This window comes from Carassius carassius, chromosome 24 (assembly GCF_963082965.1).
Source record: "Carassius carassius chromosome 24, fCarCar2.1, whole genome shotgun sequence".
Taxonomy (NCBI): domain Eukaryota; kingdom Metazoa; phylum Chordata; class Actinopteri; order Cypriniformes; family Cyprinidae; genus Carassius; species Carassius carassius.
In genome coordinates, this window is record NC_081778.1 from 12,989,756 (window position 1) to 13,133,934 (window position 144,179).

General features: G+C 39.4%; 3 protein-coding genes and 3 pseudogenes across 4 annotated transcripts in view; 2 read left to right on the forward strand and 4 right to left on the reverse strand.

Annotated features, from left to right (window-relative positions):
* Positions 1 to 21,122, forward strand: part of LOC132103478 (dynein axonemal heavy chain 11-like) — a 23,319-nt pseudogene extending 2,197 nt beyond the window's left edge.
* Positions 21,123 to 27,986: 6,864 nt separating this feature from the next.
* LOC132102847 (rap guanine nucleotide exchange factor 5-like) lies at positions 27,987 to 106,463 on the reverse strand. 2 transcript variants are annotated; one of them, XM_059507530.1, is made up of 18 exons: positions 106,052 to 106,463; positions 86,565 to 86,677; positions 85,843 to 85,964; positions 44,913 to 44,991; positions 43,474 to 43,618; positions 41,503 to 41,600; positions 36,983 to 37,013; positions 35,114 to 35,192; positions 34,773 to 34,922; positions 33,852 to 33,949; positions 33,122 to 33,238; positions 32,642 to 32,820; positions 31,858 to 31,948; positions 31,606 to 31,656; positions 31,266 to 31,353; positions 29,299 to 29,363; positions 28,944 to 28,998; positions 27,987 to 28,687 (listed from the first exon to the last, which is right to left on the reverse strand). In XM_059507530.1, exons 1-18 carry the CDS (start codon positions 106,229 to 106,231, stop codon positions 28,569 to 28,571), a joined length of 1,860 nt encoding a protein of 619 aa, XP_059363513.1. In that variant the 5' UTR covers positions 106,232 to 106,463; the 3' UTR covers positions 27,987 to 28,568. The 2 variants fall into 2 exon arrangements, with proteins under 2 accessions (XP_059363513.1, XP_059363514.1); XM_059507531.1 differs by lacking the exons at positions 86,565 to 86,677; positions 106,052 to 106,463 and having other exon boundaries at positions 85,843 to 86,510.
* Positions 106,464 to 113,115: 6,652 nt separating this feature from the next.
* On the reverse strand, positions 113,116 to 121,615 carry LOC132103479 (rap guanine nucleotide exchange factor 5-like; annotated as a pseudogene).
* A 2,961-nt stretch (positions 121,616 to 124,576) lies between these two features.
* On the forward strand, positions 124,577 to 125,271 carry LOC132103480 (serine/threonine-protein kinase pim-1-like; annotated as a pseudogene).
* A 1,961-nt stretch (positions 125,272 to 127,232) lies between these two features.
* Positions 127,233 to 130,843, reverse strand: LOC132103594 (solute carrier family 40 member 1-like). Its single transcript, XM_059508700.1, has 7 exons — positions 130,803 to 130,843; positions 130,285 to 130,444; positions 129,880 to 129,995; positions 129,566 to 129,692; positions 128,927 to 129,181; positions 128,130 to 128,792; positions 127,233 to 127,558 (listed from the first exon to the last, which is right to left on the reverse strand). Exons 1-7 carry the CDS (start codon positions 130,806 to 130,808, stop codon positions 127,299 to 127,301), a joined length of 1,587 nt encoding a protein of 528 aa, XP_059364683.1. The 5' UTR covers positions 130,809 to 130,843; the 3' UTR covers positions 127,233 to 127,298.
* A 7,601-nt stretch (positions 130,844 to 138,444) lies between these two features.
* The window catches only part of LOC132102848 (sodium-dependent neutral amino acid transporter B(0)AT1-like), an 8,302-nt gene continuing 2,567 nt past the window's right edge, over positions 138,445 to 144,179 (reverse strand). Inside the window, exons 3-12 of the mRNA XM_059507533.1 lie at positions 144,104 to 144,179; positions 143,823 to 144,004; positions 142,548 to 142,658; positions 142,318 to 142,430; positions 141,969 to 142,097; positions 141,445 to 141,601; positions 140,038 to 140,242; positions 139,749 to 139,908; positions 138,931 to 139,093; positions 138,445 to 138,817 (exon numbers count right to left, since the gene is read on the reverse strand). The exon at positions 144,104 to 144,179 is cut by the window's right edge and continues 62 nt beyond it. Coding sequence (XP_059363516.1) covers positions 138,554 to 138,817; positions 138,931 to 139,093; positions 139,749 to 139,908; positions 140,038 to 140,242; positions 141,445 to 141,601; positions 141,969 to 142,097; positions 142,318 to 142,430; positions 142,548 to 142,658; positions 143,823 to 144,004; positions 144,104 to 144,179 — 1,560 coding nt within the window. The 3' untranslated portion in view covers positions 138,445 to 138,553. The remainder of the gene's footprint in view (positions 138,818 to 138,930; positions 139,094 to 139,748; positions 139,909 to 140,037; positions 140,243 to 141,444; positions 141,602 to 141,968; positions 142,098 to 142,317; positions 142,431 to 142,547; positions 142,659 to 143,822; positions 144,005 to 144,103) is intronic.

The following is a 144,179-nucleotide window of genomic DNA, read 5'->3' on the forward strand; positions in this document are numbered from 1 at the left end:
CAACACTAATAAAACAGGCTTGTACTTTTCTCATCCTCCGATTTATACTTATCATTCATGTTTTTATTATCATTCAAAAAATTTATAAATTCAGAACAGAATTAGAATATAATTCTATTTTAAATAAGAAATATTTTTCTACAACAACAGTAGTGTTTACAACAGCAAAAACACCATACCCTGTAAACTAAATAATAATAATAATAATAATAATGAGCCTAATATAATTCTGTTTCTAATTCCAGAGTGATTAAAGGGTGCAAAGAAAAATTTATTTAACTTTTAAACTTAAAATGTTCTTTTCTGTTCTATGTGTGATTCATAAATTGCCATCCGTTCATCGTAACCATTCAAATAATAATCCATGAAGATATAAAGAAGTATGTCATAGTCACTTTGTGCTGACTGGATCGGGACAGGCACCTGCAAAGCCTAACAGCTCAGTTTGAGAGGGCGGCGGCTGAGAAACTGCGCTGCCAGGAGGAAGTGACATGTACCAGCCAGACCACTGAGCTGGCCAATCGGCTGGTGGGAGGCCTGCAGGTACTGGGCGGCTGTGAGAGGAGAGGGTCTGGGTTTAGGGAAGCGCACTAACAGACCTAATCTCAACATGAGTTTGGCTTCATTCAAAGGGGAGGTGGCCATGGCTTAAATGTTTGGCCAGACAATCAGATTGAGCACTCGGAAGGAAGGGGTGCAGCACGGCAAATGCACCATTGATCTGGGCAAGGGGCTAGATGGCTGTAGGCCAGTTCGGGACAATGAAACAAGAAGGGCATTTATTCATCTGCTATCTGTTTTCCTGAATGAGGCGATCAGGATAAATGATTTATGAGAGACTGGTGTATACATGTCCAACTTGAAAAAAATTAACTTTGAATCATTTTCCCTTTTTTCACTCCCTGTGACATTGATCATTGAATCAACCCTGTGAGATTATGTAAAATCTTTACTGCTGTTAATGCAAAAAAAATAATAACAACGCACTGTTTTTTGTTGTTGTTGTTGGTCGTAAAGTTCGACTTTCTTATTCAGAGGAATTAATAGTTCTACAATGGGACAGCTTGGCTTTTAAACATATCAAGACAAATGATTTGTCTTTATGCCATTGACCTGGAAGCAATAGTGTTTAGACTAATAAATCAGCCCATCTATATGTAATCATTAACTTACCTCAAAACCTTAACAGCTGTTGGAAATTAAAAACGCTTCACCCAGGACTGAGTGATATTCCAAGCAATCTATAATGCATTAGGCTAAAATTATAGTGATTTTTAACTGTCTGAGAATTTATTATGCGACATGTTCTAGAAGCTAAGCGCCTGCAAAGGCAATGTCAGATGACATTTATCATTTCAGGAGCATCTCTGCGATATTATTGAAGTCTTAAATGAGTGCTAAATTGATGCTGAGTGAAAATGTAACTAAACTTTCAAAGCCAGTTTAGGTGAATTGTGACTGTATACATTATCGCTCATGTTCTGTCTGTGTTTATGATCAATTGGGAGGAGAGAGACAGCAGATGGTTCGAAAGTGAGGTCTGAAGGCTAGGTTTTAGGTTGTAACATAGCTTTAAGTGGTTTAATTTTTCTTGAAGAACTTTTTTTTTTATAAAACACACAGTAAAAACACTAATAAAGTGAAATATTATTACAATTATAATTAACTGTTTTCTATTTTAATACAATTATTCCTGTGATGGCAAAGATGAATTTCCAGCAACAATTACTCCAGTCTTCAATGTCACATGATCTTTCAGAAATCATTCTGCTGATTTTACTTCTCAAGAAACATTTCTTATTATTAATGTAAAAAATTGTGCTGCCTGATATTTTTGTGGAAACTGTGATAGGCTTCATGTTCCTTTTATGAATATAAACCTCTTTACTTTCACTTTACTTTCACTCTTTACTTTCACTTATCCTTGCAGAATAAAATGTATTTATTTCACAAAAATAAATAAATAAAATAAAAAATAGCACTGCTTGGAATTGATATCCACCATTAGGACTTGCCACCGTTAATGTTTTTAAGATCAAATTTAGAAATCATGATCATGTTTGTTAAACTGCCTTTTTATATTGAAATAAAATTACTGTAATACAGTATTTATATTTAAAATTACTGTATACGTTTAAGGAAAATTTATCTAATCATGATAAAAATAATAAATGAAATAGAAAATGTTTTTGTACACTAAAGCCACACTTCAGGTGTATTAAATTTAAATGTATGCATTTAGCAGACACTTTTATCCAAAGCGACTTACAGTGCATTCAGGCTATCAATTTCTACCTATCATATGTTCCCGGGGAATCGAACCCCCGACATTGCACTTGATACGCAATGCTCTACCAATTGAGCTACAGGAAAACTAACAGGTATCTTAATTTAATTGCATTAGACGCAAACTACCAAACTAAGTGAATCCAAGCAAATTATGCTTAAGCTTTTCTAAACTTCAGGGGCATTCACAGATATTTAAGTATGTGAAGTTGTGAAATAATATGGGTCACCATAAAGTCCCAGTTATTCTCTCACTGTAGGCAGAAAATGTGCATTGGTCGGAGGGCCAGCTGCAGCTGGAGTGTGTGGTGATGTGCTGCTTTCGTGTCTTATGCTGGATACTTCACACCGCCTTACTGTCACCAACTGCTTAATGACATACTCATTCCTTTCCTAAAAAAACTCAAAGTATTATTCCTTATTTCCATTATTTGAAAGATAGTTTTTATGCATTTATTTTTTGTTTCTTAGACACACAATATCATTAAATACATTTTATATATATATATATATATATATATATATATATATATATATATATATATATATTATTATGGCTTTTGCCAACTATTGTTTCACTTGTCAAGGTTAAGAGTGTTTTGGATCATTGTTTCTTCCTGAGCTGTCTACTATAAATCCTGTAACTGTACTACTGTGTCTGCACTCCAGTGGAGCGTTGAATTGAATAGCATCACTGTCTGCCTTCCTCTCCTCACACCTCGCGATCCAGACCCCTATCCTGCTGACAGACGGTCTGGACCCTGTACTTATGCTGACTGACCAGGCCACCATGGCAGGCTGGCAGAACCAGGGCCTGCCAGCTGATCGGCTGTCTGTTGAAAATGCAGCCATCCTGATGACCAGCCATCGCTGGCCTCTGATTGTGGATCCTCAGCAGCAGGCCAGCAGGTGGATCCGAAATCTATACGGGCCCAACCTGCGGGTACTGCAGTAGGGTGAGGTGATTTTAGATTGGTCAAAGATTATCTATATGAAATAATATAAAGAATCTGAATGCAATGAGTTGAGTTGATTTGTCTTGTCCTGGACTTCACATCACACAGGTATCTGGATGTTATTGAGAAGGCTTGGGCCACTGATGAGATAGTCCTGATTGAAAACATGATGGAGGGAGTGACTCCTCGAGCCACTGCTAGGAAGGCAAACCTTAAAGAAAGGAAGGCAAGTTCAACCCTCTCAGTCATTTTTTGCTTATTTTATACCGGTGATTCTCTCATTGTAGTAAAAATTACTCTGAAAAATACTTTTGTTCTGCAGCGGATTTTAGAATATAAAGATATATTTAGAGTATATATATCTTTACTGAGCTCTAAAGAGCCCCTTGATTTTTTTTTTTTTTTTTTTTTGCTCTGTGCAGTATGAAAACTAGAATGGAAGATGAATTAGGGTTGTCTGATTTGAATAGAGGTGAAGGCAGAGGTATTGATTCTGCACTCACAGAAGCTGATAAATGTGCATTTGTTTGCTCTTTCTCTTTATGTGTGTTGAATACAGAATATGGATCAGATTCAAGCAGCCAGAGTGTTGTTTTAATCCTGAGGCTACTATATATATATATATATATATATATATATATATATATATATATATATATATATATATATATATATATAATGTATGTTTTATACAGTAAAGACAACTAAATAGTTTGGGATCCTATCTAGGTTTTGTTCTGTTTTTTTATATATAGTTATTGGGTCCTGTTTTGTTTTGTACTACAAAAGCTAAAAAAAAAAAAGAATTTTGACTGATGTAAAATATTTTTTTTATAAAAATATAGAAATATTTATATATATTCTCAGAATGCGTCACTAGATGGAACATTCTGTAGTTTAAAATAATTCTAAATCAATACTTTCTCAATTTTTAATTCAATTTCTTAATGAATGTCCTATGCATTTGGGTTACTTGATGAAGTGTACATGAACTGTAGAAAATATTAGCTTCACATTATTACATATTATTACACATAACATATTATTGCCCTTTTGTTGGTTTTGATTACTTCTTTTGTCCTCATTTGTAAGTAGATTTAGATAAAAACATCTGTTAAATGACTAAATGTAAATGTAGTATTCTTTAACAGAATGATTTAAATTATCAGTGCGTATTTTCAGGTATTTCTAGGATGTGTAAGTAGATGCAACTCCTCATCTGTTTTCCTTGTTTTTCAACACCCGGAGTTATTAATTTCTCAGCTCTTATTTATCTCTCTAGCCTTTTGTCCTTGTAGCATTGTACCACAGGGACACCTACAATCCCCCTCTTTTGACTCATAACTGTGGCCCATTGTTTAATTTGATTACAAGTTTATACCAGCGCCTGACCCACGCACCGGTTCATTCATGTGATTAATCCGGCCCGGCCACGGCTGCCATGATGGATCTGGTGCGGCTTCTCGGCTGAAGTTCATTAATAATTGGAATGTTGCAGAGTGTGAAGTAATGAATACTAATTATTCCTTTCATGTCTGATGGAGGAGCATGAGCCAATCCATCAACTGGGACTTTAATTTGGTGAAGTAATGGTTCTATCAATAGTATACATTAATTCCGTCCTTTGAAGATATAGACCTGGAGCGGACCTGGGCCCTGGTGGAACCTTTGGCATTAGAGTTGTTGCCGCTTGCTGACATGCACAGGGTAATTAGAGAAAATGAAAAGGCGCCACTTTGGCCAGCCAGGCCTGATTTAATTGCAATGCAGATTGGAATAAATATTGGCTGCAGGGAAAATCATCTTCCAGTTTTATTTAACGCCTTTGCCTGTGGTGGCTATTTGGAGCATCTGTCATCCTTTTCTGTTTGCTTCAATTAGACATGTTGGTGAATCTGGTGTCTAGTACGGATGGAATGTAGATGCCATATTTTTTACCACAGAGTGCTGTTTAGTACCAGCTTAGAGTAGTCTCATTCTGAATTCATAACACAGTGTGGTGTTTCCACAGGTACATCAGACTGGGTGGTAAGGAGTGTGAGTTTAACAGAGGTTTCCTTCTCCTTCTACACACTAAGCAAGCCAACCCTCACTTTCCCTCTGAGCTGCAGGCCCAGACCACCCTTATGAACCAACGCTGCCAGGAGGAACATCTACTGGGACAGGTGGTCATGCATGAGAGGCCTAAGCTGGAGAGGATGAAGGTCAGTTGTCATATAATTATTTATATATATATTATATATATGTCCTAACATTGTCCATTTTTGATTGCTTCAGTAGGAATTGAGCACCCAGCAGAAGTGTCAAATTGAGCTGAAGAGACTAGAGAATGAGCTGCTGAGCAAGCAGAAGGAAACTTTCTGCCAGATGCAGCTATAGTGGAACAGCTAGAATATACGAAGAGTACACCCAGACATATCCACAACAAGGTATGGTACAAACTGTCCATTTACCTCATATTGTTGTTCCTTGCTTAGATCTCTCTTTTTTGCATTGTTCATGTAAGATGAGCTCATAACCAATATTTAAAACTGATATGAAAATATAATAAACAAGAAAATGTAATTAGAAAACTTTAGAAAAGTATATAACAGTTATGTACATTCTTCAAAGAATAGGTATCTGTACATCTCAACAACTGTGTTGTTTACATAAGCTGTTACAGTGTGAGAGAACAAGATAATGACCAATTAGGCACAGGATCTCTACCGGCCAGCGGCTGAGAGAGCCGTCCTACTCTGCTTCACCATTAAACAGCTCCACAACATTAACTCCATGTACCAATAATCCCTCAAGGTAATACGCAACACTGGAGAAAGTGAAAATGATTATTTATTGCACCGTACGTGCATTACAGTTCAAAAGTTTGGGGTCATTTAATGTGAAAAATATCTTATGCTCACCAAGGCCACATTTCAAAAATTCAATAAATGGAGTAGTATTGTAACGGGGTTTAGGCAGGTCCTTAAAAAGTCTTAAACTTAGTTGTATCAAATTAAAGCCATAAAAAGTCTTAAATGGTACAAGAAATTCTTATTTATTTCAAGAGATCTTAAATTTGGTGACAAAAAGACAAGAACTGAAAAGAAAAACTTAAAAAGGCTATGATTCGCTGATCTATTATAGGTCAGTGCTGATTTTATTAAATAAATTGGAGCGCTGCACATTTTAAAGTCAGGTGCAGTGCCTTGTGTATTTCGGTTACCAGGGAAACTGCTATATTTCCAAAAGCGCCACCTGCTGTCAGAGAATTAATTAGCATTTTCAATAAATCTGTTTGCTGTTTTTGTTCAGACCAAAGTGAAAATCATTCCATGTGCAGTAAAGATGCAGTTGTAAATGTGAACGGGTGGCTCGTCATGAAGCCAATGTTTGTAATGAACCAGAACTCGAAGTGGGACCATGTGCAGGCTTTATTAAGAAACTCGTAGTCGTACAGGCAATGGTCAGTAACAACAGTTTCAACAACGCAGGAAGAGCAGAGACGTAAAGAGGGGACTGGCAGAATGTCAGGGTCACAGGCAGAGAATCATTGTCCAGTAAACAAGCAAGGGTCGGTAGGTAGGCAGCGGAGGTACATAGACAATAACAGACAAGATCAGCAACAGGAAAACAAAACCGGGTAATAACGCTCAGAAATGACAGACACAGCAAATCAAGACTTCGCATTGAACTTATGTGATAGTCCAGCTTATAAACACCAGTCCTGATGTGTTGCAGCTGTGATGGTGATCAGAGTCCAAGGACGGGGCTTAATGGTAATGTAGTGTAATCAGTGTAAATGAGTGGGTGGATGTGTGTGTGTCAGTATTCAGTTGAGGGTGCCAGGCCAGTAGAGGGAATCACGGGGTTCGTCTCCGTGACAGAGCCCCCCCACCCCCCACCCCACCCCCCTGCGAGCGACTCCTGGCGTGAGGAGGCAAACAACGTCGGGGTCTACCACGGGGTCGAGGGGCCGGTCTTTCGGGATGTAAACGATGAAATTCCTCGATGAGATTGGGATCTAGAATATCCTCAGAGTTTACCCAAGAGCGTTCCTCTGGACCATACCCCTCCCAGTCGACCAGGTACTGCAGTATTCTTCCCCGACGTCTGGAATCGAGTAATTCCTGGACTTGGTAAGCCTCCTTGCCCTCAATGGTGATGGGTTGAGGGGCCTGTTCATGGGACCTCCCCTTTCCCTCGTCTCTGGGACCAGCAGCGGGCTTGAGCAAGGACACATGAAAAGTAGGAGAAATACGGTATGTGTTAGGAAGTGCTAAACGGAAGGAAACTGGGGTTATTTGTCTGGTGATTTGGAATGGACCCACATACCTTGGACTCAGTTTGTGGCATGGAAGTCGGAGACGGAGATCCCGTGTCGACAGCCACACCCATTGACCCGGCTGGTAGTTGGGACATGGGCGCCTTCTGCAGTCCGCTTGCTCTCTTTGCCTTCGAACAGCGTGTTGAAGGTGAACATGAGCGTGATTCCAAACCTCCTCACTGCGAGTCATCCAATCGTTCACGGCAGGAATGTCCGTCGGTTCCCCTGACCATGGGAACATTGGCGGCTGGAAACCCAGGACACATTTAAAAGGAGTCAGACCAGTTGAGGGTTTGAGAAGGGAGTTCTGAGCATATTCTGTCCACAATAAGTATCGGGCCCAATCGTCCTGATTCTGATTACAGTAGGTTCTGAGGAAGCGGTTCAATTCTTGGTTAAGTCTCTCTTCTTGTCCGTTGGCTTGGGGATGTAGCCGCACTGGGTTGTACATTATAATTAACTCAAATGATATAAAGAATTTTAATAATTAATCAGGAATATGATTAATATATATATATATATATCTCATATGACAGTTACATTAAAATTATTGAAGATGAAAAATAGGTCAATTTTATATATCAATAACTCATTACAAGGCACTGTAATTTACTCATTAATATGTCAATATTCCATTCTTCATATCAATTATAGTGATATCTCTTACTGTAAATTACCAAAAATCAAACAGTGGTTTGTCCAGCAAACGGCTGTAAGATTAACTTATCAACTTTCAACAAAGGTATCACTTTTTATAATTCAAGGAAAAATATTCTCTGGCCATGAAAACATTATCCTATCATTATGAAATTTCGGTTACTAAAAAGTAAAGAGCTTGTAGCTAAAGATCAGACATTTCATTGACTCGTGATGTGAGCGTTTTAGACAGAGGCAATCATGAATATATATTGGTTTTTAATAATTGAACTAATAATACATCAAGCTACAAATCATACAGAGTAAATACGTGTACGACTATAGAGACAGTAACTTTGTACAAGACATAACGGAATCCAAATGAGGGAGAGAGAGAGAGAGAGAATGAGTGAGAGAGGATGAGAGAGAGAGGTGAGAGAATTAGGCGCAATCACAGAATTACGCGCTCAGTTATGCAAACTCACAGACAGTAACCCTTGAAAGACAACAACAAATCAAATCACCTTGGAAAGGTAATAGACAAACTTTAAGCAGCATTTAAATCTCCATAGAGAATGATACTTGCATGTGGTCTCTTTGTGATTCACCAGACCAGCGTGCGTGTGTGCGTGGTCCTTTGTAGCTAGGCGTGTTCTTTCGTGTCTTCCAGGGCTGCTGCGGAATCGCGCGATATTTGAAAGGTCCAACAAACGTAATGATTCAGAATTCGTCTTCCTTGTGTAGAGAGGAACTTAGTAAGTAAAAGAAATGAAAACAATGGAGATGAAAGCTCCCGAAGGAGCCATGAGAATGGCTGTTCTCTCAGCCGCCGTGCTGAGAGGGACCAGACAGGGACAAGAGAGCGAAGAAGAGCAAGAACAGAGAGGAACTTCCTGGTTTCAGTTCTTATGGCTTGACTGGTTCACGCCTCTGTTTGTGTGAACAACCAATGAACGTCCGCGATCTGAAGCGGGAAGAACGTTCCTTTGTCTCTGGGGAACCACCCACTCTAATAAGTTATGGCTTATCAGATTTCAGCAGTGATATTCTAGCAAGTTCGTAATTTCAGATTAATACATTTTTCATTAATTTGCTTTATATAAGTGAGTCCGTCAAAGCATGACGATTAAACAGATACCAAAAATAACATATATAACTGATAGAAACACGACGTTACATTCATATGCAGAATTACACACATTTAAAGTTTGATTAACACACGATAAACATTATACTCCAATTTGATTATAGAAAAAATCTAATGCACCAAAAAGGCAACACAGTCAATATGTTTAGAAATATGTTTTAAAAAGGTACCAGTGATCTGGCTTTGCTGTTCTGTCAGTTAGGTTATGAAGTTTTACGACCTGGTCAGGGGGGTAGGGTTACAACTCATGATTCTATTTGAGAACATTAAAATTAGGAGAAACATTTCCAATTTACAAGTCAGCAACTTATAATCCTCGCATAACAGGATTAACCATTTTATGCAACACACAAACCTATTCAAAATACATATTATTAAGGACTTATATAAAGAGCGTAAAGAAAAGTTTGTGTGTGTGTTTAGGAATGTGGGTGTTTCGTTTCTTCTTTGAGGCTCGCGAGGGTATCCCTGGACAGTCTCAATAGGTGTAATAACTGTCACCCATGCCAGGATGTTGCCGAAATTGCGGCTCCCCAAATGGTGAATTATGTTGGAAGATGTTGTAAAACGAAGGTCCTTGTTTACTCACGTTCTGGTCTTTGAGTGCAGAATATGCTAGAGAGTCAGGATTCATTAATATGGAACAGATGGCTGAAATACCATCAGCTCATTAGTGTTACATCCATGATAATCAGAGGTGAGGCTGACATTGACGTTCAGGGCTTTGAAGAAGGCTGACCATAATTGAGAGGTGAATTGAGGTCCTCGTTCTGACACAATGTCTTCAGGTAAACCATATAACCGAAAGACCAAATTGCAAATATGTTCTGCAGTCTGGAGAGCTGTGGGTAGTTTGGGTAGTGGAATGAGTCTGCAAGCCTTGGAAAATCGGTCGATGATGGTAAGTATGGTAGTGTAGCCTTGTGAATTGGGAAGATCCGTAATGAAGTCTATGGCAATGTGAGACCATGGTCGGTGTGGAATGGGGAATGGTTGAAGGAGACCGCCGGGTGATTGTTTGGATGATTTGTTTATGTTACAGTTGTTGCATTGATGTACGTAATTGGTTGTGTCTTTGTGTAATGATTCCTACCAGAGGCGATTCTCCAGTTGATGGATGGTTGCTGTGATACCTGGGTGTCCGGATGATGGATGGCAGTGAACTTGACTGATGACTTGATCTCGGAGATGTTCTGGGACGAAGATTTTGTTGGCTGGACAGGTTGCTGGGGTTTCGTTTTGTTCTCTGTACTGCTGAAGCAGGGTCATAATGTCCCATTGAATGGGGGCAACGACTACATGAAAAGGTAGAATGGGTTCTGGATCTATTGGGATGTCCTCCTCCTCGAACTGACGTGAGAGGGCATCCGCCTTGGTGTTCTTGGAACCTGGTCGATAAGTCAAAGTGAAGTCGAATTGGGTAAAGAACAAGGACCATCTAGCTTGGCGAGGGTTAAGGCGTTTGGCGGTGCGTAGATATTCCAAGTTCTTATGGTCTGTCAGTACTGTAAATGGATGAGTGGAGCCCTCTAGCCAGTGCCTCCACTCCTCGAAGGCTGCCTTCATGGCAAGGAGTTCCTGGTCCCCAACACTGTAATTGCGCTCAGCTGAGTTGAGTTTTCTTGAGTAAAAGGCACAGGGATGAAGCTTAGCGGCTGGGTCTGGACGATGGGACAGGATAGCTCCGATACCAGTGTTGGAAGCGTCAACCTCTACAACAAAAGGTAATGAGGGGTCAGGGTGGCAGAGGATGGGTGCGTTGCTGAATCATTGTTTCAATGTTTGAAATGCTTCATGAGTGGGTTCAGACCATTGTAGTCGATGAGTTCCTCTTTTGACCATTGAAGTAAGTGGAGCGACCACAGTACTGAAGTTTCTGATGAATCTTCTGTAGGAGTTAGCGAATCCTAGAAATAATTGTAATTCCTTGAGGGTTGTGGGTTCAGGCCAGTTAAGAACGGCGTTGACCTTCTTCTCGTCCATGGCCACCCCTCCGGGACTGATAATGTACCCCAAGAATGTGGTGGAGGTTGTGTGGAACTCACATTTCTCGGCTTTGGCATATAATTGGTACTTGATGAGACGTTGGAGAACTGCTCTGACGTGTTGTAAATGTTCTTGAAGTGTGTTGGAGTAGATTAGTATATCATCGATATAAACGATCACAGATTTGTTCAACATGTCTCTGAAGACCTCATTTATGAATGACTGGAACACAGACGGACTATTGACCAGTCCGAACGGCATAACGAGATATTCGTAGTGCCCAGTGGTTGTGGAGAAGGCTGTCTTCCATTCATCTCCCTCTCTAATGCGAATTAAATTGTATGCACACCTCAAACCTAGCTTGGTGTAGTACTGGGCAGTACGAAGCTGTTCAAGAGCTGAAGGAACCAACGGGAGTGGATATCTGAACTTGACAGTTATCTCGTTTAATCCACGATTGTCAATGCAAGGACTAAGACAACCATCCTTCTTCTTCACGAAAAAGAACCCAGATGAAGCAGGGGATGTAGACGTCTAATGAAACCCTTCTTGAGTTCTTCACTGATGTAATCCTTCATGGCTTCGGATTCAGGTTGAGACAATGGGAAGATGCGGCCCTTTGGAGGAGAATGCCCAGGCAGAAGATCGATGGCACAGTCATATTTACAGTGAGGAGGTAAGGTGTTGGCCTGTTCTTTACTGAACGCCTCTGTGGGATCAGTTTAGGGAAGTCGTGGCCTAATGGTTAGAGAGTCGGACTGGCAATCGAAAGGTTGTGGGTTCGAGTCTCGGGCCGGCAGGAATTGTAGGTGGGGGGAGTGCATGTACAGTGCTCTCTCCACCTTCAATACCACGACTTAGGTGCCCTTGAGCAAGGCACCGAACCCCCAACTGCTCCCCGTGCGCCGCAGCATAAATGGCTGTCCACTGCTCCGGGTGTGTGTCCACAGTGTGTGTGTGTGTGTGTTCACTGCTCTGTGTGTGTGCACTTCGGATGGGTTAAATGCAGAGCACAAATTCTGAGTATGGGTCACCATACTTGGCTGAATGTCACGTCACTTTCATACTCCTCTGGATGGTCGGGAATGGACTCTCGTGCTGGAGTGAGTGACACGGAACAGACAGGAATGGGATTGACCGGAGAAAGACAGTTCTGTTGACAACGATTGCTTCATTTTACAATTTGGCCCTCTCTCCAGGAAATTTGTGGATCATGCAGACATAACCAGGGTAATCCCAGAATCACGGGAGTGTGAGATGTAGGTAGAATGTAGAATTGAATCCTCTCTTTGTGAAGTAAACCAGCCGCCATCAGTAGTTTGTGAGTGAGGTGAGTGATGGATCCAGAACCCAGCGGTCGACCATCTATTGTTTCCACTGAGAGAGAGGTAGAGCATGAAATCAGTTGAATGTCATATTTCTTAGCAAATTCTTCGGAAATGAAATTACCAGCAGCCCCAGAGTCGAGTAATGCAGTGGTTGTAACTTATTTGTCGTCTATCCATAATTCAACTGGAATGGTTACACACTGTATATCACAAATGGAAGTGAGAGGAGTACTCACCGAATGTTGTGAAGAAGTAGATGCACGAGTGGGGCAGTTGTTTAGTTGATGGCCAGGTAAGCCACAGTACATGCATAGCCGATTGGAGATGCGTCAATCTCTTTCTTCAACAGACAGATGGTAAGCATTAATCTGCATGGGTTCATTTAGTTCATTAGGTGGCATGAAAACTGGGTTATCAGTGTAGCGTGACCTGGATCGTCGGGCACGTTGCAGACACTCAATGAAGCTATTAAGATCTCTGCCCTTGTCTCTGACTTTCATAAACAACTGGATCTTGTGTTGGCGAAGTCTTCTGTAATGAACCAGAACTCGAAGTGGGATCCATGTGCAGGCTTTATAAAGAAACTCGTAGTCGTACAAGCAATGGTCAGTAACAGCAGTTTCAACAACGCAGGAAGAGCAGAGACGTAAAGAGGGGAAAGGCAGAATGTCAGGGTCACAGGCAGAGAATCGATGTCCAGTAAACAAGCAAGGGTCAGTAGGTAGGCAGCGGAGGTACGTAGACGATAACAGACAAGATCAGCAACAGGAAAACAAAACCGGGTAATAACGCTCAGAAATGACAGACACAGCAAATCAAGACTCCGCATTGAACTGATGTGATAGTCCAGCTTATAAACACCAGTCCTGATGGGTTGCAGCTGTGACGGTGATCAGAGTCCAAGAACGGGGCTTAATGGTAATGTAGTGTAATCAGTGTAAATGAGTGGGTGGATGCGTGTGTGTCAGTATTCAGGTGGCGTCTCAGTATTCGGGGTTCGTCTCAGTGACAATGTTATTGCATTCTAAAAAATAAAAAAATTAGGATACTAAAGCATATTTATGTTATTTCATGTAATAATTGTTTCCTCTTCCCTTTTCTTATTTTTTTAATGTTGAAATGTGAAGTTTATAATTTTATACAACTTTTTTTTTTGTGAAAACATGTATCTGAACTGTAAATTATGCTTTGTACAGTCATTTTACAATTTAATATGTTAGCATAGACACAGCCCTACCACACTCAATTTATTTGTGCAGGTCTTAAAAAAGGTCTTTAAAAGTCTTCAATTAGATTTTTTTTTAAGTGCTGCAGATAATCTGTGTAAAATAATACAATTTAATATTGATTTCAAAGTACAAAACAACAACATAATCCCAATCATATAAAACATATTAAAATGAATGTCACATTTCAGTATACTGTTGGGAAAAAATTATTAGCTTTCCCATTCATCTTACTGACAGTCATAGAAATGCTGAATCTTTGCTTCACAGGCGATAAGTTTCAAAAAACATTTTTAGATGATACCTCAATATATTAGAGACAGGGAAAAACCAGTAGGCTGGTCATATAAATCCATTACACAGAACACACTGCATTTGATCCACTATTTAGTTCTAAGCAACATGTTTACTTTTTTTCCAAATAAAGTTGTTTTTTCAAATCATCTAAACTGTATTTTACATTTAAGGCCTTCAGCAAAGTGTTCCTTAAAGCGATTTTGAGAGCTCCACGTGATGAAGGTGTGTCAGTGTGTGTTTTTTCTCTCATTGAGGCCATCACCCTCACTGCCCTTCAGTGCACCTGCCAGGGGCTCTTCCAGAGGGACCTTCCTCACCCACACCGCCCTCCAGGTGAGTGGGACAGGATGCCGGCAGAATAGAAACGCCTCCCATCCACCCACCACCACCTCCTTCCTTCCTCCTCATGCACTTTGTCATTCAAACAATCACACCACTTTTCTACCCTTACATTAAGTTCCATTAGGCCCCGTCTGTGGATTTAGGTCCGTTCCTATTGATTAACTCTCACAGCCCAGGCAGCCCCTCTCCCTCAACTGGTCAGCTCTGACAGGAGGGTGGGCTGCAGTGGCAGAATGCAAATACTTGTCGGGACAGCACCTGTTTTCCCTGCTGCTGTCTGTCTCCACTGCCTGTCCTTCACACGTCCACATCAAACAGAGTAAAGCTGTTCTGAGACCTGCTTTGTCCTTCTCTGATGGATGAAGACATCATTATTCAACAGACCTGAGGTCTAATGTCCTCATTAATTTGCATCTGTGTTTTATTTAGATTTTTTCTGACGAGGGGCTACATTGAGGCTCAGGATCTGGAACTTCTGTTGCCATTTCCTGAGGTTTTTCAGAGCAGTCCCGCCATTAGAGCCATTAGGGTAAGAACTCAAGCTCTTTCCTATGTTCAGATGTCATTTAGCATTGTCATTTAGAAAATGATCAATTTGAAGCACCTTTTCAACCTCTAAATAAGTCAACCCATCTAGCCCATGGGTGCTCATACTGTGTAATGTGACCAATTATATGTGACCCTTTTCTTAAAATATAAAGGCAGTTACAGTTACACAGTGATATTATAAATACAGTGTGTTTTCACCTCACCTTAATATGCCTCTTATCTGGAAAATACTTGTTTTCTTAGTTTACAATAATTTGACTGAAAAAAAAGAATGTATATATATATATATATATATATATATATATATATACAGTACAGACCAAAAGTTTGGACACACCTTCTCATTCAAAGAGTTTTCTTTATTTTCATGACTATGAAAATTGTAGAGTCACACTGAAGGCATCAAGGGCTATTTGACCAAGAAGGAGAGTGATGGGGTGCTGCGCCAGATGACCTGGCCTCCACAGTCACCGGACCTGAACCCAATCGAGATGGTTTAGGGGTGAGCTGGACCACAGACTGATGGCAAAAAGGGCCAACAAGTGCTAAGCATCTCTCGGGGAACTCCTTCAAGACTGTTGGAAGACCATTTCAGGTGACTACCTCTTGAAGCTCATCAAGAGAATGCCAAGAGTGTGCAAAGCAGTAATCAAAGCAAAAGGTGGCTACTTTGAAGAACCTAGAATATGACATATTTTCAGTTTTTTCACACATTTTTGTTATGTATATAATTCCATATATAATTCCACATGTGTTAATTCATAGTTTTGATGCCTTCAGTGTGAATCTAGAATTTTGAAAATAAAGAAAACTCTTTGAATGAGAAGGTGTGTCCAAACTTTTGGTGTGTACTGTATATATATATATATAGAGAGAGAGAGAGAGAGAGAGAAAGCCACTATTAATGTTAAAATATTAAACTTCATAGTATAAAATTAAACAAACATAATATAAAGCTATATAAGAATATAGTGATTTCTCATTAATATAAAACTATACAAAATTAGTGTTAGTGATTTCTTATTATTTTTAAATTTAGACATTCTTAAAACTACAAACAGAATAAAAATAATATTTAGTTGTAAATTAAACTTGATGAATGTTAAAAATATTAAAAATATTTATTAAACATTAAAAATATTTATTTATAATCAAAGTTCATCTTAACATATTAACTTTGACATCCCCCCCAAAAAAATTATATATATATATATATATATATATACTGTATATATATATATATATACTGTATATTATAATCTAAAGTGCACCAAATTGCCAAAGAAGTTTACCCAGTTATTCTGTCATCAAATATTTACATAAGAGAACGTCTCCCTCAGGACCGGAAGATTAAAAAAAAAAACCTCCAGAGACTCATCATCTCATGACCTATGCTCTCCGGTAATAAGAATTCTTCAGAGAACCATCACCAATATTTACTTAAAATCAGCTTCAGTTGTCTGGGTTTGAAATATTAATATTTTAATCTTTAAACGCCTTTTTAAACCAGAAGTTTTACTGAGAACAGTTTGTGCCAAGTATTTAGATGTCGGTTTTAGATGGAATTTGAAAAGTGTTTTGAGGAGTGCAGTCCCTCAACGCTTGTGTTCTTCATCCTTTCTCCTGGAGACAACTCTGTCAGGCATGTAAAAACACTTACAGTAGTATGCACAGAAACACTTTATACAAGACACTTTGCCTAACATAATCAGAGTACTAAACTTGTATTTATTTATTAGGGCTGAAGCTTGGATTTACCACAGACCAGGAAAAACCTCCATAATGTGTCCTTGGGTCAAGGACAAAAGACTGTGGCTGAGAGAACGTTGGAGACCGCAGCCAAAAGAGGTCATTGGCTCATAATGCAGGTAGAGTATTTTTGGTACATTTCTTACCAAACCAACCTACAATAAAGTGTCCCATACATGCAGAACACCAGTGTTGCTCTGGACAGCGGTCATTAATCAGAAATATTTGACCACTTGTTGCTATGACTGACCAGTCAGAATCAATTATTCCAAAGAATGGTGTGGGTTTTTAATGCATTGAGTCTAATACATATGGATAATGATGGCATCAAATGGCATTTAATTTAATTTCCTCTTCAGAATGTTAACCTGCTGGAGCGATAGTTGGGTCATGTGAAGGAACTGTTGGAGAACACAGGCAACAATGCTCACTCCAACTACAGAGTGTTTATGAGTGAAGAACCATCCCCCAGCACCCATGAGCAGCTCATCCCTCGCACCATCCTGGAGAACACCCTCAAACTCACTACTGAACCACCCTTCAGCCTATATGCAGCTCTGGGCAGCTTCATCTAGGTCTTTAAACACAGACAAAATAATGAATTCACTATTCATTATTCATTTGTGTAATTATTGTTCATTTGTTCCTCGTCTCCTCATTTCCATTCTGTAGGACACTATGGAAATGTGTTCTCACGAGCAGGAGTTTAAAGGACTCTTGTTATCATTGTGTTACTGTACATGCCTGTGTGAGTGAGAAGAGGAAGTTTGGGCATCATTTAACCATGGAGATCTGACCATCTCCACAAATGTCCTGTACAACTACCTGAAGGCCAATACTAAAGTAAGAGATTGGTGTTCATTATCCTGAAAATACATGTAATGAAAATAATGATTCCATCATGTTATATGTGAATTATTATTTTTTAAGTTAATATATTTATTCAGGAAGGTTGCATAAAACTGATCAATAGTCACAGTGACCACAACTATTTCAAATAAATGCTGTTCTTTTGAGCTCTCTATTCATCAAAGAATCCTAAAAAAAATGTGTTTACATATATATATATATATTTCAGAAGGATCATATGAAATTAACAGATTTTTATCAAATAAATGCAGCCTTGATGACTCAAAGTACTTTTTTTTAAATTGTGTCTCCTTCATAAGTTGTATTAATTTTTTTACTAAGGCTAAAAACCAAAATGACCAAAAAAAGTGGTATTACATTTTTTTCAAGAATACCATAAAGAGACTCTTAAAAGTCTCTGCCAAAAGAAGAAATTTAGACAACAAAATCTCAAATAAAACACATTCACATTCAGATAATACACATTTTTTAAAACTCAAATTCTGCTTGTTTTAACTTTAAAAAACCAGAATAGTTTAAGTGACATGGTCCAAGATGCTTATAAACTAAATAAATTATTTTTATTACTTACGGTCATGTCTTTTCTGTATAATGTGTTGTATAATTTCATCAAACAAGACCATGTTTTTCCTCTGGCAGCATTACTTCATTCACAATTAATTATGGTGGCTCTAGATATCCCCACTCCCCTTCAAAAATGAATGTCCTTCATTATGTTAAGCAAACAGTAACCTGTATGTGCGTACACTGAGGATTCATTAGGCGGCAAATGAAGCATCACACTAAATGTAATTACACGCGTTGTGCGTGACACCTTACAATGCTTTATAAGTGATCACTGCAATTAGAGCTGATGAAAGAAGCAATTTGCAAAACAATACAGGTACAAATGATGGTGAACCTCTAGTGTCTGTCAATTGTTATTAGACACACACTCACTTGTTCTTCTCTCCATTAAAATTACACATCATTTGCTTTATTCTCAGGTCAGACTTTATTCTCAGACTTAAGCCAAGCACAGCAGCAGTTCAGGAAAAGCTTGATCTTTGCTTGTATTATGAACATGAAGTGAGTTGAACACATGAAGTGAATTGTCTTTTTGTCTGGTGTAGAACCATTTCAAATGAAATACTCGATATAGGATGTGCCTATCACCCAGCATCAGTTCCTCAACTCATACCTGGGAGAAAATCCCTGCATCCAACATCTAGTAGAAATTTCTTTTAGCAGTTTTCAAAATGTTAATTTCCCTCTGTCAGAACTTGCCAACCTGGCTGAAAATAATGCTGTAGGTATTAAACGAAGGTGCTGAGGGATCAGTTTGTGCTGGAGGTTTGACATTTTGGTGTGTTAATATGTGTGGCTTGAGTACCGTGGGAGGATCGGTGTTATCTGTTTGGAGAGATCATATACAGAGGTCACATCGCTGGCGAGTGGGATAGGAGGCTCTGCCGTACATACCTCCAGGAGATCATCAAGCCTAAGATGGTAAAAACTTTCAGAGCACTGCAATATACTGAAACACCGCACCAAACATATTTCATAAAAGCACTTTTAAATCATCAGATTTTGTTTCAAGACAGAATTCATGTACATTTCAAAGTCATACACCTGAAAACAAATGTTTCAGAAGTATAATTTGAAGTTTGTTGTTCTTAACCAGAGGGCCTCTGCAAACTTTCTAAAAAGACATACAATCAAGATATAATCCAACAATAACTGTTTTTATTGAAGAGTCCTTAACTTTTAGAATCACAAAATGAATTGGGTGTAATTAATTAACTATATAGGCACACCCAGTTTTAATAATTGCAACAGCGAGAAATGAATGTAATGGTAAGATATTAACAGACAGGTCTTTTGCATTTCTTTTGTATTATTGATTTGATTTTAGGATGTTGCAAAAGTAGAGGTAGATTAACGTGAGCTTGCAGGACAGGATTTAAGTGGACTAAATGATTGGAGAAGTCATGTATCCATCATCAGAGAGACATTTGGTGCTGCACTTGATCAGTTATTATATTTTGATATTTCCATATGGATAATTAATTCACAAGAAGATAAATAAAAGCAAGCATTTACAAAATAGATAGAGTGAAATTTCATTTCATGTTGACTTTAATTATCAGATTAAGTAGTAATTGTGAGAAATAAATTCAGAATTTCCTTTTTCAAATTGTGTCCCAGTAGTAAAATCTGGAAAAGCTGAGGTAGACTTGCAAATAGATCTAGATTTATCTGGCCTTCTAAAGTGCTTCAAATTCTGCAGACAGCATCATATCAATATGATTGTGACTATACTGTATGTTTGTCTGTGGACCTCACATATACTGTACCTTTGAACAGATTGGGTTTGTACATGTAAATACTGCAGCTCTATGGGGCTATCTAGTGGTGAGGGTCTACGTTACATGACACAATTTCCCTTGTGATACAAAACAGAAGCTGTATGTATTAGAATGTCTTTTGGTTCTCAAGACACGTTTGTTGTGTTCAGGCCAGGGTGTATTCCTTGACATCATATCTGTAATGCTAACGTTTTGTCTTAAGTGTGTGTTTTCTGAAGTGATGTTTGTGAGGCGATTAAGGCTGTCTCCTGCAGTGGTCAGGCATGCAGCCCAGTGTTTCCTCACTGAGTCTCATTAGGCCCCAGGATGAGCAGCCATCAATCACAGAGTTTATATTTAGCCTCTGCACAGAGCTGCATTACTCTCCCAGTGTCCAGCACCAGCCCTGCTATCGATTACCACACACACCTTCATCCGTTACTGAGCAATACTGAGGTTTAGCTTGGTGAAATTTAACAATGCTGATCAGGTCAAAATATTGAGCAAAAGAACCCCATGGTCTCATATTTCTATCGCTTGATAGATCGTGTTGCAACTTGTCTTTTGGTTACCAGAGCAGATATTTGACCACCATCCTCACCCTCTCCAGTATGAATCTCAAAAGACTGTGCTCTCATTAGAAGTGAAGCATCTCCCCGTTACACCATGATCTCTTCTGCAGTTTGAAGGAGAGCTGTTCCTGTGTCCTGGATTTTCATTTCCTCTTGATCTGGACTACACTGGGTATCAAAGTATACGTGGATGAGAGATTGCCCTTGGAGAGCCCTGGTCTCTACAGCATGCACCCTACTGATGACCTCTTCAAAACTCACGATTCCAATCAGCATATTGGTTAATGACTTCTTTAAAGTACTTTAAAAATTCTCTACCAATTTCTACTAGAGATTATGGTCTTAAAATGGCTTTCATATGTATATGGTTGCAAAACTGTTCTGGTTCTTTTTGGAGGCTTATTTACAGCGTAAAGCCACTATTGATGCAGTTTTTCTTCTTCCTTGGTCAGGCGAAGAGTGTTCTAGATAAAATGCTGAAGAATTTACCAGAGGAGGATAATCTTGCAGAGCTCATGTCTAAAACAGACCAGAGAAGCCCCTAATGAATCTGCTGCGCGAAGAAATACACAGATCATTAACAGAGCTGGACCGGGGACTGAAGGGGGTAGACCAAACCAGACAAAACAATCAATACAGATGATTACTGATTATTCAGAACCAATTATATTTGAATACTGCACCTGCATGAATTTCTTAACTTTGTTTAAAAAAAAAAAAAAAATTACAGCTAGAGAGAAAAAAATCTGAAATGTCTGCATTTTGAAAAAGTTTTTATACTCACGACAATAATTGTGCAAAAGTGGCCACCAAAGTCCAGGATGTGAATTAATGAATCTCACTATGCTGAAGACATAGCTTATGAATATTAATTAGGTACTATTGATATTGCTTTGTATAGATGAGTCATGTATCAATTAATATACTTAAGTAATAATCAATGAGTGAATAATTGTCAATGGATAAAAAAAAAAAAAAAAAAAAATCTTACCTAAGACATTGTTGCGACATTTTTCCCTTAAATTAGACTTTACCATTTAAAAACAATCACAAAGTAACATTTCTATCACTTCATTGCTTGTGCCTGTTAACATGAATGATGTAATGTCATGCAATGTATTTAGAAATTTTGTATTTTGTACCCGAATATATATATATATATGAATACTATATAAATATAATTGTATTATTAAAACTAAATAATTACATTTTAACTAATTATGATAAATATTTATTTTGAACCAAAACCCACATGTAAATGGGTTTTGATTATAAAGGCATTATATACAGAGAGAGAGAGAGAGAGAGAGAGAGAGAGAGAGAGAGAGAGAGAGAGAGAGAGAGAGAGAGAGATGAGTGTCAAAGTGTCAAAAGAGGCGCTAACCATGGTACTGGCGCTGTGACACTTTGAAGTGTACTTGGGAGGCCATTGTAGCCCGATTAAAGTGTACACTGATCACAATCCACTTGTGTTTTCGTCACAAATGTCTAACTCAAGCTAGCATTTGATGCGTTGGTCTCTTGTTTTTCAGGAGTACAACCTTGAAATTAAGCATTGGAAGGGTTCAGACAATGTAGCTGATGATGTGATGTGTGGTGCTGATGAATGATGCGTTTTTGTTGTTGTTTTTTGTGATGGGGGTGTTACGTCCAAGGACCTATTTTATGTATTTTGTAATTAATCATGTGTGTGTGTTGGATGTTTTTTGTGTGCTTTCTTTCTATCTTTCTCCCTTGTCACAAGAGAGGTATTCCAACCACCGGTGTTCAATCTGGTGATGCCTGCAGTGATTGGATGAAGGGAAGGAGCAGAAATAAGAAGTGGTGGATCTCTGGAACAAGCAGAGAGACACTTCTTTCTGCCAGGGCTACTCTTCCTCCTGGTAGTCATTTGTTGTTTGATTTTGGTAGAACTATTTCTGAGTAAGTGAACTTAGGACTTTATTGTGTTCTTGATCATGGAGAGAACTGATGTTGTTTAAAACGATTTGATTATTTTTGTTTGATGTTAACTAGTTTTTTTTTAGTACTATGCTCTTTTATTTAAGGGAATGTAGGGGGAGGGTGCCATTTTTTTTGTACTTCTCTTTTTCTCATGGTTATGGGCAGACAGGAAGAGAGGTGTCTTTTATTTTTGGATTATCTTTTTCTAGGTAATTTATAAATATCCTTGGTTTAGTTAGTTTGGTTTTGTTTGCTATTTTGGCCTAGCTCTCCCCTGAAGTTTCTGTTCCATCTATGTCTGTTAATACTTTCCTTGAGATTTAAGTTTATGTTTGTATAGGTTTTTTCCAGGGCTGGATTGCCCTGATTCTTTTTTTTTTTTTTAGATATTTTTCTTTAGATATTTTTCTTTATATTTGTTACTGGCTCCCCAGCTCTAGACGGAAAGTTATGTAACACCTGTGAGAAAAGTAAAGAGCACTGTTGCTAAAATATGCCTCTTCTCACCTTCTTATACATGCACATATTTTTTACAGCACGTGTTAACCATATGACTGTTGTCTAACATGATATTACAGGGTTAACTGAGTCTCTCCTCAAACATGGAGCTGCTCCAAATGGCTCTGTTCTATGACACCTACCCTTCAACCAGAACACCTTCATAAAACTTCATCTGGAGCTTCCGTCTCAAAACACACCAACCGTCTGCAAAGTGTATTCTTGCAGGAGTGGCACTGCTTCTGTCTGTGTAAACAACCAACCAACTCTACTGTGCTCACAGAGGTTGACCTACATTAGTAGCATTGTGCTGATCGAAATATATATTTTGGTCTGATGCATGGATGCACGATTAATTGAAATAGAACCAAAATTGTAAATTGCAAATATATTTACAACGTGTTTCATGTGAAGCTTTTGCACACAACCCTGTCATGATCCACGTTTTTAGTGTCTCGGAGCAGGTCGGGTCACAGTAAATGATTCCATCTCTACATCTGCTGTGCGTCGTCACTTATAACATGTATTATAATATGCCAACCATCTTCCTGTAACTGTAAAGAATTATAAAACCAGCTGTTGTCTCCATAAATAGATAACTAAATAAATTTAAGAGCTCCCTGGAGTTTTCTGACAATATAAAAGCTTGATGGTTCAGTGTTTAAAATTTGTATTATATATAATTAAATGTCATTGTGAAATATTTCAATAGTATTTTTTCTTATTTAGAAGCTAATAACTAAACATATCGTTATATTATTTTTTACTTTATAGTAATTTTTATGTATAATCACTAAATTTGGGGCCACATTGTACAGCCTTACAAACAAGCACAGCAAAGGTTTTTTTTTTTTTTTTCTTTTTTTTTTTTGTATCAGAAAAATCAGTAATAATAAGTATTCAAAATAAGTATTAACACTGTACAATACTATGGAAGACAGTTTCCGCCACTAAATAAAAATAAATAAAAAATTTGACTTTTTATCTCGCAATCCTGACATTTTTCTCAGAATTGTGAGTTAATCTCACAAATATGATTTTAGAACTGTCAGAATTGCGTGTTATAAACTTGCAATTGTGAGTTATAAATTCAGAATTGTGAGTTATGAAGTCAGAATTGTGAGACATAAAACTCTAAATTCGGACTTTTTTTTCTTTTGAAATTGCAAGGTTTTTTCTCTGAATTCTGACTTTATAATTCGCAATTGCCAGAAAAAAAGTCAGAATTGCTAGTTTATATCTTGCAATTCTGACTTTATAACTCGCAATTGAGTGTTATAAAGTCAGAATCGCAAGACATAAACTCACAATTCTGAGAAAAAAATTCCCTCATTTTATTTTTTATTCAGTGGCGGAAACGGGCTTCCATACAATACTGATGTTGTTATTAGCTTAATTAAATTGAAAGCTGGTTCTTGGCAGCCCAGTGTTTAATGAATGACATGATCTCCTCAGAGCCTCTACAATGAGACTCCCAGTAGATTATGAACGAGGTTCATACTGATTTTCAAATGAGGTGTGTTTGACCTTCCTCCCCTGAATACAGATAGATACTGTGATTCATCTCACGTCGTGACAGAAACCAATTTGTTATCATCTCTAAATGGCATGCTTGGTCATGTCCATTCTTTCCCTAATGTGCCCCATGATATGATTTCTTAACAAAGCTACATTATATTGCTGAACTGAACAAAAGTCATTTTGCTCAGTAGTATTTTGGAAGGTATTAAACAAAATTCTACATAGTACACAATCACAAAACGCATAACACCTGCTGCTGTGTTTATCTGGGATGGTCCGTACAGTTCTTTGCTATGACGCAGACCTTGTCAAGAGACAGGAAAATGATACATCTGTCCCGGAGAGGAAATGAGAGGGTAGCACAAGCTGTGGAGCTGTTCCTCCACTCTCAGTGAGTCCAGCAGCAGCCTCACAGCAAGAAATAATGGCCCAGAGCAGGATTGATCTGTAACTGTTTAGACAATTCATCCTCGGTTCACACCGAGTCAGCTGAAATGCAATGTAAGCCAAACAAGCCTCACTGAAGAATAATCAAATTATTACTGATGAATAATGAGGTCTGGGGTTTATTAGAAAATCCCAAATGGTAGACCCAATTAAATCAAAACAGGAGTTCAGTGCCTATTTTGCTAGTTCCAAAACATCATTTTAAAGCTGGTAATTGAGGTTTGAGCCCTTGATAACTGCATTGTAATGCAGTTATTAATGAAGTTATTAGAAAGAGAGAGAGAGAAAGAGAGAGAGACAGAGCTTGAGTGAAATAGGCTACCTCTGTGAGTCCCTCAGTAGACTCTTTGCATGTGACGTCACCCTCTACTTCTGACGGACGGCAGAAAAGCTATGCTGTAGGACGGACGGCAAGCCAAACGAGTATGAGTTCGTGTTCGTTCGTGTAATAAAAAGCTTTTTTTTTTTTTTTTTTTTTTTACTTGTAAGCACAGTGCAGTGTTAATGGTCAGTAACGTTAGCTGAATAGTTAGTGAACAACGGTAACTTGCCACGAACGGCCAGGTCCTCTAAAAACAGGTTACGTGTTATATAAATCTTTACTTAAGTACAGAATAGATATTAATACAAAATAAACCTTAGACCTCCCCGTGCCGTGAGCGTAGCATCGCGTACCTGTAACCCAGCCAGCTACAAAGAACTGGTAAGCATCCAGACTTTTAAAAGCTTTGACATCAGCCCCAGTGTATGGGGATACCCCGTTTACCACATAGTGGTACAGATCGTGTGGAATGTGGATTAATGATGGAGACGAGAACCGTTTCAAACGATTCAGTTTGATTTGGTGAAGTCGGGTAGACTCTGCGATTTAATGAGGTCCGTGAAAACGAAGGAAAAAGGATCGGTATTCAATCCTGCGATCTCCAACTTCTCCAAATACCGTTCTTTGTGAGCACCTACCAGATGCCCTACCTTGACCAATAACGGCACGACAGCTTGTTCAATAGAAGAAGCCATAAAGTTTAGTGTTATTTATTTTAAACTGATTGAAACTTCCCGCTCGTCCACTACTATTTAGCTTGTGCTTCCGGTGATTCTGCCGTCCGTCATGGCGTCGTCACGTGGTCATAATCACGTGTTTACAAAGGGTCTATAGCAGGGGTGCCCAACCCTGCTCCTGGCGATCGACTGTCCTGCAAAGTTTAGCTCCAATCCTAATCAAACACACCTGAAGCAACTAATTAAGGTCTTTAGGCTCACTTAAAAATTAAAGGCAGGTGTGTTTGATTAGGGTTGGAGCCAAACTTTGCAGGACAGTCGATCGCCAGGAGCAGGGTTGGGCACCCCTGGTCTATAGTGTTCTGAGTCAGCATCTCTAAACAGCGCTGTTATTACCTTGCTAGTGAGAAATGTCATGTGTAGCCTTTAAGTTGATACACTATATAGGCTAACTGATCAAATCGTCAGGACAGCGCTGACAACACCTTTTTGTGCAAACTGCGTGACTAGTGTACATTTGCGAGCTCGTGTTATTTCAGTAATTCCTGTGTGGTGTATAGGTACTGTATGCTAATTTCCATTATTACTGTTAACTATGCAAGTGATATAGAACTGTATTGCGCTCAAGAGAGCTGCCTGGAACTACGTTCACTGTGCGTTTCCCTGAAAATAACTGCACACCTCACCTAAATTTAAATTGGACAAATTTTCAAAATGTTAGTCATTAAAATAATAAAATTAATAATAATAATAATAATAAACATCTCAAGTGGCATATTTATCAGGCATTTAGGGGAAACACAAGTCAATAGGAATAGAAATTATAGATCAATATTCCCAATTTCCTATGAAATATAAGATTCTAATGAAAAAGTTGCCGAGTTATTACTCCCATTATTGCACTTCTCCTTTTTTTCATAATGGTATGTCTCAAGAACACATTAATATGCAAATTAGATGCAATGTATAGATGTATAGAATGGAAATACCAATTTATGGACATTTCACGAACATATTACATAAAGTAAAATAGTACTGTATATCAAATCATACTGTTATATCTTTCATAACATGGTTAAGAACCATCTTTGTGCAAATTTTGTTTAAAAAATTGCCTGAAACCTAAAAACTGATTTTTTTTTCTATACATGCCTTTTCATGTGTTTATTTATTTATTTATTATTATTAAATTACTCCTGGCATCCTTGACAAAGAACAGAAAAAGATATGAATAAAAAAATCTTTTTTTTTTGTTTTTCAAATCTTTTTTTTTTTATATATATGTTTATTATGCTCCAACCAATGTAATGACATAAATAAAATAAATAAATTCTACAAAGCTGGTTATTAAAATATTAAACAAAAAAAAAACTGATTTTCACATTTTTTTTTTTTTTTTTTTTATTTATTATACTTTAATGTCAGGCTCTTAGTGAAGAAAACTTGTGCAAACAGCAGCTACAGTCAATCACTGATAACATTTTTTTTTCTCTGAAGGTGACATGTACACCTTGCTATTGCTTTATAGCCTGTTTTTTTATTATTATTATTATTTTTTTTTTTCCTAAAAGTCTTAGTATTTACAGAGTTCACAGGCTTTATAAGACTGGTCAATCAATGGCGTCACCAAATCCTTCAGACCATCTGATTACATTTACAGTAAATTACATATTTTCTTTGCATTTAAAACCTGTTTTGTTTTCCCTTCTGAATCAGGGACAAGCTTGTTGTGTAATAAATAGCTCAATGTCTCAAGTACAACTTATACAAGAAATCTACATATTTGCTTTTCTAAAGCACCATCTAGTGTAAGAACAACTGCTCAGTTATTTTCAGTAGGGCCTTTCCAATAAAATACATCCATAATTTAAAACCAATTATTTATCTGAAAATCTGCTATGAATAAATAGCACCCCCCCCCCCCCCCCCAAAGATATACATAATTTTAAGATATCTTTAAAGTTTATGCAAATTCAACTAATAGTCGCTTTAATCTAGACTTCTACTTCCTGCTTCTGGTAGCAATTCTGCAGCTAAGATACAGTGTGCTGCCTTGGGATATTTTTCTGATTGTCTATAAACTGTTTGTTGGTCATGATCTAAAAAGGCATCATATTGTTTTGTGATTTGTGCATGTAGCTCACATTGCAGACTAATTGGACTACATAGGAATAAAGATGTGGCTATTATTAACTAAAAATAACAAAAAATCTGCCCTACACTACAGAGTGAAAGTGTGCTGTATGAAAACATTTGAATTCCCAACGTGATGTTTCTGTACTGTAACATACAGAATACTGGATCCACTGTGATGTTTCCTGTTATAACAGTTCTGTAAATTCTTGCTGTTTCAGAAGCCAGTTTTCTATTTCACAGTCTTGCATGATTCAGCTTCTTTGTTCCTTTCACACTGTTGAACTGGCGGATGCTTCTTTGGCTGTGCAATACTGTTCTATCCTGTGTGGTTAGTGTGAGTGTGTCTCTCTCTAGTGGAGGACTCACTCATCACAGTCTTCAGTTAGAGGAAGGATGCTGTCCTGTCTTCAGTAGTGGATTTAGGATACATCATGTCCTTCCATCATTTATGTCCTGGGCTCAAGTCTGTGTGAGAGCTCAAACAGAGTCTGTTGATTGTCGATGACGTGCAGGTAATTGATGTACGTTCTCACTTCTATGCTGTCTTTCTGGGACAGCATGTTTCCTGATGGACACAAATCATTATTATACCCTATAGAAACCAACACATCAGTAGTGAGGATGACTCTGAGTGTACAATACTTTCTGCTATCCGGGCTTTAAATGAAGAGAGAAATTTGTGGGCAAGGTGGAAAACATGTTCCAAACAGTCATTTATTTGCAACTTCATTGGATGTTTTAGCTGGGCCGAGATTACACTTCAGCAAGGTAAGGAAAACATTATTTTACAGTTATTATCTATGTGTGATTTGAGCACTTACCCATGTGATCTATCCGACACTGGCTGATAATGCGCAATGTGTCTGCTATCATGTGCTGCACATAAAATACACTCACATTAGCTTGTTTTGCTCACTTGATGGGACATGACATTAAAAGGAATAGTTGCCCAAAAATTTAATTTCAAGGGTTATTTACTCACCCTCATGTCATTCCAAACTTGTATGACTTTCTTAAAAAAAAATAATAATAATAATCTTGGTGACATAGAAAAAAGAAAGTCATACAAGATTAAAATGATTTGAGGGTGAGTAAATGATGAAAATCTCATTTTTGGGTGAACTAGCTTTTAAATAAAAATAAAAATACCTCTATAAGGTCTAATTGTTCACTTACTAGTTTATCAAAGTTGACTAGGTTGTCGAGAAATGTTCTGTTGCCCTCATGAATGAAGGTAATATCTGTTCAGATAGAATCTGTTTAGAATTCATTACACATTACTTTGGCAAAAAGTCTCTCAAGAAAAATCTCTCACCATGTCCTAACCAGATCCGTGGCAATAAATGCTATTTCTTTTGTTCAAAACAGCCATGATCAGACATTTTGTCAATAGCTTGTTTGTTTTATTTATGCTGTGTTGTGATTGGTAGCTCTGTCCACGCCAAAATCTCAGTAGTCCAAAATATCTGTTAGAATGGGATTTTTTCTACATACAATATATGAATCATTCAAGCATTTATTTGGGTAAAAATAGCTTTCTTTTGTATTACCTTTTTTTTTTTTTTTAAGAAAAATTCCATGTATTTTTGTAGTGTGAAGTCTGATGTTTGAGAAAATATAAGTGGTCAGTAACCTTTTTTTTTTATTATTATTATTTTTAAACCGTACGCAAAATTTGTCCCATGATGTGATATAAAAAAAAAGGAGAAAAAAGCTTCATAATATACAAGTAGCATAAAAGAGAATTATCTTCATTGTTAGACACTTTATTATTTACATTTAGTGTTATTTATTTAATGTGAAATTATGAATAATATTATTTACCCCATGACCTGTAGGACATTACCGAGACAAACTTTGACAAAATTTGCTGTCATCTTTTCAAAATTGCTGAAAATTAGACCATTTTAAGATTTAAGATTAAAATTCTAAATATATTTATTTATATCTTGTGTGACAGTGAAAATACCATGTCATGTCAACAACCCATATATATATATATACAGTATAGTGTTCCTGTAGCTCAATTGTTAGAGCACTGCGCTATCGAGCGCAAGGTTAGGGGTTTGATTCCCCGGGAACACATGATATGTAAAAATTGATAGCCTGAATGCACTGTAAGTCGCTTTAGCGTCTGCTAAATGCATAAATTTAACTTAATTTTTATAAAATTTTATATATATATATATATATATATATATATATATATATATATATATATATATATATATATATATACAGTACAGACCAAAAGTTTGGACACACCTTCTCATTCAAAGAGTTTTCTTTATTTTCATGACTATGAAAATTGTAGAGTCACACTGAAGGCATCAAGGGCTATTTGACCAAGAAGGAGAGTGATGGGGTGCTGCGCCAGATGACCTGGCCTCCACAGTCACCGGACCTGAACCCAATCGAGATGGTTTAGGGGTGAGCTGGACCACAGATTGAAGGCAAAAGGGCCAACAAGTGCTAAGCATCTCGGGGAACTCCTTCAAGACTGTTGGAAGACCATTTCAGGTGACTACCTCTTGAAGCTCATCAAGAGAATGCCAAGAGTGTGCAAAGCAGTAATCAAAGCAAAAGGTGGCTACTTTGAAGAACCTAGATTATGACATATTTTCAGTTGTTTCACACTTTTTTGTTATGTATATAATTCCATATATTTCCACGTGTGTTAATTCATAGTTTTGATGCCTTCAGTGTGAATCTACAATTTTCATAGTCATGAAAATAAAGAAAACTCTTTGAATGAGAAGGTGTGTCCAAACTTTTGGTCTGTACTATATATATATATATATATATATATATATATATATATATATATATACAGTATATATATGCTATACTTCAATCATGCTGTCCACATAAGTCCCTGCCCTACTGTACATGTTTTGTTCTGTTTATTATAATTTTTTCACTTGCAAATCACAGTACAAAATAAAATCTCTGGCTACTTCTGTTCCATTGCAACATTAATGATCAAATATCTTTTGGAACAGTTGTGCTTGCTTCATATGAAACAGCAGTTTCGTGTTCAGTGAGATAAATAGCTTCTGGCTGGTTAGGACACGGTGTCACATGCAGATTATTAATATTTATTAATCATGTATGTTGTGAATCTTAAATTTGCTTTTCTGCACCTTTCAGAAGCAGAGGCAGGAAAGGGATCTTGGGAGACTTCATCTTCCTGAAGGCATCTCTGTAGGCTTTGTGATTTAAAGAAGGGTCCTGCGGGTCATGAAAAAGCATTCATGTGTACATATTTGCGGGTTTGTTTTATTTTACACTGAAACCATCTGGTTAGACTCAAATCTCTTCCTCTGTAACATCACCCACTGTTTCCTCCCTGGAGGCCAGAGACTCCCATATGATTACGGCTTCATATATTATGTCCTAATGAGCCGTAAACGGCACAAAATTCTCTAGCAGGGGGTGAACTAGCAGGAGGCAATTTAAGATTGTGATGAGACAATCACTTACCGTCAAGCTCTCCATCTCGGAGAACAACTTCCTGAACTTCCCAGGGACTTTCTAAAAATGAGGACAGGTAAAAAAAAAAAAAACCTTTAGAACTGAAGCCAATGTACAGTTCCAGTTTCGCAGAGTTTGCAATGCACTTCTTGCTTCTAAAACATAATACATCATAAAGATTGATGATGAAAAACTGCAAGACTACAAACTTCCACATATATAGTAGTATATTTCTGTGCACTGGAGATGGTGTCTTCCTACCTCCCATGTCTGAGTGAGTCGACTGACAGCAGGACTGTTCAGTCCCATAATGATGGCAAAGAATGAGCTCAGGTTCCTCTGTGCTTTACAGCTAAAAAGAAAGGAAGATCACATGAGCGTGCTCATTGTTTGAAATATCTGAAATATTTGAATAGAACGAAATACGACCACAAATAACTTAATTTTCTAGAGAAACTTTCTTCCACAATGTCAGGGTGTTGATGTGATTGCTAGGATGTCTTGAGTTGCTAGGTGGATGTTTGCTAGGGCTATGGTCGTTCAGCTTAAATATGGGATTATTTCAGATTGGACTGAAGGTCTGGAATTCATGGCAGCTTTCATTGGCCAAAACCGTTTGACCGACATGTCAAACAACCAACTACAGTTCATTTCGTTCATCATCACATTTTGAGGCGTAGAAATGTCACCGAAATAACAGACCAGTGTGTAAAACTCTTGGACGTATTTTAAAGATTCTATACATATTTCACATACTTTAGAAAATCCAGTGTTTAGTTGATCCTGATAAGCGCTCGTCGTCACAGTTGTAAACACGGCTGCATTCTTCTTTCGTGAAGGGGTTTGGCGCCACTGTATTTTTGTTTTCAGGCGGAACATTAAAGAACGCGACACATGTCTCGCAGAAATCCTGTAGAATTCAACCAATCCGATGACGACTTTGACACTCCTGAAGTGTTTCCACTTTTGTGTCCCATTTGCATTAAACGTTTAGCCAACGGTCTGTGGGCGTGACATCTCAGGCTGAGACTAAGTGTACACTTACTGTGCTGCGATCTTGATGAATTTCTTGAAGAGCTGCACACGTTTGCAGAGGTTTGGGCACAGGAGCACTTCAGTCATCACCCACTGCTGAGTCTCATTGCAGCGCTGCAACAGCTGCTCCAGCGCCATCGTGTGGCCGGCGCTCGCGTCTCGGCTCAGTGTAAAGTATACCAGCTCTTGCTGCAGAGAAAGGTAAAATGTCATGGCTCTGAGATTGTTGAACATTGTTAGCGGTTCTTTTTTGGAATCAAAACTATTGAGTGTGTTTGATTACAAGCCAGCCATGTTCTTAAAATGATCACTGCCATTGTATATATTTACTTTCATTCCAGACTGATATTACATCAAGTAACTGTGTTTGAGTCTAATGTAACTAACTCAGTGGTTGATTTTAAATTTAAACTTTAGTTTGTATTTCACTGATATCTTTTTCTAGGAAACCTTCTCTAGTGCTGCACTGTCGGAAATGTGCAGACATTACCTCATGCACGATACTAAAGAGACTCCAGTCACAGTTGGTGAGCGACACGGCTACATCCCACGTGTTCATGCTCAGCATCTTCACTGAGCGCTGCTGCCCGTTATCAGTGAAGGGACTCTGGGAGAACAGAAGATAGACATCCTGATTGTTATTAAACTGTTGGTTTTAGTGCAAATTCACTTGCTCTTTTCAAATTAAATGGTAAATTGACTGCATTTATATAGCGCTTTCAACAGACCCCATGGCCATCCAAAGCAATTTACAAGTTGCCTCACATTCACCAACAACCTACATGAACCACTGAGCCACTGCCGCCCATTAAGATTAAGATTAAAATTAAGATGAATATACTATGTATACACACATATTCCTGGTTTACCCAGACCAGTTATGAATACTAAGCTAAAGTGGGTCAATCACAAATTGTCATAGACATTAGAATCTTGAGCATATTTGATTCCCAATATTTGCATATCAACAAGTATTGGATATCCTGCAACTTGATCCAGCATAAGAGAAGGTAAGGTAAGGTTTTGTATATTATTCAAGTTTATTTTCATACTTGCAAAGAGTTTGTTTCTGGCATAAAATCCTGGCAGGAACTTTGGTGCAAAAAAAGTTTAGAATACAGTGTGCTTCAAGTTGTACAGTTGTGTGTGGACTTGAACTAATGGTGTGGAAAGCAGGATTCTTTTAAGAGCAGTTCAGAGAACAACATTCTGACTCTCACCATGATCTCCATCAGGTCTCTTCTGCAGACGTGCAGCCTCTCAGCGGCACTGAGTGAAGACGAGAACACACACTGATCTGACTGAAGCAGAACCTTCTCTGGAAATAACGATGGAGAGAAAGCGTCAGTGTCAGGGAATATCAAAAGGGTAAACAGTGAGCTACAACAGAAATCAGGTAACTAAAAATTTATTTAGAAATGATTTACTTAGTCCCAAGAGCCAATTGCGCAGTAGGAAAAAGTTAAATAAGAGAGTTCTTACAAAATACTTGAGGCCATGCCAAAAGTGAGTGCACCACTAAAAAATGGTGCATTATTTGCTGAAGAGGTTCTTTTTAAAAATTAAATTTTTACGTTATATTTTATAATCAATTCCATCATTTTTTTTATAAGTATGGTGCATGACAATTTTAAATAACAAAAATGTATTATTTCATTAATCATACAAAAAAAAAATCCTTAAAGGTGCAGTATGTAATTTGGAAAGCAGCGGTTGAAATGGATACTGCAGTCCAAATTCTAAATATTGGCCAAAGTTGCTTTTCCTGTCTCTGGTCCTCAAACTCCACACTCATGGGAGTTGCCAGATTGAGAACACGTAACAGGAAAAATGTAGTACGCTCTGTTTTCCGTCACCTGGCAACCCAGTGTGTGGAAAAACTATCGGCATTGTTTTTCGGAGAAACAAGTATGTGAACTTGTTATTTCTGCAAACATATGGTTTTTTTAATGCTTTATAACAGTCAAAACAATTACATACAGCACCTTTAAGACAGGCTTTAAGCTCTGTTGTACCCTAATTACTTGTTTAAAAGCATGATGGCACCCCAGCAGACAGGGATGTCTCATACATGTCTCAACATAAAGCTGCAGTGATGTCAATCAATATAAAAATAGACAGTTGAATGAACTTGCTCAGACCTCCAGGATAAGTGACAGCCATCAACACCATGTCGTCTTCAGCACAGTCGAACCTTTCAGCCACAGTGCTCAGCAGTTCCTGCACGGACACCTCACTGTGGGTCCTCACACTCACGTATGAGTCTATGGTCACATACACACGACACAGCACTGAGGAGAAACACACACACCCAACACTGCATGAATCAGCCACCAGTTCTCATAAAAATGCTATAAAATAAGATTTTCATGTGCTGTTATTCATAAACAACCTGCCGTGGGTCTCCAGCAACTCTGCAGGCAGTCAGAACTCTATGAGAGTATACAGGAGAGAAATATGAGGGAATATTTTATGAGCTTACCTTCCTTCCTCTCCCTCTGAGCTCCTCTCACAGGGTGCCAGTTCTCCTTTAGACTCAGCTGATGGAAGAGAGCTTTATTCTGGAACGTAGTAAATGTGTGGCATTGAGAATATTATTGTTTATGAGAAATACACAGACTCACACAGATACACACACAAAACGGTGAAAGCCTGATAGTGTACAACTCATCATCTCAGTCTTTAAAATGAGTAGTGTTATTGTTAAGTAAAACTAAAACAAAACATTAACGGAAATATTTCATTAATTTAAATACAGATGAAATCTAATTAAAATATATAAAAAATAAAAAAAAAATTGAAATGAACATGTGAATTACTATACCATATTACTATAATAATGACTATAATTGCAGAAAAATAAATTTAAATATTAATTTTAAAAATAGCACAAAATAAGTACAACTTGGACAATATTGTAAAAAATAAAGCAAAAAATATCAAAATAAAAGCTAATTTCATGTAATTCATAATTTTCATTGATATTATAATAATATAAATAATACTAAAATAACACTGAACAAGAGGAATATTTTTAATTTTTTAAATATAAATTACTAGCAGCAGAAATTCCATAGCTAAAGCAGCCGCTTTAAAGGGATACTCGACCCCAAAATGAACATTTTCTCATTAATCACTTACCCCCATGTCTACCAAACTCGAAAAAGCTTTGTTCGTCTTCGGATCACAATTTAAGATATTTCGGATGAAAACGGTGAGGTTTGTGACTGTCCCATAGACTACCAAGTAAAATACACTGTCAAGGTCCATAAAAGTATGAAAAGCATCATCAGAACAGTCCACCTGCCATCAGTGGTTCAACAGTAACGTTATGAAGAGACAACAATACTTTTTGAATTAAAAAAAAAAAAAAAATTCAACAAACTTTATTCAACAATTTGTGACACAGAGGAGACAAATTGTTAAATAAGGTCTTTTTTTTAATTTGCATACAAAAAGTATTGTCGTCACTTCATAACTTTATGAAGACTTTTTTATGCAAAACTTTGACTCCTCTGTGTCACTCCACAGACGAGACAAATTGTTGATTAAAGTCTTTTTTTTTTTTTTTTTGCATACAGAAAGGATTCTCGTCGCTTCATAATGTTACTGTTGAAACACTGATGGCAGATGGACTATTCTGACAATGCTTTAGACACTTTCTGGACCTTGACGGTGTATTTTACTTGGCTGTCTATGGGACAGTCACAAGCCCAGATTTCATCCAAAATATCTTAAATTGTGTTCTGAAAATGAACAAAGCTTTTACGGGTTTGGAACGACATGGGGGTAAGTGATAAATGACAAAATCTTCATTTTGTTGCGGAGTATCCCTTTAAATGTTTGAGCTCTTTAAAGCAGGATGGATTCTGATAGGCTGACTGGCTTTTGAAAGTGATTCCAGCTATATCGTTCTTCTGTGTTGTTATAATTATAGTCGTGGTGTGGAATTAAAACTTTATAGATATCGTTATTATCCCTGGTGTGAATGGGCTCATATTTAACATTTTTATAATATTTCTTAAGCCCATTTTGGAAAAGCTCTCTATTAAAATCTGTGGTTGAAACTTGCAGGTTACTTTAGGATGGAGTTTGTTTTTTTCTTTAGTTTTTTTCTTTGTTGAAGTGAGAATGATAGAAGTGATCGAAGCCTGAAATGTCCTGCATTTGCTTTTTTAAATCACAAAGCCTCAAGCGTGTGCAAGTGTCAATACAATGACTCTTAAGTGTCAATATAGTGATTTCTGTACAATCTTTCCCCAATAAAACACAAGGAGTTTAATCAAAGTACACTGAGAAGGCTTAATAGAGATTCTGTGCAGGTAATACAATAGATGGTCTTAACTCTTACCTTCCTTTGTGGAGAGTATTCATCTACCGTGCTGAGAGATGAGAGGGGTAGGACGAAGGAGACAAAAAGAAACAGAGAAGAATGAGTCAAAGGAATCACTTGTAATATAAATGTGCCATTATATAAATTCTGCAAGATGGCATCTCCCACACACTGCGAGGAACAGTCGTAAAAAGCCTTTTCTCATTCAGATCAGGCCTGAATCATCAGCGCTAACATTAAAGTCTGACACGACGTGATTTACTGATTGCCTCATCTAAATGAAAGCGCATAACTTCCTCATCCATGCACACCTCATTCTGATTAAACAGCCTGATAAAAACGGGCAATCAGAGGGAGCTTTATAGTCTCCATATTCCCCATCTGATGCCTCTATAATTAATCATTGGCCTTTCATGAAGCACCAGCAGGCATGTGATGTATAGCCGAGAGGTCAAAGCCAGGACTTCTGCTTACTAAACAGAAATACTGGATAAGATCTCATATGCTAAGCTCTTTGACCTGGTGGATTTAGTTTATTCTGCAGTCTGATCTGAATATTACAAAGCCCCTTTCCTAATTCTGTGTTAATAAAGTTTAACATTTATTCACCCAAAAAGCCTTACCCTGACCTTACTGTAGTTACTGTATAAACATGGCTGTCCTGTCTTCAGAAAGCAAGGTGATGTGAAACATGACCAAAGTAAAAAAAAAAAAAAGAGAGAGATTTTAAGTACTTTGTAGAATTTTGTTGTGTATTAGTGTGTGTGTGTGTGTGTGTGTGTGTGTGTGTGTATATATATATCATGTTTGGGCAAGGTAACACGTTATTATTAAGTTAATGCATTAATTGACTAACATTGACAATTACTTTATTTTAATTATTATTATTTTTTTATTATTATTATGAAAGTCCGTTGCTCACTGGCTCTGAATACACATAGGCCTACAGATGAATCATGGTTCACAGGAGGGGGTGCTCTCGATCAAATAATTTGGCTAAGCATCAACATTTACAAACAACTTTCCACTGTTATTTTTAACAGAAAAGAATGCAACAAGCTTGTAATCATGACTTTTTAAGTTGTAAATAGGAAGTTTCCAATAGCACATGAAGGCAGCAGAGAATCGCTCTCACTCAACACAGTGGAGTGAATCATTTCGTTAACTTTGCGGTTTATTATTTTGAGTGGTATGGGATGCGGTAACACATGGCCCTTTCACAATATATTGCTTTACAGATCTACGCTTTCGCCGCTCAGAAATATTCATGCAATCATGCAGCACATTATCAGAAGATCTGCACTCCGGCACGGTTAGCGCTCACACTCACTGATCTATATGATCTATATATAAGTGAACTGAGCTCTTGCCCACCTCTTCCAACTGAGACAGGGACTGCTAAACGGAATGATCACACTAGTCAAACAAACCAGGCTTTAGGGGTCAAATTTGCTATGGCACTGTTAAGATTGCCTAGTGTGAGCACAGCCTAATTATTCTCCTGCATCACGCACACATGAGTCTCTACCCGCCCATCAAGTTTTGTCCAGCGCCACACTGATCGTGCAGGTCTCTAATAGGAAGGTGCCTGTTATAATGTTATGATTGAATCTTGTTTTATATTTAGTTTAATTACATTAATGTTATAAGTTGAGATTTAGGCTACAAATAAATATTTTAACTGCTACTATGTAAAAGGAACACTGCTGTAAAAAGCACCTTATTTGTTTAAAGTGTTTGCAAACCAAATGTTATTACACTTTTGTTTATATACCAGTAGGCCTACTTTTAAATGTAAAAAAGTGCACAATACATTACTTTTGAATGCATAATTAGTTTTGTGCATAACAATGTGATTAATCGCAGACAATAGCACTAATATACTATATAAATATATAAGCATACGTTTTTATTGAAAAACGTCAGCTCTAAAATAAGAAAATGCTAACTATTTTAATATAATATAATATAATATAATATAATATAATATAATATAATATAATATAATATAATATAATATAATATAATATAATATAATATAATATAATATAATATAATATAATATAATATAAAACACTCACAAATCTGAAAGGACACATGCATCTCAGTTTGAATAGATTTTTTTTAGACACCCAGTGTAATAATGTGGCTTATTCCCTTGGGCAATGGCGGAACTTGGTTCTAAATTCTGTCATTATTGCTGTCAAAGATTGTGTGTCCTTGCCTTCTGATGTAAAATGTTGTGCATTTTGTAGATCTTTCAGTGTATCGGCTTGTTGCAGTTAATTTCTGTTGAGAGAAATTCAAAAGAAGCCAAAGTCTTCTAAATCCTTTTCAACAAATTAAAGCTCAGTTATCACCCACAGTAGAACCTCTCATCTGGGACTGACTGATGAGAGTTTTACCTGTCAACAGATTGTGAGATGAGAATCACATACAACATAGCTTCTGAATAACATCTTTACACTCTGCTATCATCTCTCTGTTACTCTTTTTCTCATCATATCTCCCGGGGAACACACAAAACGAGGAAGTTGAGGAAAACCTTGTCATGTTGGCCTGGAAAAAGGGTTGCATGGATAAAAACTTCTCCAGCATGATTTATTCAAAATGTAGATAAGCGTTTATACAGACGGGTCCCCATCTGCACTGGCATATCAATTGCCTGGAGTTGCTAGCAGTACGCCTTGCCTTGGACCATCTCAAAGGGCGCTTACGAGGCAAGCAAGTGCTGGTTCGAATGGACAACACAGCGACTCTTGCGTAAATAAACCGACAAGGTTGTCTGCACTCCCGTCGCATTTCGCAACTCGCCTTCCACCTCCTCCTTTAGAGTGGTAAGTTTCTGAGGTCACTGAATGCCATTCACATCCCGAGCCTGCTCAACCGTACGGCCGATGAGCTGTCTCAAGCTACGCTCCTGGGAGAGGTGACTCCATCCCCGGACGGTCCAGCTGATTTGGAGACATTTCAGATCCACTCAGGTAGACCTGTTTGCTTGTCAAGAGACCTCTCACTGCCAATTGTTCTACTCCCTGTCCAAGGGAACACTCAGCATGGACGCACTGGCACACAGCTGGCCACGGGGCCTGCGCATGTATGCGTTTCCCCCAGTGAGCCTTCTCACACAGACGCTGTGCAAGGTTAGGGAGGATGAGGAGCAAGTCTCACTTGTGGCGCTGTATTGGCCCACTCAGACCTGGTTCCCCCAAACTAGTGCTCTTCGCGTTACCCCCTCCCTGGCGGATTCCTCTGAGGAAGGATCTACTGACTCAGAGACTGGGCACCATGTGGCACCCACGTCCAGACCTCTGGAAACTTCATGTCTGGTCCCTGGATGGGACGCGGAGATTCTTGGTGACCTACCCCAGTTAGTGGACACCATCACTTTAGCAAGAGCACCATCTATGAGACACACTTACACCTTGAAGTGGAACCTGTTCGTCGAGTGGTGTTCTTCTCGTCTTGTCCCCCGGAGATATCTGATCAGGGTTGTGCTTTCCTTTTTGCAGCCAGCTGGAAACCCTCAAAGTCCAGGTTGCTGCTATTGCTGCATACCATGACACCGCAGAAGGGAAGTTTATTTCATTGAAAACTCTGCTCCTGCTTGCACTTGCCTCCATCAAGATGGTAGGGGACCTGCACACATTTTTTCTGTCGATGATTCATTCCTAGAGTTTGGGCCGGCTGACTCCCAGGTAATCCTGAGGCCTTGGCCCGGCTATGTGCCCAAGGTTCCTGCTACTCCCTTCAGGGATCAGGTGATGAACCTGCAAGCAATGCCCCCAGAGGAAGCAGACCCAGCCCAAGCTTTGCTCTGTCCTGTCCTAGCCTTGAGATGCTACATAGACCAGACACAAAGCTTTAGGATCTCAGAGCAGCTGTTGTCTAGCAGCTCCTCCTGTGTTCTCACCTCAAATGGGTAGTGGCACTGAGAGGCTCCGGTTAGTGTCGGCTTGCTAAAACCACTTTATATAGTCCATATCGTAGACTCTGTCGAGGTCCTCCATCCCCTCGGTAGCCAGATGTGACGGAGCGTCTTGGGCCAGGCTTTCACTCACTGAATCCTTGAGAACCAGTAGAAGGCTGGGTTCCATATGAGAGACCTAAGTGGATCCCATATGTGTAAAGTCCACGGTATAGCCTTAGAGCCTGTTTTTCCCAATTCGCCCGTCACCGACCTGACGTCGAGAGTGAACGACTGAAAGGGAACATCTCGATTACGTATGGTAACCCTTGTTCCCTGAAGGAGGAAATGGAGACGTCCCACTGCCATGGATACTGTACCAATGCTGAGCGGCTGGGTTACGCTGCGATCAGCTGCACTGGATGCAATAATTGCATGCCAATGTGCATTGGCTCGTCTATCGAATTGATATCCCAATTTGTCGGTCACCGACATGATGTCTCCGTTCCCTCCTTCACAAAACGAAGGTTACCATATATAACCGAGTTTTATGAATAAGAAATGGGTCATTTAAGCCTAATAAAACTGAGTGTGTAATATCAGATGTGATTGTGGCAATGTGGTGACTCACTGTCTCCTTTGCATCCATAGAAGTTTCTGAAGTTCTTTTAGATCCTTCTCCAGTGAGGGAAACTCATAGAGATCACCCAGAACGTATCTGTACAGAGTCTACAAATGTTAAATGAACACAAGAACACATTTTTAGGTTGCAAATGGGGCATAACTTACTGCCATGGCAACTGAAAAATCTGATTCATTTCACTTATTTAAATAACAAAAACGGATAAGTGTGCACCATTTCACAGAGATACATGTTCATGTGTCGCGTATGCTAATGAAAATGTCTAAGGGCATTTAAAAATGCTCTGAAGCCAGCAATAATCTCGTGATCTCGACTCTAGTGTTGCACGGTGCACCGATACTTCAAAAGTATCGCAATTCTCGGAAATTTAAAACGTCACAATTCCTAAATTTATTAGTATCGATACTTCAAAGAATGACTGGGTTCCAGATTTCTAAGAGACGTATTTCATGTTGGTGTGTGCAACGCACGCTTCCAGTGCCTCCCTATGGACGTCTGTGCTTTTTCTCCTCACGCAAGCAGCAAAAAAGCACTACAGCGAGATGGCTGCATTAGTGGCCTTACTAAACTGATTTTGCTTTACTAAAATGTGTGCATAATCGTATTAAATAGTTTAAATAAGTTGTTCAGATGAACAAAGCACGAGGTTTTCTTGCATAATTAACATTTTAATTGTTTGGTCAGACAGTTAATATATAATATTCACATTAATCGGGGATTAAACGTGGATTTATTTTCTTTATGCTAAATATGAAAACGAGCGTATCTGCACAGCACCTATAACTGCGCTTTGTATCTGCTGATTGCTGACCCACTGACCCTGTATACTCATTCATTTCATTCAGGAACGAGATGTATCAGTTCATTTAACTCATTCACGAATGAGAAGATCTCTCGATCTCGTTCAGTGAAGGGCGTATGGGTTCACTACATTCAACAAATCACATGCTCCGTCACATCTTGAGTAACTCTTTGACAGGATGAAACAGTTCACAGAGCTGTTCACGAGCTGCATGCGCTGCTAATAGCGCCGAGCTCGCGCGCTGCTGTGGAGGGAGGAACTTCAGTGAACAAGAAATATGAATCTAGTAGCAACGTATCTTCCGTGATGTCCCCGATGCGCGGGTCGGGGTGGGTAAAGAAATTTTACTTTATTTGCGGGCTGGGGCGGGCCAAATAATTTCATAAAAGCGGGACCTGCGGGTTGGAAAAAAACCCGACCCACACATCACTAGGCTGCATGTGCGAGCGCAAGTGATACTGTGGCCGCCGGTCCACGACTGGTAGACAACGATGACGCTCACTAAAGCTCACTGGCTGAGTTTTCTCTTCTGAAAGAAAAAGTAGCACAACTGACAGAATGATTTACAATATCTGAGATATTGCTGCTAAATTATTTTTTTTTTACTTGAATGCCATTGCTTAAATTGATATTATTTATATTTTGACATTTAATCTCCTGAGTTCAGAAACATTGATTAATATAATCGCTGTTCATATTTTGTTCATAGTTCAGAATCAAGATTCTCTTATGTTTGTATTACTCTTATGTTTCTTATGATAGCTGAGATAATGCTGCTAAATTTATTCTTTCTTTACCTTGAATGTCATTGCTCTATTTTATTTTTTATATTTTGATATTTCATATTTTGTTCAAATGTTTAATATATCTGCTGTTCATATGTTCATTTATTAGTGTTTTATATGATTAGAATGTTGTCCCGGTTTTAAAATGAAGCACATCAATGATATTTGAGAGTGTATTTTCCCTTTTCAGGAAAAGTATTGAAAGAGTATCGAAATCGCAATTCTTAACTAGGTATCGGTATTGAAACAATAATTTTGGTATCGTGACAACACTACTCGACTCATTATGTAGCATTAAGGAATCAAGTACTGTAGGGATGGTGGCATTTTTGTATTTCCAAAAATAATTTCCTCCCTTCTCTCCATCCGTACCTTGAGGAATAGTTTGGTGTGCTCATTGTCCCGGGGCAGGTCTGTGCACAGTGAGCTCCACTGGGACAGCAGGTGCAGCACTTTTCGTTTCCTAAGCAGAGTGTCTCTCCCCTCCTCTTTCATCCTGCCTTTCTTTGAACAATAGGTGGACCAGGAGCAGTTAAGGCTTAAAATCTATTCCAGCACAGTTCAGAGCAAGGAGGAAATGCCTGCGGCTGAATTCTCTGTGTTAAATTAAAACGGGTTCGGTAACAGAGAATTAATTGCATGCCCTCGGCTAAACAGCATGGAATTTGTTAAGTGGTTTAACGCCAGATAGATCGTTAAGATCATGTAAAAGAACATGTGTAACATTGCTATGAATTGCTTATTGTTTCATTATGGGTCGCAGATCATCTCGCTTTTTTAGTTTTAGATTGTTCAGAACAGAGGATACACAATATATAATGTAGAGTTTACATTACTATATACACTGTCAAAACTGTAGTTATATAGTTTATTCACACTTGTGAGTTTATTTCCTAATGTTAAGGGCTTATACTTAAAGTGTTTCTGTTAAGATGTATTTTTGTAGATCAAGGTTAACTGTGCCTTCATGTACATTTCAAAACTAAAATATAAAATTTTAATACATATTAAGTATATTAATAATGTTTACTGTATGTTAACTATCTAATTTATATAATACTATTAAAATAATACAATTTATGAATTTATAAATAATTTAATATATTAAATTAGTTAATAAATTTAATTAAAACTTATATAATATAAAGTATTACTTTACATCATATATACACTAACATTTAAATTTGTAGGTAAAATAGAATAATAATAATAATAATAATTTTATTCAGCAAGGACAAATTAAATTGATCAAAAGTGACAGTAAAGACATATACACACACACACACACACACAAATAAATATATATATTTCAAATAAAAACTTTTTTTTATTTTATTTTTTTTACTTTAATAAGAGAAACCTGAAAAATAAATAAGAGTTCCCACAAAAATATTAAACAGCATAACTATTTTTAACATTATATAGAAATGTTTTTGAGCTGTAAATCAGCATATCAGAATGATTTCTGAAGGATCATGTGACACCGAAGACTGGAGTAATGATGCTGAGCTTTGCATCACAGGAATAAATTACATTTTAAAATATATTAAAAAGGAAAACAGTTATTTTAAATTGTATTAATATATTTAAATATTACGGGTTTTACTATTTTTTTTAATTAAACAAATACAACCTTGGTTAGCATAAGAGACAGCTTTTATAAACATGAAAAATTACTGACCCCAAACTTTTAAGTGGTTCTTTATATTGTACAGCTCACCTTTAAAAATGCAAGCAGGCAACTGTTATAGCAAAAACAACATCAGCAATGAAGCATAAGAGAGGATGTGTTCATATCATGAGAAGGATATTGACCGAGTAGTGCTTGGCACAGGTCACTGGTGGACATGAACACAGGGTACGTCAGCAGGAAGTCATCCAATAGATTCTCTGAACATGAACAGAACATGTAACACATATTAGACATTTAAGTAAGAAAATAACACAAAATCCTGAAAAACTCTGAAGAAACATCATAATGAAGAATGATTTTAAGATTTTAAAGGAATAGTTCACCCTTATGTCATTTCAGTATTATTCGTTTTGTCAGAGGAGACATTTTGAAGAATGATCATTCTGCTCTTTTCAAATAATGATGGTGGATGGGGCTCGAAAAAAGCATAAAAGAATCATATGATCATTCCATATGACTTAAGTGCTATAGTCCGAGTCTTCAAGTCATACAATTTCTTTGTGTGTGAAAAAAAGAATATATATATATAGTGTTCCTGTAGCTCAAGTGGTAGAGCATTGCGTTATCAAGCACAAGGTTGGGTGTCCGATTCCCTGGGAACACATGATAGGTAAAAATTGACAGCCTGAATGCACTGTAATGCATAAATTTAATATGTATCCACTTTTACTGTACTAAACAGAGCAGCTTGTACATTCTGTCAAAACCTTTTTTGTGTTCCATGGAAGAAAATCCATTTACGAAAGACATGGAAATGAATAAACACTGGCCAACATTTCATTTTGGGGCAAACTATTCCTTAAAACCTGTTGGTTTCACAAAGTTAATCATTGCAGCTACATTGAGACAGTAAAGCTAAGACTCTGGTGCATGTACTGTCGCATCATGAAAAATTCAGCACAGCTGAATCAAATCCAACAAGCAGTTTACATGTGCTCTTGTTTGTTTTCTTCTGCTCTCTCTTTTCTCCTTACCCCCTTTCCCCTACATTATCACACTTTAGTATTGCACCACTTTAATTCGAGTTGTGTTTACCTGGAAGCGTTCAGTGCCGCTGTTCATACATCATCTCGCTGTGAAAGTATGACTGAATTAACGAGCCCTTGGTGCGTGGTGACCTTGAGCAAGACTCCCAATGTTTTTAATCCCACAGCACAGCAATGGCGGCAATACTTATCTGACTCGCAGGATGACAGAATGTTTCCTCTGTGTATAGTAAAAAGCCAGATTCAATCATATGCTGTGTAAACTTTGCTAAAGAGATTCATTTCATGCTGGAAAAGACGAAGAACCCTTTATCATTCACCTTAATGTAACCTCATATGAGATGAAGGGATTCTTTGTTTCCATTATTTCATCTACTGACAATAATTCTTAATAGAACAACAGTATCATACAGAATGATAAGGTCTCAGATGAGAAATTCAAAAATGAGCGGTACACAGGATCTAAACGGATCTGATCAACTCACTATTCAAGTGAAACATTTCACTCACGTTTAATTAAGCTTAATTATATGTTAAGCGTTTTGCATGAAAAAATAATAATAATGAAAGAGGTATATATATTATACTATTATATGGTTACAGTATATATATATATATATATATATATATATATATATATATATAAATTGCAATTTCATAAAAAATTCAGCTTTGCCATCAGGGATATTACAACATATTTAAAATCAAATGTTGTTCATTTACTTTCAATTGTAATAATATTTCACAATATTTATACCTAATCAATTTTATTGTATCGATCAAATAAGTGCAGCCTTGGTTAGCAAAGACGACTTCTTCCGAAAACTTTTTTTTTGTTTTGTTTTGTAATTATAACTAATATTCCAAATTGTTATATAGAATCATTATTATTATGTATGTGACCTGTGCTGGCAAAGTGATTCACAATTAGCACATTTTCAAAAATGAGTAGTTATAAAAAATAAAAATCATTACAAATAAAGAAGTTCAAATCAAGAGCATTACGTGATTTCCTCATTTCTTTTACTGATCGATTAACATTAATGACACAGACGTCCTATATTAAGACCTACTGTAATGCATGGATCTAATATAATGTTACACATCAGATGTTATTCCCCAACAGTTAACCAAACATTCACTTAAGACATAACAGATTATGTTTGCGTGAATACTTGTCAAGACAGATATCTTGAAATACTGTAATTCTAAGTTTTGGGATCGCAAGCTTTCTAAAACGAGTCTTTGTGCATACGCTTCGGATCTGTCAGTCAGTATGAGTAAGATCCTTTTCATGGCTTATCACTCTGAATAACTCTTTTTGTGAACATTTTACCAAAATGTAATGTAAAAATGTAACATTTTTCCCCTTGTTTTGCCGGTAGCTTGTAATTCGACAGTGCACATTCCAGCTCATTCTGAGGTCTAACATCATTTAGTTTGCAGATGACACTTGATATTTTTTTACTTCTGCAATGAATTTTATACATTTACAAGTGACTTTTTGGGTCATTATGTGGTTTTTAAGTTCTAGTAAGACGTTAGGTACTGAAAGTATACTTATGAATTAGGTTGTAAAACATGGACATGGCTCCAAGTAATTTCAGCAGTAATTCCACAACTTTGACATGTGTCACAAACATATTACTGGGACAGTCCACTTGGACTGGCTATCTTATTGGGTAAAAATGCTGCTGGTTCATGGATCTTGTGGTTAGTGAGCCCTTACTACTACATCTTAACACTAATAATAATGAGACAAAAGAAAGAGACAAAATACAGAAAAAGTGAGCAAGAAGTAAAAAAAAAAGCAAGAGCTGGGCATTAAATGGCCCTTAATACGCCTGCCCTCTCTGCTGATTCCACTGAAACACACTATTACTCTGGTAAGGCCCTAATGACTTATGTGCATTCACTGCCCATTTCACTTTAATTTGCTCTGCAGGAAACTGAATTCACCATTCGCTCTCACAGACATCAATCGATATTCTCATCTGATCTACTGATCGTCAGAATCTCTACATCTAAGCCTCTGAATTGCAGATCATTTCATAATCTGTTTTTGGCTTGTGAGTAATTTAGATGCAGTCATCATACATTCTGAACACCTTCCAACAAATGTAACAACACTGAGCAAAACCTAATGTTTCACTTCACTTGTTTATTTTTCAGTTAAACATCTAACTCAAATCATAACATTTTGTAATGAAAAAAGGCATTTAAAAAATCTGAATTAGGAACACCATACTAATACTGTGTTTTTCGCCTTCAGAACTGCCTTAATTCTACGTGGCATTGATTCAACAAGGTGCTGAAAGCATTCTTTAGAAATGTTGGCCCATATTGATAGGATAGCATCTTGCAGTTGATGGAGATTTGTGGGATGGACATCCAGGGCACGAAGCTCCCGTTCCACCACATCCCAAAGATGCTCTATTGGGTTGAGATCTGGTGACTTTGGGGCCATTTTAGTACAGTGAACTCATTGTCATGTTCAAGAAACCAATTTGAAATGACTCGAGCTTTGTGACATGGTGCAATTTCCTGCTGGAAGTAGCCATCAGAAAATGGGTACATGGTGGTCATAAAGGGATGGACATGGTCAGAAACAATGCTCAGGTATGTTACGCCTCAAGGTTGTGCGTGTTGTGGCTTCATTATTGCTTTGCTGGATACCTCAGTTGTAACGAGTGGTTATTTCAGTCAAGTTGCTCTTCTATCAGCTTGAATCAGTCGGCCCATTCTCCTCTGACCTCTAGCATCAACAAGGCATTTTCGCCACAGGACTGCCGCATACTGGATGTTTTTCCCTTTTCACACCATTCTTTGTAAACCCTAGAAATGGTTGTGCGTGAAAATCCCAGTAACTGAGCAGATTGTGAAATACTCAGACCTGGCCCGTCTTGCACCAACAACCATGCCAGGCTCAAAATTGTTTAAATCACCTTTCTTTCCCATTCTGACATTCAGTTTGGAGTTCAGGAGATTGTCTTGACCAGGACCACATCCCTAAATGCATTAAAGCAACTGCCATGTGATTGGTTGAATAGATAATTGCATTAATGAGAAATTGAACAGGTGTTCCTAATAATCCCTTAGGTGAGTGTATATATAATGAATTGTGCAATTATAAGTCAGAAAAGATATAAAGTTCTAGTGATTTTGTGTGGTAATACTAAAAAGGTAAGTGCAAATGCAGGCCTTAGGAGTCCCTGAAAATGTAATTAAACCGAGCCAAACAAACAGACTGCAGCCATTTCTCACAGTCAGATTTAAGGCACTCTGATGTTTATTCCAATTACTGCTAAATTAGGCTTTTCCAACTCAGAGCAAAGTTGGAGGGAAGCAGGGTGGAATGGAGAGGAGGAGAACATTATGAATGAGTTGAGTGTTTTCTGAAGCAGTGTATAGTGACAGCGGGATTCCTCCATAAGCTGTAAATCCTATTAGTGACTCTGTTCCTGCAGGCTGCGGTGTGAGTGTGCTGCATTGGCACTGTTGTAAATTCGTCCTTAATTTCACACTTACTTCCTTGAGCTTTGTGCGTTCTGCTCTACTGAACTGCTCGGATCATTATGGTAATCTGCAGTGAGCAGCTGTACACACCGCCGCCAATGGTGCTCGCTCACTCACACAGACAGATTCTGTGTCCAAATATGCATACTTTCCAATGCTGTTGCAGAATGCACAACAGAGTATGTCAAATGAGTATGACTTCTGAAAACAGTCATGACACTGGATGACGTAGTGCACCTACTGACATTCTGTGTCCATTTTCACAATAAGTTCATCTGGTCCGCTTTCCTCCTTATTGTGGGTTTAGCAGGCACCAAACACACCAAAACAAACGGACAGAAAGCATCATGAAGAGAAAAAGGTGTGTGGTAATACTGTTTAATATAAGCAGCCTTAAAGGGATAGTTCACTTAAAATTTTAAATTAGCCCATGATTTACTCGCCCTCAAGCCATCCTAAGTATATAAAACTTTCTTCTTTCAGATGAATACAATCAGAGTTATACAACCCGAATTCCGGAAAAGTTGGGACGTTTTTTAAATTTTAATAAAATGAAAACTAAAGGAATTTCAAATCACATGAGCCAATATTTTATTCACAATAGAACATAGATAACGTAGCAAATGTTTAAACTGAGAAATTTTACACTTTTATCCACTTAATTAGCTCATTTAAAATTTAATGCCTGCTACAGGTCTCAAAAAAGTTGGCACGGGGGCAACAAATGGCTAAAAAAGCAAGCAGTTTTGAAAAGATTCAGCTGGGAGAACATCTAGTGATTAATTAGGTTAATTGATATCAGGTCTGTAACATGATTAGCTATAAAAGCTCTGTCTTAGAGAAGCAGAGTCTCTCAGAAGTAAAGATGGGCAGAGGCTCTCCAATCTGTGAAAAACTGCGTAAAAAATTTGTGGAAAACTTTAAAAACAATGTTCCTCAACGTCAAATTGCAAAGGCTTTGCAAATCTCATCATCTACAGTGCATAACATCATCAAAAGATTCAGAGAAACTGGAGAAATCTCTGTGCGTAAGGGACAAGGCCGGAGACCTTTATTGGATGCCCGTGGTCTTCGGGCTCTCAGACGACACTGCATCACTCATTGTGGCATGATTGTGTCAATGACATTACTAAATGGGCCCAGGAATACTTTCAGAAACCACTGTCGGTAAACACAATCCGCCGTGCCATCAGCAGATGCCAACTAAAGCTCTATCATGCAAAAAGGAAGCCATATGTGAACATGGTCCAGAAGCGCCGTCGTGTCCTGTGGGCCAAGGCTCATTTAAAATGGACTATTTCAAAGTGGAATAGTGTTTTATGGTCAGACGAGTCCAAATTTGACATTCTTGTTGGAAATCACGGAAGCCGTGTCCTCCGGGCTAAAGAGGAGGGAGACCTTCCAGCATGTTATCAGCGTTCAGTTCAAAAACCAGCATCTCTGATGGTATGGGGGTGCATAAGTGCATACGGTATGGGCAGCTTGCATGTTTTGGAAGGCTCTGTGAATGCTGAAAGGTATATAAAGGTTTTAGAGCAACATATGCTTCCCTCCAAACAACGTCTATTTCAGGGAAGGCCTTGTTTATTTCAGCAGGACAATGCAAAACCACATACTGCAGCTATAACAACATCATGGTTTCGTCGTAGAAGAGTCCGGGTGCTAACCTGGCCTGCCTGCAGTCCAGATCTTTCACCTATAGAGAACATTTGGCGCATCATTAAATGAAAAATACGTCAAAGACGACCACGAACTCTTCAGCAGCTGGAAATCTATATAAGGCAAGAATGGGACCAAATTCCAACAGCAAAACTCCAGCAACTCATAGCCTCAATGCCCAGACGTCTTCAAACTGTTTTGAAAAGAAAAGGAGATGCTACACCATGGTAAACATGCCCCGTCCCAACTATTTTGAGACCTGTAGCAGAAATCAAAATTGAAATGAGCTCATTTTGTGCATAAAATTGTAAACTTTCTCAGTTTAAACATTTGCTATGTTATCTATGTTCTATTGTGAATAAAATATTGGCTCATGTGATTTGAAAGTCTTTTAGTTTTCATTTTATTAAAATTTAAAAAACGTCCCAACTTTTCCGGAATTTGGGTTGTATTAAAAAAGTCCTTTTAAAGTCCTTTACATTAAAGCATGTCAGCATATTCTGTTACACCAAATACAAAAAACAATGCTCTTTAAAAAAGACATCATATGACCCCTTTAAGCTTTATACAAGCTTTATACCATCATACAAGAACTTAACACGGATCTAGAGATTATGATTTATAAAGTTATTAAATATGGATATTTTTCTTACACAAATGCATCAAATCACTTCTGAAGGCCTTTATTAACCCCCCGGAGCAGTGTGGTGATATATATGATATATATATATATAGATGCGCCACCGGTAAGCTGTTGTTTCTCTATATTGAGCTGCGGTTTAAGTTTGTTTGTTTGTTGCGCTACTGCTGTACTGCCGCTATGTATGTGCGTGGTTTGTATACTTGATAACTGTTACGTTACTCAACGGTCACGTTGATAAAATCTTATTTGCAGTCTGATGTTTAACACTGTCAGCTCGATAGTATCCATGACTATATTCTAGTAAATATTTGAATTTGGAGCGTTTCACTGTTACATAAGCTACTTCCTGGTTGTGGTGCTGGATGGGTAATGTAGTCAATCGCTTTACATTGGTAAGTGACATGACATTCAGCCAAGTATGGTGACCCATACTCAGAATTCGTGCTCTGCTTTTAACCCATCCAAAGTGCACACACACAGAGCAGTGATAACACACAAACACTGTGAACACACACCCGGAGCAGTGGGCAGCCATTAATGCTGCGGAGCCCGGGGAGCAGTTGGGGGTTCAGTGCCTTGCCTAAGTCGTGGTATTGAGGGTGGAAAGAGAACTGTACATGTACTCCCCCCACCCACAATTCCTGCCGGCCCGAGACTCGAACTCACAACCTTTCGATTGGGAGTCCAACTCTCTAACCATTAGGCCACGACTTCTCTATGGAGGGAAGTAATGGATTGCTATGCACAGCGTCACTATTTAAAATTACAATCACTGTATTCACTTTAGACCAACATACACCTTTGTGGTTTTGGGCTATTGGTTTGATGTGTTTTACATTGATTACATTGATTGTGTATTTCTGTGTCAATTATATTGACATTTATATTTTATTCATGTTAGTATATTCAGAATTTATGGTGTATTATGTATGTCAATGTGGCTAATATTGTTGTTTACACCATAGTCTTTCTATTTCAACAGGTTTATAAGCTGCTATTTGTGGATTAATATGCTGTTTGTGGAAAATCAATCAGTTTAAATAAAAAACCACAACGATTTATAACAACGTGTCCTCTCCTGATTCCCCATTCGGTGGGGAGATTCTTAAAAAAACCCGAACACATGTACACCTAGGATGGCTTGAGACGAAGTAAAACTGTATTTTTCAGTAAACTGCTTTCACCTAGAACACTGTCTAAGACTTGATGGTTGCTCTGTCAATTCTTCGTCATCAGTTAGGAACCTAGGTGTGCTATTTGATCGCAATCTTTCCTTAGAAAGCCACGTTTCTAGCATTTGTAAAACTGCATTTTTCCATCTCAAAAAAATATCTAAATTACGGCCTATGCTCTCAATGTCAAATGCAGAAATGCTTATCCATGCATTTATGACCTCAAGGTTAGATTATTGTAATGCTTTATTGGGTGGTTGTTCTGCACGCTTAGTAAATAAACTACAGCTAGACCAAAATGCAGCAGCAAGAGTTCTTACTAGAACCAGGAAGTATGACCATATTAGCCCGGTCCTGTCAAACATCGTATAGATTTTAACCCTTGTGCGTTGTTGGGGACGTAAACTGCCCCGTCCACTAGGGGGTAAAGTTGAGTCTTATTTTGGCCACAACTTTCTCTGTGTTTGAGCTAATGGAATGATTTTTAGTGACAAATCTTATTTTGACCCATATTTTGGGAAAATACTTTGAAATTTTTCAAAAACTCAACGGTACACTGTGGGCAAATTCACTACCCTTTCGGGATGTTCGTGGATGAAAACATCCACTAAATTAAACTGCTGTAAAAATGTATCAGATAAATATATATTTTTTAATTATTTTGCATAAATCAATTAATCAACCTCAGTCCTGATCAAAACTACCAAATTTTTTAAAAAATTCCAAGATTTTAACTCTTTAATTACCAAGTTTATAAATGATGTCACTGATTTGGGAAAAACACACAAAATTACATATTTTCAATATAAAAAGTGATTGTGGACTGGATTTTTTTTACCTTTTATCACAGTCTTGGGCATGTCAAAGATTATTAACAAGATTGGCTTTGATGCATTGTTAGTTTTTGAGCAGCATTAGATTTAAATTTTTTCTCCCTAATTTGTTGTTGGTGGCTGTTTTTGCCCCATTGACTTCCATTATAACGTCATTTTTTGATTGCAAAGCCATGACACCATATAATCATGCATTCTTGATTGTTTGTGGTTTTCACTTTTGGGAAGAGGTAAAAAAATGTATTTTTACAGTTGATCACTAGGTGGGACCATTAACCCTTTAAATAGGCCTGTGCAAAAAAAGGCTTGGTTTCTGGCTTGTATATGGAGTTATATGGAGTATAACAGCAAATTATAGTGTGTGTGTGTGTGTGTGTGTGTGTGATAGAGAGAGAGAGAAAGAGAGGGTGTGAGAGAGACCTTTGTGCACTTACCTTGATGTACAGTATTTGAAAAAATCTAAATATGCACCTCATGCTCTCAGAACTACCTGGAGTAAACAATAAAAAAAGAAGTGTGTTTATGCACCTGCTTCCTTTTGATGGTGAAAAGTACAGATGGCCTATATGTGAAATGCTCCTCTTTTCTTGATGGTAAAGCCAGTTTAAAACCTTAAAATCCTGTAGATTTTTTTTACAGGATTTTAAGGTTTTAAACTGGCTCCAGCGAGCTGCAGCGGTCAAGCTACATAATCATTTCTAAATCTTTAGTACAAGTCAAGCCCTTTCTCGTGTTGCTTGCTGCTCTTCTCACCATTAAATATCCAGCACGATGGCATGCAAGTGTTTAAATCCACGTACTTTGCTTTTGTTTAGTCTATTCGCTTGTAAAGTCTGACGTCACGTAGCAGCGCTTCCGTGTCCAAACGCTCTATCAGTTACCACAAGAAAACAACAAAAGGTGCTAATATAAACTCACAATGTGATAGAATACTAGCGAAAAAGTTATAATATTAACCTTTAACTCCATACCGAAGTACCAGATAGCCAGACAATGAAAATATAAATATAAAAAAATATATTTGGGACGCTGTGAGCACAGAGACTGTAGTGTATATCGTAAGTTTGAAAGCGTTTAACTTAAATTATCAATATGAATAAACAGTGCTCATAAACGGCTGCTGAGGTCATATTCTCAAGTGAAGCGAGTTGAGGGCTGGACCCGGAAACAACGCTTCTTATGTCATCACTTAACAACCCAATACTTTCACCACCATTAAAAGGCAGCAGGTGCATAAATACACTTTTGTTTACTCCATGTAGTTCTAAGAGCTGAGGTGTACATTGTGATTTTCTGAAATACATTAAGGTAAATGCGCAAAGGTCTCTCTCACACACACACTCTCTCTCTTTCTCACACACACACACACATACACACTCAATATAATATGCTGTTATACTCCATATAGCTTCATATACAAGTCAGAAACTAAGCTTTTATTAAATCTACATCATTTACAGTATAATGGACTGTATCATATCTTGACATTGTTTATTTAAGATCTGCACAGTATCTTACTACAGCTAGTGAGTGGTTAGATGTTGAGTGTTATTTAAGTGTTTCTGTGGAGCTAATGTTAATTAATTTATGTGCGCTAAATACTCCAACTGAAAAAAAATGCAATGTTTTATATGGTTACATTTTATGTTGATTAATCTTAATCTTTCAACTCTTTCAACTATATATTTCAACTATAAGCAACTTTGCAACTACATGCCAACTAACTCTCATTAGAGTATTAGTATGGTCAAGAATGGTAGATACTAGTATGGTAGAATAAGCTGACGTACTTGCAAATACATTTATAGTCAGTTTATCTGTTGGTTGACCATCAAAAAGTTTTAGCATATATTTACAGTAACAGACATACTATTAATAACAACTGCTAGTTGTTATTTAGTTGCAGAGTTACTTATCATCAGCTCTCTAAAGGGTACCATCAAAATAATCAAACATTTAATTTATTCCTTTTGATACTTTATTGAGATTATAACACACACAAATAAATATAATTCTCTCATTAACATAAAAAACCCTCACTGTCATTACTATATCATGGGGTGAAAAAAAAATTATCAAATTTTTATTACTGCACCACAAAATGCATCTCCTTCTCATTTCTATGAAAAAAAATAAATCTTGTTCTCATTACTGTAACAAAAAATAACTATTCCCATTACTGTAATGTGATATATGAGTTGTTATGTAAGTTGTATTTAGCCATCAAGGACTCATTTGTTGTACTCCTTTTAATTTACATGTATTTAAATCTTAACGAATACGTCTTAATGTGAATGTGAACCAGAATTATTTGAAAAAGATACAATTAAAAAAATGAATGTAAATAGATGAATAAATAAATAATCATGGCAGTGAGCTTAATTGTAATGAAAATTATGGCTCATTAAAACGCTTAATTGTTCTAAAAATAGGTTAAATTTGCTTTCTATGTACAGTATCTCACAATAGTGAGAACACCCCTCACCTTTCAGCAACCATATTGTCATATCTTCTCAAGGGACAATACTATTAGAAAAGAAACTTGGATATATTTTATAATGTGCTTGTATAGCAGTACACTGTAGATGCACTATCCTCTGAAACTTAGCATACAGCCATTATTGTCAATATAGCTGGCAACAAAAGTGAGTACACCCTAAGTGAACATGTCAAAACTGTGTCCAAAGTGTCAATATTTTGTGTGAGCACCATTGTTGTCTAGCACAGCTCCCCAGCAGCAACCGCACTCATGCAGTCCCAGACCATGATGCTACCACCACCATGTTTTACTGTTGGCAAGACAGAATCTTCTTGGTTGTCCTCACCAGGGTATCGCCACACATGCTGGACATCATCTTAGCCAAACAATTTTCATCAGACCACAGGACATATGGTTCCAATAATTCTTGCTCTTGGACAGGCTGTCTTCAGCAAACTGTTTGTGGGCTTTCTTGTGAGCCAGCTTAAGAGGAGGTTTCCTTCTGTGATGACCATGCAAACTATGGTCAGAGCACTGACAAGCTGACCTTCCACTTCTGCAACCGCTAAAGCCATGCTGGCAGCACTCATGCATCTGTTTTTTGAAGCCAGCTTCTGCACCTGATTCACAGCTCGAGGACTTGACTTCTTTGATTGACCCTTGCAAGGTCCATTCCAAGTGGAACCCATCTTGGAAAAACTGTCTCAGGTTAAGTATGTAACCATATTTCCCTGAGTAGGGAACGAGACACTGCATCCTCTAGGGGCTGCTTTGGGGAACACCTCGTCGTGACCCGTGTCTGAAGCATGCATTGAAAAAACACCAACTTGTTAGCCGGCGACAGCCTCCGACGTCACTACCGGCGCGACTATAAATAAGCACCGGGAGAGCACGTCATTATCTTCTTCGTCTGAAGCTTGTGTCCGAAGCATGGAAGGGAGCTAGAGGATGCAGTGTCTCGTTCCCTATTCAGGGAACTATGGTTACATACGTAACCTGAGACTGTTCCCTTTCGAGGGAACTTCGAACTGCGTTCTCTAGGGGCCGCTTTGGGGAACAGTATACCCACGCCGCCATGCTGAGGGGAGTGCAGGCCAGAATCATGGCGAGCACTAAGTACCAACTCTACCATTTCCATGGGAGTTGCCCCTGGGACCTTAGACGGCTGTCTGTGACAGTACCCCTTACGGCCAAAAGGCCTAAGCTACCTACCCAACTTAATGGCGCGTTTCCACCGAGTGGTACGGTACGGGTCGGGTCGGTACCCTTTTATTTGCGTTTCCACTGCCAAAAGTTGAGAATGGTACCAAAAAGCCGAACCGTACCGTACCACTTTTTGGGTACCCTTCCGTTGGGGTACCTAGCACAGTGGAACGGTACTAAAGGGTGGAGCTAGACTCACTGCAGAACGTTGATTGGTTGACAGAGAATCGTCATTTGCGCGTGCCGCAAGGGGAAAGACACAACACACGAGGCGCCATTTTTAAATTACAACAACGTCGCAACAATGTCGCCGCGCAGCATAACTTTACCGTGGTCGACCCAGGAGGTGCAGACCTTCTTGGGTATCATCGGTGAAGAAAGGGTGCAAAGGGAACTCGATGGCATGGTGAGAAACTAAAAGGTTTTTCAGCATGTTTCTGAGAGGATGGCTGTCGAGGGTTACCAGCGGACGTCCGAGCAGTGCCGCATTAAATGCAAGAAACTGCGGAGTGACTATCGTAAGGTGAAAGACCACAACAGCCGGAGTGGTGTTCACAGAAAAAATTGGAAGTGGCTAGAAATGATGGACGCCATCTACGGGCACAGACCGGCGAGTTTGGGACGAGAAGGAGGCATCGATACGGCTACCTCGTTGCTGGAGTCGATGATGGAGCCTCCCGGTAAGTTTGTAATTGTGAAATATAACGTTAGTATACATCGATCACGGGAAAGCTTACGTTCAATGCACAACTTTTGTGCAAGTCTGTTGTTTGTCTGTCAGCCAGCCAGTGTGGTATCAACCGATCATTTGCAAGCTAGCAAAACGCTAACGTTAGTTTATTAGCCTGTGGTGGACGGAGTACATGTCCAGTAACGTTACTTGTAGCCTACAGATACCCTAATAAAATACAACTGTTTTATTACTAAACATATTCTACTAAATATATATTAAAGAGAGATGGGTCCAATGATATAGCTTAAGGAAAGAGTAAGAACTCCGTCTGAAAATTATTATGAAATATCAGAGCAAGGTGAAAATGTCCACATTCAATAGGCTTAAACAGTACAGTAATGTTGTGGGGTAAAAAGTACAATATTATGCTTTGGAATGTAGTGCAATAAAAGTTACTCTTATAAAATTATAGATACTTGAAAAAAAAATACTTATGTACATTATACAAAGTAAAAATGCTTTGTTTGGCTACCCACTCAGTCCTACTACGTTGTATGTTCTGTATTTATCTCAACCGCATTGTTGCCGTTTGTGTTATTAACGTGACTTTTGTAAATTTTCAGTTTGAGCATCCTAGCTGTCAGGAGGAAATGGAGGCACTTGATGAGATTTCCACCCTTGAAAGCTCAAGTTCGCCTGCCAGGACATCAACCCCGACACCACCACCAGAATCTGCTCCATCAACTTCGAGTGAACCTCGGCGTATTACAATCGGTAAGACATGAACACCAGAGTGAAAAGAAATGTATAATACTGTAATAATATATACTAGAGGTGTAACAATATATCGTGCCATAATATATTTCGCAATACAAAAGCGCAACAATACGTATTGTGGATGTTGACAATATGTATCATGGATAGTTCTCCCAAAATAAAAATTACTGTGTGAGAAAAAATTCATGTTTTCAGAGTGTCAGTACTACATTAAATTACTATATAATGTTGCTTATGATGTATATTAATGCAATGGGGGAATATTTGTGGGTCCTCATAATGGCAAATGTCTTATTACCAGAACGTTAAGAATATTCGTCTAAAATAATTCAGTATTTTCAGCTTCAGAATCATGAATATTTTTATTCTGGTGTCACCATTGTCCTTGGGTTACAAGCACCAAGTCCAAGCCTATCCATTTAAACCCACAATGTAATATCCAAGTTTTCATTTTAATCGACAATATTTTTTTTTTTTTTACCTTTTATCATATGTCGTGGAGTATCGCAATATTGTATCATGAGTTCATTATCGTCATATGTTAATATATACATGTCCAATTTAGACATTGTATTGTAGTACTGTAGATATCTCCCCATAATATTGGTTGGCTCAAATCACAAGGATCAAAATGCTTCGCTAAACAAACCAACATTCCTGTCTCTTTTGCATTCCAGGCAAGAGGAAAAGGGGGCAACAGGATGTTCATGCGGCCCTGGTTGAGATGCAGGCAGCTGATGAGAAGCAGCAGGAGTGGTTGGAGAGGATGGAGGAACGCCGTGACCGGCGCTTCGAACTTATGCTGGAGGATGCACGTGAGGCAAGGCGGCATGAGGCTGAACTAACTCGCCAACACATGGAGCAGTCTGCAAGCTTCAATCAGGCCTTCCTCGGCACGCTCAGTCAGCTGGTGCAGGCGTTGAGTAGTCGCCCCAACCCTGTGCCATGATCCAGCCACTTGTGCTCTTTTGCACACAGCACTTTAGACTTGTTTACTTTTTTGGACTTGTTTAATTTTTTTGGACTTATTTAGTTTTTTGTTTGCACTCGTTTACTTTGTTTGCACTTTTAATTTTTGTTTGCACTTGTTTACAAAACCTTTTTTCTGTCGCACAGCTCATTTTTTTGTCAATAGCATTTGTTTGACTTTTTAAATTAAAGTACTTTTTCATTACCTCATGTGTCCTGTGTTCAATGGCCATCTCACACAATTCCTCCCTTACCCATTCTATAAATTGAGGTCGTTTTATTAATGTTCCTGTCATCTGGGGTCATTGACATCTATTGTTTGCTACCTTGGCCATAATGGCCATTTGGGAGATTATGCTTGCCTTAAATACAAATTAGTTAGCAATGTGTTACTTTACATTTATTGCAAACAAAATCTGAATTTATTTATTTTTACAGTCATAGGTATTGCAGAGTAATAAGTCCTTTACCCCAAATATTATAAATTAATATTATAAATTGTTCCCTTATAATTACACGTGTACTTATAAAGTATGTACAATAGTACAATAATTACAGAAAGGTACGCTGTAAATTCGGTGTACTTACGCAGTACTTTCCGGGCTGTAATCATGAATTACTGCATAAATTATTTGTAATTTTCCATGTTTTTTAGCATAATAGGTCATAAGCTACATACCATGTAATATTAAAATAATTAGCCCTTAGTTGGGTAGCTTAGTTATGAAATACTGCATTTTATTTGTATTTTTCATGGTTGTTACTCCTTTATTCACCAAATATTATAAATTGTTCCCCTATGATTACATGTACACACTCTATAATTACCAAAAGGTATGCTGTAAATTATGTGTACTTGCGCAGTATTATCTTAAGCGTTACCAGATTGGCCATTTGATATAGTTACCCAAAATGAATTATACCTCATGTTTAAACACCATCTACATAAGAGGCAGCGGCAAAAATATTTCACAAAATATGAAGAGGCAGGGTAAAAGTAAAAAGGATTTATTCATGTCCATGAAATCAAAACTTAGCGTTTACACAGGTGTGCCTTTGCTATCTGTACAACAGATTTAACTGTTCAAATAACGCATCAGACCCTCGCGTACATCCCTGCCCTCCTCCTCTGCACCCTGTGCCAGTGGCACCACAGGCTCTGCAGCAACAGGTGTATCCCATTCGTGCTGGTAATCCTCTCCATGCCTTTCACAAAGATTGTGCAGAGCACAACAAGTCAACACCATGGACTTCACCAGTTCGATGTCGCTGTCATTCCTCTTCATAAGGCATCGCCACCTTCCTTTGAGTCTCCCAAAAGCATTTTCTACCACCACCCGAGCCCTGCACACTTTTTTGTTGTAGGTCAGTTGTTCTGCTGTCAGCCGGCCATTGTCAGGGAATGGTTTTAGGAGCCAATTCTGCAAAGGGTAGGCAGAGTCTCCTAGCACATAAAAGCCAGCATTCACCCCACTGATGTTCCTGGTGCAAGCTGGGTAGAGGCTTCCACGCTCGACCAACTCCCACAATGTAGATAGTCTCAGAACCCGAGCATCATGCAAACTTCCAGCCATTCCTGCATATGCACTCCAAAATAGTCCTTTTCCGTCAACTACTCCTTGCAGGATGATGGAATGCCAGCCTTTTCTATTAAAGTAATCGCAGTGGTACTCCTTTGGGGCTATTATGGGTATGTGTGACCCATCAATGGCACCAACACACTGTGGAAGCCCCCACCGGTTCTCAAAGTAGGCTGCCATCTCTTTGAACTTCTGCTGGTCAGGGAAACATATCTGTTCTGGAACTAACAACATGCTAGCGGCCTTGCAGAATTCCTGGACGCACCGACACACTGTTGTTCTGCTGACACCAAAAAGATGGCCAATACTTCTGTAGTCGCTGTTGGTTGCAAGCTTCCATAGTGCAATGGCAACTCTTTTCTTAAGGGGAACACACTCTCTGTAGTTTGTGTCCTGCTTTTCCATTGCTGGATGCACCATGGCACAAAGGAATATAAATGTTTCTTCAGACATCCTGAAGTTGTTCAACCACTGTGTGTGTGTGAATCCTGGAACGATCACATCCCACCAGTCATTTGAGCGGCTGAAAGTCCAAACGGTTGGTCTGCGGCGCTGATTTTGCACCAGATTGAGTATCTAGAAAACAAACAAACAAAAAAGTTAAGATTAATACAATGTCGCAGTGATGGTGGGTCATTTAATTAAAAGTGCAACTATCATACGCCGGATGAAAAAATACATAAAGTATTATATAAAGTATTATAAACATTGTAAGAGTTACCCTTGGACACGATAGAATATATAAATTTGTTAAAATATCTAATATACTGCACCAGAGAGGGAACTTTGGTGTCATTAAAGCACAAAGAAAAAATAGCTTACAGATATAACTATTTTCTCAAAATTATACTTCTAATCTATCATTAACCACAACTAGTATTGCACTTGTAATAATATAGGCATCAACAGATTCATGTAAAAGTTTAATGATCTTAAAAAGTAACCTTCATAGTGCTTAATGAATAGACTGTAGTTTACAGTTGGCACAGTTAAAATCTGGTTTCACAGGCAGGGCTTATTGTACTTATTTATTCAGTGTAGGGTTATTTAATCTATAACAATATTGCTTAGTTAGCACATAAGACGAAATACATTAATACATGACATAAAAAAGTTAGCTTAGCTCAAGCTTACCCGCCTGCGCCGTCGTGTTTGTCTTGCCTTGTCTTTACTCGCGCGGTTGTCTGTCTCGTCCCAGCTCCTTAAAATTTCCCAAATTCTCCTGTATTTTTCCGCTGTGTTTTGCCTTGCAGCATGTAGCCTTTGCTCAAACAAATATTGTCTCTTCCTTGAGATAAACAGCCACACACCGAGAAGCAAGAATAGGATCTGCTGTATGTCCTCCATTGTTGTTTGCGGTGAACTTTCCTCTTCCCGCGCGATCGAATGACGTCAAGCTACTTTCCGTCATACACCACGCCTATCAAGTGACGTTATCACTACTTTCTGGAATACACCACGCCTATCAAGTAAGGGTACTGTTGGCGGTGGAAACGCTAGCCAAATCATGGTTAACAGACCCGACCCGTACCGACCCGACCCGTACCGTACCGTACCGCGCCATAATTGTTAGGGCCTCGGCCCAGGGTTGAGCTGAAGGCTTGGAATAAGGAAAGATTCCTTTAAAGGGATACGGCTAAGAACCTAGCATTTCTACCAAGTCTTGCCTGGCACACAGGGGCTACCACTAGCTTATGCATAAGCTTGCTGAAAGAGCTGTCTCGACAGTTCTCTAGTAGCAACACCCTGTTTAGATAGGTATCCGAGGATACATAGGTGGAAATACTGTTCTAAGGAGGGGCTCTCGTGGCACTCTGATAGAGCAGCTCATAGATGGAATGTTGCATCTCAAAACAGTATGATTGAGAGTCATCAACTCGATCTATGGAAACAATACTGGAGCGCTCTGGGGAAAAAACAGAGAACTCAGTCTCATATGAGAGGAGAACTCCGAGCTAAGAGTAGCGCGCTCATAGGTGACCTTTTTTTGGAAAAAGGGGAGCGCTGCTAAGTTACCACGAGAATCACCCAAATAGCCCCTCATGTTGAGGGAAGCGATGCTTGAGGTGTATAAACAAATACACACTGGCTGAATGGAGCCAAAGGAACCAAGGTCTTATCATCTCAAGAAAGGGAACGAAGCGGAGCGCGTAACCCTTATCGTATAGGATTTCAGAAAGTTTGCAGAGACTTGCGTGCAAACTTACCACTTGTGGATTTTTAGAAAGTGTGCAAAGTGTTCACATGCACACTGACCACCATGTGGTTTTGAGAAAGTACACAAAGCGTAGCGTGTGTACTTAAAGGTTCCTAAGCATCGCAGAGGTGCTGAATCTCACGGGAGAGGCAAGCTCAATTTTACAAACCTTGGGCGAGAGGAGCATCACCTGAGGCAGCATATACAAGAAGACTTCTGTAACTCACAGAGCTAATTAGTAGACACGTAACCACCAGCAATTAAATACACATAAGTATATACAGAGAGGGTTACATTTACTCACCCACCCTCCTGTGCTGGAGCCACGCTCAAGGGGCGCCTCCTTTTAGTCTGGACCATCAGTCAGGTGGTTGCTATGAACATAGAACCATAAAAACATTATAGGTCCAGCATAGGAGACTGTTATGCGAGAGGTTTCCACCTAACCTCAATCAGGTGGATAGCTGGTGGTTACAGGGGAATTAGGAAGGGGAGGATAAAAGCAGAATTATGCGTATATGCGTTATAAGGCTATTTTTTCCTGATAACCTCTTAGACTCCAGAGGGTTAAATATTCCCAAGGGGAACGAGTAGATACTTCGGTATCACTCTGATTCGGACGAGAACGTTGCCTTGTCTAGATCATACCCCTTAGGTTCTGCTTACCTCCTCGTGACCCACGATTCTTCTAACCCCTGCCCGCAGGTGGGGGAGGAGCGCGAGTTGCGACATTAGCCTTCTATGCCCGTCTTTGATCCTCAGATCGAGACAGGCCAGGACCCCTATGTTGTTCGGGCTCAGACCTGGACCTTCGTGGAACGAAGGATCTGAAAGCAGCAGAGTGCGCCTTCGTCTCCCTGAACTTCTCAAATCGCCGTCTCAACGGAAATACCGAAAAGCTCAGAAGGAAAAACCTGAGCATCGAGAAGAAAGCATTTTCTTTCCTCCCGATGTCTGCCATGTTCATCCACAGATGTCTCTCCGCTGCCACCATGGCCGCCATAGTCCTGCCCATGGCGGAGGCGGCCTGCTTGGTAGCACGGAGAGAGATCCGATGGTGCAGCACAGCTCAGCTACCTGATCAGAAAAAGGCCCCTGCCTCTATCCAGGTCTTTTAGCAGATCAGTCTGATATGCTTGAAGCACCAGCATTGTATGTAATAAAGCCACAGCCTGACCTGCTACTGCGTATGCCTTGCCATTTAAGCGAGATGATTTTCTGAAGGGGCTTAGATGGCAAGGAGGAAGATTAAGAAAGGATGTTTCCCCTGCAGAAAGAAAAAATGCATAAATTATTTATACCCTGGAGCCCAAGACCGGTTTCCCACTGAAGCTAAGCAGGGCTGAGCCTGGTCAGTATCTGGATGGGAGACCTCCTGAGAAAACTAGGATGCTGCTGGAAGAGGTGCTAGTGAGGCCAGCAGGGGGTGCTCACCCTGTGGTCTGTGTGGGTCCTAGCGCCCCAGTGTAGTGATGGGGACACTATACTGTCAACAAGCACCGTCCTTCGGATGAGACGTTAAACCGAGGTCCTGACTCTCTGTGGTCATTAAAAATCCCAGGATGTCTTTCGAAAAGAGTAGAGGTGTGACCTCGGCATCCTGGTTAAATTCGCCCATTGGCCTCTGACCATCATGGCCTCCTAACAATCCCCATATCCGCTGATTGGCTTCACCACTCTGCCTCCTCTCCACCAGTAAGCTGGTGTGTGGTGGGCGTTCTGTCGCAATATGGCTGCCGTCGCATCATCCAAGTGGATGCTGCACACTGGTGGTGGATGAGGAGATACCCCCTGACAATGTAAGCGCTTTGAGTGCCTAGAAAAGCGCTATATAAATGTAATGAATTATTATTATTATTATTATTATTATTATAAACATTTTTGCTCTTTCTACAGGGGGCATCCCCTCATAGACGATTTCGTGCATCACCTCGATGTCGGCAGATTATTTTCATGCCGAAACCGATGGATGCGAGAAGAAAACGGCATCTTTCATTTCTTTTTAATCTCTGTATGGAGATCATGCAGAAATAAAAGGCTCACCTGAGTTGGAGGGTTATGGTCAAAAGGTAATTTTTGCTCAATAACCTCCAACAGCTCTACATACGCAGGGCAGGAGAATTGAGAAGGCTCAGCCTCAGCTTTTTCACCATCCTCAAATATCTCCTGCTTTTCCTAGGTAAAAACCCAGCAGAGCACTAACCTCAGTATCAGAAAGTGTTAAAGATATAACATCATCCTCCCGCGGCTCTCTCTTGTTCGCAACCCTTCTTTCGTTCTTTTTTTTTTTTTTTTTATGAGCGCGAAAGGGAAAGTCCACCTGTATTCTCACGAGCTCATTCACTTCCATGCCTCAACGTGGACATGTCCTGAACCGCAGGAAGCAGATGGCTGCCTTTTTTCCCTTTTTCTTTCAGAAGAGAGACGAACGAGAGCGGAGCTTTTTCCATTGAAAAAACACTCACAATGCACGCAGATTGCCTCCTCAAAGACATCACGTGCGTGCTCTTCACCCAAACAAATGACGCAAAGATTGCATGTGTCATCGGGTGTCAAATAACGCCGACAGGGATTTACACATCGTCTAAACGCTTGCTAGTTGTCGCCATGATAAACAGAGAAAGATCGCCCTTACCGGTTCTTTCAGATGCACGCTTCAAACAAAACAGTCAGTGAAGATGAAGAAGATAATGATGTGCTCTCCCGGTGCTTATTTATAGTCGCGCCGGTAGTGACATCGGAGGCTGTCGCCGGCCAACAAGTTGGTGTTTTTTCAATGTATGCTTCAGACACGGGTCACGACGAGGTGTTCCCCAAAGCGGCCCCTAGAGGACGCAGTTCGAAGTTCCCTCGAAAGGGAACTCTGTATGACCCTGGCCACTGTACAGTAACTCAGTTTCAGGGTGTTACCGATCTTCCCATAGCCTATGGCATCTTTGTGGGGAGCAACAATTCTAATTCTCAAATCCTCAGAGAGTTATTTGCCATGAGGTGTGATGTTGAGCATCCAGTGGTCTGTATGAGAGAACTGTACTCAAAGAACCAAATCTTAACTACTCTAATACAAGATAAACAAATTTGTATGGTCCTGTCAAGCAGACAAAAACATGAACATGATGAATAGGACATGCGATTTTGTTGTCACTTAGGGTGTACTCACTTTATTTGCCAGCTATATTGACAATAATGGCTGTATGTTAAGTTATTTTCAGAGGATAGTGGATATATACTGCTATACAAGCAACACATTGACTATAATATAAAATATTATAGACTATAAAATAAAAATATATTATAAAATATTTATATTATATAATATAAAATATAAAATATATCCAAGTTTCATTTCTATAGTATTGTCCCTTGAGAAGATATACTAAATTGGTTGCTGAAATGAGAGGGGTGTACTCACTCTTGTGTGTGTGTGTGTGTGTGTATATATATATATATGTATATACACACACACACACACACACACACACACATACACACACATATGTATGTATACATGTATATACAATGTTTTTCCTACATTAAAGTTTGTCCCGCCAAAACCTTATTTGATCTGTAATTGTGTTTTGTGAGCTAAGCAGGCTACTGACAGAGTGACGGAGAGAACGAGCACAGCGCCCCACCCCCGCGCGGGCACTCTCTGTCTTCAGTTCTGTGTTTGCTCTATCCCTCTCATCAAAATCAGCTGATCCCAGGGTCGTCGCTAGTGTGGTGAAAGGTGGTGACGATTATAGGGGCACACGGCTGAGGGGGTGCCCCTGGCAATCTCAACTGTCTGGCTGAGGCCAGCATAAAAAGACGCTCAGGACAGTTGAAAGGCCACTGCTGCTTGTGGTCACAAAAGCTTACCATTTTCACGTGTTTTCAAGCCTTGCCACTTGTCGATTTAAACATTAAAAAGTTTAAGTTTAAAGCAGAGTTTAAAGCAGTCAACACAAGACGCGGAACAGCTCAACTGAGAAGCTGTTACTCGCACGCTGTGTTCGGTGAGCACGCGGAGAGAGCCACGTCTCACAGACAGCGACACTGAACTGAGCTCTCCTTTGTGAAGTTCTCCTCGAACTTCCTCCTGCACCTGAATGAACAACTACAAATCGCAGTTTAAACAAACAGAAAAGGATGTGAAAGAGCCCAATTCAGCACCACGGTGTTCTGGTGTTCAGAATCCATGCAGAGAGAGGTGTCTCAAAACGCTTGAATACTGAATTTGCCTTATTTTGCTCTTGTACCCTAAATACAAATACCGTCAAATTCACACCGTCTTGCAAATGTTCAAAAAAAAACGGTTATGTCTTAAGTGAAAATAAAAAGTTTAGAAAAAATTTTGACGTATTATATTGGATGGATTCATTGTCTCTTAAAGTGACCGCGCCTAATTTAGCTATATAGCTGCTGTAATGTTAATCCAAGAAAATGAAAGACAGAAAATCACACTATGCTCTTGACTGAATTACTTTGTAGTTTTAACAAGAATTAATGCACAGTCAAACCAGCAATTATTCAGACACCAGATATATTTTTTTTACTAGTTGGTGCAGGACACTATAAAAGAACATACACATCTGAAATGAGAAAGTAAGTGTGCTTACCCCATTTAGCAAGAGTGTTAAGTAAAATTTAGCCTTAATAATCCACAGTATGTATAGGCCTATGACAATGTGTAGTAAATTACCTATACAATAATTTAGTTTAAAGTTAGACTGGAGTGAGATGAAACTAGATCTGTTGCTATAGCTAGATGCTAATTTTATAAAATTCTATATGGTAAAAAGTACAATATTACACCTTTTAACGTTGCGTTTTTAATTGATATGATTATACTAAAATAGTTATCAGGTCTATCAAAAAAGGATTTTATCTTTCTTAACTATGAAAGCCAGTCATGGAAAAATCAAAGCTTTTTTTGCAAAGAGGGCAAGAAAAGATGACAGTGATCGTTTTTTCATTAATAGGATAAAAAAACTGTTTCTTTGTATTTGTTTTAAATGTAACATTTATTGTCAATCTTGGACTTGCAGATCATGTGGGTACTAGGGTACTCTTTGCTGTGTGTGGATGACCATGTCGGTCAGCCACCACCGAAGACCAATTGTGACCCAGGAAAAACCCTGATATATACACAGTGCACAGCATAAATGAGTATACCCCCTCTGAATAAATATAAAATATGTATTTTCTTAATGATCACTAAAATAATTCATGCGAAGATGGCAAAATTGAAACATATTAAACATATACTTAATAAAAAAAAAAAAAAAAATATATATATATATATATATATATATATATATATATATGCCCTTTTTTTTGGAAGACAAGTATATTAGCCAATTTTGTTTAAATGAAAGACTGTAGAAATGAGTACACCCTAGATTTAATTCAGAAAATGTATAATATTCTAGTACTTAGTATGTCCACCAGAACTTAAATTATACTGCTCTGACCCTCCTTGGCACTGAGTGTACAAGTTATTTACAAATTTTCACATCTGTCCTGTTTAACTCCTGAAATGAATGCTCTGGTCTTTAATGGGGAATTTGCTCAGCTCGTCTCTACAGAATCCCCCACAGCTGCTCAAGAGTGTTAAGATTGAGTGAAATACATATTCACTGAAGGATTTTCACCTTGGGAGAATGAATATCTTCATTTTCCTGCTGAAAAAATGCCCAGTAATGCAGGGAATTAGGGGATGGTAGCATCTTCTGTTTCAAGTTTTTGTATTACATCACACAGTAGTGAATTCATGCCAGCATTGATAAAGCACAACTGATTGATCAAGCAGGCTTGTTAGAACATTATATCTCCAAAGAACCCTAATATGTCTTCTAAGTAACGAGTAATTGCAGAATTTTAATTTTTTTTTAAAGGGGTGTACTCATTTATGATGTGCACTGTATATATATATATATATATATATATATATATATATATATATATATATATATATATATATATGTTGATGATATTCAATAAAAAAAATAAAAAAATAAAAAAGCTAACCACTAAAAGTGTCTCAGGACATGGTTCCTGACAAGATTCCATTTGCATAAAGTAGGTCTAACTATATTCTCAAGGTCTCTTACATCTTTCCAGCTCGTCCACCCACACTACACTACAGGAACGATCAGACAGAGTATGACAGCTTGACTTGTAAACATGATGTAAAAAAAAAAAATAAAAAAAAAAAAGGTTAATGACTGAGGCAAATCCTGGAGGTCAAATGAGCTGCTGTCTGATGCTTTGATGGACAGCTGAGGGATACCAGAGTTCATAGCTTTGTAGGCACAGACACGGTCAACTGCTTATGATATTGACAGATGCATGCAAGAAACACGAGCATGCCGAAAACTGAAATTTAGACTGTTGCAGTTAATGAGAGGGTGAGACAGATGATTGAGTTTAAACAGCTTCATCTCATTAAGTGTTTGTGCCAAATTTACCAGCACACTTACTTCCTTGAGCTTTGTGCGTTCTGCTCTACTCAACTGCTCGCATCATTATGGTAATCTGCAGTGAGCAGCTGTACTGTACACACCGCCGCCAATGGTGCTCGCTCACTCACACAGACAGATACTGTGCCCAAATATGCATACTTTCCAACGCTGTTCCAGAATGCACAACGGAGTATGTCAAATGAGTATGACTTCTGAAAACAGTCATGACACTGGATGACGTACTGCACCTGCTGACATTCTATGGCCATTTTCACAATAAGTTCATCTGCTCCGCTTTCCTCCTTATTGTGGGTTTAGCAGGCACCAAACACAGCAAAACAAATGGACAGAAAGCATCATGAAGAGAAAAAGGAGTGTGGTAAAACTGTTTAATATAAGCAGCCTTAAAGGGATAGTTCACCTAAAAATGAAAATTAGCCCATGATTTACTCACCCTCAAGCCATCCTAAGTGTATAAAACTTTCTTCTTTCAGGTGAATACAATTGGAGTTACATTAAAAAATGTCCTGGCTCTTTTAAGCTTTATAATGGCAATGTATGGTGGTCAAGTGTTTGAAGCAGAATAAAGTGCATCCATCATACAAGAACTCCACACGGAGCTAGAGATTATGGTTTATAAAGTTTCAAATACGGATATTTCTCTTACACAAATGCATCAAATCACTTCAGAAGGCCTTTATTAACCCCCCGGAACCATATGGAGCACTTTTTATGATGGATGGATGCACTTTTTTTGGGCTTCAAAATCTCGACCACCGTTCACTGCCATCATAAAGTTAGGACATTTTTTTAATATGTATAATTCTGACTTCAAAAAGAAAGCCATATAAACCTAGGATGGCTTGAGAGACAGTAAAACTTTACTTTTCAGTAAACTGCTTTCACAGTTGCTGTGGCACAAAGGACGAAGAAGACTACAGCAACATGGCAGCTATAGTATGACAGCTTGACTTAAAAACATGATGTAAAAAAAAGAGAGGGTTACTGGCCATCTCAATGACTGAGGCAAACCCTGGAGGTCAAATAAGTTGCTGTCTGATGCTTTGATGGACAGCTGAGGGATACTAGAGCTTTGCAGGCACAGACACAGTCAACTGCTTATAATATTGACAGATGCGTGCAAGAAACCCAAGCATGTCGAAAACAGAAAATTATACTGTTACAGTTAATGAGAGAGTGAGACAGATGATTGACTTTAAACAGCTTCATCTCATTAAGTGTTTGCACCAAATTTACCAGCATTCTTGAAAAGCACACATACTGTACACACTCACTCCCATCCTTTTGTTTTTGATGTCTAGAAAGTAGTATTTTAGACAAATCATCTCTGTTTTGCATAAATCATGCTCATAAAGCATGAACAATAAGCTCTGACAGCTTCGGGCCCATTTTGCTCAAGGTTCGCGTGGGAGTTTTCAGTAACTCTGGTGTGAGCTAAGTTATCATCAATGAAGCCATTCCCACAAGACTCTCCTTTAGCCATATGGATAGGGTTTGATTATTGCTCATTGACCAGAGCTCGCCATTTACCCTCAGCAGGCCTTGAACACAGATCTGACCAGAGCACTGTTCTGGTAATTGACTTCACTTAAGACCCAAATAGAAGATATTGGATCAGGAAAAACCTATGTGCATCCCTTACAGAAGCACATGAGCTCATCCTTTATCATATTTGTTCAATATCGACTTGGACTGTTAAAGAACACTGGGTAAATACATATTAAGGTGGGAAGTCATGACCTAATGGTTAGAGAGTTTGACTCCTAACCCTAAGGTTGTGAGTTTGAGTCTCGGGCCGGCAATACCATGACTGAGGTGCCTGTAAGGCAAGCACTGTACTCCAAACTGCTCCCCGGGCATCGCAGCATAAATGGCTGCCCACTGCTCTGGGTGTGTGTTCACAATGTAAATAATTATACAGGTGCATCTCAATAAATTAGAAATGTCGTGGAAAAGTTAATTTATTTCAGTAATTCAACTTAAATTGTGAAACTTGTGTATTAAATAAATTAAATGCACATAGACTGAAGTAGTTTAAGTCTTTGGTTGTTTTAATTGTGAAGATTTTGGCTCACATTTAACAAAAACCCACAAATTCACAGAAAATCTCAGCAAATTAGAATGTGGTGACATGCCAATCAGATAATCAACTCAAAACGCCTGAAAAGGTTTCCTGAGTCTTCAAAATGGTCTCTCAGTTTGGTTCACTAGGGTACACAATCATGGGGAAGACTGCTGATCTGACAGTTGTCCAGAAGACAATCATTGACACCCTTCACAAGGAAAGCCACAAACATTCATTGCCAAAGAAGCTGGCTGTTCACAAAGTGCTGTATCCAAGCATGTTAACCTGTTAACCAGACCCCCCATTATGGGACTCACAGCTGAAAGTGCCCTACCTAACTTAAAATGGTAACAGTTCTTTACACTTCAGTGTGTTACACACATAATTTTGGTGTCTTTGGAAAGAAGACCCTTTGGGCTTTACTTTTTATCAACCAGAGTTGATATTGCTCAAAAAGATTAAAAGGTATAGACACTGAAGTGCCTTGAAAAAATTTTTACCACACTGATTTTTTTTTAATATACACACATATATATAAATACATGAAATCAGTCCTGGAGCAATCTAGAAATTATGTCTCATAAGTTTATATTTCAAATTTGAAGAAGATACCATGAAAAATGAGATTCCTGCAACCATTTTTCTGATACAATGTCTAGTCCCCCCACCCCCCAAATATAAAAATATTTACCACAAGTTGAGTGGAAGGAAAAAGTGTGGAAGAAAAACAGAGAGAACCTCAGCCTTATTAGGATTGTCAAGCAAAATCGATGCAAGAATTTGAGGTGACTTCACACAGAATGGACTGAGGCTGGGGTCAAGGCAACAAGAGCCACAACACATAGACATTTCAAGGAATTTGCTGAATCACAGACAACGTTAGAGGTGTCTTACCTGGGCTAACGAGAAGAAGAACTGGACTGTTGCCCATTGATCCAAAGTCCCCTTTTCAGATGAGAGAAAATTTTGTATTTCATTTGGAAACCAAAGTCCTAGAGTCTGGAGGAAGGGTGGAGAAGCTCATAACCCAAGTTGCTTGAAGTCCAGTGTTAAAGGGTTAGTTCACCCAAAAATTAAAATTATGTCATTAATGACTCACCCTCATGTCGTTCCAAACCTGTTAGACCTTCGTTCATCTTCAGGAACACAGTTTAAGATATTTTAGATTTAGTCCGAGAGCTTTCTGTCCCTCCATTGAAAATGTATGCACAGTATACTGTCCATGTCCAGAAAGGTAATAAAAACATCATCAAAGTAGTCCATGTGACATCAGAGGGTCAGTTAGAATTTGTTGAAGCATCGAAAATAAATTTTGGTCCAAAAATTAAAAAAAAATTACAACTTTATCCAGCATTGTCTTCTCTTCCGGGTCTGTTGTGAGGGCATACACAACACTGCAGTGTAGTGATGATGGTTCGCAAATGAATCATTCGATTTAACCGGTTCTTCTTAGTGAACCGGTTGAACCATTTCACCAAATCGAACTAAATCGTTTGAAACAGTTCGCGTCTCCAATAAGCATTAATCCACAAATTACTTAAGCTGTTAACTTTTTTAATGTGGCTGACACTCCCTCTGAGTCAAAATAAACCAATATCCCGGAGTAATTCATTTACTCAAACAGTACACTGACTGAACTGCTGTGAAGAGAGAACTAAGGATGAACACAGAGCAGAGCCAGATACCGAGTGAAAGATTGACTCATTCTCGAGTCAAGAACCAGTTGCATCAGTTTTCGGATCACCAGTACACTGAACTGAGAACCGTTTCTGTCGGACGCATCCGATTTGAGAACCAAGGAGCTGATGATACTGTGCATGCGTGATTCAGCGTGAAGCAGGCTGACACACAGCGCATCTGAACAGAACTGTGTCTTTTGGTGATTGATTCTGAACTGATTCTGTGCTAATGTTATGAGCGCGGGTAAACCGAAGGCTTGAATCAAGGGCAATCATTGCCAATGACGTCATTATGTCGAGCGCAAAAGAACCGGTGAACTGTTTTTTTTTCAACCGGTTATTGAATCGAACTGTCCAAAAGATCTGGTTCGCGGAAAAGAACCGAACTTCCCATCACTACTGCAGGGACTTACGTCAGCAGCCTCACTGCAGTCACTGCACCTGTTTACCAAGAAATCTTGGAGGACATCATGCTTCTTTCTGCTGATCAGCTTTTTGAAGATGCTGATTACATTTACCAGCTGGATTTTGCCCCTGCCTACACTGCAAAAAGTACCAAAAGTTGGTTGGATGACCATGGTGTTTGTGTGCTTGACTCGCCAGCAAACTCACCAGATCTGAACACCATAGAGAATCTATGGGCTATTGTCAAGAGGAAAATGAGAAACAAGAGACCAAAAAATGCAGATGAGCTGAAGGCCACTGTCAAAGAAACCTGGACTTCCATAGCACCTCAGCAGTGCCACAAACTGATCACCTCCATGCCACCCTGAATTGAGGAAGTAATTAAATTGGAAGTAAGAATTGGTGGGTTTTTGTTGAATGTGAGAAAATCATCAAAATTTAAAGAACCAAAGACTTAAACTACTTCAGTTTGTGTGCATTTATTTTATTTAATACACAAGTTTCACAAGTTGAGTTGAATTACTGAAATAAATGAACTTTCACACAACATTCTAATTTATTGAGATGCACCTGTATTATATTACGGATGCACAATAAATATCGGCTGATATTTAATGAGCATCTGGTCAGTAAAGCTGGTTCTCTTATCAGTGATAAATCTCTACGCATGCGTTATTTTACGTGGAGCAGCATTTACTATATAGAGTTGTTGTTCACTGACAAGCTGCGCCAAACCATGATCATATTTTGCACATTTTTTGTGCAGCTTGTCAGTGAACAACGTCTCCTTTACTGAAAATATTTGCATTAAATATCGGCTAATATTTATCGTGCATTTCTATATTATATCATATTATATTATATTATATTATTTTATATTTGTAACGGAGAGTCAGAGGCGTTCGGATCCATTTGCTGAATTTTATTAAGAGAATGGTCATACAGGCAGAAATCAGGAATGGCGTCAGGTATGTTAGGGATATCCAAAATCATTAACGGTAACAAGCAGAGATCAGGGCAGGCAGCAGAGAGTCAGAGTCGGTTATACAATCCAAGATAATACATGGGAAGAACAAACTCTAGGAAAAACGCTCAGAAATGTCAGACAGTCTAAACAAGACTTCGCAATGTGGTGGAGTGATTGTGGTGCTTATATGTGTGTGTAAATAAGGTGCAGCTGTGGCAAGGAGTTTGGCTAATGAATGAGAAGTGACATCTGGTGGTTGATGGGTGGAATGGTCCTGAGTGGAGTGCCCTCTACTGAAGTTCATGGGCACTCCACCTAATGATCGTGACATAGCCCCCCCCCCCCCCCCCACCTCCCAAAGGAGCAGCTTCCAGACACTCAAAACAATCTTAACTCAGGAACAGGCACCCACCGTGGGCTTAACTCGGGAACAGGGGCCCGCCATTGGCTTAACTCAGGAACAGGGCTTAACTCGGGAACAGGGCTCCACCAAGGCAGAGCAGGTGGCGTGGAAGCCCACCAGAGTGGAGCAGATGGAGCTGGAGCCCACCAGGGCGGAGCAGAGGACCACCACAGCTGAGAAGACGGGACAGAAGCCCACCAGGGTGGAGCAGACGACCACCACAGCTGAGAAGACGGGACTGAAGCCCACCAGTGCGGAGCAGACGACCACCACAGCCGAGCAGACGAGACAGAAGCCCACCAGGGCGGAGAAGATGATGAGACAGAAGCCCACCAGGGCGGAGCAGAGGACCACCACAGTGGAGTTGATGGCACAGGAGAGCAAATCTGGTCAGGTGGGACTGAAACAGAGAACATAAACAGGTTAATAGCGGCCTCCCTGGCTGTGATGAGATGGTAGCTGGCCTCTGTGGTTGTGACAGGGCAGGCGGTGAGTTCATGGAGGACCTCCATGGCTGCGACAGGACAGACAGAGAGTTGGTGGCTGGCCTCCGTAGCAATGACCGGAACGAATGAGAGCTCATAGACGGCCTCCATGGCCGTAACAGGATAGGACGAGAGCTCTGGAAGTTCGGCTGAGATCTGACAGGGCACTGGAAGTGTGGCTGAGACGTGATGAGGCTCTGGTAGATCTGTGGTGATTTGACTGGGTTCATGAAGATCAACTGTGACTTGACTTAGATCATGAAGATCAACTGTGACTTGACTGTGCTCATGATGATCAACTGTGACTTGACTGTGCTCATGAGGATCGACTGTGACTTGACTTGGTTCCTGAAGATCGACTGTGACTTGACTTGGTTCCTGAAGATCGACTGTGACTTGACTTCGTTCCTAAAGATCGACTGTGACTTGACTTGGTTCCTGAAGATCAACTGTGACTTGACTTGGTTCCTGAAGATCAACTGTGACTTGACTTGGTTCCTGAAGATCAACTGTGACTTGACTTTGCTCATGAAGATCAACTGTGACTTGACTTTGCTCGTGAAGATCAACTGTGGTTTTACTTGACTCTTGGGTGTTAATGGTGACTTGACCTGACTCTGGACGGTCAGCGGAGACTTGACCTGACTCTGGACGGTCAGCGGTGACCTCACTAGACTCCAGGATATCAACAGGGACCTGATCAACGGTGACCTGACTAGACTCATGAAGTTTAACTGTTGTTTCACTTGACTCTTGGGTGTTAATGGTGACTTGACCTGACTCTGGATGGTCAGCGGAGACTTGACCTGACTCTGGACGGTCAGCGGTGACCTGACTAGACTTCGGGATATCAACAAGGACCTGATCAACGGTGACCTGACTAGACTCATGAAGTTTAATTATTGTTTCACTTGACTCTTGGGTGTTAGTGGTGACTTGACTTTGTTCTGGACGGTCAGCGGAGAATTGACCTGACTCTGGATGGTCAATGGTGACCTGACTAGACTCCGGGAAAATCAACAGGGACCTGATCAACGGTGACCTGACTAGACTCATGAAGTTTAACTGCTGTTTCACTTGACTCTTGGGTGTTAGTGGTGACTTGACTCTGGAAAGTCGACGGGGACCTGACTTGACTCTGGAAATTCAACTGAGGATGCAATCTTGTGCAGCTGCGCTGGGCTGGCGGCCCTCTTGTGCAGCGGCGCTGGGCTGGCGGCCCTCTTGTGCAGCGGCACTGGGCTGGCGGCCCTCTTGTGCAGTGATTTTGGGGCTTTAAAGTCCTCTGCCTCTCCCACAGTGAAAAGAGAACCACATAACAAGAGTGCAAAGTCCATTATGTCCCTTAAGCTGCCATTAGACTCCCCTCTAGGTAACCATGATTTTACTGGTTCATTGAGTCCAAAACGGAATAAATCCTTAAACAACACTTCATCTAAACCAACTCACAGAACTGTTGAACATAGTCCTCAATAGATCGATCTCCTTGCCTTAGATTTAACAGCTGGTCGACTGGATCTGTGGTTAGGCTGGATTGGTGATAGGCTGACATTGAAACCGGAACAGATACCTCAGTGACAAGGGGATACCGGGCTGCTGGATCCTGGTATAGCGAAGTCTTCTGTAACAGGGAGTCAGAGGCGTTCGGATCCATTTGCAGAATTTTATTAAGAGAATGATCATACAGGCAGAAATCAGGAATGGCGTCAGGTATGTTAGGGATATCAAGAATCATTAACGGTAACAAGCAGAGATCAGGGCAGGCAGCAGAGAATCGGAGTCGGTTATACAATCCAAGATAATACACGGGAAGAACAAACACTAGGAAAAATGCTAGGAAATGTCAGACAATCTAAACAAGACTTCGCAATGTGGTGGAGTGATTGTGCTGCTTATATGTGTGTGTAAATAAGGTGCAGGTGTGGCAAGGAGATTGGCTAATGAATGAGATGCAGGTGTTGCAAGGTGATTGTGATGCAGTGACTCATGGGGAATGCAGTTTGGGTGTTGTGCAACAGTATGGAGTTGCTAGTGTCCAAGTGACATCTGGTGGTTGATGGGTGGAATGGTCCTGAGTGGAGTGCCCTCTACTGAAGTTCATGGGCACTCCACCTAATGATCGTGACATAGCCCCCCCCCCAAAGGAGCAGCTTCCAGACACTCAAAACAATCTAGGAGGGCGGTGGAGCGGAGGCAGAACAGGGGCAGGGATGGAGGGTCAGGTCCATGAGGAAGTGCAGTGGTCAGGGACCGGGGCAGAGCAGGCGGAACTGGAGCCCTTCCTGGGACTAACATGGAGATCATGAGCCTTTCCTGGACCTGACATAGGAAACAGGGGCCTGCCATGGGCTTAACTCGGAAACAGTGGCCCGCCATGGGCTTAACTTGGGAACACGGCTTAACTCGGGAACAGGGACCCGCCATCGGCTTAACTCGGGAACAGGGCTTAACTCGTGAACAGGGGCCCGCCATGGGCTTAACTCGGGAACAAGCACCCGCCGTGGGCTTAACTCGGTAACAGGGGCCCGCCATGGGCTTAACTCAGGAACAGGCACCCACCGTGGGCTTAACTCGAGAACAGGGGCCCGCCATTGGCTTAACTCAGGAACAGGGCTTAACTCGGGAACAGGGCTCCACCAAGGCAGAGCAGGTGGCGTGGAAGCCCACCAGAGTGGAGCAGATGGAGCTGGAGCCCACCAGGGCGGAGCAGAGGACCACCACAGCTGAGAAGATGGGACAGAAGCCCACCAGTGCGGAGCAGACGACCACTATAGCTGAGCAGATGAGACTGAAGCACACCAGGGCGGAGCAGAGGACCACCACAGCCGAGCAGACGAGACAGAAGCCCACCAGGGCAGAGAAGATGATGAGACAGAAGCCCACTAGGGCGGAGCAGAGGACCACCACAGTGGAGTTGTTGGCACAGGAGAGCAAATCTGGTCAGGTGGGACTGTAACAGAGAACATAAACAGGTTAATAGCGGCCTCCCTGGCTGTGATGAGATGGTAGCTGGCCTCTGTGGTTGTGACAGGGCAGGCGGTGAGTTCATGGAGGACCTCCATGGCTGCGACAGGACAGACAGAGAGTTGGTGGCTGGCCTCCGTAGCAATGACCAGAACGAATGAGAGCTCATAGACAGCCTCCATGGTCGTAACAGGATAGGACGAGAGCTCTGGAAGTTCGGCTGAGATCTGACAGGGCACTGGAAGTGTGGCTGAGACGTGATGAGGCTCTGGTAGATCTGTGGTGATTTGACTGGGTTCATGAAGATCAACTGTGACTTGACTTAGTTCATGAAGATCAACTGTGACTTGACTGTGCTCATGATGATCAACTGTGACTTGACTGTGCTCATGAGGATCGACTGTGACTTGACTTGGTTCCTGAAGATCGACTGTGACTTGACTTGGTTCCTGAAGATCGACTGTGACTTGACTTGGTTCCTGAAGATCTACTGTGACTTGACTTGGTTCCTAAAGATCGACTGTGACTTGACTTGGTTCCTGAAGATCAACTGTGACTTGACTTGGTTCCTGAAGATCAACTGTGACTTGACTTGGTTCCTGAAGATCAACTGTGACTTGACTTTGCTCATGAAGATCAACTGTGACTTGACTTTGCTCGTGAAGATCAACTGTGGTTTTACTTGACTCATGGGTGTTAATGGTGACTTGACCTGACTCTGGACGGTCAGCGGAGACTTGACCTGACTCTGGACGGTCAGCGGTGACCTCACTAGACTCCAGGATATCAACAGGGACCTGATCAACGGTGACCTGACTAGACTCATGAAGTTTAACTGTTGTTTCACTTGACTCTTGGGTGTTAATGGTGACTTGACCTGACTCTGGATGGTCAGCGGAGACTTGACCTGACTCTGGACGGTCAGCGGTGACCTGACTAGACTTCGGGATATCAACAAGGAGCTGATCAACGGTGACCTGACTAGACTCATGAAGTTTAATTATTGTTTCACTTGACTCTTGGGTGTTAGTGGTGACTTGACTTTGTTCTGGACGGTCAGCGGAGAATTGACCTGACTCTGGATGGTCAATGGTGACCTGACTAGACTCCGGGAAAATCAACAGGGACCTGATCAACGGTGACCTGACTAGACTCATGAAGTTTAACTGCTGTTTCACTTGACTCTTGGGTGTTAGTGGTGACTTGACTTGACTCTGGAAAGTCGACGGGGACCTGACTTGACTATGGAAATTTAACTGAGGATGCAATCTTGTGGAGCTGCGCTGGGCTGGCGGCCCTCTTGTGCAGCGGCGCTGGGCTGGCGGCCCTCTTGTGCAGTGATTTTGGGGCTTTAAAGTCCTCTGCCTCTCCCACAGTGAAAAGAGAACCACATAACAAGAGTGCAAAGTCCATTATGTCCCTTAAGCTGCCATTAGACTCCCCTCTAGGTAACCATGATTTTACTGGTTCATTGAGTCCAAAACGGAATAAATCCTTAAACAACACTTCATCTATACCAACTCACAGAACTGTTGAACATAGTCCTCAATAGATCGATCTCCTTGCCTTAGATTTAACAGCTGGTCGACTGGATCTGTGGTTAGGCTGGATTGGTGATAGGCTGACATTGAAACCGGAACCGATACCTCAGTGACAAGGGGATACCGGGCTGCTGGATCCTGGTATAGCGAAGTCTTCTGTAACAGGGTGTCAGAGGCGTTCGGATCCATTTGCAGAATTTTATTAAGAGAATGATCATACAGGCATAAATCAGGAACGGCGTCAGGTATGTTAGGGATATCAAGAATCATTAACGGTAACAAGCAGAGATCAGGGCAGGCAGCAGAGAATCGGAGTTGGTTATACAATCCAAGATAATACACGGGAAGAACAAACACTAGGAAAAATGCTAGGAAATGTCAGACAGGCTAAACAAGACTTCGCAATTTGTGTGTAAATGAGGTGCAGGTGTGGCAAGGAGATTGGCTAATGAATGAGGTGCAGGTGTGGCAAGGTGATTGTGATGCAGTGACTCATGGGGAATGTAGTTCGGGTGTGGTGCAACAGTATGAGAGGTGCTAGTGTCCAAGTGACATCTGGTGGTCGATGGGTGGAATGGTCCTGAGTGGAGTGCCCTCTATTGAAGTTCATGGGCACTCCACCTAATGATTGTGACAATATTATATTATATTATATTATATTATATTATATTATATTATATTATATTATATTATATTATATTATATTATATTATATTATATTATATTATTAAAATTATAATATGAAAGAAAAGTTAGTTTGGGGTTAGCAAAATGTTTTAATGTCTTTGAAAGAAGTCTTTTATTCTCTTCAAGCATTTTTTATAAAAAAATGCAGTAAAAACAGGATTATTTTGAAATATTATTACAATTAAAAATACTTATTTTCTATTTTAGCATGTATTAAAATATATTTATTTTCATTTATTCCTGTGATGGTAAAGCTGAATATTCAGTAGCCACTTCTCCACTGTTCAGTGTCACAGAAATCATTCTTATATGCTGATTCGGTGCTGCAAATACATTCCTCGTAGAAAACAGTTGTGCTGCTTCATTATTTTTTTGGGAAAATGTGATGCATTTTTTTCTTGTATTCTTGTATGAATACAAATTTCAAAAGATCAGCATTTATTTGAAATAGAAATCTAAAAAATTTTAATAAACTAAACAAATTTACTGTGTTTGCTGAATGTTTTTATTATTATTATTATTATTTTTATTATTATTATTATTATTATTATTATTATTATTGTTTAAAAATATATATATATTTTTTTTTTATAATATTTTACTGACCCTAAAGTTTTGAACAGTAATGTATTTTTCAATTTCATAGTATTTTTCAAATTCAAATGTGCCCAGAAAAATGTGACTTTGCTGAATAAAATTATTAATTTATTTTATTAAAATAATAATAATAATAATAATAATAAAATCTTACTGACCTTAAAGTTTTAAACAGTAGTCTAATTTGGAATTTCACATTACTGATCAAATCAATGACGACATGTAGAGCACTGAGAACTGAAAATTACTGGAGAAAATGGACCATATTGGAAACAAATGAAACATTACATTCATCGAGCACATGCTAGAATCTAAAAATGCAATAAAATGATAGCCTCTTGGCTTGAGTTATTTAGAGTGAATCACTGTTGACCATAAAATCTTCTTTAACAAACAAAAGCATTGAACCTAAGGAAACCATAAAAGTACCAAACCACTACCAATCTCTTTATGTCGTTGCACATCTTCTTGTTTCTGTATTTATTAGCACTGAGAGACGCCGAAAGCTCCAGCACTGTTGGGAGATAGATTTGGCTGGATGGCTTTCATTTGGAAAAACAATAAAACAACCTTTGCTCTCCATAAACGAATCAATACTTTAACTGCATGCTTCCCTTCGGCTTCATACGTTAAACAACAAACATTTAAGTCCCTTTGTGTATACAGAAGCTGCCTGTCCTGCAGGATGTAAACACAGAATTGACACGGGATCAGCTGATGGATACTTCAGAAGCTGTATGAAATCAATACTGAGCCATATATCAAACTCCCTACACATGCGAGGGGAGTGCATTGTGCAAGCATGACAATCCCATATAATACACCAGCAAGCTTAATGTCCCCTGAGACCTGTCCTCTGGGAATCTCCGTCTCTCCTTCTGTCTGTCTGATTCTTTCTTTGTCTCTCCGTCCACAAGAAAACACAGTTCTGTTCCAATACAATGAAATATAGACATACACAGACACACTAAAAGCCTTAGAAAAACTATGCATGAATCACCAGGCATTCTGAGCCAATGAAACGAAAAGAAAAAAATATATATTATTATTATTTATTTTCCATCATACCATTTTAAACAATAATAGCTTTATAATGTGTACAAACCCCTCCCAGCAGAATAGAGTTTACCCGGCAGTTAGGAGTGAATCCACTTCATCTGACAGTTCATAGTGGCGGCCTTTTATAGTATGTCATTTTTAATTCTGACAACACCCAAATTTTTTTTTTTTTTTTTTTGTATAGTATAGTATTTTTTGGTATAGTTTTGTATAGAAAGGTGACAATAAGAGGTATGCTGTGCTTCAATAGCACAAAGCTTTTAGAGGAATAGTTTTTGATAATTGGATAATTCATAATTTATGTCTTTCTGAAGATGTATGTATTTCTTGTGTAGAACACAAAAGAAGAAGTTTAGCAGCTGCTCATTTACATGCAATGAAAGTGAATGGGGACTTTTTTATTTTATTTTTTTATCAATAACAAATTTAAAGGGATACTCCACCCCAAAATGAATATTTTGTCATTAATCACTTACCCCCATGTCGCTCCAAACCCACATTGTTCATCTTCGGAACACAATTTAAGATATTTTGGATGAAAACCGGGAGGCTTGTGACTGTCCCATAGACTGCCAAATAAATTACACTGTCAAGGTCCAGAAAAGTATGAAAGACATATGTTGTTTTCATTCAAATCAAACCATAAATTCACTTAGAAACCGTATCCTTGTGTCGCGGCTGACACAGAAGAGCGTACGCAGTTTGCATTGATGCAGAGAGACACAGATGAGACAAATTGTTGAATAAAGTCGTTATTTTTGTTTTCTTTGTGTACAAAAAGTATTCTTGTCACTTCATAATGCTGCGGTTGAACCACTGATGGCAGATGGACTATTCTGACAATATCTTTCATACTTTTCTGGACCTTGACAGTGTAATTTACTTGACAGTCAATAGGACAGTTACAAGCCTCCCGGTTTTCATCCAAAATATCTTAAATTTTGCTCCAAAGATGAACAAAGGTTTTATGGGTTTGGAATGGCATGGGGTAAATGATTAATGACAAAATATTAATTTTGGGGTTGAGCAACCCTTTAAGTCTTCTTTCATACAAATCTACTGTATATGGCTTCAGAATCTTGAAACATTTCAGAATGTTTCATGTTGTGCTCCACAGTAGAAAATCAGTCATGCAGTATGTGTGTGAATAAATGAGAATTTTCATAACAAAAATGAAATTAACTGAATTAACTTTCCTTTTCGGATGTACTATCTCTTTGAAACAATTCACACACTCCACAATACAAGTACTCGTTTTGTTAATTTATGAGTATAAATGGTCTTCCTGTACTGTACAAACAATATCTTTTCCTGTGTTCAGCAGACGAGAGTTCTGAAATTGCACTGAAAACAAACAGAAGAACTGCAGCAGCAGTGCAGGAACTAAACAGACATACTTTGTGCGCACGACAGAGAAGTGAGCTGAATTATAGCGATTAGCTATCAATGTCTTTAATGAGGTTAGAACTCACTCAGCTGGACCGGCTCGCCGTGCAGAGGGAGGGGGAGCAGTCTCCGCAGAGTCAGGCTTTTTCTGAGGGGAAGAACACTTACTCATTCCTCTAATCTAGTCTGAGAGACATAAGCTTGATATCTGGCACACACTACTTCAGCCATTCAGAGTCCAAAACAGAGTGCATTCACTCTTTTTTTTCTTTGTTCAGCTTCAAAACAAAACTGTGAACAAATCTCACAGTTTCACTCCATATTTGACCCAGACCTAATGGCTTTAGGGCTACATAGATGTGCTGTTCCCTATGGAGAATCCAAATCAATACTTTTACAACAACCATTCCTGGTGGAAGACCAAAAATTATGTGAGCCTAGCAGGCAGAATGACTACCTCTCTTTGTACGTCTGCAAAAAGGATACATTAAATATTACAATTGTTTTACCTCATATGACTCCGGTTATGATATGATATCATATGATATGATTATGCTATAACCATTCAAAAATTTAAGGCATTTAAATGATAACATATATATTTTGCATCCCAATAGGTGGAACTACCCCACAGTCTGCCTAGCTTGTTTAACTGTAGCCAACTAAACATGGAGTTCAGCATACCATCCATGATGGCGAGACAGCAGGAGATAAGAACTCAGTACCAGCAGGTTAGAATATAGTGGGGCCGTCAGCTAAAAAACTATCACATCATTAACCTTTTAGCACAAAACCAGCACACACAACAACATTTAAAGTGTGCAGCTGATTGAGGGAGAAAAATTTTACAATTTCTTTTTTTCTTTTTTTTTTTTTGAAGGTTTCCAGAAGGTTTTTCAGACTTGCAGCTGGTTTTGAATTCAAACTGCTTCGTCAATATAATGAGAAAGTCAAAGGCAAAAACACTTTTTTTTTTTTTTACATTTTTCTAAAATATCTTCTTTTGTTTTCCACAGAAGAAAGAAGGTCATTCAAGGTTTGGACCAACATGAAGAGGTGTGGATTTTCATTTTTGGGTGAACTAGAAGGGATGATCATTTTCAAGATGATGATTAAATTATTATTTTCTATGATATAAGTTGATTTAGTATTATTGTATACTATTATAGTTTTTATTAATGTTTTGAATTAGATTTATATATATATATATATATATATATATATATATATATATATATATATATATATCTTCAGTTATCATTTTCATTTTAGTCAAGGTTTTTATTTTATTAGTTCTTTTTCGGATTTAGCGATAACATTTCTGAAATACCTTTTTTTTTTCAGTTTTAGCCATTTTAGTACTTCAGCTTGCAATTTTATTTATTTTTCATAGATTTTATTTCAGCTAACAAAATTTGAATAGTTTTAGATTCTGTTAACAATAACAGCCCCGTTTCAGATTTCTACAGTGAACTAAAAACACTTATAGTGTGTATCGATCTAACACTTATACCAAGTCATGAATTATTTGATAAATGCAGACAGATTCTTTGCCTGTAGAGTCCAAAAACACCAGTCAGATTTTGCTTTCAAAGCCTGTAGATAAAACCTGACCTTATATGGTCGTCACCACTGAGGTGAAAGGTTACGGCTCACCTGTCTCTCTGCTCTGGGGGCTCTTCTGCTCCTCATCCAGCCTCAGGTGGCCCAGCAGATGCTCTAGAACCTTTTCAGGGGTGCCGGGCATGGCAGCGTACCTGTGGGAGACAGAGGAGTCACTGGAGTCTTCCTCTTCGATGGAGGACAGGGAGCGACTGCTGCACCAGCCTTCCTCTTCCTCCGTGCCCTCCTCATCAATGTATCGGAAATACGGCACGTCGAACGTGGGCATGGTAGCTCGGTCAACACTGCTGGTATCAGACGTCTCGTCTTCATCCTCGTCTTCCTCCTGTTCCACCAAAGCGGCCGGCATTAAACTGCTGTCCAGATGCGGGTCCGGATCCGGGGCCACTGCACGCTTGCTGCCCATGTCGGCATCGGCCCCGACTTACCACATTGACCTGGAGGAATCGAGGATTCTCAGTATGACAGCCTGATTTCTTTCTCTCTGCACTCTGGATCTTCTGGTTTAAGATCCCTCACAAGGCAAGCAGATCCATAGGAAAGAGCGCACAGCAATGCAGCACATCCTCAGACGAGTGTGTGTGTGTGTGTGATTGAGTGCGAGAAAGAATGACTTCAGGGAGATTAGAGATAAAGTGACAAAGAGGCCGGGCTGGACAGATTACATGCAAGACAGACTGACAAGAGTGAGAAATCAGAGACGAGAGTGCTCTCAAGCGCCGCTCGCATGTGAGAGCGGGTGTGTGACTGCTTACCTCCCGGTCCAAAAGGAGGAGGGGGGAGCTCTCGGTGACGTCGTCCTCTGAGGCAGCAGCACCTCGTGGCTCCACTCTCTCTCACACACACGGACTGCTGCGTCACTGGAGGGCTGCGGAGGGGGAGGGGTTACATTATCACCAAGGAGATTATCTGTCTTCCCATCCCTGTCTGTCTCCCTCCCCTGATTTCCATCACAAAACAGTTTTAAATTAAACAGCCTACATCAAATGGTGCTGTTCAATGGGTTCGTTTAATTGAGATCCTACACAATGCACGAAAGCGCAAGGCGGCTTTGCTTGTTGGAAAGGTGGATTAATTCAACTAATTTAGTTATTTGATATTGCGTAATCCTGAATTGCAGTCAGATTATGCTGAAATGTTATGTGTTATGAGCTGGTTTGTTGGATGAATATACATGTAAACAGTATGTATGTGTATGTATAGCATATAATGAAAACATGTTTGTACAGGGATGGTCCACACAAAAATGAAAATTGTGTCAGTATTTACTCACCCTAATGTCATTTCAAATCTGTATGACTTTTTCTTCTGTGAAAAAAAAACAAAAATTTTGAGGAATGTTGGTAACTAAACAAACTTGGTTCCCATTTACTTCTATTTTATGGACAAAAATGGTATTCAAATTTCCTTCAAAATATCTTAATTTGTGTTCAGCAGAAGAAAGTTAGTCAATACAGATTTGGAGTGACATGAGGGCGAGCAAATGAAGACAGTTTTAGACCAAATTAATTTTAAAACTTAATTGAAAATGTCTGAAACAAAAAGAAATGTTAAGAAATGTTATTCCTGAGAAAACAGCAACATTTGTTTGCAGATGCCACAGACGTAATTTCTTTGCATTGGGTTGTAATTTCATAAATAATTACAACTTGATATATTGTTCAAGTAAAACTATTTATGCATTATGAAATAATAACACGTGAAATATAACTCAAAACTATGAATCAACAGAGCTAAATACTGGCTCATCTCATATATGATGATGCGAGTGTCATGATTGCAGGCATTAATTTGTCAATAATATGCAAAAATAAATAAATAAAATAATAAAGAAATCAATAGTCCCATTGTCGTAATGACGGGAATATAAGATGGATGGCTGGTAAATGTTCCCTTGCCATTAGTGGGGTTTGCAATAAATAAATGAATACATACATTTGGACCCTTGAACATTTGGATGCATGCATTTTTAAATACTTTTTTGTGGCCATTGGAAATGTATTATACACACACACACACACACACACACACACACATATATATATATATATATATATATATATATATATATATATGCAGTGGGTACGGGAAGTATTCAGACCCCCTTAAATTTTTCACTCTTTGTTATATTGCAGCCATTTGTTAAATCATGTAAGTTTTGCTAAAAAAAAATTCTCATTAATGTACACACAGCACCCCATATTGATAGAAAAACACAGACTTGTTGACATTTTTCCAGATTTATTAAAAAAGAAAAACTGAAATATCACATGGTCCTAAGTATTCAGACCCTTTGCTGTGACACTCATATATTTAACTCAGGTGCTGTCCATTTCTTCTGATCATCCTTGAGATGGTTCTACACCTTCATTTGAGTACAGCTGTGTTTGATTATACTGATTGGACTTGATTAGGAAAGCCACACACCTGTCTACATAAGACCTTCCAGCTCACAGTGCATGTCAGAGCAAATGAGAATCATGAGGTCAAAGGAACTGCCTGAAGAGCTCAGAGACAGAATTGTGACAAGGCACAGTTCTGGCTAAGGTTACAAAAAAAAAATTCTGCTGCACTTAAGGTTCCTAAGAGCACAGTGGCCTCCATAATCCTTAAATGTAAGACGTTATGGATGACCAGAACCCTTCCTAGAGCTGGCCGTCCAGCCAAACTGAGCTATCGGGGGAGAAGAGCCTTGGTGAGAGAGGTGAAGAAGAGCCCAAAGATCACTGTGGCTGAGCTCCAGAGATGCAGTCGGGAGGTGGGAGAAAGTTGTAGAAAGTCAACCATCACTGCAGCCCTCCACCAGTCGGGGCTTTATGGCAGAGTGGCCCGACGGAAGCCTCTCCTCAGTGCAAGACACATGAAAGCCCCCATGGAGTTTGCTAAAAAAACACCTGAAGGATTCTCTGGTCTCATGAGACCAAGATAGAACTTTCTGACCTTAATTCTAAGTGGTATGTGTGGTGAAAACCAGGCACTGCTCATCACCTATCCAATACAGTCCCACCAGTGAAGCATGGTGGTGGCAGCATCATGCTGTGGGTTTTTTTTTTTTTTTTTAGCTGCAGGTACAGGATGACTGGTTGCAATCGAGGGAAAGATGAATGCGGCCAAGTACAGGGATATCCTGGACGAAAACCTTCTCCAGAGTGCTCAGGACCTCAGACTGGGCCGAAGGTTCACCTTCCAACAAGACAATGACCCTAAGCACACAGCTAAAATAACAAAGGAGTGGCTTCACAACAACTCCGTGACTGTTCTTGAATGGCCCAGCCAGAGCCCTGACAGAGCCCTGACTTAAACCCAATTGAGCATCTCTGAAGAGACCTGAACATGGCTGTCCACAAACGTTTACCATCCAACCTGACAGAACTGGAGAGGATCTGCAAGGAGGAATGGCAGAGGATCCCCAAATCCAGGTGTGAAAAACTTGTTGCATCTTTCCTAAAAAAGACTCATGGCTGTATTAGATCAAAAGGGTGCTTCTACAAAATCCTGAGGAAAGGGTCTGAATACTTAGGACCATGTGAAATTTCAGTTTTTCTTTTTTAATAAATGTGCAAAAATGTCAACAATTCTGTGTTTTTCTGTCAATATGGGGTGCTGTGTGTACATTAATGAGAAAAAAAAGGAACTTAAATTATTTTAGCAAATGGCTGCAGTATCACAGAGTGAAAAATTTAAGGAGGGTCTTAATACTTTCCGTATCCACTGTGCATATATATATATATACATTTTGTGTGTATGTAATAAGGATTCTGGGAGCCAAAATTTCCCTGTTATTGTCCTGTAAAAGCCCTGCCATTTTGTCCTGTGTGTGTTATCAATCATACACAGCTCTCTGAACATGCTGAAACACACGCGCACACAGAGAGAGAGAGAGAGAACAAAGCACTCAATCCATCCCATCTCCAATATTCATATACAAGGACAGGGAATATTCATTCAATACAGCCTTAAAATTCAACCAACATGTACAAAAACAATTCACTACATCAGACATACTGTAACCATTGCTGTATATAATTATATGTACAAAACACCAATTTCTTAAACACTCAGGTGCTCAAACATTGACTTTACTAGTGCAGACTAAACCAGTCATGGAATACCCTAATATACAGTACTGTATGAAATAGAAAGAAAGTGGTGTTTGCATCTAACTTTGATCATATATCAATACTTAAAATCCACTCCGGACACTGAACTCCAATAAAGGGTCTGTTTGTTGTAGTTTAGCCAGCATGTGAACTGCAGGCATAATCATGGGTGTGTGTAAATATGTATGTGAACATCTCACGCCTTCTATAATGCTTCTGCCAACAACATATGGACCGGAAACTCACCATCACTCTTCAAAATACAACATCATTACAATGATACACTAAGAGTAGTGCATTTCAATTTAGCAGTAATCAGAGCTGGGTATTAATTGATTACATGTAATCTGGATTATGTAATCAGATTATAAACATTAAGTACTTGTTATTAGATTAAATTACATTTTAAAATACTCTTAATCGGACTACAGTTAAATTTTTACTGATTACATGATTACATATTCACACAGAGATCAGTCATTAGTCTGGTGGCTACACAGCATTTGACAACTGGATTTACAAAAATGCATTTCATGTTTTAGTATGGAAGCATATGGGTAGCGATATTCAATTTGGGATGTAATATGCAAAATGACAATGCAATATGTAAAATGACAATGCATTTCTGTATTTACATTTTCATTTTCCAATACATTTGTGCAACATTTGGTGCAAAATGAAAATTAAATTACATACTCTTCATTTGCCATTTCATACACCAGTTTTAATATGTAAAATGAAAACTAATTTTAATGCTTTATAAGTTGCAAAATTAAAATGAAAATGTATTACAGAAATGATTAGATATGTATAACATGTTCAAGCAAAAACTGTGGCAAAATTATCATTTAAATGCTATTTTTCTTAAAAGCATTAACACTCACAGTCAAGACACTTACAATTGCATTTTCATTCAGTGTCCCGCAATGAATGTAGCAAAATTCAATGTGCACATTGAAAATGCATTCCGAGCCGATCACGTGTCCGCCCCCTCGCGCCATGTCAATCACTTCGTGAATAAGGCGGGGCTTGCAGAAGGTCAAGAGACTCAAATCTCAAGAAGAGGATTCATGTGAGAGAACATGGACAAGACAGTTGGCCCGTGTACGTTTTGATCATTTCGGGTTATGGCTTTAATATTTCTTTCGCACTTGTGGGCGGAGCTGAAACGCTGCTTTCATCTGATTGGTCGAATCGCTCCAGCTTAAGCTCGGTATTTTCATTCTTTCAGGCAGAATAAGAGTCAGTGCGAGTGAAACACTGTAATGTCTGAAACTACACTCACTGTTAATTATCATAATATTTTAATCAGATGTAGCTGGGCACATAATTTGTGCTGCTGAGACCTGCAAATTATTTCTAGGTTGTAGTATTGTATGAATATTGTCCCACTGATAAATACAGTCTGTCTCTTTGGATAACAGTGAAGTGGAAATAAAAATCAATAATAGACTGAACAGTTCCATGTCTGTAACATTTACCACTCTCATCTTTTAAGTCATAAGGCACTAGGTATGTGTGTGTGATATTAATAAATAATTGTAAAAATTAATATAGTTACATTTCTGAAATAAAAATAGTAAAATTAGCTCTATGCTGCTCAGTGCTCCTGTAGCCTACCCCAGAGCGCCCTCTCGCGGCTGTAGACGGTAATGTTTTCTCTTGGTTCTGAATAAATGGGACTTACATATGTTTTTTTCCTCGTCATGACGTATTTTTGGACTGATGCAACTTATACCGAAAAATACGGGTAACATTATTATTATTATTTATTATGAGAGTAATTGACACAGACTAGAACTTTAATGTTTCACCAAATTCAGCTCAGATCTTCAGACTCGTCTGACTCGTGTTGCTGTATAACTGGCCAGACTTACCTTACCAAAAAATCCTATTTAATTTTATTTCATAAATTTAACTATATTTATTTCCACTTCACTGTTATCCAAGGAGACATAACTATTTGCACTGTTTTTATCAGTGGGACAATATTTATACAATACTACAACCTAGAAATAATTTGCAGGTCTCCGCAGCACGAATTATGTGCCCAGCTACATCTGATTCAAATATTATGCTAATTAACAGTGAGTGTAGTTTCAGACATTACAGTGTTTCACTCGCACTGACTCTTATTCTGCCTGAAAGAATGAAAAGACCAAGCTGGACGTGGAGCGATTCGACCAATCAGATGAAAGCAGCGTTTCAGCTCCGCCCACAAGTGCGAATGAAATATTGAAGCCATAAACCGAAATGATCAAAACGTACACGGACCAACTGTCTTGTCCATGTTCTCTCACTTGAATCCTCTTCTTGAGATTTGAGTCTCTGACCTTCTGCAAGCCCCGCCTTGTTCACGCAGTGATTGACACGGTGGGAGGGGGCGGAGACGTGATCGGCTCGGAATGCATTTTCAATGTGCACATTGAATTTTGCTACATTCATTGCGGGACACTGAATGAAAGTGCAATCGTAAGTGTCTTGACTGTGAGTGTTAATGCATTTAAGAAAAATAGCTTTTAAATGATCATTTTGTCACAGTTTTTGTTTGAACATGTTATACATATCTAATCATTTCTGTAATACATTTTCATTTTAATTTTGCAACTTATAAAGCGTTGAAATTAGTATTCATTTTACATATTAAAACTGGTTTATGAAATGGCAAATTAAAATTATGTAATTTAATTTTCATTTTCATTTTGCACCAAACGTTGCACAAATGTATTGGAAAATGTAAATGTAAATACAGAAATGCATTGTCATTTCACATATTGCATTGTCATTTTGCATATTTCATTCCAAATTGAAAATCGCTACCCATATGCTTCCATATTTTAGAAGTGTTACTGATGAATACATACATTTTTATTTGAATTATCACTCAGCAGGTTATTTAAGCATATATTACTACATAACCATATTATAACCATATATTATAAATCTTTGGAAGGCTTCCGTCTAAATCTCATTAAAATGCACAAATTTACGTTACTTTTTATTTACATGTAATACAGGCATTTACAAACGTTTTTACAAACATTCCCCCATCAAACATGGATTGTTGGGGGAAGTCATGGCCTAGTGGTTAGAGAGTTTGACTCCTAACCCTAAGGTTGTGGGTTCGAATCTCGGGCTTGCAATACCAAGACTTAGGTGCCCTTGAGCAAGGCACTGAACCCCCAACTGCTCCCCGGGCGCCGCAGCATAAATGGCTGCCCACTGCCCTGGGTGTGTGTTCACGGTGTGTGTGTTCACTGCTGTGTGTGAACTTTGGATGGGTTAAATGCAGAGCACGAATTCTGAGTATGGGTCACCATACTTGGCTGAATGTCAGTCACTTTCACTTTTTTTTGTCATCTGAACCGCTTTCACCTAACATATATTTATTTAAAGTATCGATCGGATTTTAAAATGAATATTTTAATAATTAACACTTGCACGTTCACAGTTCCCTGACGTTGGTTAATGGTCACATGACATGCACAAACATATCAAATATATAAAATATTTTTTGTAAGTATTTCATTTTGATTGATGTTATTTTAATATATTTTTTTTATAATTTAATTAATCATTACCTTTTCATTAAACTCACGAAACCCTTGCAGTTCCTTTACGAACCCCAGTTTAGGAAGCCTCAATGTAATGTAATGTTTAATGAACTTTGTGTTGTAAATTACAACGAATGGAATATATTTTCTTACTCTCTGTTGTTTATAACAATATGGTACACGATCATCCTATTTAATTCAGTGTAATAAACAAACTAGGTCAAATGTAATCTAAAAGTAATCAAAAAGTAGTCTGATTATAATACAAAAATGTGTAATGTAATGGATTAAGTTGCTAATTACAATTTTTATCATGTAATTTGGAATAACAATTTGCAAGTAATCTACCCAGTTCTGGCAGTAATAAATGAAAAGGTCATTTAGGGTTTGTGTGTGTGTGTGTGTGTGTGTTTGTGTGTGGCTCTTGTTTTTGTGACATATCAGGACACAACTCTGTGCAATTACATATGAGGAGATATTACAAGGAGAGGGTGACTTATGAGGACATAACCCATGTCCCAATTTTTCAAAACGCTTATAAATCATACAGAATTAGTTTTTTTGAGAAAGAAAAAATGCACAAAGTTTCCTGTGAGGGTTAGGTTTAGGTGTAGGGTTGGTGTAGGGCCATAGAATATACAGTTTGTACAGTATAAAAACCATTACGCCTATGGGATGAACCCACTTTTCACAAAAACAAACGTGTGTGTGTGTGTATTTTAATGAGCTGATTGTTTTGCTCTCTCACTATCCCTGGACCACAGCAAACAGCACATCAGTCGATGCGGCGCAAATGTGCGGCAGTAATTAGGCAGACAGACAGACCAGCACTCTCTGCTCTTATTGACCACTGCACTGAAAGACCTTCAGTAATCTTGCGAGCACACACACACACACACACACACACACACACACGCACACACACACACACACGTGTATGCACATATACATGAGTAATGACAGAAGAACACTACGTAGGATTGAAATGTAGCATTTAATAGCATTAAGACGTGCTTAGGCTTTTACTGGAAGTAAATTGAAAACTTTTGGGCTGTAAAAAAAATGCCACCTTCTTCAGGTATAATGGCATTAGCAGTGCCGTCGCTCCCTACATGCAGAGTACGCAGTCTGCGTAGGGCACCAACTCCCAGAGGGGGTACCATCCCAGTTGCTCAAAACAAACAAAACAAAAAAAAAATAAACCTTCCGCCATTCTCCCATCCGCGCTCGCTACCGCTCGCACCTCATGTTTTCGGCTGAATGTTCATAATTGATGGATGAACATATATGTCATAAAGAAAACTAAAGAAAGTAAAACAATAATAATAAAAAAAAAGTTGGCTTGACGTTAGATGTTCCAGAGTCTCAAATTTAGGGACCGTCTCTAAAGTTACATGCGATATTGGTATACACTTTTCTAACGTCAGTAGCATTTGAGGAGAATGACTTACATTCATAAAAACAACTGCAATTGTTCATCTAGGTGACAGCTATAAAGCACAATTGAATTGAATGTTGGATATTTATTAAAATAAACTGTAAATCATATGTAAATTATGCTACTTTTTCACATGGGCTCAAATGCAAATTTGAAGCTCAATAGCATTTGAGGAGAAAGACTTGCAGTCATAAAACAATTGTAATGTGTTCATTTAGGTGTCAGCTACAATGCACACCTTATACATTTTTAATATATATTAAAATAAATTATAAATAATTTAGGTAAAAACAAGGCCTGTTTATCACTTTCATGCACATTCCTGTGAACATTTTTTTTTTTTTTTTTTTACGAAAATTACCCATGGTTTTAACAATAACACCGCAAATCAGCGTTCTTGTTGCCATGGTAACTGCAAATTAACCATGGTTTTGTTACTTCAAATAATAATTTACAAAGTATTAATATACTGTAGTATTTTTTTGATGTTGTTGCTATAAAAAAGAGCTAAGCCATCAATAGCCTTTAAAATGACTTAAAATGCATTATATAAAAAAACAATGAGGCAATAATGATTGGTTAATAATAAAACGAAAAAATGTAGGCAAATACAAAATAAACAATTTATGTACGTTATTACAAATGCCTACAAAGGGAGCCAGATGCCATGTAATTGCTGCTGTCACACTTAGGCTACAGGAGAATCAAATCCTTGTTTAGGCTACTGACCAAACATTTAATTCAAATAGTCACTTAATCTTTCATTTTTGGCCACCTTTTTGCTATAGATGACACAGCCTTTATAATTTCTTCAACAAAAAACATGCATATCACAACCCTTACAAAAATAAACCATGGTTTTATCATAGTAAAACTGCTTAATCTCCTTTTGCATGATTTATGAATGCTTGAGACTATAAATTAAATTAGAGTCATAATAAAGTTATAGCCATAGGTAAATGTCGAGAGCTACAATTGTAATTTGAAAATAATACAATTTATTCACTTATTTTTTTATTTGATTAAAGTTATTTTTTCACCCCTATAGTAGGTGTTTTTTTCATCATCATATTTGAGGAAGGGGGCTCGCGCGCTTATTGGCTGTGCTGCGGCAACTGCAGCAACCTATGGTGAGGCGGCGGAGAGTAACGAACCAATGGGGGCGCTTCGCGCCCATTGGACGTCAGAGCGCGCCAAAATAGGCGTGGCTGGAACTATATAAGCCACCGCTTCACCATAGGGATCAGATTTCATCTCCTTCAGCGATCTCACCTGCACTTCGCTGTCTTCTCCGGAGAAGCCTCTACACGCCGTCGAAAAGCCTCTCAGCGGGATAGCACTGCAACGCAGATCTGAGGACGCCGGCTCGTGCTTCATCTCGACGCCGCCTTCAGCACTCGCTTCCTGCTGCGCCATCCGGCGTGACTATATCCTTTTCAAAGCTAGTGTGTTTGCCGCTGCATCACACTTTTTTCCTCCAGAATTCGAGGCGTTGTTTCAAATGCCTCGGGCCTGCGCTTCCTGCCGAGGCCCTCTGCCCAGCGAGGACCGCCACATCATCTGTGTCTCCTGCCTGGGCCGCGAGCATGCTGAGAGCGCACTCTTCAAGGGCGGCTGCCCTGAGTGCGACGACATGGCTATATCTACCCTGCGGGCTCGATTAGCTCAAACCAGCCACGATGCTCCACCCGCTCCGCCTCTTCTCTCTCAAGTGCCGCGTAAGAAACGCCGCAATCAGAGAATGCCTGAGCATACTGCTACACGCGAGCTCACGCCGGAACACTCCCCGCGTGCCTCGCCCGCTCTCTCTCCTTCGCCTGTCCTCTTCGTGGACGAGCAGCGCCAGTCCCTGCTCACCAGCGCCCCCTTCTCCTTCAGAGCGCCTGAGGCGGAAGAGGACAGACACGACAGCCTTTCTCTCGCCACGTCCAGTAGTGAGGAATGGTCGGGCTCCATTGCGGACCCTCCCCCCTCTACAGCACCCAGCTGCACCGGACAACGCGCCGATATCGACGCGGAGCTTACTCGCGTGCTTACAAGGGCTGTCAGCGACCTTCAGCTCGACTGGTCTCCTCCAGACGAGCCCGCTAAAAGCAGGCTGGATGAATGGCTCCTGCAGGGGCGCCCTTCGGCCCCTCCGCAAAGAAACGCCCCCTTCTTCCCGGAAGTTCACAATGAACTCACGAAGTCGTGGAAAGCCCCATTCTCCGCACGCTTGAAGACTTCTGTCTCGTCAGCGCTCTCCTCTGTCGACGGCGCCCGAGACCACGGTTACGAGAGCCTCCCCCCTCTCGAGGAGGCTATTGCTGCACACCTCTGCCCGCCCTCAGCCGCTGGATGGCGGTCGAAGCCTGTGCATCCATCCAAGCCGTGCCGCACCACCTCAGCTCTCGCTGGCCGAGCTTACACCTCCGCTGGTCAAGCTGCTTCGGCTCTACACACCATGGCTGTGCTGCAGGTTTTTCAGGCCAGACTTCTCCGTAACCTGGACGAGTCTGCCCCAGATACCTATGACTTTAAAGATCTCCGCAGCGCTACTGATCTAGCCCTGCGTGCGACAAAGACCACAGCACAAGCGATCGGCCGAAGCATGGCAAGCCTCGCTGTTTTAGAGCGACACCTCTGGCTCACGCTCACGGAGATGAAAGACGCCGACAAATCCGCCTTTCTCGACTCTCCTATCTCGCCTTCCACACACACAAGAAACCTCACATGCTTCCTCCAATCCCCTCACTAAATGCGGTTGGAGATGTCTATACTGCAGTAAACGAGCCTGTTACAATGCACGCACGCCTGCACACAAACGCCGTTTTCACGGCGACCTCAATAAAGCACAAAAAGAGCTTTTTCTATGTAGGCAGTGTGCCCACTACACAGTACGCACCCCTACATGTATACACACTCCCCCAAGTGTCACAAAGACTCACTCGGGTCTCCTTTCATGCCCACCTTCCCGCTCGCGCCGGAGGTGCTCTAAATGTAGCGCGCGTGCCCACTTCTCAGTGCGCAACCCTACAAATAAGCGCTGTCACCACAGTGTCACAAGCACAGCATACTCGAGCTACTGGTCCCCTCATAACAGGCGGCCAGTGCACGAAGCACATTCAACCCATAGCCGCACGAGCCGCTGCATGGCAGGCCATCCCCGGCATATCAAATTGGGTTTTGAATATAATAAAACGAGGTTACTCGCTCCAGTTCGCTCGCAGACCGCCGCGCTTTCGCGCCGTGGTCGAAACGAAAGTGAAAAGCGAAATGACACACGTCCTTCGCGCCGAACTGATAAACCTTCTTGCAAAAGGGGCGATAGAAACTGTCCCCCCTGCGCAGCGCGAGTCAGGCTTTTACAGCCGCTACTTCCTCGTACCAAAAAAGGATGGCGGTCTCAGACCCATCCTAGATCTCAGACGTTTGAACAAAGCGCTTATGACGCGATCGTTCAAAATGTGAACTACCAAACAAATACTCGCGCAAATTCGCCCGAGGGATTGGTTTTTCTCAGTGGATCTGAAAGACGCTTACTTTCACATTCAAATAGCACCCCATCACAGGCCACTCTTGGGATTCGCCTTCGAGGGGCAGACTTATCAGTACATGGTTCTTCCATTCGGCCTCTCCGTAGCGCCCCGTACGTTTACACGGTGCATGGATGCCGCTCTCGCACCCCTGAGAATGCGGGGAGTGCGAGTATTGAACTACCTCGATGACTGGCTAGTTTTAGCCCATTCCGAGGAACTACTGACGACACACAGATCCTGGATCCTCAGCCATTTAAAATGCCTGGGTCTCACGATCAACACTGTCAAGAGCGCTCTGTCTCCCAGCCAGAGGATTTCCTTTTTGGGGATAGACATAGACTCTGTGACATGTACAGCGCGTCTGACGTCACAGCGCGCTCTCACTATTCAGCATTTAGCCGTGTCGTTCAAAGCCGGGTCTCTTTACCCGCTCAAACGATTTCAGGAAATGCTAGGTCTGATGGCATCAGCCTCTGCGGTTCTCAAACTGGGCCTGCTGCGCATGCGCCTACTACAGCGCTGGCTGAGAGACCGTGTTCCAGCGCGCGCCTGGATATCCGGCCGCGCGCGCATCAGGGTGACCCACGGCTGCATCACAGCTCTGGCCCCTTGGAAAATAGACAACTGGTATCAGTTAGGCGTAAGCACGGGCGCTGTCTCGAAATGGAAAGTAGTCTCGACAGATGCATCCAACCTCGGTTGGGGCGCCCTGAACGAGGGCAGGTCTGCCTCCGGCCTCTGGTCGAGCCCGGAGCGACTGTTACACATAAACTGTCTGGAGATGATAGTGGTCGAACTATCCCTGAAAGCTTTCCTCCCATTTTTAAAGGGCCACCACGTTCTGGTCAGATCAGACAGCATGTCAGTGGTGGCCTACATAAATCGCCAGGGTGGTGTCAGGTCAGAAACCTTGCACACCCTGACCGAGCGTCTTCTGACATGGGCACATTACAATCTGCGCTCGCTAAAGGCAGCGCATGTACCTGGCATCCTGAACCGGGGCCCGGACATGCTTTCCAGGGCGAATGTTCCCCCTGGGGAGTGGTCTCTTCACCCACAGACGGTTCAGTTGATGTGGAGCATCTTCGGCAGGGCAGAGGTCGACCTCTTCGCCTCAGAAGACAACGCTCATTGCCCAATATATTTTTCAAAGAGCAGGGACGCGCTGGCCCTCGATTGGCCCAGACGCCCGCTTTATGCCTTCCCACCGGTCGCGATGCTACCGCAGGTCATCGATCGGGTCAGGAAGAGCAGATGTGCTATGCTGCTAGTAGCCCCACTCTGGACGACCCAACCTTGGTTCTCCGAGCTGATGCAGCTGTCCAGTACAGCCCCATGGCCAATACCGCTGCGGAAAGATCTCCTCACGCAGCTGAAGGGCGCGCTCTGGCATCCCCACCCCGAACTTTGGGCCCTTCATGTATGGCCCCTCAACGGGTACCCGGGAACCTCCCTGAGGGAGTGTTAAAGACCATTACGGAAGCCAGAGCGCCCTCAACCAGGCGCCTATACGCGCAGAAATGGTCAGTGTTCTCCACCTGGTGCGGGACACGGAACCTAGACCCTCACTTATGTGACGTGACGGAGATACTCTCCTTCCTACAGGAGCGTTTAAATGCGGGCAGATCCCCGTCTACGCTCAAAGTGTATGTGGCAGCCATTGCAGCTTCTCATGCTCCGGTGGCCGGCCTATCACTGGGAAAAAACGAACTGGTCATTCGTTTCCTTAAGGGAGCTCGTCGGATGAACCCTCCCGACCCCCTTCAATCCCTTCCTGGGACCTGTCTACGGTCCTAGAGGCCTTAAAGGGCCCCCCTTTTGAACCGCTTCAGTCTGTCGATATGAAGCTTCTTTCGTTCAAAACCGCTTTTCTACTGGCTCTGGCCTCAGTCAAGCGAGTGGGGGATTTACATGCGCTATCTGTAAGCGCTGACTGTCTCGAGTTTGGGCCTAATGACTCCAGAGTCATTCTCAGACCAAGACACGGCTATGTCCCCAAGGTGCTCTCAACACCGTTCAGAGCGCAGGTCATCTCGCTGTCAGCCCTTTCCTCGCAAAGCGACGAAAGCAACGCGAGCTTCATCTGCCCCGTCAGGGCTCTTAAAACCTATATTGCGCGCTCCGCCTTATTCAGGAGGTCGGACCAGCTCTTCATATGCTTTGGTGGGCGCACCCGAGGTCTCGCCACCACGAAGCAAAGCCTATCGCGATGGATAGTAGACACTATCTCGCTGGCTTACAAATCTAAGGGCCTTCACTGCCCGTTCGGCATCAGAGCCCATTCCACCCGAGGTATGGCCTCGTCATGGGCGTGGTCCTGCGGGATACCACTGGATGATATCTGTGCGGCGGCAGGCTGGGCCTCTCCGTCCACATTTATTAGATTCTATAATCTGCAAGTCCCTGCCCTGCAGGCCAGGGTACTTTCTATATAGACGTGCTAAGCCTTATCACGTCCCCCTTTTTTCGTTCCCTATATAAAGCTCACTAAGGTTGGCTGTTGGGACTGGGATTTCTCCTGCTATAAAGCCCCGAGCTCTCGCCTCGGGCTGTGACAGGTCGAAGTTCCCGAGCACGCACGGCGTTTTACATTGTGTTCCCATAGCGTAAGCTAGCTTACGCAGTACGAGAGTACTCTCGAAAGGGAACGTACTCGGTTACTAACGTAACCTCGGTTCCCTGAGATGAGGGAACGAGTACTGCGTAACCTGCCGTGCTATGTGCTCGGACCGGGTGATCGCTTCAGTCGATTTAAAACCTGATCCCTATGGTGAAGCGGTGGCTTATATAGTTCCAGCCACACCTATTTTGGCGCGCTCTGACGTCCAATGGGCGCGAAGCGCCCCCATTGGTTCGTTACTCTCCGCCACCTCACCATAGGTTGCTGCAGTTGCCACAGCACAGCCAATAAGCGCGGGAGCCGCTTCGCTTGGGTCTGCTGTGCTGCAGCACTGCGTTTTACATTATTTAAAAATTAAGGATAATTTTTGGCTTCATATTCTCGAGAAAAGGGGACCTTTTCCCATAGCGTAAGCTAGCTTACGCAGTACTCGTTCCCTCATCTCAGGGAACCGAGGTTACGTTAGTAACCGAGTACGTTCCCTGCCGCACGCGCTGAGCGCCTGAAGTGGTTCACTCAGAGTTGTAACGTTTAACATCAGCAGTGTTGAAAACGTGGCTATGGAACTGCACTGAATTGAAAGCAGATTTGCAAAGGCTATTATTTGCTAGCGATGGAGATCCTTATTAGATGAACACAGCGTGTGCTGTCTACTGTTTAACAGGTAATAACTTGGGCCAGGCACGTGCACACAATAGACATGAAAGGGGGCTTGAGCATCTGCCCTTTTTATTCCTGGAGAGAAAGTGCCCTTTTTTCTGGGATGCTTTTTTTTTTATTTTTTGATATATATTTCTGTTTGCACACAGCTTCCCTGTCAAACAAATATATTTATTGAAATATAGTATCTAAATATCAGGTCAGGAGTTCTGAAGCGCTCCCTCTCCCTCTCCCCCTATTGTTAAACCCGATTGTATTGCTTCCGCTAAAGAAAATAGTCCGCTCCGTCTCTACGGTTAGAATCCAGTGAGTCCATAGCAACGCTCTGTTTTTCATGGCAACGGTCTGTTATACTCCGCACAGCGGTCTGTTGGTTATAACAGACCGCATTCTACATTGGAATTCAACCAAGTCATGTAATAAAATAAGTTAATAAAATAAGCATATATCACCACCAGGTGATATGCTTTAGTTATTTTGTTTATCCTATTTACCTGCATTTCCCTGTCAATTAGATGCAAATGTGCGCATTTAAACTAGTTGACGCCTAATTTGCATACAGAACGTCCCCGGTTTTTGACTTACATCAAGAGTCTTTCCCCCTGAATTTTTTCGAAATCTAAATTGGTGAATTTAGAAGAAATCTACAGATGCAAACAGATGGAGGATACACTCTAAAAAATGTAGTAAATCTGAGTAACTGCATCTGGTACATTAATAAATAAAACTGAGTAGAAATAAGTTAACGTTAAACTTTAAAAATAACATTTATAAATTAACTATTTAAGTAATTTAACTTTTTTTATTTCCTCGAAACCTTTATAAAATAGTATTCCATACCACCACAAATACATACATGACATTGGCTTTTATTGAATTTTTACTCAATTATTTTGGTAAGTTTAATTTTAAAGAGTTATGTATTCTGATAACACCAAAATAATTAAAACGATGTAGTGCCTTGTGCAAAAATAAACAAATTATTAGTAAAACACGCCCCTCTGTTTGATGCAGTTATTTAGGTTATTCTAAATATGAAGAGTTCAGATGAAAAAAAAAAAGTGCCATCTGAAATTTCCTTCAATAATGATCAATTTTATCAAGCTTGTATGTTTATGTTCACTTATTTCACATTACTGGCAATGAAAATTACCTATTAATTGTCATTTAAATTACTGAACTTAAATACGAGCTTGAAAAAAAAAGCTCATAAGAAAATTTCAGAGGGCACTTAGAGGCTTTTGCATCTGTTTGAGGAAGATAAAATTATAAAAGAGTAAAGGCTGATGAAATATATACATTTATACACACACACACATACATTACATACATTTTATCTATATATCTTAATAAAAATAGGCTCAGTATATATGACCCAAAGTAACTAGTAACTAACTACTTGAGTAGATTTTTTATCCGATACTCTTTTACTCTTACTCAAGTAACTATTCAAGACTAGTACTTTTACTTTTACTTGAGTTAATATTTCTAAAAGTACTTTTACTTTTACTTGAGTACAGTTTTTGGGTACTCTACCCACCTCTGGGCACAACAATACAATCCTGCTTAGGGCACCCATTTGGCCAGCAGCGGCCCTGGGCATTAGTGCAGGCTGGAGGCAAACTCAAATGAGCAGCGCCTGTTTGATGCAAGAAACTATTTGTTTCTTTTCTTTCTACCCACCGAGTATTCATTTGCATGCATTTTTGAAGGGGCACAGAAGCAGCATATTTGATGTCCTAGGCAAAATAAGAAGAGGTAACTCCAAAAATTGTCAATTGTCAATAATGTAGACGTATGCAGCACAGCTCACACACAAGCTGATCAGTGTGGCAAATTCCCGTGACCAATTGAATCCTCCTCATGAAAAATTCCCAATTACCTACATTCCTACAGAAACGACTGGATTTCACAAGGAAAAATGTACCAAGCAATGGTACAAGTGAAAGCACATTAAGTGTAAACTACTTAAAATATTTTAGTGTGATACTAATTTTGTTTAGCAAATTTCATTCAATTTCATTTCACATTTCATATTTAGGCATATAAAAAAAATGTCAGGGTAAAACAGACTTGAAGAAAATCATAATATTTTAAAATCATTTTTCCAATTCTAAGCAAATAAATAAATAACATTATGAGGGGACCCCTGCAGGGCCTCAATACTGTGTTAAGCTCAACAAATATATTCAAATATAAATTAATTTGAACTTTTTACGACAGGGCAAGCTTATTTCAGGCTATAAAATGTCATGTCAAAAAATTAATTTGTCCTTTTTTATTCTGAAAAACATTTTAAAAAGTAATGATTAATGATCATTTATCATTAATGCCCTTTATTGTGAACTGACCTTTCTTCATAACAGGGCATTAAACAACAAAATAAATAAATGGACTGCAGGTCTTCTTTTTGACTTGAGAGAAACATTACAGTCCCACTAAAAGATCTCCTGCTTTCCCTGTTCCCTTCTGAAGCATCTGCATGCATCATGATTGGCTTCTGATGACCAGGTCTGTGATTATACAGGAGCCACTCTTACTGTATTATAAGCTTCAGTCAAAAGCTACAAAACCGATCACCTCAGTTGAAAAGTGTATACTGCATATGAGAGGGTTAGATGATCGTAATGCATTTATTAAAGCCACTCCTCTCAAAGACTGTCACTAGACAACATTATCTGTGATGCTACCCTAGTGGCACATTTGTTTTACATTGTCACTTCAGTTTTTCGCTTTGTAACATTAAGCAACAAAAGCCCCTGAGCTCAGACCATGCTCTCAATAGTCTGTGTGATATTGTAATAGTGTATCCAACTACAAATAGATTAAAGCATAACAAAAAACAATAACAAAATTTATTCTCCATTAAAAATACATTAAATGTGTGCCTAGGAAACAGACCCATAAGTATCATACTGATAAAAACAATAGCATTTATTTAAATTCATGGGTTTGGTTCCCTATAAAACCAACACATAAGTTAACTTTCAGACCAGGACAATGTACGTCTACTTCAAGCCTTTAGTTTACTCTATCCAAGTCCTTTCCACTGCAAATAAGCTCCACAAACTTTTAAATACAAAAGATTACATCACTGAGACTGTGAGTGAAAGCAGAGCACAGGCAAAATGTGTAGTATGCACTTGTAAAAGGGTTTCTTAAACAGCAGACATCATGCTAATTTTAGAATTGGTGTGAAAATATATGCATCATTTCATTCATGGGTGTCAGTTTAAATAAAAGTGTTGAGGTGTGGCACCATCTAATTATTTTTTATATCATGAATATTAATTCAAGTATGCACAAATAATTAAATAAGTTTGCTTCTCATGTATTTTTATATATTTTTAAGGATTTCTAGACATTTTTACTAGAAAAAATTTTGGAGGAATTTATGCTTTAATTTTATACTGTATGCAGTGTCCTTTTTTAGGTCAGATCAGCGCAGTAAAAATCACTGTTTGTTGTCTTCTTGTCACAACAATAATTATACAGTGTGAATACAGCCAATCCTGACAGAAGAAAACTCCCGAGGCCCAGCCTCAAATACTGTGACATGTGACATACATGACGACAAGAAGTGGCTTGTCTTAAATCAGCTTTAAAGTATCTATGATGGTTATAAGTCAAATTAAGGACAATTCTACTTTTGTTTTAGAAAGGTCGAAGAAATATGCCACAGAGTGAAAGAGGAGTGACTGGTGACCGGCAACCTTACAGATCTCACGTCAACTCTTCCTGTCATTGTGAGTGGTGGCCCACTATCAGGAAGAGGCAAACCGGGACTATTGTGGGATCAACCAATCAGAGAATAGCAGGAGATTGGTGCCCTTTTTGGTTTTAGAAAGCTTCTCCTGCACTAGCTTCAGAGCTGAACCAAACAATGACTTCTCATTTAATATCGATAATAAACAAATCCTCAGTCAAATACTGCCAAAAAGGCATACACAATATTAAATATACATACCATTATGTTTTCATAATAGAGTGTCATAATAGATTTCATAATCTATCTATCTATCTATCCATCCATCCATCCATCTATCTATTAATAAAGATGTCATTTTGTCAAATAAAAAAAGGGTAATTCATGTGTATATTTAATTTTGTGGATATATAAAATGCTATCTATGAAATTTGCTTTGGCTAAACAACAGAGTATGTTTATTCTAAAATGTCACATCTCAAATTGGAACAATACTGTGTGAGAAATGACATTTGCTGATCCAGAAAAATAAGGCCCTGTGTCTGAAGTTTCCAAAAGAGCCCAGAGTTGAAGAAGCAACCAATAATAATATTGTGTATGTGGATTGACTCACACACAAATGCATGAATGTTAGTTTGCACCTCACCTCAGCAGGCCTTTCGGTAGCTCTGAGAGGGCAGTGTAGAAGGCGGCATGCGTCCTTGGCCAGTCTCTGGACCATCTCCAATCGGCTGATATCCTCTCTATCTCGTGTAGCAGTTCCAGGGCCCTGCTGCAGTGCAGGGGACACAGAAAACCCATACCTCAGGCCACAGTCCCATGCCATGACACTACAACACACATGAGCTGGGAGCTCTCAAAGTCACTGAGAGTTTGACAGCCCGTCTTACTGTCTTTGCTCAGGTGAGACCGAAAGCCCCTGACTGTGAGTTAGCTGAGATGGTCACACTAGTCCTGAGGGTTAAGTGAGCTCCAGACGCACGCAGTCGCTCAGGAGGAAAGCTTCAAAGAGTGAAGCCTAAGAGAGAGTGTTGCCTGAGGGGGAGAGTGAACCTGACTTTTCTCTTTCCTTTGCCTCTCTCTATCTTTCTCTCTCTCTCTCTCTCTCTCTCTCTCTCTCTCTCTCTCTCTCTCTCTCGCTCTTACGCACATAGCCAGGGTGGGGGGCGACCAGGAAACATCTGGCAGTCCCTCCAATCCTGAATAGGAAGTATTGCAATCTCCAGAAATCTGGCAGAAGGGCCAGCACAGGGTCTAGGAAGACAGGTTTACCCATAATGTGAAATAAAAATGCTATACAATATGTGTACAAGTGGATCATGAGGTCAAGTGCTAGCATTCACCATCCTAATATTATATGGGAAACTGCACACAATATAGAAAAATCATCTGAACATCAATCTGTAAACTTAAGTCTTAACATGCTTGTTGGTTTCATATGATTTTGAAAAATACATACAAATTTCAATAAAAGATTTATTGATTTATTACAAAATGTAATGCAACATGACCAAATAAGGTAATAACATATTTTCCTTGAATACATATAAGTGTACAGAATTATAAGATTGTGTTAACAAATAATATTAATTATTAATATATAAATACCATGAATATTTTAGGAGTCATTAGGAGACATTATAAAACGTAAACTATTTTTGCCTTGTCATAACAAGGTTTCATTTGATATTTTAAGAAAGTTCCTAACCTGAATCTGGAGGGGTCCTCTTTATGATAAAATTTCCTGTTTTTATTTATTTTATTAATATTATTTTTTCTGCATGTTGGTTGAACCATATGACTTGTATTTTGCATCACATGACATTCATATTGTGGACAAGTTTTCAAATATTTAAAGGGCAGTATTTTTGTAATTATACACACACATATCTATATCTATATCTAATATATATATATATATATATATATATATATATATATATATATATATATATATATATATATATATATATATATATATATATATATATATATATATTGTGACGGGAGGAGCACAAGACAGACACAGTGGGCGTGGCGTCAGGCCTCGGAGAGGCTGTTATTAACAGAAAATCAAATAAAACAGGGCATAAAGGTGGCCGAAGGGGAAGAGTGTCCAAAATAAACAGGGAATCTGGTGTCCTCGTCGTGCTGCGGGGTTCGTGTGGGTCAGGCAGTGTTCATGGAGGAAGGGTCCAGGTAAGGAGCGGAGTCCGGCGGCCGCATGCGCTCCCCTCTTCGGTCCGGGGCGCGAGGGGCGGCGGCTTCCTCTAGCGGCCGCATCACTCTCGTTGGCCGCGGCGCTAGCAGGGGATGGACGGCCCGGCATCCTGGCCCGACGGCCGTATAAACGGGTGCGGTTCCCATCCGGATCGCGGGTCCGTCAGCTCACGTCTCTGGTGGCGCGGGAGTCCCTCAACGCACCCTTCCTGGACCCACGAGGACACCAGTGTGCATGCACGGGGAAGAGACCGGTCTCTCGAGGAGAGGCGCGTTGGGCTTTTAAACAGCGGCGGTGACAAATTAAAATCATAATTAAGACTTTATTTACAACCTTTTATGGCCTTAAATTTGATACAACTAAATTTAAGACTTTTAAAGGACCCGCGGAAACCCTGTTATTCTTTTAACTGTTGTATAATTCTTTTGAGGATCCAATATGAACATGGGAGGTAAGCCAGGTAAGCCAGGTTTGTAATGAAGTTGTTTAACTTTTAAATATATACATACAGGTGCTGGTCATATAATTAGAATATCATCAAAAAGTTGATTTCACTAATTCCATTCAAAAAGTGAAATTATATTCATTCATTACACACACTGATATACCTTAATTCCTCAAATAAAAACCGGGGCCTTTATTTACCTGAACTGCAGAAGGTAACAGACTTTTATTTGAAGCAGGCTTTTATTAGAGGCAGGTCTTTATTTCTAATTCAATCAGTTTGATAAGTAATTTTTTAAACAAATCATTTTAAATTAAAAGCCATAGCGTTCCAGTGGACAGAGATCATAACACTAGCACAGAATCAGTTCAGAATCAATCACCAAAAGAACCAGTTCGGTTTAGATGTGCTGTGTCAGTCTGCGTCATGCTGAATCACGCATGCGCAGTATCATCAGCTCCTCGGTTCTTGAACAGTGTTGCCAAGTCCGCTAATTATACGCGACTTTGGCCTTGTTTTTCTGTAAAGTCGCTTACAAATATTGGTAGTCGCGGGTCGAGTTTTTTTGGGCTTGTTTCTAAAGTGTAGTTGCGTATTTTAAACTTGTTCCCAGCTCCATAATAAGTTATCAAGCAGATATTTTCTATATGTTATTTAAACGTAGGCGTTCTAGCCTGTTCTCTCTGTCCCTCCCTTTTTCCCATACACACAGGAGACTAACTGGCTCTGACCCAGATGGTAACGAGTACTAGCCAATCAGAAGCAGAGCAGGGCAATCTGTTTTTTTTTTCTGGTTAGGAAATGGTCGTCAGTAAATGACGTAAACTTTAAATAAATGCGCGCAAGTTGCGACTGATGGTGACTGACTGGACTGTAGAAGAGTTTCTATTATGCAATAATAAAATAATTTGTGGATTCAGGATGATATTTATTTGTGTGTGGAAATTTTAATTATCAGATGTTTACTGTATATATAATGTACTTGGTACATCAGTTTATATTTGATATCCCATCAGTTTTCTAATGTTAAATAATGTTTAACTCCCTCTTGTGTCCCTCTTTATTGTCCTTAAACTCAGGGGGGAGAAAATAAATAAACTGTACCGTGTGTGCAGTTTTGTAAAGTTTACCAGTTTACCAATCTGTCCACATGGATGTAAATTGACAATCTGTATCCACAGTTTACAATCCTTCCCCATGAATTGTAAAACCGTGCATACAGTTTGTTTATTTTTCTCTTCCCAGAACCTAAGGGGTTTCCGTAGAAAAAGTCGCTTGTTTTGGGCTTGTTTTCACAGGCCTGGTTGCTTATTTGTCTCGCTCGATCTGGCAACACTGTTCTTGAATCGGACGCGTCCGACAGAAACGCTTCTTGGTTCAGTGTACTGGTAATCCGAAAATCGATGCAACGGATTCTTGACTCGAGAACGAGAAACGCTCCGGCAGTGGGCGTGTATGTTCGTTATCTGGCTCTGCTGATTATCCACACAAATTTCCCCCTTGACTTTATTTAAGACCGGCCTTTATTTGTCCGTGTTGACCACGCCCCGGCCACTATCAGAGGCCCGGCGTTTATTTGACTACCGGTTTTTATTTGAGGAATTACGGTATTTCAAATGTTTATTTCTTTTCATTTTGATTATTATAAATGACAACTAAGGAAAATCCCAAATTCAGTATCTCAGAAAAATAGAATATTACTTAAGACCAATACAAAGAAAGGATTTTTAGAAACCTTGGTCAACTGAAAAGTATGAACATGAAAAGTATGAGCATGTACTGTACATCACTCAATACTTAGTTGGGGCTCCTTTTGCCTGAATTACTGCAGCAATGCGGTGTGGCATGGAGTTGATCAGTCTGTGGCACTGCTCAGGTGTTATGAGAACCCAGGTTGCTCTGATAGTGGCCTTCAGCTCTTCTGCATTGTTGGGTCTGGCAAATCGCATTTTCCTCTTCACAATACCCCATAGATTTTCTACGGGGTTAAGGTCAGGCGAGTTTGCTGGCCAATTAAGAACAGGGATACCATGGTCCTTAAACCAGGTACTGGTAGCTTTGGCACTGTGTGCAGGTGCCAAGTCCTGTTGGAAAATGAAATCTGCATCCCCATAAAGTTGGTCAGCAGCAGGAAGCATGAAGTGCTCTAAAACTTCCTGGTATACGGCTGCGTTGACCTTGGACCTCAGAAAACACAGTGGACCAACACCTGCGGATGACATGGCACCCCAAACCATCACTGACTGTGGAAACTTTACACTGGACCTCAAGCAACGTGGATTATGTGCCTCTCCTCTCTTCCTTCAGACTCTGGTGCCCTGATTTCCAAAAGGAAATGCAAAATTTACTTTCATCAGAGGACATAACTTTGGACCACTCAGCAGCAGTCCAGTCATTTTTGTCTTTAGATGCTTCTGGCGCAGTCTGTTGTTCAAGAGTGGCTTGACACAAGGAATGCGACAGCTGAAACCCATGTCTTGCATACGTCTGTGCATAGTGGTTCTTGAAGCATAGACTCCAGCTGCAGTCCACTCTTTCTGAATCTCCCCCACATTTTCGAATGGGTTTTGTTTCACAATCTTCTCCAGGGTGCGGTTATCCCTATTGCTTGTACACTTTTTTTCTACCACATCTTTTCCTTCCCTTCACCTCTCTATTAATGTGCTTGGACAGAGCTCTGTGAAAAGCCATTCTCTTTTGCAATGACCTTTTGTGTCTTGCCCTCCTTTGGCAAGGTGTCAATGGTCGTCTTTTGGACAACTGTCAAGTCAGCAGTCTCCCCATGATTGTGTAGCCTACAGAACTAGACTGAGAGACCATTTAAAGGCCTTTGCAGGTGTTTTGAGTTAATTAGCTGATTAGAGTGTTGCACCAGGTGTCTTCAATATTGAACATTTTCACAATATTCTAATTTTCTGAGATATTTTTTTTTTAATGATTTTCCTTAGTTGTCAGTTATAATCATCAAAATTAAAAGAAATAAACATTTGAAATATATCAGTCATATCAGTCAGTCAATGAATGAATATAATATACAAGTTTCACTTTTTGAATGGAATTAGGGAAATAAATCTACATATATATATATATATATATATATATATATATATATATATATATATATATATAGGGAACTTCGAACTGGGTCCTCTAGGGGTTGCTATGGGAAACCGTGTCTGAAGCATACATTGAAAAACACCAACAACATGTTGGCCAACGACAGCCCATGATGTCACTACCAGTGCGACTATAGTATAAATAGGCGCCAGGAAAACACGTCATCCTCTTCTTCGTCTACACTGACTGTTTTGTAGCGTGCATTTTGAACATGGTAAGAGCAATCTTTATTCTATCATGGCGAGCACTAGCAAAACGTTCAGAGGATGTGTGCATCCGTGTCGTCATTATTTGACACCTGATGACACACACGATCTCTGCGTTTGTTTCGTTTGGGCAAAGAGCACGCATGCGATGTCCTTGAGGGGGCAATTTGCGGTGCATTGTGAGCTTTTTCCAATAAAAAGGCTTCCCTCTCATTTGTCTCTCTTTTTGAGGAAAGAGGTCCAGGACCCGTTGCTGCTGTGGCATGGAGGAGAATGAGCTTCTTGAGATCGCAGACGGATCTGGCCATTGAGTTTAAAGAGGGGCTTTCCCTCTCGCACTCGTCAGCTGTGGATGAGAGAGAGCCGCTGGAGGATGATAGTATTTCCTTAACATCATCAGATATGGGGGCCAGTGCTCTGCTGGGTTTGACCCATACACGACCCATAAATATTACAATTATGTCATTAATGACTCACCCTCATGTCGTTCCAAACCCGTAAGACCTCCGTTCATCTTTGGAACACAGTTTAAGATATTTTAGATTTAGTCCGAGAGCTTTCTGTCCCTCCATTGAAAATGTTTGACGGTATACTGTCCATGTCCAGAAAGGTAATAAAAACATCATCAAAGTAGTCCATATGACATCAGAGGGTCAGTTAGAATTTGTTGAAGCATCGAAAATACATTTTGGTCCCAAAATAAGAAAAATTACGACTTTATTCAGCATTGTCTACTTTTCTCAGTTTGTTGTAAATGCGTTCACAACACTGCAGTGGCGCTGCTGACATATGACGCTGATGACATGTTATCTTTGTTATTGGGCGCACCAGAAAACACGTCAGCAGCATCGTACATCAACAGTCACACTCATAATAGACCCGGAAGAGAAGACAATGCAGTGCTTTTTCGGGACCTGTGGGTTTCTGTCCTTTCTAGGTAGGTCCTGCACTCCCCTCAGCATGGTGGTGTGGGTATACTGTTCCCCATAGCGGCCCCTAGAGGACATAGTTTGAAGTTCCATTGAAAGGTTACTTATGTAACCATGGTTCCTGGAGTAGGAAACAAGACTCTGCATCCTCTAGCTTCCTGCCATGCTTTGGACGCAAGCTTCAGATGAAGAAGTGGATGACGTGTTCTCCTGGTGCCTATTTACACTATAGTTGCACCGGTAGTGGCGTCATGGGCTGTCACCGGCCAATGTGTTGTTGGGATTTTTTAAATGTATGCTTCAGACACAGGTCATGACGAGGCATTCCCCATAGCGGCCCCTAGAGGACAAAGTGTCTCATTCCCTACTCAGGGAACCATGGTTCCATAAGTAACCTGAGACGATTTATAGTTTTAAATGGTTAAACGCGAGCAGACACACATACACACACACACACACACACAAAACAAACAAAAAATTATGTAGCCCTCATACATCAAATGATGGCTGTAACCATATCACCTAGAAAAAGCTACTTAACTCTATTTAATGTGGATGACAAACATATCTGTGAATAAAAAGAAAAAAAAAACGATCATCTTAAACTTGACATAAATATAATATTCTGTCGAACCCCATATAGCAAACTTTTGGTGAACGTAGCCACAAATTATACTTTTGCTAAGTTGATTTTACTATTACTTCTTGCTTTAAAACCTACAGTTACTGATTATGCATATATGTGGCCTAAACACCACCACAAGCTAAAGATCCAGTTCACTGATTAAGCCATCAAACTGGGCATCTCAACTGCTCAGCTGGACACAGCAATACAAAGGTTCAGGAGAAATTTATAGCGAGCATCATCAGTTCCCAAGGGTGTCCGATACAAATGTCAACCCTCACTGAATCACAGGAGGTGGCCTTATATTGCTGTTGCCAATATGACTGTGCAGGTGCAAAGGCCACCTTGAAGAGAGGTTCTGCAACATTACCCTAATAGCTGGAAGCTAAGCAAGCGCCGCATGGCCACAGTAATGTATTGATTCAGTCTTTACAGCAGAGCTGCTGGCTCTCAAATGGACAAAGTGCAGGTGTAACAGGCCTTCTGTGCAAATGAAAATGCTCTGTACTAAACCTTTTGTATTTTGTGGGTAAAAGACACAGACAAAGACAGGTTCACTAGTTGTTAGATGTATGTTTAGGTGTGAAACTGGTCTTACTGGATGTGTACACTCACATATAAGTTTCCTAAATGCACAAGTTGAAAATGGAAAATAAAAACCCCAAAAGATAATGCAACGAATAAGACGTAGCTTTCTTATCGTTGTGGTGAGATGCTCCAAAGCTCTCATTTGAAGAACTGGAAAACAAACATCAGATGTTTTCTGTGCATCTTCTTTATAGCTATAGAAAAACATAAAACACTATGAAATCTAAGTCATCTTACTATATTGTGCGCTCTTTTTTTTCTGAGGGGGGGGGGTCTACGGTCCTAAAAGGAAAAGTGTAAACTGATTTTAAAAGGAAATGCTTATCAAGTTTAATATAATATTTTATCATTATTTCTTATTAAATTTTTTTTTATAAAACTTTTATTTTCATATTATAGTTTTTTAAAAACTATATATATATATATATACATATACATATATATATATATATATATATATATATATATATATATATATATATATTATAGAGAGAACCCATGCAGATCCTTGCAATTGTGTGTCGAGATTAATACGCCTTAAAATATCAGAGAATTTGTAAAATTTCTTTGGAAAAAAAAATTAAAAATACCCCAGGTTAATTATTTCAGGTTGTACAGTTTAAATGTTTTTATCATTCATTTATTTTCATCAAAGAATACTGTAAAAAATTATCATGGTTTCCACAAAAATATTAAGCAGCACAACAGCTCAACATTAATAATAAATAATACGAATAAATGTTTCTTGAGCACTAAATCAGCAAATAATGATGATTCCTGAAGGATCATGTGACACTGAAGATTGGAGTTATAATTATTAGGAATACATTTGAAACATTTTTTTTTTTACCTATTTAAATAGAAGTTATTTGAAACTAATAATATTACACATTCTTGTTTTTAAATAATAGTAATATATCATTTAAATAAAATAATAATAATAAGATGTGTACACTCACAAGGAAAATGTGTTTGTAACTTTTACTGCATGGTATAAACGATTCTCAAAATCACATGAAACACGAATACCAAGAGTTTCTTAGTATGACCATCTGGCAACATTACTCTAAGGCAAAAATCAATATTTTACTGTCACACTGACTGAACTGTTAAAAACACAAACAGTAACCATTTTAGACAACAGAGAGTTTAGTGACAGTGTGCTGTGACTGTGCTGGCTAGAACACTAGCAAAACACCAAAAAAATGTCACAAATCACTATAGCTTAATCAGGCCATATGGAGATGCAGACAGAGGGATTTAAAAAAAACAGGTCTGATCTTGCTAAAGATGGACATCCTGCCTAGACAAAGCCATTAGGACAGAACCTGACCGACTTTCCTAGCAGGCAGGAAATGATGCAGAGGGACATGACCTATAGCTCAACTTCCATTTACTTCCATTGAACCCCTGCTTATGTACTGTTTACCAAGGTGCTAAACGTAATTGAATTGGGCAAGTGAGGCCAGAGCTGCATAATTCTTCATAGCTCACAAGCAATGTTCCAGCTATTTTTTTTTTCTTGCTGAGCAAAACTTTTCTCTATTGGGCAGACATTTCGGTTTCGGCCACCTGAGCAAAAACATTCTCAATATGAGACGTGTGCAGCACACAAACACAAAAAAGTGTGAAACTTTTAACTTTAATGAGCTATTTATAGTTGATTTGACCCTTGATGTAACTAAAAGATGCCTTTTTTAACTTATATAATATTATATATATATATATATATATATTACAGTACTGTGTTACCAGGAAATTCTATATATTAAAAAATAATAATAATAACAAAAAACAAATCTCATGCAGTGCAGTTCAATTCTTTATAATATAATGTAATGTAATATAACTAAAATGCAAAAATTAAGCAAAAATTTAGCAGTTATTGCTCACGAATTCCCTTTTAGATGTCAATAATATAATATAATATAATATACTATAATATAATATAATATAATATAATATAATATACATTTTCTATTTTTAAATTATACTATTTTCAAAAAACGTTAACATGTGAATTCTTTTAGTTATCTAAAACATCCCATGCAGTAGAGTTTGCACACTAGTACACCTGTGTGTGACTGTAAATGTCTCAGAGTTTTGTTAACGTTGTGTGCCCATAATCCGTTATTTTTTGTCACTTAATCAAGACACTCTTCTTTAAAACATGACGAGGTCTTATTTCACATGTCATTGCGTTTGCATTGGCTCTCATGTTGAGCTACATCGTCCGCTCCCATTAAAGTATTCGATTTCCAAAATTACTCATTTGGCATACATCATTCTCTTCCTATGAAACCTGTAAACTGCATTCACTGGTTCTATAGTGACACCAAATCTATAGTGGTTTGCCAGAGCATTGCAATTACTTTGCATTTCAAAATATACATTAAATAAAAAATAAAAAAAAGATAATTTTAGTTTTAAATATAGCTATAATTATCGCAAAAACTTTAGAACTTTTAAATCTCCTTGTTGAGTTATCAATAATGATTTTAAACTTTTGGAAGATGTTATAAAAAACAACAAAGCATAAAAGCACAAACAGAAAGTGCAGAGGCAGCGAGAAAACAGAGATAGATTTGCCCCATTTGCCTATTCCAATGTGTGTCTTAAAGAGACAATTCCTGATCCCTCGACAGAAAGCCAATATGATTTTTCCATTGCCTTGTGGATTATTGCAGAAAATTACAGAATTGTAAAAGATGTTCCACTTCCTGTCACCCTAATTCAAACTCCAATTCACTTCAAACACTCATGGACTGAAATTGAGCCAATTTTTATTGTTCTGAATTTTGCCCAATCCAGACCTCCAGTTGAGGTCCACTGGGAGAGGATGTATCTTTTGGATCCCAAGCCAAGAAAAACAATCCAAGGGGTAAATAAACACAACAGACACAGTAATTAAAAGCCTCTTTTGTATACGTTTAACTATGCTAAGGTAATCAGTAATGGTTGTTGTTGGGTCTAGGCACGTTCTGTTAGTACTGGATGGTAAATTAAAAGCTATTAAGTTTTACAATCCTGTGGGACAAGGATACTTAATGACCTTCGACCTCAGAAAAACATGGGTAAACGTTCTCACTGCTTCTGGGTTCCACTGCGAAGCTGACCGTATGGGACCAGCTGTAGCAGCAGATGTACTGCACTCGGCCAGTTGTCCTGATTTCTAAAATCACAGCTCTGGGCCTCACATTCCACAAAGGCGAACAGGTACAAAGACCTGGAGTCCTCAAAGACATTGTTCTGCTCCACTGGACACAAAAGGGGAACAACAGTGTTAAACATCTGACACAAAGAAGTCTAAACATTTTATTTTCTGCTCAGGCACCTCATAGGGAGCCAGGCTTATAATGTAATAAATAAATCATCCAAACTCTACAGCATCTGCTTGTGCCTCCGATTCCAGTCATTCACAGTAACAGTATATCTATGCACCTGAAAGCAGAATGCCCAAGTCCAGGAGAATGTTCCAGATTTTGGAAGCTATTGTCCTGTTCCTGATAAATTCACAATGATCCATCAGCCATTCCACCAGCTTCAGATCGATATACGTCCTCCTGAGAATGTGCCAGAAGAGAACAGGAAAACATTTTAGAGATTAATTTTACTAAACAAAATAAAACCATTATGAGTATAATTATGCATTCAATAAAATAAATAAATGCATAACCAACAGCTGGCCTGACTGATTAAAAAAAGACATATAATCCACTTTTACATCTTTGCACATTTGTACATTTTTGTTTGTTTTGAAATATATAGATTGATAAGGATTGTTAATGTGACTTGTTAAATAAACTTGTAAATTCCGATCAGTTTCTCAGTCTTAAGCTACTAAGTTAATTGATGTTATATTTAATGATTAATCATAAATTAAAAATATAAATAAATAAATTGTTGGAATGAATCCTACCTGATGATTCTTTCCAGTTTAATATGTGCTTTCCAGTTATCCTGACCACTGGACAAGAAAGCATTCCTAAGTGCTCAGCCGGCACAAGGTACATTACACTTACACAAAATGTGATAACACTGTCAGAACAGAATCAGAAGGGTCAGAATTAAACAAGAACAAAATATTAAACATTATTTACTCAATTTATATAGAACATAAACTGAGTAAATACTCTTCATGTGTTTCCCATGATGTGTTTCTAATAATCTCGACCTCCTAGTTTGTTAGAAAACTGTATCTTAACAGTTATATAAACTTAAACAAGTGCTGACAATAATTCTATCGATCAACTGAATAATACTTTGACACCATGAAACAACCAGATTTTCAAGTCACTGAAGGAATGAATGCAACAACAATGGGAGGCAAATGCCTGATATACCTTGTCTCTAGTCTGTCCTGCATTTGGACAGCAGATGGACTCAGGTGACTTCTTCTGAGATATAATCTAGCAGGGAGAGAAAGAGGTTATACATCTAAAAAAACAATACAGCTCTTTGTCCTGAGACAATACACTTTGTCTGCTGCTTATCTTAAATCAGCAACATTCATTCATTATCCAACATTCATTCATATCAGCATTTTAAACCACTTTTTTTTTGTTTTAACAAAATGTCAGTTTGTTGAAAGATCAGACTGGTTGAAACATATACATAATACAATCAGTTTTATGATCCACATAACAAAACTGAATATTTGTGTGTGCGCGCGTGTATATACTTCCTACTATATAGAAAAGAGGTGCATCTCAGTAAATCTCAGGTGCATTCTCTTTGAGTCATGGACCTAGTGGTTAGAGAGTTGGACTCCTAACCCTAGGATTGTGGGTTCGAATCTCGGGCTGGCAATACCACGACTAAGGTGCCCTTGAGCAAGGCACTGAACCCCTAACTGCTCCCCGGGCGCCGCAGCATAAATGGCTGCCCACTGCTCCGGGTGTGTGTTCACGGTGTGTGTGTGTACTGCTGTGTGTGTGTGCACTTTGGATGGGTTAAAAGCAGAGCACAAATTCTGAGTATGGGTCACCATACTTGGCTGAATGTCACTTCCCTAAATTAGAATGTCGTGGAAAAGTATTTCAGTAATAAAACTAAAATTGTGAAACTCGTGTATTAAATAAATTAAATGCACACAGACTGAAGTACTTTTAATTGTGATAATTTTGACATTTAACAGAAACCCATCTCAACAAATTGGAATACTTCATAAGACCAATAAAAACAAATTTTTAGTGAATTGTTGGCCTTCTGGAAAGTATGTTTATTTACTCTACATGTACTCAATACTGGGAAGGGGCTCCTTTTGCTTTAATTTCTGCCTCAATTTGGCGTGGCATGGAGGTGATCAGTTTGTGGCACTGCTGAGGTGGTATGGAAGCCCAGGTTTCTTTGACTTTTTTTTTCTTTGACCTTCAGCTCATCTGTTTTGTTCTCTTGTTTCTCATTTTCCTCTCGACAATATACCATAGATTCTCTATGAATTTCAGGTCTGGTGAGTTTGCTGATCAGTCAATCACACCAACACCATGGTCATTTAACCAACTTTTGGTGCTTTTGGCAGAATGGGCGGGTCAGCAGAAGGAAGCGTGAAGTGCTCCAAAATGTCTAGGTAAATGGGTCCAGTGACTTTGGAATTCTCTGGAATGGAGAAAGGCCCGTAGCTGACGCTGAAAAAAAGTGCCCACCGAGCATGCCTGGAATTGAGTCTTTTGGCAGTTCTAATGTATTCTAAATTCTTATGATCGGTCCAAACAATGAAAGGTACCCCTGAGCCTTCCAGCCAGTGACGCCACTCCTCTAAAGCTAATTTGACTGCCAACAACTCTCTGTTACCAATGTCATAATTGCGTTCAGCAGGAGATAATCGATGGGAAAAAAACGTGCAAGGATGTACCTTATCGTCCGAGACAGCACGTTGGGACAACACTGCTCCTAGCCCCACCTCTGACGCGTCGACCTCCACCACGATCTGCCGTGTGGGATCAGGGGCCACAAGGATGAGAGCCGAAACGAATCGGCTTTTGAGGTTAGTGAACGCAGTCTCAGCCGTGTCCGACCACCTGAACGGAGTACTGGGAGAGGTCAAGGCTGTCAGAGGTGAGGCTAGTTGGCTGAAATTGCGAATGAAACGCCGATAGAAATTGGCGAACCCCAGAAACCGCTGTAGGGCCTTACAGGAATCTGGAGATGGCCAATCTATCACAGCCTTAACTTTGTCAGGGTCCATACGTATTCCCTCGGACGAGACGATATACCCTAGGAAGGGAACAGACTGTGCATGGAATACACATTTCTCCGCCTTGACAAAAAGCCCATTCTCAAGTAACCTCTGGAGCACTCGTCTGACGTGTTGAACGTGTTCCTGGAGAGATGAAGAAAAAATCAATATGTCATCCAGGTAAACATATATAAACTGATCTACCATATCTCTCAACACGTCATTAACGAGTGCTTGGAAAACCCAAGGCGAATTGGAGAGCCCGAACGGCATCACCAAGTATTCAAAGTGCCCTCTAGGGGTATTAAAGGCGATTTTCCATTCATCCCCCTTCCTGATGCGGACCAAATGATAAGCATTACGTAAATCCAATTTTGTGAATACGGATGCTCCCTGTAACCTCTCGAAAGCTGAAGACATGAGTGGTAACGGATAAGTGTTCTTTATCTTAATATTGTTCAGCTCTCGGTAATCAATACAAGGTCGCAGAGAACCATCCTTCTTACCCACAAAAAAAGAATCCCGCCCCCGCTGGAGAAGAGGAAGGACGGATAAACCCAGATGCTAAGGAACAGAAATGTATTGCTCCATGGCCTCCCACTCAGGAATAGAAAGAGAGTATAACTTGCCCTTAGGCGGAAACTTACCTGGCACTAAATCTATGGCACAGTAGTAGGGACGATGCGGAGGAAGAGAAGCAGCACGGGACTTACTGAACACCTCCTTCAGGTCCAGATACTCTGCGGGCACGTTTGGCAAAACCATGTTCTCCTTCTGAAAGACAGAAACAGGGACAGCAGGACAAGCAGAAACCAGACAAGACTCATGACAACTTTCACTCCACAATGTGACTGTGTTGGAACCCCACTCCACTCGTGGATTATGTTTTATTAATCAGGGGTGATCTAACACAATGGGAGCTACAGGGGATTCCATGAGGAAAAAGGATATGGTTTCACAATGATTGCCAGAGGCAAGCAGAGTGATGGGTTCTGTGTAGTGTGTGACGTGAGGCAGTTCCTGGCCGTTGAGTGCGGTGACATGGATGGGAAGAGACACAGGCCGGACAGGAATGTTCAGGTGACGTGCAAGGAGTGAGTCGATGAAATTACCTTCGGCTCCGGAGTCCAGAAGGGCGTGACAGTCGTGAGTGTGATTCTCCCATCGCAGTTTCACCGGAAGGAGAGTCGATGATGTTGTTAAGGACTTCCCAGCGGAGATCCCACCCAATAGTAGCCTCAAGTTTACTACCGGGCTGGCTCTTTTACCGGGCAGGTGAAGATGGTATGTCCTGAGCCTCCACAGTACAGGCATAGTCCTTGGGACCTACGCCGTTATCTCTCCCTCCGGGACAGACGAGCTCTACCCACCTGCATGAGTTCGTGGTCGTCGACGGGTCCGGCCGCGTTCTCTCGACTCGAGCGCCCCCTGTCCGGAGAGATGGTATGGTGCTTAGGACTGTTCTGACGACCCAGGCGATTAATCGGGGCATCAACTCGTAAGGCTAAGTCAATAAGACCGTTGAGTGTGGGGGGCAGCTCGAGGAGGTAGATCTCCTTTTGAACACGGTCGGCCAGCCCATGCAGGAATCGATCCCACTGCGCCGCCTCGTTCCACTGGCACGCGGCTGCCAGGGTGCGGAACTGAATGGAGTAATCCGTGACCGAAGAGTTTCCCTGATGTAAGTCTGAGAGCTGGTGAGCGGCTTCCCTGCCAGTCGCGGCTCGATCGAATACCCTCCTCATTTCCTCAGAGAGAGAGTGGAATGAGGCGCAACATGGATGTTGATTTTCCCACACAGCCGTCCCCCATAGGGCGGCCTTGCCCGACAGTAGAGTGAGCGTGAACGCCACTTTAGATTCCTCGGTGGCGAAGGTGCAGGGCTGCAAGGCAAAGTGCATGGAACATTTATTTAGAAAAGTTCTGCAGAAAGCTGGCTCACCGGAGTAGTTTTCTTGCGCCGGAAGTCGTGGCTCTGGTCGGAAGTGGTCCTGGGGGGTCTCCCGGGGGACGGGTGGCGCAGGCGGTGCGATGGGCGCAGTGGGAGAAGTGAGCTGATGGATCTGCTGGGTGAGCTCGGACACCTGTGCCACCAGCGCTTGGATAGCACGTCCGGTGTTAGAGATACTCTCCTGCTGCTGATCCATGCGTTTGACACTGTGGTGCATAAAGTCTGTTAGAGTGTTGGTGCTCGCTGCTTCCATGATGGTGAGAACGTTCTGTGACGACTGGGTGAAGGAGGAGCTGGAAACAAGTGCGAGTTAAAAAGTTTAATGAATATGAAACAGACAAACAAGGGTACAACACGATGCTGGGAAGACGACGATCCAAGACGGCGGTGAGGCGGTGAGGAATCCGGATGGTGACGGTGAGAAGGCAGCAGGAGAGGATGGCACAGGAACTGTGAGGCCAACAAACTAATCAGTGCAGACACGAAACACACAGACTTCACCACAAAGTGCAAAACCCAGAGATCACGATTTACCAACCGTGACACTATGAGAACAGCACTGTTGTTTAATGTTAACCTGCGTTAATATATATAATATTTTTTTTTGTTTGGATTTTTTTGGTTGGATTTATAGTCAATTGAAAGCAAATCTGCAAAGGCTATTGTTTGCTAGCGATGAAGATCTTTATTAGATTAACAGCGCGTGTGCTGTCAACGTTTCGACAGGCTACATTTGATTAAAGGAAATTATACCACTATGACGTTACCAATTTACTGTAACTTACATTAAATACAAGTAGCTATATATATTCTTTACATTAAATAAGCTGTCACAGAGTATGAAATGAATACCCCCCAAACCCGTGTTAGCTCTCTTCCAGGAGGAATGCCTTATTAATATTGATATTTCCACAATATCTAGGCTTGCAAAAATATACATTTGTTTACATTTTGCAGAGCAGACAAAAGAAGATCCTTCAATGTGCATTTGGTTCGTTATGTTCAGATGTTCGGTAACTTAGCGGTCATGTGAATAGTTTTCACTCTTCTCCGTGTCTGAGGTTATTTATGCATATATAATACATAATTCATATACTTTAAAATATAATTTAATTCAGTGAAGCAAATCAAAAAAATTTGTTACTATTTAGCTGTTACTCCAGTTTTCAGAGTCATGATCCTTCAAAAAAATGATAATTCTAATATACTGTATTGATTTTGTTACCAGTGCTGGAAACAGTTTTGCTGCTTAATATTTTTTGGAACCTGTGACAGTTTGTTTAGGATTCTTTGATGAATCAACATACTGGAATGATTTCTGAAGGATTATGTGACACTGAAGACTGGAGTGAAGGCTGAACTATTCAGAAGTAACTATTCAGACTAGTACTTTTAGTTTTACTTGAGTACACTTTTAGGGTACTTTACCCACCTCTGGTTTGGTGGAAGGCCACCCAAATCCAGTTTGTGTTGGAGAGGAGGATGTGGGTGTGAAAAAGAAGAAAGGGAGGAAGGAGGACACCTCTAAAAAGACAAACCGGTTCAGGTTATGGAGGTGGACCTCTTGTTGGAGAGCTGGTCAAAAATACAGCATGAAGACCAGCTCAGCTCAGGTTGGGGATGAGGCTCGGGGTACTGACACTGCGGCAGTTCCATCTAGAAGAAGTACTGATGGTAAACAACATGTTTTATGAATATGTACAAGTATCCAACAAACTAAATAATAATTAACATCTTAGATGCAGTAATATGAGTATCCACTATGTATCTACTTTTTAATTAACACTAGGCCTATGTTTTGGTTTATATAATTCCCTTCATTAGATCAGAATTCACTACAGCAGTTAATCTGTACTGCAGAGAACCACAATCATCAGGAACCTTTAACCAGTGACCCTGAAGTCTATCCTGTAGTAGAGGAACAACTTGCTGTTCATCCTGATACAGATATCATCCAATCTCCAGTATGGAGCAACAATGTCACTCCATTTCCAGTTGACACTATCGTGTCTGACTGGAGCATCGATGCCATCATATCTCCAGTCTTCACCACATCGAACTGGAGTGCTGTTGTCCACCCAGATGACTCCAGTTCACACTGCATCTAACTGGAGCACTGATGCCGCCCTGACTCCAGCATGCACCATTACAGACTTGGAGCATTGACGTCACACAGACTCCAACATGCATTGCATCAAACTGGAGTGCTAATGTCATTCAGACTCCAGTATGTACAGTGTCAGAATGCAGCATTGACTTCACCCATACTCCAGAGTGCAGCACTTCTGATTGGAGGCCGATGTCACCCAGAATCCAGCATGCACCATGTGAGACTGGAGCACTGACGTCACCCAGACGCACCCCTTCCGATTGGTCCATCAAAATTGCCCAGACTCCAGTCTGCAGCACATAAAACTGGAGCATCAATGTCTTCCAAAATTCAGCTAGTTCCACAGAGGTCTCTGTGTCACCTCTGACAAGGCAGCTGGAGAACAAGGGAAAGATGAAAACTGAGGGTAAAAGTACTGCCACAATAACACACACGCAAGCTCTCTTGATACTATATCACAGACTTACAATATCTAGCTAGCAGACTACTTACAATATCTAGCTAGCAGATTGATCTTCTGGAATGGATTAATTTGACCACAGTATTATAATATTATTATATTAATTGTAAATAAATCTTAGACAATCTGTTTATAATTTAATATAGCAGTGAAATATGTCACAAAGACAGAAAATGAGGAAAACATCATTTTCGTAAGTAGCCTGTGCTCTATACATTATCCTGTGTCTATTCACTTTAAAACATCTCATATTACTACAGTTGATCATTTTGCGAAATGCCAGTTTAAGTCGTAATTTGGGAAACCACATCCATCTAACCATCAAAAAATTTTAATTCCTCAAACCGGGTCATTCCAAGCCCCTCCCACTAAAGGTTGCACTGCTCGTCCTTTCCAACCGAGGCCCCTGCATTCCAGAAATAATCCAGCTGCTGGACTGGCAGGATCGGCATGACCATTATATTATGGTTATGAAGCGCCCCTCGCCCTGCGAGTACCTGTTTGGTTTTGCAGAATGCCATGGAGGCAGCATTGATGAAACATTAGCTTGTGTCATAATGTGGCAGGCAACAAAGGCTGCCTACATGTGCAGCCGCCGTGGCGTTCTACACAGCGATATTAAACTTGAAAATCTGCTCATTAATAAGGAGACCCATGAAGTCAAGCTAATTGACTTTGGGTGTGGCGACCTCTTTAAGAAATCGGCCAACAAGATATTCTTGTGAATCATATATCAAATGCCTAGAAAAAATCCTGTGGTATTGCAAACTTACAGATGTATCTCTTTCCTTCAGGCTTTTTTCAGTACTGCCCCCCCCCCCCCAACCCACCGGGGTATAAGGAGAAGGGTGAGTACAATGGGACGCCAGCAACAGTCTGGTCTCTTGGTGTTCTCTTGCTCACACTGGTGTGTGGGGATTATCCCAGCACTGATGACTTAAGCAAGACCAATGCAAACAATTTCTCCAAAGCTGGCTTGTCAGAAGGTGAGCTTTTCATGACAATTAATAAAGCAGACTGTATAATGATGCTTTAGAATAACATGATCGGAGATAGAAAGTGTGAAGTCCAAAGTAATAATCAGTGGTTTCTTACATATCTGTTCTTCAGACATTCCTCTCTGGAGTTTTTGAATAATTGAGAATTGTTCAAATCAAATTTAGTCATTTTTGAATGAATGAATGAATGAGGCATTTGTATATAAATTTATATATAACCACAAATATATTTTAACCTCCAATTTAAACAAATTATAGGCAAAATGTGACTGCCATTTTTAGAAATGGACTATGCAGTAAATATTGATAAATGACATTTAATATTTAAGCTTTTATTATCATATGTATCTTCTTGTTTGTTGTCTTTAGTAATATCTAGACAAAGGACAGATTTACAAATCTTTTAGGTTTTTGACAAATAACTTTTTTTTCCCACTCCAGCATCTCTAGGTCTTATGTTAAAATGGATGTTAAAATATATTTATTAGAAATGTATAATTTATATTCATGTTTGTGTCCAAAACGGACCAGTTTCATAAAAATAGGTCATTGTCATTGTCTGCAATTTTACTTTATTTTTTTTAAGTGAATGGAAGGATCAGGATATGCTAGGAGCTAAAACTTTTCTTATATTTTGCCATTTTTAACATTTACATTTTTTTGCTGACCTAGCTTGTTATATTGTTTGACAAATCATTTGTTGTGTGTGTGTGTGTGTGTAAATACACTTTAAAACATCAGTTAAACCATTTCAACAGGCATTCTTTCTTAAAGTGGTTTTATTGGTTGTTGTTGAACTGTCTGACACTTAAAGGGTCCTCAGACAACATTTAACATATTAGCAGTAAAAATAATCTGTGAAAGAAAATGTTTCATAATCCATAATATAGATTATTGCCATAGTTGAAACAGATGCAATGCAGTCTGAGTACTGTACATATACTGTATGTTAACCATTACTTCTGTAGTTACAACCCACAAATAAGTTCAAGCTAGAGTTCAGTACATAAAAGTTAAGTTCTGAGGTATAAGATTTATCAATTTTGTAGAAAGACTCAAAGTAGTCAACTAAAAGTCCTTGACATGATACTTATATAAACAGAGAACAGATAGTCCACAGTCTTGTTAAAACTCAAGAATTTTTCACTTGAAAAGTTCGTGATAAAACTAAAAAATTAACCAGTCAGTCAAAAGCACAAATAATAAAAGAGCTATTCCTTTTATATGCTGTAAAAAAATCTGCTTTTGTCTAAGATTTGTAGTTTGTGTGCTAAGTACCAGTTTTCAAGATTACCAAGTTATCTTGAAAAAAAGAAAACATTTATTGTCTTTTTATTAAGAACTGGTGATGGCATGCTGTTTGTGTTTAGCTGACAAATGTGAAAATAAATTTACAAAAAGGTGTATACTTGGCTAATAATCCATGAAAACATGTTGTGTCAGCTATGTTCAGTTACAGTATGTTCTTGTACGTTTTAAGACTTGTATTAACTTCCAGGAAAGCTTGGCTCTCCTAGTTAATTATGATGGTGTTCCTTTTGACTGGCAACAGGAGGCGCTCTTTCCTGATTATGTTCACCTGAGTACTGCGCTGTGCCAAACCCTTTCTTTCTTCCAAAGAGATCATTGTGACACCTTTTTACAATATACTGAGCTGGATAGAGTGCATTTAACTGAATCTTTACACACCCCTTACAAAAAAATCCAGTAGGATTTTGGTTCTATGTGCAGGCACAGAGCAGGGATTGAGGCACATTCACGAGAGAAATTTGCATTGCTTCCCAGATAGTACACGTATATCTGCAAGATGTCTGTTAAAGATCGCTTAATCTGGAAACCATTTGCTGTGTACAAACATCTGATAGATGTCTCTAAGATGTCAGTATTTTTGCATACATTCAAAATCATAAAAAACTTAAAGACATTTTCTAAACGTCTGTTTGACATCTAATAGGAAACGTCCTATAGACACATTGCAGATGAACAAACACTTTAAAAAAACCTCTTGCAAATGTAAATGCAGGCGTCAAATAGACGTCTCTGTGATGTGCGTGTGCTATCAGGGTCATGTGTTTGTGCGTGGTTTCCTCTTGACTTTTCTGGCATACAGGAAGTACATGGTGTGTCCCGTGAAAATGAATAGGATGGAGATGATGACAAGGATGCCGAAGTGTTGTGGCTGGGGTGCAGAGATGACCATGATGAAGTGCAGCAAGTCCATCAGGTAGTTCATGGAACTCTGGACTCCATTCACCACCCCACGCTCTGATTCACATATGGTCTCCTGCAAGAGCTGAGTCACTGTCAGGTCAAAGGACCAGAGACCTGGAAAATATCAACACCTTATATGATATTTTGGTGATATCATGGTGATATCACATGTAATATAATCAATTAGCATATTATTCTTAAAAGTTCAAATTATTTATTACTTTAGAGATTCTCTATGATAACATTATCTTTTTCATAAGAGAAAAAAGTCAGAACTCAAAGATATCAATTCAGATATTTCTTCTCAGTATTGCTTGTTCATATTTAACAATTAACAACTATATATATATAGGCTTCAAAAGCACTATTGCACATTCGCAGGGTGTGTGAAGAAGCCTGTTGCTACTTGAACCTGTACAATCTGTCAATAAAACAATATAAAGACAGCCAGATGGGCAATAATTCTGGGCAATTGTTTGTTCACATGCTTGTTGCGAAGCGGACCATCAGCATATGCTTTCGGTAGTATAAATACTGGTAGTCCAAGTTCGCGCTGTACATGTCCACGTCCGGATTGCTCATACAGAAAGTATGGTTACTGACCCCAAACATTTGAGCGGTATCGTATTAATTTTTATTTATCATTATTATTTTCTAAATTAGGACAAAGCAGGCATCTACTCACCAACTCGAGCTGTAATAACTCCAAGGAACAGCAGGATGATGGAGACATAAGATTTGGTTCCTGACCCTGCTGGTGCGTTCTCGAACAGCACAGTGTTATTGGTCCAGTGAATGGAGGAACGGTCTGGCAGCAGAGGCTGGTTGTTGCTTCCACGCAGTGGGTATCCGTGCCTTTGTTGACCTCCGGTCATCCCACCCACATCTGACGCATTCCCGATATTTAGCATGCTGGTGTCCAATGGGCTACCGGGGGCAAACACGGAGCACAAACAAAGCAACAGGCAAACTAGGTGCAGACCGCTGGAAATGACCCCAGTATTGACCAGGCCACATGTTTTCCGCAGCTTTGTGAAAAGCACAGTACCCAAAAGCCCCGCCACAGCTGACAAGGCCATCAGAATGCTGAGCAGCGAGCCACTGATGCCCTGGGTGTAGGCATAGCCGGTGGTGATGCAGTCAAAGCCCAGCACTGTGGTGTAAAGGAAGGCCAGGCCCAGGCCGGCTAGGAAAACAGGCTGTCTATAATACGCCCTCCATCCTTCCCGGCAGGTGCTGAGGAGCCCATGCAGCCGATGAAGGCACACTGCTGTTCCGCTTATTTTTTGTAAATGAATTCTGGTGTTTTCCTCGGAGATGGCAGCAGCTGGACATGCTGAGGTCCTGCCTGAACAAATGAAGATGGACTGTATATTTGGATTGTATATCTTTCAATCTATCTATTGTTATATTGATATATGACATATCAAACATGGGTCTAAACATTATACATCTGATTATTTCAAAAATGTAGGTTTTTACCTTGTGAGCGTTTTCTTTCTCTTTTCTTCTCTAAATAGCTTTGATGTTCCATAGCTGGCGGTTTAATGGACAGCGATGGTACGATCCGGTAGACTCTGGAGAGGAAGATGAACTCTACAATGAGGGACACCAGATTCCATCCTAAGATGAAGCCACAGCCAACCACATTAGAGGACAGGGTCATTACCTGACCCACTGCCAGTGGAGCCAGGATGTTGGTCACCTGATCGATCCGCCTCATTGTAGCATTCATTCCTGTTACCAGAGGTAATCAAAACTCAAAATGTTTTTGAAGAATATTTTTGGATGCACAGCAGTTGTGGGCCTATTAGAGTATTGAACTGTTAGTTTAGCATCATTTATTTTATTTATTTATTGTGCACCATGTGGAATTGCTGCCTATGTAGAGTTTCTAAATCGGTCACCTATGAGGTTCCACGATGGTTAGAAAGCAGCTGCCTGTATAAGTATTAGCCAAGGCCATGAAAATGAGTAAATAAGCCTGTCTAAAGCAATTACAGTGTATTGGCAAGCAATATATCTAATGCATTAGACTGATAAAACTTTTAACACCTATATATGATTTTCAATTAGCATTAGCACAGATTAGCATTGTGCTAACAGAAATAAAGGTCATACCTGCGAGATGGCCATGGTTGTAGCCTGTGATCACCACTATCCAGTCCCTCTGGATGGCAATGGTGAGAGCTGTGCTGGCGAGGTTTGCCACATTTGCCAGGACGATCACCACCATATAACAAACCACCTTGTGTGAGTTGTGTGATGCAACAAGTTACTATCTATGCTTTGCCATAACAGCAGAAATACTTATGTTCAGCAATGACTAGCCAGAGACAGAAGGCACACAGTGCTACTCTGAACACATGATTGCGTTCTGAATGGGCATAATAATAACACATTTTAAGGGCACAAACAATGTAAGAGGGACTTACAGTTAGCCACCCATCCCAGATTTCCTCAATCCGCTTTTTGTATGAGAATACCAACATGAGCACGATGCTGCAGACAGTCACTGAGATATTCTGAATAAATAGGGAACCGTGGGCCACTGTTGAGATGGATAGAAAGGGAATTATGATACTTAAAATAAAAAATAAAAAATACTATCCCTTGAAAAAAAAGAAAAACTGTTGTTTCCCCTCAAAATTTAATTTAATTTAATTTTTTTATAAGCTGTTTAAGCACATTTTTTGACTATTTAAATTATAAGAATTAAAATGGTGAAATATTCAATAATTTAAATAATAATTACAGTAATGAGAATACGGGGTGTATTCTTAAAAAACATCTTTTTTTTTTTTTTTTACCATAAATACACCTTAAAATGCATCTTTCACCTTTGTTTCTTGGGTTGCGGTCAACCCAGTCTCCAATCAAAGCCCCTAATAAGAGCACAGATCCGGCCACCACCAGTCCAAAGATGCCAGTTAACAGCAGGTTATGCCCATACAGCTCAATCAGAAAGACAGAGATGGCGAAATGCCACATGCGATCACCCTGGAATGTGAAAAGAGATGATCTGCTCAAGATAATTATTACTATAATAATTCACATACCAAAATGCAAATCTTTTGTGTGGTACTCAAAGTATTATGAAATTATGCCCCGCCAAAGCTATCTCACTACCAATTCGTATGTATTTTGCATGGTGGCTAATTCTCATACAATTTCGTACGACCTTACTCATTTGTCTTTACCCCAGTGATGGGTAGGTTTAGGGGTGGGGTTAGGTGTAGGTCATTCGTACGAATTCATATGAATTAGCCACCTTGTAAAATATGTACGAATTGCAGTGAAATCAGACTGGCCCTGCTTACTGAGTGCCAGCATGGCATAAACGAAAGTAGCTTCTTACCCACATAGATAACGCTCCGCTCACATAGATGAGGAACTTGGGGCCCTTGAGGTAGATGAGGGCTGATCCTATGAGATAAAGAGTCTCAAAAGATTTATGTATTGAATGTGCACTTGTTTTAGAATAATTGACTGTTTTCAAATTTGTGTAAACTGTTCCTAGCATATTCTGTCAAGCAAATTGGCTAATTATGGAATGATTAATTACGTGGAAATACCACAGATATTGACTACTTTGAAAGCTTAAACCACTTCTCTCTATACATAAAGCAGTAAAAATAGTTTGATTGAGTTAGATTGAAGAAACATACGTGGTATATTCCTGACTTTGATCACAGGTGAATCTCTGTCATTATCATCGTCAAACTCCACAGCAACACCACCACACTGAGCCCCCTCTATTCTGAGAGACATCCTGCATGAACAGCATGACTGCATTAGAATCGGGTCAATAGATGCTAAATTCATAAATCATTCAAAATAAAAGAGTTCTTTTGTTGGCATGGTTGACATGACAAACAATCAGGCGTAATATATACAAAAACATAAGATAATAATAATTATTATTATTTTTAAAACCCTAAAATGTATGCAATCAATAGTCTTTAGTAAATAATGTTTAGTTAATCGTGTCACATTTTAAATATGTGTGTAGTTTGCTATCACATTTAATAAATACTATATAGTACAATATTTTAGCATTATCAATGGGCATGAATCCAGCCATTTAGCTTGTTTTTCATACACTTCCATTCAAATATAGAAGTTTCGCTTTCGAAAGAAGTCTCTTATGCTCACCACTGCATTTATTTAATTAAAATAGAGTTAAAGCAGTAATATTTAGAAATATTATTACAGTTTAATATAACAGTTTTCAACTTTAATGGGAAAGATGAATTTTCAGCAGTTATTACTCCAGTATTCAGTGTCACGTGATCCTTCAGAAATCATTCTAATATGCTGATTTGCTGTTCAGGAAACATTTCTAATTATTATTAATGTTGACAACTTTGCTTAATATTCGTGTGGAAACTGTGACACTTTTTCTTTCAGGATTCTTTGAGGAATAACAAAAGTAGGAAGTTCAAAAAACAGCTTTTATTTGAAATAGAAATCTTTTGTAACATCATAAATGTCTTTACTCAGTGAAATGTATCCTTGCTGAATAAATGAATTTATTTACTTTCTGTCTAAAAACCTTTGAACAGTAGTGTGTTATATAAAAAATACATGCAAATGAGTAATATATATGTATATATGTACTGTGAGCTTTAATAGATTTATTTTGAAAATGTTTTTTGTCTCTCTTTACAATATATAATCAACAATTTGAATTGGAAAATTAACGTGAAGTTGTTGTGAAACCTGATGATCATCATTTGAAAATGAACCAAAGAGCATCTCTAGCTTCAACCAGGAACATCTGACTGTCACATGATCGATATTTCAAATTTGATTGACCTAGAAATTGTGCGAAATATTAAAGATTTCTTCATCATTTTGAATCATAACATTGTTTTAGTTTTTTGTTGTTGTTGTTGTTGTTGTTGTTTTGATTCCCAGACTTTCAGTGTGGCCTTAGCCTTTCTGACCCCACTATACACCAAATATTGAAATTCTAAAGCCAAAAAAGACAAGTAGAAAAAAAAAAATCACCTGATATTTGACTCCTCCTTTGAGTCCTCTTTGCTATGAGCGCTTGCTGTGTCTCAAGATTGTGCTATCCATGTGTCCCAGGTAAGGATGCTTCCATGCAGGCCTGAATTCCAGCAGTCATACTGTGAAGGACTTGATAACATCATAGTGCATGAGGGCACCATTGTATGAAACTGCCAGAAAAGCAGAACGAGTCACAGGCTGACAATGACAGCCAGCATATTCCACAGCACGTGACAGCGAGGGGGGACAATGTCACCGTTTACCCACACACACACACACGCACACACACACACACACACACACACACACACACGCACGCTGTAATACAACTCTCAACATACTTATTCAAAACATCAACAGTGATGTTTGCATTTAGATGTAAATTTTTATTGCCATGCCCTGATATTATTACATGTTTAATAAATTAATAAGTCAAAACAGTCTATTATTATATATCTAAATGTTTTAAGGTAGTCATTCAGAATGTACTGTTCAAACAATGATGATTATGCAGAAATTTGAACCCTTTAGATTAACGTACAGGTGCATCTCAATAAATTAGAATGTAATGGAAAAGTCCATTTATTTCAGTAATTCAACTCAAATTGTGAAATTTGTTTATTAAATAAATTCAATGCACACAGACTAAAGTAGTTTAAGTCTTTGGTTCTTTTAATTGTTATGCTTTTGCTTTAATTACTTCCTCAATTCAGCGTGGCATGGAGGTGATCAGTTTGTGGCACTGCTGAGGTGGTATGGAAGCCCAGGTTTCTTTGACAGTGGCCTTCAGCTTCAGTGGCCGGACATCACATGTAAAGCATGAGAGTTATACACAAGATTCTTGGATTGACTTCCCCCCACCTAGCAGAGCCCGACTGAAATTCCTAAGGGGGGCCTTTGAACCTCTGGTCTCCACAGAAATCTTTGTCAGAGAATGACACAGAAACTGTGTTTTCTACATATATATGGACCAAAATGAACTCAAAAAGACTTATAAATGAATATCAGTCCATCGCTTCACTCCATATTCATTTATATGTAACCCACACATTTGACTATCATGTTATAACCACTTATTGTGTATGTCTTTTAATAACTATTGGATAGCTTAAGGATACATATTCATGTTTCCTATTAGGGCTGTGCAAAAAATCGAATGCGATTTTCATGCGCATCTCATCAGTAAAGATGCTCCTGTAATTAGAAGTATATCTCCAGCATGTGTCTTCAGATCAGGGTTGCCAGGTTTTCACAACAAATGCTGCTCAGTTGCTTCTTAAAACTAGCCCAAAACTAGCCCAATCACGTTTCCGGGAGGTTCCCTGATAAAAATTGCTTCCCGGGGTTAAAATATACATTTTTTTGAAGGGTTACCCTGGTAAAATTCGCATTTTAGGGGCTAAATATCACGTTATTGGTATCGGGGTTGCTTCAAACTGCGGACATGAAAAACAATTGCAGACTTGGCAACACTGGTTCAGGTGGAGCGGCAGTTACTACACAGAGCCGTAGTCTACCGACAACTAACACAAAATCATTTTCAAAATCGACAAAGAATCGCCTGCTATTTTAACATCGATTTTGTGTAGATTCAGTGTAGTAAATGCCAACCAAGTCTGTGGTTGTTTCTCATGTCCGCGGGTCAAAGCGACCCCAATACAAATAACGTGATATTTAGCCCCTAAAATGCGAATTTTACCAAGGCAACCCTGCTAAAAAACGTATATTTTAACCCCGGGAAGGAATTTTTTATTGGGGAACCTTCTGGAAGCGCGATTGGGCTAGTTTTGGGCTAGTTTTGAGAAGCAACTGGGCAGGATTTGTTGTGAATACCTGGCAACCCTGATCTGAACGCACGTGCTGGAGATATACTTCTAATTACAGGAGCGTCTTTTCTGATGAGATGTGCATTAAAATTGATTCGATTTTTTTGCACAGCCCTATTTCCTATGTATGTGTTTGAATCTGTTAGCTTGAAACAGTTCTGACCATCAGTTATTTGTCAAATGTATCATATTCTTGTTATAGGAATCATGTCCAAAATTATACCCTGCAAGAGCGGGAAAATTCGGACCATGTGCTTGATAATATAACATATGATTTATGATACCCCCGAGCCAAGACAATATCTGATTGGTCAAGACAACATTTGAGGTGTGGCCAACAGGCCAGTTTAAATACTTAGGACACCATAAAATTTTGCTTTTAGTTTTTAGCTTTGCATTTGCTATCAGTCATGCCAGCTTTTAGTATGCTTTTAGTTTGCTTTTAGCTTCTAGCTTGTAGCTTTGCTTCCTAGCTTTAGCTTTTAGCCATGCTTTTAGTCATCACTTTTAGCTTTCTTTGAGTGCAGTTCCAGCGTGCTTCGGCCTGCACGCCTGCTGCTATGAGAAGAAACACCACCTAGTCTCGTCAAACTTTATTTCTTTTCTGTTTGAGAGTTTCGTGTTCTGAGTTAAGTTTTGTAACGCCGTGTCTCCGAGTCTGACCTCGAGTGCCCGTTCAACTTCAACCAGCCCACACAACTCCGCGTCTTCAGCCAACGCCCAACCACGGGCTTCCCAAGACGTCACTTCAACGACTACTGAACTTCCAGCCAATCAGCGACATCGGGAAACCCCCTTTCAACGACAACTTTACACAGGAGACGCAAGTAGTACCTCCAGACTCTGATTTGTACTGGCGTATTTAACATAATTTTAACCTCATTGGGGAACTCAATGCGAGGGTTAATTAAGTGATTGATGGTTGTTCATGTCTATACAATTTCACGTATTGCTGTAAACTTGGGATTTCACATTTTCATTCTCTTAAACTCATTCTTCCCTAACGTTCTATCTTCCTGCAACTTGTGTGAACATGTGAGTGCGAGTGCTTATGTGTTAGATTAGTTTATATGTCTTAGATTTATCTAATAAAGCCTTATTAATATTGAAAAGAGAAGTATCTTGGGTTTTGTGCTTACAAGTTAATGTCTTAAACTGCCGATCTTGTTACTGTGCTAATGTGTGTTTTCACTATACTTTGGATATTAATATCCAGCGCAAATTTGATGTTAAACGGCTCATTCAGTAAATCGCAGGGCGTCTCAGTTATCAGCTGTAAAACAGTGATTCTGTTCAAATTCCCTTTAAAATCTTAAATGATTCCCTTTGAACTAAACACACTTTTTCCTTCCAGTCAACTTTCTGTTAACATGCTTGGATATAGCACTCTGTGAACAGCCAGCTTCTTTGGCAATTAATGTTTGTGGCTTTCCTTGTGAAGGCTGTCAATGATTGTCTTCTGGACAACTGTCAGATCAGAAGTCTTCCCCATGATTGTGTAGCCTAGTGAACCAAACTGAGAGACCATTTTGAAGACTCGGGAAACCTTTGCAGGTGTTTTGAGTTGATTATCTGATTGGCATGTCACCATATTCTAATTTGTTGAGTGAGATGAGCGACACCTGTTTGACCCACCGGTCTCGAGTCCCACGGAGGAGATGGAAGGATATAAAACTGGAGCGATGACAGTGAAGGACGAGAGAGGACCAGGCCTGGGTTTTAGTTTGTGGGTTTCATCCTGGGACTGTTACAGGGGAAAGTCATCGCAACTGGAAAGGTTCAGCCTCGCCAAGCCGCTCAGTTCCCCTAGGACCGTCCCACTGGGTCCTGGCACAGATTCTCCCACCTGAGCGCTCGCTCCCCTGTCCTGCCGATTCTTATTCCCAGAGGCACCCACTGTTAACACCCCAGTAGTTGTTCGAATCCTGGCCAGTTGGTCCCCAAAATTAGGGGGTGCCGGAGGCGCTGACTAACGGCCACCTGTACATAATGCTTTTGACCCCGAAATTTGATAGCTATGGCCTTTACGGGGTATTCCACGTTATCCCCGTGCACACACCTCACTTTAACCATGCGGCCCATATCCAATGCCCCCGATTGTATCAGGCTTTGATGAATGGAGGTCTGGTTACAACCTGAATCCACCAAAGCCCGATAGCTACCCCCGCTTTATACTCACTGGTATTTGGTACAACCCGGCTTGATCGGGGGCAGCATGCGGGTTGTCCGGGATCCGGACCAACGTCCCCACCTCCATCACCGGGCACCTATCCACGAAATGGCCCGGATCCCTGCAACGCCAGCAGGCCGGCCCAGGCCTCCTCACTGCCCTAGTGGCCGGAAGTGGGTCAGGTGATTGGGGTGGGGAAGCAACAGGAGGTTCCTCGCCCCCTTCCCAGCTCGGGGAGCCCATTCCCTTGGCCGGACCCCGCGACCCGGGCTCCGGCCCCGTCCTCCAGCGCGGTGTGGCCCTCGGCGGCCCTGCGTACCGGGTTCTGGGGAAAGGAACGGGTTTTGGGGAAGGGGAAGAGAGTGAGGTAGGGGAAGAGAGAGAGAGAGAGACAGATGAAAGGGGTTCGCGACCCCGGAACATGCCGCCAACTGATCCTCCGCCAGCTGGATGATGTCCACAAATGGCAAACCCGATGGGCCTGACGGGGTCTGCATGGCGGTGTGTTTCTCCTTCCTTCCCGGGTTTCACCACCACTGTAACAATAAAATCTCCATAATCATCGGGAAGAAGGAGGCGGGAACCGGTGTACAATCAAATTATATTTTAATAATCAAAATAAAGACAAAACAGCGTGTCAGCCCCTCACGGACGACTGACGCGCTCAAATAACACAAACTAAAACCCAGGCCTGGTCCTCTCTCGTCCTTCACTGTAGTCGCTCCAGTTTTATATCCTTCCATCTCCTCCGTGGGACTCGAGACCGGTGGGTCGAACAGGTGTCGCTCATCTCCAATCACTCCACCGGCCTCGCTCTGTTCCCACGTCTCTCGGCCCCGCCCCACTCGTCACATTGAGATGAATGTGAATTTGTGGGTTTTTGATAAATATGAGCCAAAATCATCACAATTAAAAGAACCAATGAATTAAAATGCTTCAGTCTGTGTGCATTGAATTTATTTAATACACGAGTTTTACAATTTGAGTTGAATACCTGAAATAAATTAACTTTTACATGACATTCTAACTGATTGAGATGCACCTGTATATAATTAACATAAAATGAATTATCTTAATCTCACCACCACACTATTATAAAAAAAATACATACATTGTCAAATTAATCATAGTTTTCACAAATGTTGCTATACTGGATGTCTGTTAATTTTGACTTACAAATTATCCTTTAATTTTATTATTGTGTGTGTGTGTGTGTGTGTGTGTGTTATAGTCTAGACCAAATAACATTATGTAACTAAGAAAATCATATGCATATATACTATAGTATGGTGCTTAAAAACACTGCTTTATTATATAGTACTATATATGAATCTATACATTTTGATTATGTTAATAATTCTGCTCTCCTCCTCTTTTTAATATTAAAGTTGAATCTGAAAAAAAAAATGATTTGGTGTGACAGAGTCCTAAGTTTGCAGGATTTAATTGAACATTAACGTACATGTACAGGACTGTCCTATAGCTGATTCCAAAAAGTATGAATAACCATAACAGATTATAAGAAAAATATTCAATGAGACAAATAGAGATTTATTATTAAAGATAAATATTTATTGTGCCTGCAAGAAAACATTCCTCATAAACATTCTTCACAAAATTTGTATTGGGGGAAAAATGTTTGGCCCAAATCTTAAAATAATATATATACTGTTTCTATACAGTCACTATTCAAAATTAAATGGCATTATTTGTCACAAAAATAAATACATTTATCTATAAATTAAAAATAAAAAATGTCTCTGCCAACTACCAAATATGACACAGAATTCTCCTATTTTCTCTTATTTCACTCAAAATACGGTAGATTTTCAATTACATATCACTAACATAATGAGTCATTTAATATTTTTATTCCTGCAGGCCCTAATTATTATCTTAATTTATCCATACACCGCTAGTAAACATGTTATGGACATTTGGAACACAAAAGCTGAAACCACTATGACATTTTGGCAAATAGAGGCATATTTTTAATAGGGACAATGACAAAAAAATAATAGCAATATTCCATCAATTCTGTAAAAGTCATTTTTCTAACCTTTGAATCTATGTGTGGGTCTATAACACTACAGAACTTTAAACTGGATCACATGTGTAGAACTTTTGGTCAGATTTCTGTGACTTTTGTGACTTCAGCTCTTCATCCTGTACATGTACTTTGTAAGGTACACAATCAATTTCTTGAACTGGGGCACTGGGGTATTTCTTGCAGCAGAATTCTTGTATGGCTCTGAAAACAGCAGTGCCAGGTATAGACAAACTAGGGATCCCAGCCAGGAAAAAGATTATTACATAAATCCATGAAGGATATGGCTTCTTCTCTAGGGTTGGGAAGTTTTCCTATAAATGAGAACAAGATCATTTAATTAATTCTAAATGAATGTTTTGCAAATTACAAATATTTATTTTATTTTTTCTAAGTTTATGTTAAACTGATTAAACTTGTAGATCACCGATTCAGGGTCCCAGGCAATGTAGAAGATTTCCTTGGTGACTGTGGTGGAGAAGTAGAAGATAAAGATGGCTAACATGATGATGGGACTTATGAATCTCCATGTGGCTTGCCAGAAGATGTTAGGCTTATGTCCAATCATAAATATCAGGTCTTCATTGAATCTACTCATAAGAAGAATATAACATAATTTATGGCTGATTTCAGTTAGCTTTATCTAAACAATAAAGTCATAAATGCATTGTTTAGTCACTGTGAAAACATCTGTGAATTGCTGATATGTGATTAAACTGTTCTACAGAAACAAATGTATCTTCTTTATCTTGTTGTTTTGTTCTATAACAAATTCTAATCATCTTGTTATGTAAGGGTTAAAGGAACAGCTAAATAAAATAAAAAAAATCTGCTGAAAATTGACTCGCAGACCATCCAAGATGTAGATGAGTTTGTTTCTTCATCAGAGCAGATTTGGAAAAGTTTAGCGTTACATCACTTGTTCATTAATAGATCCTCTGCAGTGAATGGGTGCCGTCAAAAACATTGCAATAATCCACACGACTCCAGTTACACAACGATTAACATCTTGTTGCTTCCAGCTTAAAATATAAGTCCTCTATTGTGATGCATTTATCAGATATTTGGTCATTCTTGATGGCACCCATTTACTGCAGAGGATCCATTGGTGAGCAAGTGATATAATGTTAAATTTCTCCAAATCTGTTCTGATGGATGGCCTGAGGTGACTACATTTTCATAAAATTTTGAGATGAACTATTCCTTTAAATACCATTACACGGCTTAACTTAGGCTCCATCCTACCTGTCTATCCCATAGACATACACAACTCCAATCATCTCAGAGAAAGCAATGATGAGGAGAGGAATCGAGCCGGCAAAATTGTCAAACAGGGCTAGCCAGTAGTTCCCTGAGCCTTGCACAAATATCAGCCCAAACAGACAACACACCAAGCATGTCACCCCTGTTGTGAACAATGGAATGAAAAATGTTTTACCACTTCTGAAACATTATCATCAGTTGGATGGAGGTATGTAAAATCTGTAATGAATTCTTTATGTTATGATGTTCAAAATGAAAGTCTAATTTATACCTGAAATAACCTCTTTGGACCAGCTTTTGGGAAAGACCTTTAGGTCCTGCAGGGGAACCAGAACACCCTCAATGTTGCCAAACATCGAGGACAGGCCGAGGCAGAAGAGCATGACGAAGAACAGGACGGACCAGAGTGGAGACAGTGGCATCTTGGTGATTGCCTCAGTGAACACAATGAAGGCCAAACCTGTTCCCTCTACACCCTGTAAAAGTGTGAAATTCATTTGTTTCAAATAAATGCAGTTTAAAAGTGTCCATTCATCAAAGTATCCTGAGTAAAAAAAATAAAATGAATGTATCATAGTTCCACAAAAATATTAAACAGTATCTGTTTTCAACATTGATACTGATGTTTATTGAGTATCAAATCAGTATACTTGAATGATTTCTGAAGGATCATGTAAAGACCGCAGAAATGGCTGCTGAAAATTCAGCTTTGCAATAAATTGCATTATAAAATTTCAATATATTCAAATAGAAAACAGTAATATTAAACTGTAATAATAACATTTCACAATATTACTGTTTTTAGTGCATTTTTTAACAAATAAAAAATCAAGTCAAACATCTTACAGAGGATATGCCGAAACTATAACCGAAGGAATGCTGTACCCTTCAGCCTTCGAAATAGTGATAATAATAATACAGCTAATTGTTCGTTTTTGTTATATATATATATATATATATATATATATATATATATATATATATATATATATATATATATATATATATATATATATATATATATATATACATATATATACATATATACATATATATACATATATATATATATATATACATATATATATATATATATATACATATATATATATATATATATATACATATATATATATATATATATACATATATATATATATATATATACATATATATATATACATATATATATATATATATATATATATATATATATATATATATATACATATATATATATATATATATATATATATATATATATATATATATATATAATTGTATTATTATTATTATTATTATTTTCAAACTAGTGATTTTATTTGCAAAAAAATAAAATAAAATAAATAAAACTTGTATATCTATTCCAGTAATGCCAAAGTTAAATGTGACATTTATCAATATATTTCCATGGTGCTAATGTAACTACATTATAAGTTGTTTGTATAATAATAGTAATAATAATAAACAACAACATATATTTTATCGTTTAGGTATAATATTAATGATGGTCTTCAAATTTTGAAGATAAATCACTACAATTCCACATTTTACCCCCAGAGAGCACAAAATCCTTTCGTTTATTAGCGATATAAATATTTGCACCAGTATAGGTTCGTCACGGAAGAACTTGGCATTGGAATCAGAGAGCAGTAAATCACCCATCCTTATACCGTACCTCACTGAGGAAGTTGTTTAGATCACAGGTCTTAAGAGCAAGGCTGCTGATGGTATCAGGGTTTGTAGTGTTAAAACTGTGGAGAGCTTCATGATAGTTGCTCAGAGTGATGTTTCCCTCTGGAAGATCAAATGTGTTCAAAAGAGTCAAGATGTTCCTGCAGGACAAAGTCATGATAAGTGCTTCATATTTTAATAATAGTTAATGCATTAGGTATGATAAAAGAACAGCTTTTTATTTATAAGTATATCAATCTTTAAGAAATGCTATTGAGAAATAGTATAAAAAAAAACTAACATTTCATGATAAATATCATATCATAAATCGAGGTTAACATATGCTGTAAAAGTACTGTTCATAGTTGAATTTTGTATTAAATGTGCTAACATAATACACCCACAGTGCCAAGGGAAACCAAAAGTATCCAAAACTATTCAAGTGCGTGTCGTCACATTTATCCATATCTGTGAAATTGTCTTGAAACGCTTCTTCCCAAAACGTAAGGTCAGATGACAAAAACTTACCCACTCAAGCAGTCATCAAATCTCTCTGTAGCTCTGAAACCAATGATGGTGTAGATGACAGTGGCAGCGTAGATCGAGGTAAAGGCATTAATGATGGAGATGATAACTGCATCTTGCTCACAGTTATTGCTGAAGGAAAGAGAGGGCATACTTAGTTGGTATTTGCAGTGAACACTGGGTGGGATTTTTTGTTGCACTCTTCAATTGTCAGTGAGAATGAAGACACACAGAGACAAATGTACAACCTTTCAAACAATAAAAGGCTTTATTCTACAAAACAATGATCCGTATATGTATATAGTGTAAAACAGCCTCAACAAACACGAAAACACTTAAAACATGAACTTACTGCACAGAATTATAGCTGGAAAAGGAGATGAGACCTCCAAAAGCCAGAGAAAATGAATAAAAGACTTGTGCACCTGCATCTAACCATGTGGTTGGGTTTGCTAACTCGTTTAGCTGCAAACAAATACACAATTTGGTTTCTTATGAGTGCACTGGATTTGTTAAAATGTTTTTTTTTTTTTTTGTCATGAGAGTAAATCTCTGCTGAATTTGTTTGATTTTGACACTCACATCTGGAGTGAAGAGGAACTTAATGCCGTCAACGGATCCTTTCAGAGTCAGTCCTCTGATCAGGAAGATTGTAAGAACTACGTATGGCAGTGTAGACGTCACATAAACAGCCTTTAAAGAGAAAAGAAGAGAGGAAAACAACCTTAATTGTTAAATGTGAATATCACATCGAATCAAATCTGATGACAAATACTTTGGACTTGGACAGTGAGTTCAAACTTTGTTTAGTGGCTCTTGATTTAGAGATAAACACTTCTGGAATTATAATCCTTTTTACTGCAACAGTTATTGTAGAACAAAACTGTCTGCTTAATTAAATCACAAGAGCTGTAAAGCTGTAAACCTGTTCTGTCCTTGACATTTTTACAAGCAGGTGTCCTTACAGTACGTCACTGAGATCTTTATTCTTTATTTCAACATTTGTTTACAGCGTTCTCATGATATAAAAATTCATAACCTTTGACAACTGTATTGAGTACTGATTCCCTGGTAAAGCTGTCTTACTAGAGCATTAATGATTACAGATTAGCACAGGGCTTCCCAAACATTTTCTTTTTTCAGTCGAACCTATAGATTTAATACAGACTTTTATTTTGATTGTTTTTATTTTACAATTATTTATATATGGATGTGCATATATGGGTGTATTATCGTTGCTGTTATTTCATTCTAATTATAAAAATTAAGATATAAATATATATTACAATTGTCCGGTAGAATAAAAGAAAAATAATAATACTTGACCCCTAAACAAAGAAAATATGTTTCTTTATATATTGCCAATGTACATTAAATTAGAATGTAGAATAATACATAAGAAACTGAGGAATTATAAACACGAACCAAACAAACTAATGAGGTAACTAACAAGACAACAGAATGAACTAAATTAGAACATGGGAAAACTAGGTCAAACCAACAACACAATGGAAACACAAGACTACATGTTACACATATAGTCATATATTGAACAATATGTGACGAAATATTTCATTACATATTGTATGTAATATTATATTCAATTGTAAATTTAATATATAAATGTAAATGTCATAAAATATGACACACACACTGTAAACTGAGGTTCTCTGATGGTGAATACACTGTAAACTACACTGTTTTATTTTACATTTCATAAACCTCTGCAGCTCCTTCACATTTGAGAAACTGGATTAGCAAATGAACAAAAGCTATGAACGTAAATACATTGTAAATCTGCTTCAAATTCTGAAATATTCTTGTTTTCCATCAGTGCTGTTATTTGAGCAACTCTACCTTTCCAGTCGTCTCTATTCCACGGATGCAGCAGACATACAGCACTCCCCATGCTGAGATCAGACAGAGGATCATCCCCCACTGCAGACCTCCCGTCTCCTCTATGGCCGCTGAGGTGTTCAGAGTCTCACGATACCAGAAATAATCCACAGGTGAGCTCCTCTCACACTCAGAAACTAGTCCTGCCAATAATGCACAGAATGTCCATAGTGGCATTTAAAAAAAAGCCACACACACACATTCAGAATTGAGTTCCTCCTCAGGGTGCTCATATACTGTACCTGTCCTGTTGGCATTGATGGGGCACTGGCTCCAAGGCAGCGGCTCCTGGAAGGAGTTGAAGAAGTACCACAAGAC

Coding starts and splice junctions, on each gene's coding strand:
- LOC132102847 (XM_059507530.1), bottom strand. CDS start 106,231: ATGGCATGGGACTGTGGCCTGAGGTATGGGTTTTCTGTGTCCCCTGCA. Junction 85,965..86,564: donor TCCTCCTTTTGGACCGGGAG/GTAAGCAGTCAC, acceptor GGAAGACTCCAG/TGACTCCTCTGTCTCCCACA. Junction 31,949..32,641: donor TTCATCAAGATCGCAGCACA/GTAAGTGTACAC, acceptor CTTTCTTTTTAG/CTGTAAAGCACAGAGGAACC.
- LOC132103594 (XM_059508700.1), bottom strand. Junction 129,693..129,879: donor TCTGGGATGGGTGGCTAACT/GTAAGTCCCTCT, acceptor AACTCACACAAG/GTGGTTTGTTATATGGTGGT. Junction 129,182..129,565: donor CAACCATGGCCATCTCGCAG/GTATGACCTTTA, acceptor CTCTGGTAACAG/GAATGAATGCTACAATGAGG.